Genomic DNA, 139,193 nt, shown 5'->3' with positions numbered 1-139,193 from the left:
TAAGTCTCAATGTATAGACAGCTTAAAATGAAGATGAGACATGGTTGAAATATGATCAATATCTTGGTCAGTCCTTGAATTTATGTTTTGGGAAGTGGCAGTAAGCCCTACAGGGGAAAAAATGGCAAAAGACTTTTCTCTTGAGACCACGTCCGATTAAACAAGAAAGTTGGTAGAAAGAAAAAGCAATTTCTGATTGTGCCTAATGAATCTACTAAAAAGCCTGTGAAAATATGTGCATGGAAGGTTTTGACAAAGAATCCAGCAGTTGTTTTACTAATAGTAATAATGCTTAGATATAGGTAAAGATGGAAACTAGTCCAAAGCTGAGTCTAGGCATAAATCCTATCATTTATCATCTGTGTTCTTCTAGAAACAAGAAATGACTGACATACATGCTTAATTCAAACTTAATAGCCTATAAAACAAGTTCCCCAAGGCTAATAATAATAATATCAGGAGAAATGAATATAAGGATGATTGAATACAGGATACACTGAAGAGTGAATATGGAATACAGATACATATCATGCTGGCAAGAACGGGCTGGTGTTTACGGTATGCTCAAAAGTCCAATCCATCATCTGACCAGAGAATGTAATGCAGTTAGAATCAAAAAAGATGCCTCTGTTCAAAGCAATACATGCACGTTATAAACCAGCAAATGCAAATAATCAATCAAAAGCAGCAAGCGGGCAAAAGTGGAATATCATCAAGCAATAATTCAGATCACAGCTGTGATTATGAGAAATAACCTTAAATCTGCTATTTAATTAACATTAAGCTTCTGACGCCCTCTAGGATGGGGCGCACAAACCTTCTCAGGCTAATATGATAATAGTAAGAGAAAATTTTATGTTCCTTAGATATTTCAGAAAGTGAATTAACCATTCCTCGAAGGCTCTCAGATCTGTGTGTATAAACAGTGTTCTCTTCACCCAAATGCTGGTCAGGCAATGGCTGGTTTCCTGGGATCAAGCATCCCTTGTCAGAGACACCAGTTCACACTGGGGCAATAGAGGAGGCTCAGGACCCCGATCACCTTTGGGGTCCCTCTTTTGGTACTGATCCACGGCTGCTGTGTAGCCTGGTCTTTTGTGCTCCCCAGGGAAGAAGAGAGATCACCTGCGTGACCCTCCTGAGCAAGAAAGGCTGCGGCTGCTCCTTGTCCAAGGCTGGTGACTGAAGGTTGGTTGCCTTAGCGTAGGATGAGGGTGCCCAACTCAAGGACCCACCTTCAGAAAAGGTATCTGATACCTTCAGTAGCCAAACATACATGTAGAGAAGCGGCTCAGACCTGCTCCCATAGCCTGGATGTTCATATGTGTGCAGATCTAAAGAATGGAGCTTTTTCTAGGTGAGTGCACTGGCTGTAGATAGATATGTCTTTGCAGTAAGGTTGTAAATTTGCATCCTTAATGGAGTGACTGTGATTCCCGAGTCTGGGAATCAAGCAGCTTCCATCACCTTCCCCTGTTTTGTGAGTGTGTGTGTGTGTGTGTGTGGTAAATGACCTTTGGAATGAAAATATTAACAGAAAAGGAAAACATGATTGTAATTTATGAAATGTTAGCCCGGATGCCTCTAGGGGGGAACAGACCTTTCAGTCCTGCGAGCTGATACATCGCGGGGCGCCTGCATTGACACAGGTGCGGTTAAAGAGTCAATTAAGGGGAAGCTGTGTATTTACACAGCCTGGATTAATTTCGTGTTTTGGCAACTTTCTTTTTAGGCAATATCAGTAGTCTCAACCGTTTAAAGCGGTTGCTTGCTCAGGAAGTACTGGAGAAGGTACCAGAGGAAAGAGGGGGAAGGACAGACCTCTGGTAACGAAGCATTTAGGTGGACGCTCCGTTCTGGGAGACCATCAGACTGAACAGCCACTGCACGTGCTGGAGCAACCCTTGATGGTGGGATTTGGGCTCTTGGATGAAAACGGTGTTGGCAAATGGCTGCAAATAATTGTCAAATTTCCAGGGATGTTATCTGAAGGAGAACAAAGAAAGCGGGTGCTCTCCTGGCAGTTGCTTTGTGCAATTCAATTTTCTGGGTAAAAGCCCTGAGCTTCTGTCTTCATTACTGGCCAGGAGCTTCCACATAGGGCTATAAAAACCTTAAAAGACTCTCTTTGAACTTTGAGGCAGATCAATGCAAAATGGAATGGGGGAAAATTGTTTATTGCTGCGGAAAATACAGCACTGTGAATAATAAGGAAGAAAATGGAGCTGAGGGCTCAAATTGAATCTCTATTATGCCTATGATTAAAGATAGTGTGCTAGGAAAAGGGGATTACAGAAAGGTTTCTGGGCTAGGTTGGATGGCTAAAACCACAGTGATTGTGGCTGCTGAGCCCTCATTGGCCTGGGCTTGATATCTAAATTATAGGGCTATTACACAGAAATGAGCTTGATGCTCTGCCTGAAATGCAGAGCCCCTCCGCTGCCCAGCTGGCTGGGGGAGACTGGTCCTGCTCGAGGCTTGGAAACTCTATGTCTCTTTATTTGCCTTGACAACTAAGGATTTGTAGTACTTTGCATGACCGCGGAGCTGGTAGGGCTCCTTCTTTGTCCTTTCGGTGGTGGTAAACAGGAGATGAGCTTGTCTGATGCAGGAGAGCATTTACATCCCTGCTGCTGATCAAACGCCTTCCTGAGTTACCTGTCTCTCCCTAGTCGGTGGCACTGAGCTGGTGCCTTTGCTCCGAAGCGCTCTGCGGGACTAGGACTTGAATTATCTGAATCGTTGCTTTCCTTGAAAAGCTCAGAAATACCAAATCAAAGGAAGGGGAAGAAACTTAAATCTGACATAGCTCAGACGCATGAGATCCTCCTCCAGCAGGACCAGTGGGCAGAACAAGGGGAGGAGAGCCGTGTGTTGAGTGAATGGGATGAGTCTGACAAGTTGCAAGGGTTGGACTTCATTTTGTTTTATTATAAACATCACTACAACCTTGAACACATCACTGGCCCTCTCAGCATCTCTGATACCCTGTATAGAATAGGATAATAATATTCCTTTCTTTTGCAGGAGTATGTGTGTATATAAAGGGGCATCAGATTTGGTTAAGCTTTCTGGACTGTAATAAAATACAATAATGTGTACAGCATCCTTGGAAGTAAACACAAAAAGTGATAGAGACCTCTTGACAGTCATCTGGAAACTATCAGCGTGTACTCTGCACCCCTGTACAGGGGTGTGGGTCTACAAAAAAACTGCTTAATTTTACTTTAAATCTTAACACTAAAGCGCTTTTTTTTTAAAGAGGCTAAAAAAAATCAAATACATATAGGTTCTTACAGTCACCCTACACCCCCCCATAAACCTCCAGACAGTTCAAGAATGACTACTTTGTTTCCAAACTGGGGGGTTTTTTGTTTGTTTTAATGAAGTCTGTGTCCCTTTATCGATGAGGGTAATGTATGGGGAGGCAGTGCAAGATTTATGATGTTTTCAAGAATAAACTTGCATGTTTTTAAGTACTTAGGGTTGTAAGTGATGGCTGAGGAGTAGTTATTTGGCAAACTTAATTACATTTGAAATGTATCTGGGCTTGAATTTGGGAGATACTGCTTTCTGTTTAAAACAAAATTGTTTTCTGGGATGAGAAGAAGATTTCAGTGACATGTTTTTATTTAGTAGGCTCAAGGCACTCTTCACAAACTTCAGAACCATTCAGCATCACAAGTCGTTTTCTCCAGGAAATCTTTCCTGTTCTGCATCCTCAGCCCCCACAAGCCTTGATCTGGGAATTGCTGCTATCAGCTGCCTGCAGTCTTCTGCTCCCGGCTTATCTTCTCCTGACACAGAAAGGACACTGTCAACTGCTAATCAACCTCAAGCCCACAGATCTCCCAGAAACATCAACAGTATCTGTACTGTCCCCTCTTCTTTCTTTCCTTCTCATCTTATTGGGGAGCGAGCATCCTTTACTGTCTGCAATTTCCCTAAGTTTAAAAATTGAAGCACAATTTATTATGCTTATTGAGTTGCTACATTGACATTTAGCTGAACCTTATTTTTAAGCACAGAGCTACTTAAATTTGGAGTTACGGGGCACACAGTTATCCACTTAGTTTTCAAACATTAAGGTCAGATCTCCCTCTGGCACCAGTAACATCAGCACTTGTACCATGGCGCTGGGTGGTGTAGCACTACTTGCACCCTGGCTTTGTCATCGCTTTAGGGGACGTGCTGCAAATCCTGTTCCCTTGGAGTCCCAGGCTGGTCGTTGGCTGCTTGGTGTCACCTCTGGGTCACCCTCCCCGTTAGTGCTGAGTACTTATTTGGTGACCTGATTCTGGGATGTGGGTGCCCCGCAGAGCTCAGTCAGCACCTCTGCAGGTGCCAAGGGTCTGGTATGACAAACTGTAGCTCCTCAGCAAAGGACAAGAGTAAAGATGCTGTAGTGAGAACTACATCTTCTGCAGGAGGACAGGCCAAATTGTAATTTGTTCCATCACCCACGCAGGTATTTTGAATTGGAGTATCTAACCTGTGCTAAGCGCACACTTTCAAGCCTCTGTTGACCTTGACGTTCCTTGGATTATTTAGTTAAAAAAACCCCACACAAACAAAACTCAGCTTTTCTTTCCGTATTCCTGTCGCCACTTCTATTTCTTCTGCTCCTCTGGCTGCCTTTGCCTGAGACATTAACATCATAGTTGTCGTCACTGTGCCAAAATGTGGCAGGAATAGCAAGTGTTTCTGCAGGACTGTGGGGGCAGAAGAGGACTTGGGGTCCTGGGGACTGGAGGTGTCAAGGGAGAGTTTGGCTGATGAACCTAAGCATGTGTTTGGAGTTTCTGTGATTTTACTGAAAAATCAGGTAATATGTGCAAGGTAAACCTCCACCTCTAAGTTCTGTCCAATTTTTACTGTCTTTAAAGGAGGAAAAATGATTTGAAGTCAGAAGGTGCAGCCTGTGGTGTTGAGCTGTAAAGGCTCCAGTCACTGGTGAGCAATGCAGCACTGGTCCAGTGTGGTTGGAGACCCGCAGTCGGGTGATGCTCAGCTCCATAGTGAGGACAAGGCAATGACATCTGCTTGGTTTTATGGGTCTTGTATGACTGGTTCCTACGAATTTTCCAACATGCCTTTGTGGCTGATGAAAACCAGCATGTGCCCATGGTGAGGTTTAGTCTGGCTATGCTAGACCCCAGCCTCTACCCTTCCGTGTCTTGTTACTTAATGTGAGCAAACAAGGTCAAAGGTACAATAACTCCCCCCTCCTTCTTTCACAATTCTTCTGCTGTAATTTTTTAAGAGCCAGTCATGTGTGAGATCAGGCAAAGGTTAAATTGCAAGGTTCTCTTAGCCAAGGAAAGATTTGACTCCTAGCCTGAGGCAGGGGTATCTAACCTGAGCTGTTATATTGCTTGTTAGATTCTGGGTTTTCATAGGCAAAACGTATCGACAGCATAACCTCACTATCCTTGTTTGCTGCGAGGAGTGACGGATTTTAGTCAATCCGCGTAAACCTGATCTAACACGCCCTGGTAACGTGTTATCCATAATCCATCCAACTTCGGGCTGCCAAAAAATGGATGGCATTGTACTTTTACTGACTTATACCAGGTAGAAGTGGTTTGTCTCTCTGCATCTAGTATCTGGTTAGTGGAAACTGGGAATTATCAGATGTCTTTTCAGATTTATGTTACTGCAGATGAAGAAGACTTGTGTTTCTTGTGTGTGTATACAGGGTACAGGGTTGGCTTGTGACATGGCCGTGAGTGCTGGCTGATTGCCTCTGCTTCATAAGGGAATTGAGAAAATTTAACTTCCATTACATAAGTTCACCTGCATTGAAATTTATACAAATGCAACCTGAAGGCATATTGCTGCAAGCACCTTAGGTGGCAGATCTGCTTGGGTGTGCTGACAGACTGAGGGGGAACCTGTAACTGAATAACATCGCAGACTTTGCTGGTCCTGACAAGCCTTTATATGGCTTTTCATATAAAAAGAAAATGCAGTTGCAGCACAGTAAACTGCATTAAAACTGCAATGTAGGACCATCCATATGGCCCATCTGGCAGACCCAACTGAATCGCTGAGCCTGCAGGGCTCTGTGTCCAGTGACACGCGGAGGGAAACCATGCGTAAACAAAAGCATTGCTCATTTTATCAGCAGGAACAGTGCTTAAACATGACAAAGGATTTTATAGCGACAATCACCTTCTATGAAATCTGTTGTAGTTAATTTTTCTTCATGGTGATATAGGCAGATCTCGGCTCTACAACATGCTGTATTTTTCTTGACCCTGCATAGATGCTGCTGTACTCCATTTTCTGCTCCCTCGTCTCCTGATGAAGGTAGTGGTTTTTCTACCTGATCCTTCCAGATTTCCTGAATGTAGGTTAGATGTGTAACCAAGGAGGAAAATTGCACGAAGTCCAACAATGTTGCTTAAGTGTCAAATATTCTTTGAGATATGGCTCAACGGAGCGGTGTCTCAACAGATATGGCTGTTTTCTTTCTGCCTATTCCTTCTCGGCATCCCTGTCTAACTAATATATTCATAAAAGAAATATTTTGGTAATCAGTCCCCACATACTGTTACAGAATAGCTCCAAGCTTCTTTAAGAAGCCATAAGACCCATTTTTGTGATGAGTGTTGCAGTGGAAGTGCGGGCCGTGGTACAGCTGCAGTGGCTGGGGGTGAAAGCCCATCCCTGTTTCAGCTGAGGCTGAAACATTGATAGCCACCTTCCAGGTGACTTATTGCCTTCTGGTTGCCCAATTAAAATATTTGGGAGCCCAAAGGAGCCAGAATTTAAGGCATATTAAAGCTGTTAGCATCTAAGGTGAATTTTGGAAGAAAGTATAGTTGACCTTTCTTTCCCTTACGTGGACTGCTTATTTCTCTGGTGTCTGTACAACACATGCCCCTGCAGACAGAAAACAATCTTTGCTTTCGCATTGGGATTCAGATAAACAAAGGCATCATCAGCTACCCCCAGAGAGGCTGGGCTGTAATTGAGGTTATTAGCTTTGCTATTTTTCAGAGTGCGGAGCAGGCTGGCAAGAAGCCAACCCCTCCCTACGCTAACAGCATCTCCGCTGCTCCTACAATTGCTGTGTTAAATGCCTCCCGCATCCCGACCGGCCCCCGCCTCCTCTGCTTTCTCTTCCCCAGACTGCCAATCCCCTTCTCACCAGGGAGCTTTTGAAATGGCAGTGTGTCTGGTTAAAAATAAAATGAAATTTTAATGACTGCAAAATATCCCCCTTTCCACCCAATTGCCCTCCGGAGGAAGGGGAGGGTTGGGAAGTTGGGGAAGGTCCAAGAGCTGACACAGGGGTGAGTGCCTCTCACCTGCTTTACTGGGCTGTGTGGTGGTAGAGAGGAGAAAAGAAATAGAACAGATATTTTAATTAACCAAATTTTTTTTTATTACCTTTCAGTGTCAGGGATGGAGAAAAGTGACTAGGGAATCATTTGTTTGAGTTGGTAGTGGCATACACAGGCAACCGACTCTGTTCATGTGGTTGTGGCGCAACTGGTGCCTGAACACAGAAAGTGTTTCGAGGCTCTGACCAGCACTGCCAAATGTGCCCAAGCTTGGGCACTTTGGGAGAGCCAGACTGGCAGAAACCCCTGAGCACCAAGCACTGGCCTTCAGAGCTTCACGGAGGAGTCCCGTCGGGGCACGCCAGCGGAGCTGCCGCACTGGCATCCCTGGACCTTGTGACTGTTTTTTGGAGGGAGCTCAGTCCTGCGGTAGCCAGCAGAGTCTGGTCAACCAGTCTGCTCGGTGTGCTCAGCCTAGATTGAATTCATCACTTTTCCCTGATTTTGCTCTTGGGAAAACACTGTGTTATAACATTTGGTGTTTGTGTTCACTTAACCATGGTGCTGAACCACTGCGTTGCTTCCTCCACCGCCCTGGAGACGGCTGTGCTCTAACATCTCCCAGCCTTTCTCCTGGTAGTATTTTGTGACCTATTTAATCATTGCTAAAATAAATGATTTGGAGACATTGGATTAAACTGTAAATCGATAGTAAGGCAACATGTCTTACCGAGATGGGGACTGGGAGGCAAAATAACCAGAGGTGTTACCGTCCTTGTAGGGTTAGCTGCGGGAAGAAGCGTTCCCTGTGGCAGAGCATTGTGATGACCTTCCACATGTGAAATCCTCCTGGGGATATGCGAACTCCAGCACTTTCTGCTCAGGGTTGATGAAAGGCCTTTCTCTGCCCGTATATCCTTGCTCCGAAGGCTGTACGAAGTCTCAAATCTGGAGCATCTGCCCCCAGGAAAGGATTGCCCAGGCGGAGCCGGTTCTGGCTCCTGCCCCGTTGGCTCACACGGCAGAGCTGCTGCGGTCCCACGGCCAGGAGTGGGTGGCCAGGGATGAAATGTGACAAGTTGCCCCAAGAATTGAATCCGCCACACAACATCTCATTGTGATGGCTGCTGGGGAAGCCGTAGGGAATCCCAGAGGTTACCCATCCTCCGTGGCTGCTCCTCTGCCAGGTATGTGCTGGCACGTTTCAAAGGGTGCAGGTCAGCGCAAGTCTCAGCCCTGCGGGGAACAGCAATCACATCACCCTGGTGGGATTCCCCTCCTTTCTCTACAAAAACCCCATCGTCAGCAACCATTTTTTCATCCTGTGTTTGCTCACAGTCGAAAAGGTAAAGCCATCATCGTTATTTTTGTGCTCTGTGACCTTGTAGATTTATGTGACATTTCTGACTGCTGTAATTTGATGAGGAAAACAAGGTATTGGCATCTAGAAATTAGTGATGGGTGCTTTACAAATGCCTGGATACCTAAAAATAGCTGCAGAAGACAGTGCTGCTAGTACAATTTAAGCACAAGAAGAAGCAATGAAAGCTTTCCCAGAACTGCTCGAGGGAATAGTAGACTTTTCGTTTAAGGCTGTATTAATTGGATAATCTGATTAAATATATAGGTTATGTGAGGACCTGATGCAATCCACTTTAGAAACCGCTGCATATACATGAAAATGGCATAACAGCCAATTGTATGTGAGGGAGAGTTACAATAAATGCTATTCTTGACGCAATTGCTCTGGAGAAAATGGTGGCAGATGCATTATGCCGCTATTTGGATAAAAGGGCTGTTTTCTCCCAGATGAATCAGTTTATGAACTGCAGTGAATTGTCCTTTGCCAAAATAATTAAGTCTGAGTCATTGATACTGAGTATTTTGTTTGAATTTCCTTGTTTTATTTATCCTGTACTTGATTTACATATATATATGCCAAACATCCATACTCTTGCAATGGCTCTGCTGTGTGAATAGATCTAAGCGAAAGCCGCTGAAGCTGCTATTAGATCCCCATGGTTTTGGTAGCAGTCACGCCGGTCCTGTGAGTTGGGTAAGCTGGATATATTTAACTCGGTGCTTTTTCTGTGCCTGAGCAAGGGATTTGCCATACCCTGCAGTTGGCTGTTTATTAGCATAACTTAATGGCTGGCTATAAATAGAAATAAAGGGAGGTGCAGACAGAGACCTGCCTTCCTAAGCCATCTCTTGGGTTGTTGTCTGTGATCTTCCTTTTTTTTTTTTTTTTCCCCTCTTTTCCACAGTGATAAATAGTTAAAAGGCAATTACAATGTTAATTTGTTGTGTTAATGTGCTACAGCGGGAAGCCAAAGGCAACCGCGCTGGCGAGCGTGGAGAGCCAGTCAGTTCCCATTAACCATCCAGGCTGCCGGGGGAGTCCTGCGCCATGGAAAAACGCGGAAACACAATCAGAGTCTTATCAAGTCTGACACTGAAAACGATGCAATCACGTTCAAGTGTCCCAGAAGGACCACGGCACTGAATAAAGATAAAGCCACTCAGGCTTTCCTTTCTTCACTGGGGTCATTGGGAAGGGAAGGATGCTATTAACCAAGCAATAAATCTCACTCCTGAGGCTTCTAGTTTTGGTTTTCTCCCCTGCAGCTCCTCAGTTATGCAAGGAAGGGGATGGCACCCAGCAGACCCCCTTGTCCCTGCATGGAGGGTCCTCACCAGGGAGCACCACGGCCATGAGACAAGGAGTGCAGCAGTCATACAGCGAGCACCGGTGGGAGAGGTGTGTCACATCGTCCCTCCATGGTCAGTCTCTTCCAGCTTTACCATTGCCTCTACCTACACTCAGCTATTGCTGGAGCGTTGCCCTTTGGGGACACAGAGACCAGAAAGCAAAACTTCTTGTCTCATCCCGTTCTTGCTGGCAGTGAGCCGTAGTGTGCCTGGGAAGAAATGCCAAAGCTTTGATGCTTTGCGTGGACCACGTGTGGACCACATTTGTCAAGAGCGAGTTCTAGTGGGGGATAGTCCTGGGGTTTATGAGCTCCAGCCCAGGTTATCAACCTTCCTTCAAGTCCGTCCTTTTTTTCTGCTTCTGCTGATATGTTATCAAGGGTTTCAGCTCCCCCTCACAGGTCTCTTCGTGGTTCTCTTGTGCTCCATCAGCAGCTGAAAGCTGTCCAGACCACCAAGCCATATTCCAGTGTGCACTGTTCCTTAAGGGGGGTAGCAGGTTTTTCCTCTCTTCTCCCCATTTGCTTTTGATGTTCCAGGTTCCCTCCCAAGGAAGGTGGCAAGAGGCAGAAGTGTTGTCTTTTCTGTTCTTCACACTAGGAAAATTTCTCTCGCCTTGGGGATCTTTTTCTGTAAAGGATGGGGCTGAGGTTAGGGGAGAACGATCCGCTCCAGACTGGGGGGGAGGAAACCAGTGAAATAACTTATTCTCCCCTGGCTGGAGTATGGCTGAACAGAGCTGCATAATTCCTCCAAGCAATAGTACCACCTTTTTATTTTGGGGCAGAACAGCAAGTAATTTGCAATGGCTGCAAGATCTCCACGGAAAAAGCAGCAGTTAACGGCCTCTCCTCTTGTGTGCATCAGGAATCTCTTTGCCTAGCTAAATGTTGGTGGGGATATTAATTTTTCTGGCTTCACATTTTTAAGCAATAAAGAATGGGACTGTACAATTTCTAAATGTTCAGGGAAAATTAGAAAAGGGCTACGTGCCCTGTCCCCCTGAGATTGCATTCTCCTCTGGTGGTCCCTTACCTAGTGATGTTCATTGGAATAATTTGCAGCAGAATCTTGACTGAACTGGATATTAATGCGAGATTTGCAAACGTGGACCATGGGCAGAGACATGGTAATGCTCAGGTAAAGAGCCCAAGTTGTGTATTGAAATCTGAAATTTTATTCTTGGCTTTAGTATGGGAGCAAGACCTAGCTGCTGTTCTTCTTGTAGTTCCTAAGCCACTCTGTGGGTTTATTTAGTGTTCTGAGCGTATGAAAATTGCTTGTATACCAGGGTGCTGGTAGGAATGCTCAAATTTTGGCCTTCAGCTAATATATTTATTCCATTCCACCTATCCTTCCTTTTGAATGTTTACAAAGTAAAACCTGCTCCAGCAGTAGTCCTTATAATCTCTTGAATGACAAAACACAGCCTTAATCAAATGCTTTTGGGGCAGGACATCCATAAATAAATAAACCAGTCTCTGAAACAGATGACTTGCTAGTAATAGAAAAATCCCTTTTTACTGAAGTAGCTGACCTTCCAAGGAATTAAAACTCATTAGCCTCTCCTGTTTAGAAAAAAGAAGGCTTTTAAACATCAATTTAGAATCCATTTGCAAGCTCTCTCGAGGCCCTGTATTACCACCTGGATGTAGTGAGATGTCTCCCTAATAAACAGCTGGAAAGTGCAGAAAAGCAGTAGGGGAACTGGAATTTCTGAAGTATTTTCAATTTTTTGGTACTAAAATAAATAATTGATTACTAAATTAGCAGTTAAAAAAGCCCCAATAACCCCCCCCCCCCAACAAACAAAAAACACCCAACAAACTTCTATGGCTTCTATGAAAGCTGTAGATCTGGTGAACACATTGTTGCCCCTTGGGATAACTGAGGAAGAAGCTACGGAGAGGTTTTCAGCTTCCTCACCTCGATCCTGCTGTTACACTGGAGCCAACAGGAACAGAGATTAGATGCTCTTGCAGCCCACGGTATCCTGTGCCAGCTCTGTCACCTCTACATGTCGTGTGCTGTGCTAAGGTGCTGCAGGTGGTGGGTGAGGACAACGGAGCATGGGAACAGCCCTGCTAAGGAATCCCTCGCCGTGGGAGAGTACAAGGCGTGCGGCAGCTTTCCAGGGCGGGGAGATAAAATTAAGTAAAAATCTAGATTGAATATTTAAATGTGGCAGCTAGTGTTTAAAAAGGGTTAGTAAGGACTATTTGTGTCCCACTGACCTCTGCAGCAGTAGGATTTGCTCCTCATATAGTAGCCTGAAAAGAAAGGCGATGTAAATATGTCAGTATATTCCTGATTTACAAAGATGATGTCTTGAGATAGCTCCATATGTCTGCTCTTTCCCCTTCTTACACTTCGTTTGGATACCTTAGGTCCTGTTCACTCTATTAGCATCACATTAATGAGCTTACGCTGCTCGTACTGCTTCCTTCACAGTGTCCAAAGGCACCTTGTATGTAAGAGCTAAAGACCAGGAGGTTAAAAAGACCCATCCCATTAGTGAACTTAGTGACATTAGTGATTGCTAACACAGTGTTAGTGTTTTCCTACAAACGGAGGTGTTTACAGTCCCAGTTGTAGCCAGAGTGGTGGTGATGGGAGGTAGCTGTTGCCTACGTCTCTTCTTGTATCTGGCTAAGGGTTGGCTGCATGTGTGTAACTCAGCAGAACAAACGCAGCGCTAGGTTTGCCATTTTTCTAGGGTATATAATGATAAACAGTTGGCTGACTCCAATATGGCACAACAAACACTGTTTAGGACAGAAGCGGGTGTAACACTGTACTTCTGGTTTAGTTTGGATGGGCAAAAAAAAGTAAAGGGTCAAACTATGATGTCTTTCATATAGATCTTTGCCATAAAATCCTGTTTAATGGTAGTATATCAGCATAGTAGAGGAGCAAGGTATGTCACTTGACTATTCTTTTTAAGGAGTATTTTTCTCTTTATGTAAATTTAAATGCTTTGCCGTATTTGCCAAGAGAGACAGATTGTTAAAGGCCGGAGAAACCCTCTCCCTCTCTTGGCACTCTGCAGGGCCACACAGCTGGTGTGAATTTTAATATTACCATCTTCAATTAAAAAAAAAATTAACTCAATTTTAGAAAAAAAACCCCAACCCTCAGGATTGTCCACTAAGCCTAGCTCATCCCCCTGCCCTTTAAAATATTATAAATAGAAAAACATCATCAACAAACTCCTTCACTGTGCAAGAGCCTAATTTCTTCCTCTCTGCTGGGATCTGGTGTGTTTTTCAGACTCCGTCATTAATTGTGCTGTATTGTGTGCATTTTCTGCTTCACTAGTTAGTCAGATAGGCAGCAAATGGAGTCAGCTCTAGGTCAGAGAACACAAAAAGCCAACTCCTGCTGCCTCCCAATCAGGTAGAGATATTGAATTGGGCTTCACATAATTGAAAACATTAGCAGGCTAGAAAATAAGCCAATTCTTAAACACACAAGCCTGAAATGCAGAAAAGAGACAAGGTCTGAAATTCCCGATGGGCCTGATCCGCCTCCCCCTGAGAGCAATAGAAATTCTCCCACCTCTTGCAACGGGATCAGAGCAGGGTGCGTGGAGAGAAATACTGAGGGCATAGTGATTTAAAGGTAGAGATCAAAATATTTAACAAACAAATGATCCTCCCCCAAAACCTGTGAATAAAATAAGATTTAGTGTTGCCATTTTCTTGAATAGGCATGCAGAGACAGAAAAAAATGTAGGGTGTTGTGCCATGTTTTTTTAGAGTGAATGAATATGGACTTTTTCTTATCTATGGATAAATAGGCACATCTTATTTGTCCAGAGCTTTTCCTTTCCTAATTTGACATCTAGAAGTTGCTTTTAGTCTATTTCCATCAAAGAGGAGAGTTTTGAAAGGCAGAAAATATCCCGCTGTTACATGGTGTGCATTTCCCAGCCATCAGCTCTCATTTAAATGAGACCTGGACCTCTAACTTTTCATAATATTGTCATGTTTTCACCCTGGGCTCCTCTTACAAAGGAAGCACAAAAGCTGAGGGCTATCGCCTGATGCTGCAGACGTTGACTTCAATATGTACAATGTTTGCTAACTAGGGGCTTCAGCCCAAGAAGAGCCGCACTTGTGAATCAGATGTTGGCCGTTAAATGAGCTGATGGAAACTTCTTTGCTAGTGTCTCTCTTTTCCAGCTGAGCAGATGCACATAGCAGGCTGACTCTCTTTTTTCCTGGATATTCTGTAGCTAAGTGCAAAATAGCGACTCTTACAAATACAGATCGCGACTGGTGCAAGACAGACACCTGCACTGGGTACAGTCACAATTTGCGTTAGCTGAGAGTGTCCTCCCGTGGGGGACAGCAGACCCCCTGTAGCAGGGGGTATTTTGATGGCCTTAGGCAAGTAAATATCCCTGGGTAAGTAGGTAAATATTCCCATGCACATATGTGTATAGGATAAGGTTTCCATACGTCCATAGCTACAAATATTTGACCTTCCTTTTCTTAGCTTGCTTTTTTGGTTTCGATGTCCGAGTCAGTGGTGACGGAGATCACCTTGGCCATAGGAATGTGCAGAAGAGGTTACAGTACCTTAAAATGTTCTGCTTTTTATTTGCAGTATAATGCAATTGCAGGAGGAAACCAGAGGCTCCAGCTCAGACTGGGGATGTGTTGCAGGTAGGGCAGGGAAAATGGTGCCCTTGGGGATGGGCTGCTCTGTATGGAGCAGCTCAAAATACCTGCACAAAGTCTCACCTCTCCTGGTAAAATATGGGGGAGGGAGAGACAGGGAGGGAAACATGCACCACACCTTTTTGTGCAGACAATTTTTTCTGGGGTAATTATCGTATTGCTTCCCACCTAATATCATGGCATTCAGCATAAATTTGCATGTTACACTATAACATGCAAATATCAGGCCTCCAGGTCTGGTCTCCACTGTGAATGCTGTGACACCAGCAGCCAATATATGCATTTTCATTAGAGTTAGTTGCATGTGCATCTCCTTACATCTAAGAAATGCAGAATAACGGTTGTGGCTATGCAAAGTATGTAAAGAAAGAAACTGTACAAATGTACGTGATGGAGCTTCCCTTATCAGGTGAGCAGCACTGGCAGATGCATCCTTCTGGGACCTGCCAGATCAGGGAATGGTAGAAATGATGACGTATGCTGAACGAAGGAGATAAGGCAAGGAATAATTCCCCATTGCCTCCTGCTGCTTCGGACCTCCTATCTACATCATCGCAGCCCTTTGATCTGTGTACACGGAGCATTTGGCGGTCTGTCACAACAATACCCAAGCAGCGTATCAGCAGCACAACCAAATGTTCTGGGTTCGTTGCTCTGAATCTCCTCAGCTCAATCGTTTTGAAAAGCATGAGTTGAACCTGGCTGCTCCTCCGTTATTGGCCCCCAAAGAGCAGTGTAATTCCCTGGGCAAAGGGGCAACAGGAATAAGGATGGATGGATGGATGTTGATGAGTGACTGTACCTGCAGTATCTGCCCGGTCACCTACAGAAAAGTGTCCTAGAGAGAATCTAAGGGCATCAGACAAATGGACCGAATTACACCCTACTGTAAATCTGTGGGAAAAAAAGAAAAGCTCTACTGTAGCCCCTGTATTCATATATATAGCAGTTACGTCTACATACAGGGCATATCTGCACATTTCGCCACCTCCACATTTTAAAAGACAATTAATTTTATTGTGGCTCAGGCAATAAACTTGGTTCCTTCAAAATACAGTGCTCTGCTAAAGGGGGTGTGCCCAGTCAGAAATGCCTCTTTACAACCTCAGGCACTTTTTTTGCTAATGCAAATCACGCGTTAGAGGCGTAGTACAGCAGCTCCCCAGTCTCATCGTGGGCATGGGGAAGTGCTCTGGTTGTGCAGCTGGATGCAAACCACAACTCATGGCATGCCTGTTCAAGCTTAGGAGACGTACAGGGCGTTGTAAATTCAAAGCTGATGAAATCTGTGTGAGGTGTTAAATGTTCAAACAGTAAAACACATTTTAGCTTTGAATTTTCTTCAGTATCACTCTAGAGAGCACCTCAGAGCTGTATTCCAGTTTCTGATAGCAGACTGATGGGGAAGAGAAGGGGTAAGCACAGCTATTATGCAGGTAAGTATATTAATGCTATGGATGATGCAAGCAGAAATCCCTTCAACGTGGTGATGGAAAGGGGGGTTGGGAACATCTGAAAGTAGCTTCCTGGGATGCTGCTACTGTCTGCACACTTTCACGCTGCTGTACCACTGACTATACAGCCACATGGTTTGTGAGGGTCACGGAAAAATAGCTGTTTGCAGGTAACATGGACATACAGGTCACCTTCATTAAGTTTCAGAGTAAACACCACATAGGGATGAAGAAGGAAGTTCACAATGCTCAAAGAATAGTGAAAGGGATTACTTTTCGGCTTTGCAACGATTTCAGAAAGGTGAAAATGAATCTCTACCTCGACGCGGCTGTATGCTGTAAACTGACACCTTTAACAATGTGCTTTTACTCCCGGTGTTGTTGCAGCTGAGGCCCCTCCACAGCTCCCTGTGTGAGGTGTCTGCACTCGGGTCCATGTGGGAGAGCAGTTGCCACCTCAGTGAAATGAGACGGCTCTCCTGGGCACGCTGGCAAAGGAGTGAACCTTGTGTTTTTACAGGCGTTGTAAATTTGGTGATGGCCCTGACCAGAAGCGAGAGGAGGATCTGTGCCTTGTTTCCAGTGACAGATTTCACCTCGTGGCTAGTAAACCCTCCCTCCATCCTTCCTCAGCGCGTTTCACAGCGAGCCTCTGCGCGCTCCTCATGCAGTGCTGCGGAGGTTGAGCAGAAATTAGCCCTCATCTGCAGGTGAGTCTGACTCAGGGCACCGGTGAGTGGAAGAGGCTGAGCCCGGTGTTGAGGACGAGGCACACGCAAGTAGAAAAAGCCCTTCTGTGGTTATTGATGTGAGTGTGGGGTCTGGTGCCATGTCAGGACCACCCTGCAGAGAGCTGTACGGAGTGGCTTGAAGGCACCTGCAGGTGCTTTTGAACCATGAGGTCTCCAGCAGTGATGTTTGAAGCCAACAAGTTTTGTTGCACAACAGGAAGAGGCTAGGGATATCTACACAGCTGCCTGCTGAGATTTGGGGGATGCACGGTAATGACTCTGCTGTAGTAACCCACTTACTGTAATTGTCTGTCCGTAGCGTGACTACTACTTCAGTCTGACCTGACACCCCTCACTCCTTGTTTGTAACGTTGCCGTGGTCTTGGCTTGTACTCATGCACCATGGGGCATCTACGTAAATGCTGCTGCTTAAGCAGGTTTGCTTCTATTTCGGGCAATAAAAGCTGTGTATTGGCCTCAAATCTTAGGCTGATGCTGACGTGCAGAAATATTAGGTTAAAACAATGCTTTTCTGTGCTATCACTAAGACATAGATTTAGAGCCTAGCAGAGTGTTCTGTGTGTACGTGTGCTGGCAAAATAGCATTGGTACTAACTGAAAATCAAAGGAAACAGTCCCAGAGTAACAAGGAACCAGAAAAAAAAAGAGATACATACAGATTTTGATCATAAAATAAAACTTTAATTCTTATAAAGCCCTGAATGAGACACAGAAAGGGCAAATATTTGTTCTGCTGCTGACCTTCTCAGGCAAATAGCGCGCCGGGCCCTGCGGGGCTGGAGGCATCGCACTGCGGGGAAGTGAGAAATCACCGAAAGCGAGAGAGGGCTGTAGAGAAGCGGCTGATTACTCAGGGGAGCCGTGATGAATTCCCCAAATTCCAGCATGGTGAGAAGCCCTTATCTGGACGAATGTGCCCAAATAACCCCCTTGGATTTTGAGAGTAAGGTCTGTCCAAAGAAGCCCACCCTTTCCCTGCCTGGTGCTGGCTGCGGGAGGGGAGGCACCGGCGCAGGTTCCGGGCACCGTCAGGAGCAGTTTTGGGCAGCCGTGTGATACTGGAGTGCCCCCGAGTCCCCTGCCCCGGGGGAGCTCTTCCTTATCAAATTGCTTTAAATGTGGAACACACTTACTGAGGTAGTGCTCAAACAGTGACTTGGCACAGACGGAAGAGCAGCTCAGTTGAAAATCATCAGGCAAATACATAACTCCTGAAGAATAAGAAGCTCTCTTGCACAATTGACAAAGCAATTGCTCTTACTTGGATTTACTAGAAACTTTATAAAGCTTAGAATGGAAGCATCCCCCTGGGTTAATAGTTTGTCTTCCAGTAACAAAATGGGTTTATTTTTGCAGTTACTCATTGCTGCTGAAGAGAGAGGAATTCATTTCCAGTGTGAGTCTAGAGTTGAAATTCAAACATATTTTCAGCATATGTGTAATTTTCTGCGTGTGAGTGGTCCTGCTGTCTTGGCTGCAGAATAGCTTTTAGTATTTTGAGATGAAAAATTATCTTCTAACAAATTTTGGTGGAATTCGCTGTTCCATTGCACTAAGAAGTTGATCTTGGTGATGTCTGTGCCTCCAAGGGCACGGCACTGCTGTCACACTGGGGAAAGGCACCCACCTGAGCTGGGCACGGTGCAGACTCAGCCACTTACTTTACCTACAGCTCCAAAAAGTGATTGGTTTTTTTTGCTCCTACCTGAAGCGCGTGGCTGGGGGGTGACACCAGCCACCAAAGCAGTGGTGGCTCTGATCTCTGCCCAACCTGGAGGTTAGGACAGGTTTAAGATGAAAAGGAGAGAAAGGAGAGGAGCTACAACTACTACTACCTGGCTGATGGGTTAATGGGGTGTGCGTTAAGGGCTCCTGGTCTCTTCGTCACAGCCCTTCTCATCCTGAGCGCACCCCTTAGTTGAGCCAGTGTCTTTATTGTGGGCAACTGATCATCTCCGTAATGATGCCATTTGTGACTAATCTTCCAGGATTAAAAATGAACTGTAGCTGCTGCGGCTTCCACCTTTGCCGCATAGCAACGAGAGCAGAAAGTCAATTAATTACCTTCTCGCTGGAATCCAGGGGCCCTTTCGTCCTCAGCTCAGCCGAGTGTGTAATGGAAAAGGGAACGAGGCAGGCTGCAGCTGGCCAGCTGGGAATTGCATGACAAAGTGAAAGATGAGCTCTGGGAAAAGAGGAGAGGGAGGGCGCTGGGGGGAAATCCTCATCCTACAGGTTCATTAAAAAAAAAAGTAAGATGCCGCTGATTACACAATTATTGACTTATTTCCCTGCTTTCAGCCCTAGCGATGGTTCTGCAGACACCCTTGTCTCCTTGTGGGGCACCTAGGGACAGGGGGTTACCTGCTCTGAACTCCTCTCTGCTTTGGAACTGTGCTTTCAAGAAGTTTCTTTCAGTAATGGTCACTTTTTGGCTGCCATAGCCTCTGATGTTGCCCAGAGAGATGCCACATAGCAGCTGTTTGGTTGCTCTGAGAGCTGGTTTCAAAGGTGACTGTTTTACTGCTCTTTCAGGTGGCTTTCTGTGGTGAAAGTTAATGGGAAAATCATTTTAAAGATTGCATTTCCTCAGAAAGATTTGACTGATGGGTACAAACACAACTGAGAAACCATGGGTGATGATCTGAACAGATATTAGGTTTGACTCAGAGCAAGAAGAGGTGTTACTTTTAGCAGCTTGTCTGTGATACAGGGACTTATAAGGTCACCCTCAGCCCTCCCAGACTGGGACTCAGTGAGCAGAGCCCTGTTCCGAGTGAAACCAGAAAAATGAACAAAGATAAGGAATATTTTAATGTCCATTTATCAGATCTGGCAGCTTCAGACCCCCCAGTAATCACCTGTTAATGAGAGCAGGTCAATGTTACCTTTGGCCCCCTCTAGTTTAGCAGTATCGCTCAGGTCACGTCACACGGGTTAGGAGTGGGGACATCATGAATGACACCTCCTGGGCCAGAAAAGAAGTGACAGTGGAAGGGAGGAGGATGAACTGGGATGTGCACAAGCCTCCAGCATGGCTAGTGGTTGAGCCAGGCAGAGCCATTGGGTGAGGAGGGGATCCCTGCAGAGGGCTCTGTTGGGACAGCAGCCAGCGAGGTGTTAGAGGGAATATCAGAGGGAAATTGGGCATCAGATGACCAGAAAGGCATCCTGGTTTGTAGAAAGAGTTAAACCTAGCGAGATCATGGAAAGTGAGACCCTCTAGTTCAACTTTACCTCCAGGCACTTCTGTCCTATTATCAGTTGGGGTGTGAGCTGAATTGGGCTCAAATGAGTTATCGACAGTGACAAAGCTTCAGTGATTGAAATGGGAACAAGAAAGCTTAATCTCTGCTTTCCTGCACAAGCTGGTAGAGTCTGGGATCCCAGATTGCCCCTTCCCCATCAGGGGTTTGCATCGTGTAAAGGAGTTTTTGGCAAAACAAAACCTCCAGCTTTATCAGCCAAAGAAGGCAAGAAGGATGTCAGCTCCTCCTGAAAAGATTGAGCGGGTGCTGTGCTCAGCTTGGTAAGTTCAATGACATTTGCAAGTCTTGAGGAATGAGTCCTGAGGATCGTCTACCCAGTGCAATCACCAAAACATGTTTAATTAATAAGTTAATCCTAAGATTATGTGTTTTAGTATTGAAAGAGAGTTCCTGAATCACAGTCCTGCTCTCAGACCGCACAGCCCTCTCCTTTCCCAGACTTGCAGTCGTCTTTCACTCAGTTTTCTGATGTGTTCCGTGGAGAACTAGTAACTTTAAGTCTCATTATTAATTTATCTCAGCCACAGTTTACATTTGTGCAGGGGGAAGTAATCACAGAGCTACCTTCCCTGCTGTTCTTTTCCTGAGGTTTTACACTCTCCAAATTTCTTTTTGTCATAAATCAAATTAACTAAATTGCTTAAGAAGTACTTTTCTGTTAGAAGAAGATAGTGTTATGATGCCAAAAGGTTTATTATGAGAACTGTCTGTTTAATAGTAATACTTTGAGTTTATGGGCTGCTATCTTCTCTTCAAAGTTTAAAGGCTTTGAGCATGCTTAAGACTCCCCTGTGAAATGAATATTCTGGTATGCATTTACAGAGGTCTAAACCAAGGTACAAATGGATTAAAAGTTATAAAGGTGGCTAAAACACTGGTCACTGTATTTGCTGAAGGCCCTTGAATCCTCGTGCAGAGCAGGAGTGGTACCTGGAGTCTTGGTGGACACTCATTGCCAGGACAATTAACAGTTCAGATCAAATCAAATGTAGCTTTAATTTAGGTGTGTACATGGCAGGGTTTCAGTGTTAGCCCAGCACACCACCTAACCAGACCTGGCTCTCGGGTGGGTGGACATGGTTTGACCACAGCGGCACACACTGGTAAGTCAAAGCTCTGGTTTTTTCACTTATGGCTTTGGGTCTTTAGTACGTTGGGATCTCTGCCCTTCGTTATATTTTATGATGGAGTTGTCATTTACGATGCTGGAGAGATGGAGCAGTGAGTAAATTCCTAACCCTCCTTCTCTTCGGTGTTGCCAGCAGAACTGGAGACTCGACGGGGCTGGGAAATTGTTTCCTCCTCCAGGGACCATGCCAGGGAAACCACACAAGCCACTTCGGTCACCTGAGCATTAGCAGCGTTCAAATAAATTCAGGGTGATGGACCCTGTGGTCCTCCAAAATATGCTCTGAGAGTGAGTCTGGGCCCCATTTAGCCTTCAAGCTCTGTAGTCATTGAGAGGCTAAGAGCCTGCTGCTCAGAGCCGTTATCAATGTTAAGAAGCCAGGCAGCCATAGCCGGTCCCGAATCGGTTTGCCAGCCACGTGGACATGTACAAGGTCATGGTCCTGACAGGCTGTGGAAAGCTCCTGAGCCACAAACACAGTAAGCCCGCCTGGTGCATTCATGGACTCTTCCATGGGACACAACGATGTGCTTCATGAAGCAGCATGTCCCCCTTTTTCTATTAGGAGCTGCCCCGGGAAGAAAGCAGTGTGGGGGAACAGCAAATCAGTGCAGCAAGATTCCTCAGCATTTGAGCTTCCAGTGTGGGGTAAGATGGAAAAGCAGCAGCATGAGAGGGTAAAGCCCCCTCCAAAATCTACAGTGTGTCCCGAACAGACGCACCACGCTGGGATGGGCTCCTGGTGCGCTCAGCGGAGGGGTGGCAGTGGCCTCGCTGGCACCACGAGCACCTCTGAGCCTCGGGCAGCCGTCCTGTGCTGCCACTCTCGACTTGCTAGCAAGGATGGAGAGAGCGAGCAGAAATGCTGCTTTAGTGCACAGAATATACTCCAGGGTACTGTGCGATCACTGCTTCAGTGAGCTGTTTGCTGTGATGGATTTTTAAGGCTAAAATAGGGTCAATGCAATAAAAAGAAAATGCAAAAAACCCCAAACCAAAAAATTTTTTTTTTTAAAAGAAGGTTTTTCAGGCTGGAAGAGCAGGGCATTTAAAAAGGAATCAGAGCCAATGGCTAAAGCATGAAGTGGATGCTCCTGTGATAAAGGCACAGGTTTGGGATTCAGACATTATTAGTGTGATGTCTGGTGTCGGGGAAAAAAAGTTCTGTTTGTACTAGTAATTTAGGCCAAAACTTATATATGCCATGAAGTGCTTAACTGCAGTTTTCTGCAGAGGGTAACGTGGGAGTTAGATGCGTATGTACCTGTTGTACCTGTCTCTTCATGCCTCCATTTATCGTGTCTGAAAGGCAGAAGAATAGTACTTTCCACCCACGCGGCAGCGCCGGGAGCACGATGCAGCCGTCCCTGTGAAAAGCCCGGGCACCGCTGGGGCGGTGGCTGTGAAAACACCTCTGGGCAGAGCGAGCACTGGACGGGGGCCAGAGAACTGGCATTCAGCATCCCCCCAGTGTGAGTTCTTGGTTTCTCAGCTTTCTCGATGGCAATAGGAGCGTTTTTGCTCAGTTTTGCAGGTGCAAGGAGGTAGGTGTCATGATGAGTACATATATGGATGTATATGCATATTTTTATATATATATGCATATATGATATTTTTGAATGGGGGGAGGGTGCCAAGCACTGTTATTTGTAAGTATTTTTTTTAATCCCATTTGCTTTCCCCTCTGTCCTGGTTTTGGCTGGGACAGAGTTAACTTTCTTTTTAGTAGCTGGTACAGTGCTGTGTTTTGGATTTAGTGTGAGAATGATGTTGATAACACTCCGATGTTTTAGTTGTTGCTAAGTAGTGCTTATAAGCCGAAGACTTTTCAGTTTCCCATGCTCTGCCAGCACGCAGGTGTGCAAGAAGCTGGGAGGGAGCATGGCCGGGGCAGCTGACCTGAACTAGCCAAAGGGGTATTCCATACCATGGAACGTCACACCCAGTATATAAACAGGGGGGAGTTGGCCGGGCGGCGGGATCGTGGCTCGGGAACTGACTGGGCATCGGTCAGCGGGTGGTGAGCAATTGCATTGTGCATCACTGGTGGTTTTTTGTTTGTTTGTTTGTTTGTTTTTCCCTTCCTCCCCCTCCTTTTTTGTTACATTCCTTTTCATTACTATTATTATTATTATATTTCATTATTACTATTGTTAGTATTATATTTTACTTTAGTTATTAAACTGTTCTTATCTCAACCCACGAGTTTTACTTTTTTTCCCCTCTTTCCTCCTCCTCACCCCACTGGGAGGGGGAAGGGGGAAGCGGCTGCGTGGTGCTTAGTTGCTGACTGGGGTTAAACCACGACACCCTCTTAATTCAAAGGCTTAAGCTAAATTCATGGAAGGACACAAAAGTTGTCCCTGTGACACCCATTAACTGGATACCCTTGGGCTCCTGGCAGCAGCCGAGCAGACCCCCGGGCCAGGACCACCCTGCCTGCACCAGGCTGGCTGCACCTTGCACGCTCCTGGGCCCGTTTCTGCCTCTCCCTGGTGCGGAGCAGCCCGCTGGGAAGCCTGACCAAAAACCCCACGGGAGGCTTGCTGCAGCGGTAACAGGTGAAATGTCTATTTTGCTGAAATATTTGCTGTGGGGTCAATGCGAGCTGCACAACTGAAGTGTATGTTGCTGCATCACAAAAAATACATCCTCTGCTACAGCTGTGATTTCCAGCTCATGGTCTGTTCCATTCTTATTGTCTCCTGGCAAGGGATAATTTCAGGCATGTCCCAATATCTGTTTTCTTTCTGTATGTTACACTAGATGAAAGAAGAAAAGCTGCTCTGCAATGGTCTGCTCTTCCCTCCATGAGGTCGATGCCAAGACCCCCCAGGGCTGGCTGGACTCCTTTGGTGCCCCTGGACAGGGAGCTGCTCCGGCAGCGCAGCTCACCTGCTCCTAAGGGCAATAAATATTACCCCGTCCCAGTTTTCCTAATCTGAAGTGCTGACAAGGAAAGCTTTCCAGGTCAGGGTATTTGATAGACTATATAGAAATGCTACATTTAGACTGTAATTAATATGTGCTGTCCCTGTGACTGGATCCAGAGTCAGCACGGAGGAGCTGTCTGCAGCGTGAGATGATCTGCTGCTCCGTTATGTCAGGAATTAGACACTTGGCAGAGGCAGGATGCAACAGCGAATTAAGACACTGAGATTAGCTGATCTCTTTGAGCCATGTAATAAACAAACAGGTTCTCTATTGCTTGTGTTAGACATAGGTAACCTGCATTTCCTTGCATTTACCCTCAGTTACACCGTTAGTCCCAGGAAGGCTGGTTCTGCAGCCGAGTCCCCTTTTGGCTGCAGAGAGCCCGGCACTCGCACCCTCCTTGGGCTGTAGCGTGTTTTCCCAGCGCTGTGCATTGCAGTGCTCACACTGGTACGTGTGAGGTGAAAGAGAACAACGTGTGTGGAGTCCTTCTGCAAAAAGAGGCTTTTTCTTTTTTTTTTTGTTTTTGTTTTTTGGGGGTTTTTTGTTTTTGTTGTTTTTTTTTTTTTTAAGAGCAGGACTCTACCCGCACTGCAGAGCGAAGGAAGCCAAGTCGAGTGCAGCATCCAGTCCTCGCCCGCAAGCACCGGTATCTCAGTAGCTAGTGGTGGGCATGCAGAGGACTCGCAAACACCAGCACGAGGTGAGGTTTTCTGTCTCATCCGCTCCAGCAGCAGGCGCAGCGGCACTGGAAGTGTTGCTGTGGGCTGAGCTGTCTTTGCCTTTGGATTGAGCAATGACGTACCTCGCTTTGCCCTTTGGTTTTCCTTCCGACACAGCAATAGCTTCCCGCGGCGTTTTTCTCAGCTCAGATTTTGACTGCGTCCTTTACGTGGCTTTTATTTCTGGCCTCTGGCAAAAAAACCCCAAACTAATTGATGATATCAGCACGCGGAGGCTGCGCATCCAAATCCTGCCTCTGGAAACAGCAGCCTTTGTGCATGAGGCTCCACAAAGAGACGCAGGGGCCATGTTCAGAGACCCGACTGCAATTTTGCTGGTAGCACCGGTCCCTGGCTTAGGTGTACCCTGCTTGTGTCACTCCAAAATGCTGAGCAAGGTCCTGTTAAAGGAAGATACACACGCCTGTGCGTGCTGCCTTCCCTTGTTAGCCTTGGCTGAATTGCCAGGAATATCACAAAGTGGGGGCCAGGTTTTCCCAATGTGCTGGTCTTGGCTTTTGGATGGGGCTGGGAGATGTTTGCAAGAGATGTGAGTAACTGTCTGTGCCATCAACCTGCTTTTATGGGAAACGGACACAAAATGGAGAAGGAAAATAGGCAGATGGGGGATGGAGCTGGCTGAGATTGAGCTGTCCTGACAAGAAACACCCCAAAGGCAAGCTGGCTGTCGGTGCTGTCCCTCTGCTCTGAGAGGCCCTTCCTCACAGCCTGCACAGATTAAATAAAACTAAGAAAAAATAATATTAAAACAAAAAAGAGAAAAAACATAAGAAAAAAAATACAGATGATATAAAAGCTCTCCAGTACTGGGGCATCATCTGACCACAGGCTGCTTAGGGAGAAATTTCCTGTACAGACCAGTCACCGTTCATTACAGCAGCTTTTATTCCGTGGTTTGAAGCATCATTTACCAGCCAGGACACGACCAGGTACAGGACCAGGTGGAGGCGGGTCGGATCCAGGCAGCAGCCGCTGGGTCCGGAGGCCGCTGTGCGAGGAGCAGAGCTCACCGCGGGGAGCAGGGCCGGGGTCAGCAGCGCAAGCAAGGGACATCGTAAGCATTTGTCCCTTGACCGAGCCGAGTGGCCGAACAGATGCCCTCCCGGGCAGGCTCCTCCGTCCTGCTCTGCTCGGGAATACGCCGGGCTAGGCTGAGCGAGACAGGCGTGGATGTTGCCTGTGCGGTCACTGCGGTTAGCCTATAGCTATAGGTAATGCTCAGTTCCCTGCAACTTGCGCTTTCATTGCAAGTTGACCCTAATTTTGTTAAAATTCATAAAGAAAAAGGGGAGGGAAAAAAAAGCAAACCCAAAAAATAACATTATGCTGGAGGAAAACAGCCAATCTAGGACAGGGGAGCACAATAATCTAATTTTGAAAAACAGCACTTAGACTTTACAACTGTAGCAGAAGAGCTTTTTATTTGGAAGTTGACATTAAAAAGCTTGGCATCTATGAAGTATGTGCTTTCCTTTCCTAGTCCATAATCGTTTCCTATGAAATGCAAGAGCATGTACATATATGAATATTTAATTTGACAGAGATGAAGCTTTATATATTAAGTCAATGAAAATGCTGTTAAGCTCGTGGGAACAATACTACTTGCATAGTGAGCTGGGAATTTGGCATCGCAAGTAACCAATGGCTATCACTTAATTTTTATGTCAACAATAAAGACAAACTGTAAGTTAAATCTAATTCCAACTTATTGGAAGTATCTTTGAGACCATGTCGTGGTCAAATTGCAATGAATTTTTAGTTTATAGATGATAATGGTTTATCGGGGCTCTTCCCTTCTGGGAAATGAAAATCACAGAAATTCATGTACAAACTGCCTCCCAAATTACAGATCAGAAGTTGTCTATTTTGCAAATAGTGAGGTTAAATCAAGAAGCCTTTATTTAGTTTTTACGTATTCTCCAGGCGAATTTTCTTCTTATAAGACATGTTAATGCAAAATGTTGATATTCACAGCCCTTTATATGCTCTGTCTTTGTTTTATGTCTCTATAATTTAGGCAGCCATTTTGTGTTCAGTAAAAAATTAAATAAAGAGGGGGCATCCATTGCGGACTTTCTCCTGGAGACTTTGCTTTTGGATTTTACTCTGTTATGGTTATCTTACTGCGACGTATCTGTCATTCTAGCTACAACTGTCTTTGTCTTGAACACCATACTGTGCATGAATTCAGCCTCAATATCCAGAGCACAAACCGAACAGCAGCTTGTGTGATTCTATATCCAGCATTTTCACTTTATACCCTAAATGCTGACGGCAAGCTCTAAACACGGGCAAGAAGGAGAAGGTGGAACCCAAGGCAGGGATGTTTGCTACACTACGCTGGGGCTGCTTTCTTGGGGCGTTTCCAGAGTGCTGTGCTGCAGACCGCAGCCCTTCCTCCCCTCCAAAACCCCTTCACCCTGCACCGTGTACCGACACTGATGCCTTTTCCTTCCCTACCCTCTTGAAATTCCCAGAGCTATATTAACTAGGTCACGGGAGCTGGTCCCAATCCAGCAGTTTATCTAATTGCCTTTTTATAGTATATTGTGCAACTCTTTATTATCCTGTCAGAGTTCCCCCGCGTGGTGCCGGAGGGGGGACGGGGAGGCAGAGCTGGGCTGAAGCTTGCTGCTGCTCAGCCACTCGTGGTCGAGAGCGGAGGATGAGCTTGTGCATCCCTGATGCTGCGGGGATGGTAACGGCCTGGGCAATAAACCCAGCAGGTGCTTTTAGCAACGGCTGGGGGCAAGGTGGACCGCTTCCCACTCCTGCGATCACATCCCTAGGTACACACGTCCATGTCCGGGAGGGGTGGCTGCTTCTCCAAGAGCGAGTGTCTGGGCTGACCAGCGTTAGGTCTGCTCTGGGCAGGCTGGTCCTTCGGCAGACGTGGCTGGGGAAGCTTCTCGGCTGGTTAGGCAGAAGATGCCCCCCCAGCCTTCTCGTCTCTGCAGCTGGCAGCTCTGCTGACGGTGGCCGGCAGTGGGTTTTAGGGGTGTGGGGAAATACTGTGGCATAAGCAAGGAGCCTGCGCAGGAATCAGGGGGTTACATGCCTGCATTCGGACACCTACGCTTTTCGTGAGTATTACAGAGGAGGATGAAGATGAGCATGCAGGAATTGCCTTAAGTCCCCTTTTTCACGTGGACGCATTTCGGCCGCGATTTGCAGCGCAGTGTGTTTGAGGCAGTTCACAGCCCACCGAAGCCCATGCGAATCAAATCCTTTGGGGTTTGGGAGCCTGACTATGCAGTGAACTAGGAGCGATGCTCGTCCTGCTCCCAAATAATTGCACCTTCATGCAGCTGCCACTGCGCTGTGCCGCCCAGCAGCCTGGCGACAGGCTGTCGGTGAGGGCTGCAGAAAGGCAACCCACCCGGGGTTGACCTTTCCTGCTTTCCTTAAATGATTTGGGAGCATGAATAGCTCTTTTCCATCAGTTTATTAACCAGAAGACCCAGCCGCAAGCCCACCCCCCCCCGAGCCTGCTCTGCGGAGATAAGGCAGAGTCGCTCCTCTGGCTGGATCTGCCGGTGCCTGGGGGGGGCGGGAGGGGGGTCTGAGCGAGCTGTTCCCCGCAGGAGCCGGGCTGCCCGGGGGGGGGACGAGACCCTCAGCCTGCCCCGGGGAGCGGCTGCACAGAAAGCAGTCAGTGCCAGAAACCCCCAGCGTCAGCCCCGGGCAGAGGGGAGGGCTACGGCTCGTTTGCAGGCTCGCTCTCTCCTTTTAGCTTCATCTGAAATTATTTGCAGCTCAAAGGCCCCCCCACCCCCCCCCCCTGAGAGCCGCTAACCTTTGGATAAGGTTTGGCTCCGTTATCCTGCTTGGGCTAATTAGGAGTTAGGGGGAGCCCAGGAGTGACGCGCCTGCCTGCCTGCCTGCCTGCCCTCCCTCCCTCCCTCCCTCCTCCCACCACCCGCCCCTCCAGCCTCCCCCCTGCTCGCTCCACTCCGGCTCCCCGGCGGAGCGGCGCGCTGCCGGCGGCGATGGGGAGTGAAGCAGAGGTAAATGCCCCGACTCTCCTCTCCATCTCTCCGGGCTTCGCTTTCCTCTCTTCCACTGCCTCTTTCCTCTATTCCCCCCGCCCCCTTCTGTGTGCTTTATCCCCGGTTTTAGCCACCTGTAGAAATTCAGGGGATTTTTTTTTCTTTTTTTCTCGGCCGCTGCTGCAGAAAGTCTTTTTCTTCCTCCTCTGGAAACGGGGCAGGAGCGAGCCGCCGGCCCGGGAGCAGAGGGATCCCCGGGGAGGTGTTACTAGCCAGGCAGCAAGGCAGGGTGCTGCCGGGGGTGGCTCCGAGGTGCGACCCACCCGCGGCGGGGGGACGCCGAGGGTGCGGGCTCAATTTCCCAGCGTTAGAACAGGGCGTGGGATTACCGAGGGGGCATAGAGGCACCCCCGGCACCCCCCACTCCCCAGCTCCTGTGTCCCTCGGACCCCCTGCAGCCCCTGAACTCCTCAGCATCCCCTGCATCCCCCTGGCATCCCCTGCATCCCCTGCACCCCCCAATTTCCTATTCGCCTCGGTGTCCGCCGAGGCTCGGCAGGCAGCCGGGGCTTTGCCGGGGGTGTTAGGGTGAGGGGTCCCTCGGGCAAGGAGGGGGCACTGCCGCATCCAGCAGCGGAAAGAAAAGATCCCCCGACCCCAGGGCATCCCTGCCCGGAGAAATGGTCCCAGTCCGCAGGCGGGGACAGAGGGGCCCACGGCCCACGCCGGGAGCCCCTGCCTCGGGGCACGCCTCTCCGCACCGGTGTGATAAGTCCACACCGGACTTATTTTCAAGCTCCCTGTGGTTTTTTGGGTTTTTTTTTTGTTTGGTTTGGTTTGGTTTTGTGTTGAGGTTGGGGGTTTTTTTGTTTGTTTTTTTTTTAATTTGATTTGGGGGGTTTTTTTTGTTTGTTTTATTATTTTTTTCCTAAGAGGGGTCTCCCGAGCCCGGCATATCCCTTACACGCCGGATGCTCAACGAGCAGCCGAAAGCCCGTCTCCTCCACCCTTGGCATGATGCCGGTAGCTGGAACCCCCTTACCCCTCCCGGCATCGAAGGGTGCTGGGGGCGGGGGGGTGTTGCGGCGCGGTGCCCCGGCGGGGCCGCACTGGGACTGCCCGGGGGCTGCGGCTGGGCCCCGCCGGCTCCCAGCAGGGGCAGGGCCGAGGTTTGGGGGTGCCGGGGCAGGGGAGGGGATGTGCTAGGGCTTTTTTAGGAAATATTCACGCACCAGACAGCGGTTTGGGTGAATTTTCGTTCCTTCCTCCCTGATGCCCCCTGCAGCCTCCAGAAACAAGTCCTCTTCACGTCTTCTTTCACAATGAACTTGTCTTAGGCTAAATTAAAAAAAAAAAAAAAGAAAGAAAAAAAACCCAAGACGAAATCGTTGAATTAACCCCCCGAGGTGTTCATCGTAGCAGTCGTTTTCCAGGAATATAAAGAGGCGAAACGGCGGCTGCGGCAGCCGAGGGCAGCGGTGACGGCCCGAGCCCCCCGCGTCCTCCTCTGGTTGGTTTTCATTTTCCCCGGTTAAATCCCAGCCCGCCAGGACCCCGCCGCGGCCCCGGCTGCGGGCAGGACGCTGCGAAACCCGGGGCGAAAGCGTGCCCCGCTCGGCTTTCTCGACCTATTTGTGCACTGACATGTAATAATTCCTCCGCAAAGCCAAGGATGCGCTTCGCTTAGCCGCCTTCCTCCCGTCGCAGAGGAGCGGTGGCTATAAAAAAGCCCCTTTTTTGGGGGGCCGTCTGCCGCAGAACCCCCGCCGCACTGGGAGCCGGGAGCAGCAGCTGAGAGACCCCCTCAGGGGGTAAAGCCCTCACCGGGGATATATTTTGGGTTTTTTTTCCTGACGCGTTTCAGCCGCTTTGCACCCAGTTTCCTTTTGGATTCTGACAGGGAAAAAAAAAAAAAAAAAGAAGTGTTTAAGGGTTTTTTCCTAGGAGCCGGGGGGGTTTCGTTCCCCACCTCTACTCGGTGCCGCATCCCACCTGCAACCGCAGCCCGAGCGCTCCCTCCCCGCTCCCTCAACAACGACATTAGGAAATAATTTAGCGCTGGCTTTTCCGCCCATCGGTAGTAAAAAAATGTCCTTTTTTTACCTTCCAAAGCAGCAAACGAAACACAGATTCCCACCCCCCCTCCTTTCAAGGAACACCTATATTTTATGAAACAACGATTCAAACGATCCCCCGCAGCGGAGGGGACGTGCTCTCACACACACCGCCCCAAAATGCCAACGCTCCCCCTGCCACCCTGTACTTGTCTTTGTCACAGCACAGGACAGGGATTTCTCGTTGCCGTTGTTTGCTCACCTCGGAAATACTTTAAATAAAGAAAAAATCGTAAGGTTTTTAATTACAAATAAGTATAAACGTTTGGAAGCAAAACGAAAGTATCGTTTTGGTTTTTTTTTTAAAGAAAGGAGAATCTCTACATTAGATCGTGGGCACCAAGAGGAGAAATCTGCAGCCGAGCACCCCCGCAGGGTGCCGGTATCCCGCAGCTGCAGGGCGGTGCGGGTGCGGTTCCGCGGGGCAGAGGCGCTGCCGCCCGGCTGCGAGCCCCGGGCGGGAGCGGGAACCCGTTTCCCTCCCGTTTCGGAGCACACAGACCGTACCAGTCGTTACAGGCAGCTAAGCCCTTGGTCCCTGTGCGCGGGTTTCCACACACCGCTGTGCTCCGCAGCCACGGCAGATACGCTGCCCAAGCTGCCCCCGCTGCTGCCCCCAGCCTCCAAAGGGGCCGCACGTTTTTGGGGGGAGAAAAAAGAAAAAGGAGGGGGTGCGAGGAGGAAAATTCCGTTAAGAACCGCTCGAGAGCCGTTTGTCCGCCTCTTCAATGGGGCTCTTTTGTTTCGCCGTGGGGAAGGGGCTGGCGGCCGGGGGCCCGCGGCGCGGGTGTGGGGCAGGGCGGGCAGCGCAGGGGCTGCGGAGCCGGGGAGCGGGGGGGGGGTCCGCGCTGCGGCGCTGCTGGCGGGGCCCGGCGGGCGTGGGTGGGGCGGGGGGGGGGGGGGAAGAGGGGGGGGGAAGGCTGGGCTTGGCCGGGGAGGCTGGTACCTCCCCCAGAAATGCAGCAATTCTCTCCCCTCTCCCTCTTCTCTCCGCGAGGTGGGCGCACTGCGATGGAGACGCGGCGCGCTCTGCCAGGGGCTTGCGCTGCCCGTCTGGTGACAGCCGCCGGCTGCTGACAGTCCCCCCCGTCCCCTCCCGACTCGCCCCCCGATCCCGCCGCGGGGGCCGGCGGAGCGGCGCGGAGCAGGCGGCGGGGCGTGCGGGCCCGCACCTCCCCGCAGCGGTGTCATGCCCCTGGGCACCCCGGCGCGGAGCCGCTCGCACTGCGCTGGGACGCGGAGGTAGCGGCTCAGAGCAGCCCCCCGCTCCCCCCGCCCCCCGCAGCGGCCGCCGCCCCTCGCCGGGCGCCGAGGTCCCCGTCCGCCGCCCCGCCGCTCCCCCGCCCCGTCGGGTCTCTCCGTCCCCGAGGGTCCCCGAGCAGCGGAGCCGGCCAGCCAGCCGCCATGGCCACCCTCCTCCGCAGCAAGCTTTCCAACGTGGCCACCTCGGTGTCCAACAAGTCCCAGGCGAAGATGAGCGGCATGTTCGCGAGGATGGGCTTCCAGGCGGCCACCGACGAGGAGGCGGTGGGCTTCGCCCACTGCGACGACCTGGACATGGAGCATCGGCAGGGGCTGCAGATGGACATCCTCAAGTCCGACGGCGGCGAGGAGGGCGCCGAGCCGCCCCTGGAAGGGGACATCCACTACCAGCGGGACGGCACCGGCCCCCTGCCGCCCTCCGCCTCCAAGGAGGCGGGAGTCTGCTCGGAGCTCTCCGGGCAGGGCAAGCCCAAGATCACGGCCTGGGAGGCGGGCTGGAACGTCACCAACGCCATCCAGGTACGACCGCCGCCGCGCCGCCACCGCCGGGCACCGGGGAGCGCTCCCCGGCCCCGGCCCCGCTCCCCGCTCCCCGCTCCGCTCCCGGCCCCGCACCCGGCTCGCCGGTAGCCCCCGGGGTGATCGCAAACCCACTTCGGGGAAAAGGAGGAAAAAAACGGAAAAAAAGGGGAAAAAAAACGGAAAAAAAAAAAAAAGAGAAAGAAAAAATAGGAGACAGATAGAGAAAAAATAAGGGGAGAAAAAAGGAAAGAAAAACGAAAAAAGAAAAAAAAAGGAAAGGAAAAAACGCCAAGCCCGGATCTCTGCCTTGCCCCCCGCCCCCGGAATACGGCGCAGAGCCAGGGAGGGGCGCCGGGCCCCAAGCCCCCTCCCCGCGGGGCCGGGCTGGCCGGTGTCCCCGTGGGGCTGCCCCGGCACACGGGCCGGGGGGCGAGGGGGACCCCGGGGGGTGCCGGGGCCGCTGGTGGGGCTGCGCCGGGGTGGGCCCGGGCCGGCCCCTCCAGGGGTCCCGGCTCTGGGGGTCTTGGTGCACTGAGAGGGGCTGGGGACAGAGAAGGTAGAGACTGGGGAAAAGCCTGGGTGCCGAAACTGTGCTCGCTTGTTCTGGGTGCTCCGGGGTGAGATTATGCGGGTGTGCGTGAGTGTGCGGGTGTGATTGCGCGGGTGTGATTGTGGGGGGTGGTACGTGAGAGAGGAAGGGGGGGTGTAATCGTGTGTGGCTGTGATTGTGTGGCGTGACTGTGTGACCGATTGCGTGGGTGTGATGGTGTGCAAGCGAGACAGCGAGAGTGCATGTGACTGCGACTGTGCGACTGCGTGTGCCCGGGTATGGGCGCCTGCCTGGTCCCCTCCGTGAGACGAGCAACACGGTTTCCATTTTGTCTCTTTCTAGGGGATGTTTGTTCTGGGCCTGCCCTATGCCATCCTTCATGGTGGATACCTAGGACTCTTTTTAATAATTTTCGCTGCAGTGGTTTGCTGCTACACTGGGAAAATCCTTATTGCCTGTCTTTATGAAGAGAATGAGGACGGGGAGATAGTCAGGGTGAGAGACTCCTACGTGGACATAGCGAACGCGTGCTGCGCGCCTCGCTTCCCCACCCTTGGAGGCAGAATTGTGAACGTGGCTCAGATCATTGAACTGGTCATGACCTGCATCCTCTATGTGGTGGTCAGTGGGAACCTGATGTACAACAGCTTCCCCAACCTGCCCGTCTCCCAGAAGTCGTGGTCCATCATTGCCACGGCAGTGCTCCTGCCTTGTGCGTTCTTGAAGAACCTCAAGGCAGTCTCCAAATTCAGCTTGCTCTGCACGTTAGCCCACTTTGTGATCAACATCTTGGTGATCGCCTACTGCCTCTCCAGGGCACGCGACTGGGCCTGGGACAAAGTCAAGTTTTACATTGATGTAAAGAAGTTTCCCATCTCCATCGGCATCATTGTCTTCAGCTACACCTCTCAGATCTTTCTGCCTTCCTTGGAGGGGAACATGCAGAACCCCAAGGAGTTTCACTGCATGATGAACTGGACTCACATAGCAGCTTGCATCCTTAAGGGACTCTTTGCCTTGGTCGCCTATCTGACCTGGGCTGATGAGACCAAGGAAGTCATTACAGACAACTTGCCATCCACCATTAGGGCAGTAGTCAACATTTTCTTGGTGGCCAAAGCCTTGCTCTCGTACCCCTTGCCGTTCTTTGCGGCTGTGGAAGTCCTGGAGCGGTCCCTTTTCCAAGATGGAAACAGGGCGTTCTTCCCCAACTGCTACGGGGGTGATGGGCGGCTCAAATCCTGGGGACTCACCCTCAGATGTGCCCTGGTAGTCTTCACCCTGCTCATGGCTATCTATGTCCCGCATTTTGCCCTCTTGATGGGTCTTACTGGGAGCCTCACAGGCGCAGGGCTCTGTTTCCTGCTCCCCAGTCTTTTCCACCTCAAACTCTTGTGGAGGAAGCTCTTGTGGCACCATGTCTTCTTTGACGTCGCCATTTTCGTTATAGGTGGTATCTGCAGCGTCTCTGGGTTCATCCACTCTTTAGAAGGCCTCATAGAGGCCTTCAGAACCAACGCTGAAGACTAAGGAGGGGCCAGAGCCGGTTGCAGTAAGAGAATCGCATCGAACATCCGCATAGCCAAATAATTCTGCATCCCTTTAATGGAAAGAGTCATTATTTTCGTTACGTGCATCCAACAAATTCTATGTCATAGAATCTGCAAATTAAACGAAATAAGAAGAGATGAAAGTGTTTGCCCTGCTGTCTTTTTAAATAAGCTAAGAGTTCAATATATTTTTTTTTATTCAGAATTTTTGGAAGGAAATTATCCAGTGCCCCACCCCTATCTCCTCACTCGTTGCCTGAAGCTTGGCCCCCCGTGAATGACCTGTTGGGAAACAGTTGCAGTTTTCAATACTCCTTACAGATATGCAATTCAGTGTCTCAGGAGCTGAAACACAGGTGCCGATCCGATGGGATTGGGTTACTGCGCTCACAGACGGAAGCAAACCAGCCATGGGTGCTGGGAGCAGGGACCTTCGTTTTACACTGTGCGAGATGGATGTAGATGAGACCCAGATTGTACGACCAGCCCAACAAGTCCAAGCAGCAGCTGATGACCAGCGATGCCAGTTACCCGCAATGTTTACATTGTAGTCACATAGATGTCAGGACTGCTTAATTCTTCCATCCGAATTCACATCAAGAAATGGCTCTTCCCATCGATTACAATGTTTTGCCTCTGGTTGAAATTGCAGACCTGGAGTCCACTTCTTGGTGACTTTTGTTTTGTTTTAACGATTGTTATTTCTAAATTATGAAAAGTTAAAAAAAAAAGAAGAAAACATTGTTGGATTTGACGTCATTCAGGATACAGGACTACGACACAATTCATTCTGTGCAATCTACCAGATCCGTGGAGCTGTTTCCAATGTACGTGTGGTGTCATTGTGGTAAATAAGATGAAAAATGTATATCAGAAAAAAAAAAAATCTATCTTTAACATATAATGTGGTACATAAATATATCAAACAATAAAGAGAAAACATAGTCGATGAGGCTGGCCTCGTTCGTGGGGGGCTCGGAGGAGCTGGGCAGGGGCAGCGGGAAGTTCATCCTCCCCGCGCCCGCTTGCATTCGGGGGGTACCACACATCCTCGGTGGTAACGGAGGGGCAGGGCTGGGTTGTCACCGACAGTGGGATGAAGCTGTTTGCAAGAGGTAGGACACTTATATTTCGGGAAGGGGTCTTCCTACAGTTGTGTGGGGGGTTGTGTGTGTGTGTGTGCTGCTTTCACACCCCCCCCCCAGCTTTGCTTTACCCCGTAGTGCTCAGACTCCAGGGATGGATGGAGTTTGCAGATGTACCCCGGGATTTTTGTTCTTGTGAAGGAGGGGATAAAAACCTCTCGCAAACAAACAAATGCAGTGGAGGAGGGGGGGAAATAAACGAAATAAGGAGCTGGGGGTACCCCTTGGCTTGAACCAAACTCACTCCGCACCCGTGACTGAAAACACCTCGATTTACACTGATTTAAAAGCCGCAACGACTAATTCGTTGTTGTCCGCCCGCTGCCGCTGCACAGCGGGGATGAAGATGGGGGGGAACCCACCGGCAGTGCTCCCGCAGCCCGGGCACAGCAGAGGTCCCCGTGGGGCTCTTCTTATTGTCCCCAAATCATGTCGAGCCCTGGTAGGGGCTGGGGGTCCCCCCTTCTGCCCGGCCCGAGCTGGCGGAGTTGCCCCCGACGGCAGCGGGCAGCTCCGCAATGCGGTACCGGGGTGGAGGAGCGGGGAGGGGGGGGGGAAGGGGCTGCGGGCAGGAGGGGGGGGGGTGATGTCCCTTCCCGGAGAAAACAGCATTTCGAGCGTTTTCCCGAAAGGAAAGCGCAGGGGAGCTCTGGGGTTTATTCCGCGTGGGGACAGGGACGTGTGGCGCCGTGGGTGGGTGTGGGGGGCATCGTGGTGGGGCGCCTGCCCCCCGATTAGCCGCGTTTCCCCCCTTGCCGGCCCCCTTTCCTGGGGGTATCCAGCTGTGCCTCATCCCCATTCTCAACCTCATCCCCATCCTCATCACCTTCATCCTCATCCCCATCCCCACCCCTGTCTTCATCCCATCCTCATCATCTTCATCCTCATCCCCATCCCCACCCTTATCTTCACCCCCATCCTCACCCTCACCCCCATCCCCATCCCGGTGCAGGTGACCCGTGATTACCCGCCCCACCGGCAGGCACCGGCAGCCCAATCTGCCCTCACCCCCTGCCCGCCCCTCCCCGGCGCTGCCTGCGGGGCTGCCCCCCCTGCCCGCAGCCCGGGGCCTCGGCGGCGGCGCAGCGCCCTCGCCCGACGGCGCGGCACGGCCCGGGAGCCATCCCAGCCACCCGCCCGGGCTGCGGGGAGACAGCCCGGCCGGTGGAGCTCCTCCTTCGTGGGTGCCCGCTGCTTTTTCGTCTGCCGTGAGCTCTCTCTTCCAGCTCTTGTTTTCGCCCCAGGGTGCTGAGAAGGGACCAGCATGGGAGGAGATCCAGCCCATCTTCTCCCTGCCCTGTGTGGGGCTGAGATAACCCCTCGGATCCTGGGAGTAAGCGGAGAGCTGAGGAGCCCTGGCAGGTTAACACGCTCCTCTGCACATCTGTGGTTTGCATCTGCTTTGCACATGGTTGTTTTAGGGTCCTTTTCTCTCTGTGTTCCCCGTTTGGACTGCGGGAAGCAAACGGATGCAGCCAGGATAGCTGCCATGCCGCAGTGGTAGCGCAGCTTGCTCGCCTCTCCTTGCGGGCAGCTGCCTGTGTGTGGATGGGGGATGCTCACAGACTAACCTATCCCGTGTTTTTGTGTTTTTCAGGGGCCAAAGGTTCTCTGGTTCAGGGCACAGGATGACGGAAACCGTTTTATGAAGCTTTAACTTTGCAGAGGTTTTAAACCTGATTCAGCGCTTTTTTTCCCCCCTTGTGAACAGAAATGGCTCCTGCTTTGAGTGTGTTTGGGGATGTAAGATGATTTGTGCCTTTTTTGCGACAGTGTGGGGAAAGCCAGGGCAGCCGAGGGCTCCTTGCTCCTATCCCTCAGGGTGCAGAGCAGGGGAGCACGAGCAGAGAGTGCCCTCAGCCCCTGCAAGGGCACCTCAAATCCCCGAGTCCTGCCTGGGCACAGCCTGCCCAAGCCCCTGCTTCCCAGGGAGCGGAGATACCGCCTGGCTCCAGGGACTCTGCGAGGCATTTCTGCCTCCCCTCTGATGCCTGGCAGCAGGCTGCGTGGGTCCCAGGGATGACAGGGCATCTCAGCATCTGGCTCGCTGTAGTTTTCAGCTGTGGTAAAGCCAGCGATTATCCAGAGAGCCCCAGCGGGCTTTGTCTCGCCGGCAGTTCTGCTCAAGCGCTTTCCTCCGTGCTTCTGCCGGGTGCCGATGCACACTCGCGGCTGACGTGCGACGAGCTTGCGAAACGAGCCCGCTCAGCAAGCTGGAGCAATAAGCCGAGGCTTTGTCCTCTAAACTTGTCCGTGGCTGGAATGAGTGTGGCTGTTGGTGCAACCCTTGTGACTTGGGCTTTAAATACAGGCAGCCCCCTCCAGCCTGCCCCAGCAGACATTTTGATGCTGTGCTGATGCTAGTGAAAGCGTACGTGAACCCAGTGTTGTGGGAGATGTGCAGCCTTTAAAGCAGGGGATGCAGCTGAGTGAGCAAAATAAACCCCAAAATAGCAGCCGGTTTAACTTGGACAAAGCAGAAATCTTCTGAAAAGCCAGCACGATGGCAAAGTCTGATCTCTGTTCCAAACGGCTTTTGTCTGCAGCTTCGTAGCTTCTGGTCATGTGCTGCAGCAATCCTCTAAACCTTCTCATTCTGAAAACGAGACAAACAAAGGCCCTCTCTGCACTAGCAGGGAACGGATTTATTTCTCTCTCTGTGTCTTTACGGTTCCTCAAGTACAATAGGGACCTCTATTTGGGTTCGTTCCCCGAGACATGAGGGTAATATCAAATCTCTGTTATCCTCACGCACCCACATGGCTGTGCCACCCAACAAGACCGTCGGTGGGAGCTGAAGCGAGGCGAGGGCTGAGCCCGCTCCTCTCCGCGCGCTGCCGCTGGTGCTGGAGCTCACAGAGGGGCAGGTATGGCTCTGCCTTCTCCCCACGCACACGGAGCTGGAGACCTTGGCTGCGGTGGCAGCTGGCTGTCTTGGCCTCATGAACCTTGGATGCTCCAAATCACATATTCCAGATTGTTTCAGAAAATGCTCATTTTGATGGTGGCACCAATGTTCTCCATCATCTGATTTTATACATCTGTGTACCTGTGTGTGTATTCAAATCCCGCCTCAGCTCACCCTTTTGCTTTTGTAATGGCCTGCCCGTCCAGTGACCCTTTTTCTTTCTCCTCTCTGCTTTGGGATTTACAGGCCCAGCTGAGACGGGCATGTGCGGATGGTGAGAGGTCAGTAGCTTGACAAACGCTGGCGGAACTGTGCTGCCATTCATGTTTGTTCAGAGCTGTGGGACCTATCGACCAGCTACATCGTGGTCCACTCCCACAAGAGGGGCAGGCGCAAAAGGGCTTTTGAGGGTGAAAGAAACCTTCCTGCGTAACCAGAAAATGCCTCCTGCATATGAAGTTTGTATTTTGGGTGAGGAGCTGGAGTCTCCACTAGTGACCAGCAGTGACTCCTCCAGCACGCTCAACCATCAAACCGTTATCTGGGCACCCACCCACGCAGGGATGTAGTGACCACTGGTGCTGGGCACCTGCAGAGGGGAAGGGAGAGGAACAGGGAGAAAATGGGGGAGGGCATGAATGGAGGGCAGCAGATTTTGGCTCCAAGAGGGCTCCTCTGGGCTCAGTTCTGATGTGCCCGTGGGGCTCGGTCCTCATCGGCTGCTCAGGGGCTTGTTCCTGCATACGTGTGGCCCAGGACAGGGAGCGTGGAGCCAGAGGAGGGCCACGCAGGAGGCAGAAGTGGGGTTGTAGGACTGTCGCACCTGCAAAGTTCAAGCATGTAAAAGTCCCTGGATCTCCCACCCCGGCCACAGTGTTGCCAGGGGACAAGGCTCCACCTCGCCCAGCTCCTTCCTTGCTGGCAAGCTCCGTGGATTGCTGGTGGATCGGCAATGGGTCGTGTCCACATGCAGGAGGTCTTGCTGGTGTTTGGGAGGTGACCCATGCCTCATTACCTCTGCTAGGATCCGGCATGTGACCCGGCGCAGCCGCCGGCGAACAGAGCACTTTGTTCTGACCCTTTGCACTTCCCTGCCGGCAAGCTGCCCTCTAATCCGCCCCAAGGAGGGATTTTTCTCTCCCACCCCAGCTCCCCGTGCCTCGGTCCCCTTGGAGAGTGGTGGCAGGGTAATCATTTACTTCCTGCCACAAGCCACTCCTTCGGACTTTTCCTTCGACCTTCAGACTGAATTGCCAAAATAAAAACAACAGGAGGGAGAGCAGTACACGCTGCTTCCCGCAGCTGGAGTGTGGCAGTGCCCACCGGCCCTGCTGCCAGAGCCCAGGAGCCCGGCTCCCTGCGCCTCGCTCTCTGCAGGTAATGTCAATGTACTTTCTCTGGGATGATTCCCATTTTCCCTTCTCTTAATGAGTTCCTGAACTGCTTTGGGAGAAGCAGAGGTTTTTGTGAAGGTCTCGTCCCTTGCTGCCAGGGACCCGGCTGGCCCGTGGGAGAGCTGCTCCCCGGGGTCTGGCTGAGGGTCAGCAGCTGGAAGTGGAGGGGGTTTGAGTTCCAGCAGTGGGTTTGTTTGCCAGCTGTGGAGGAATCCAGAGAGGAGACGAGCAGCCTCCTTGCTCCCCCTGGAAATATTGTACTAGGTGGAAAGGTTTCTTGCATTAACTGTGCCTCCCCCAGGAAACTTCCATCACAAGGAACTTCCATCACCCTGCTTGTGTCCGCAGCCCCACATCAGCTCACTTCCCCGGATGAGCTCCCGTGGGGAGCAGCCACAAGTGCTTCTGGCCCTGGGTGATTTCAGGAGCTGGCAGATCAGCAGAGGTAGCTGGTGACTGACTGTGAGTGTCCCCATGTCCCTGAGCCACCTGCACAGGGAAAGGAGGATTGGGCTGCACTGGGCTTTTGCAGCCAGCACCAGAAGGGTGAGGTTTGCGCCAGAAATTTCAGGTCATTTTGGCTGTGGTCTCCCAGGCTGCGTCTCTGCAGCCAGGCTGTGGTGAAGCCCAGGGGTGCTGTGTCCGGCATCCCTCTAATGGGGCATCCCCGACCCCCTTGCTGGCGGGAGAGGGAGGGCTGTTCCTGCTCGGTGCCAGAGCAGGGGAACAGAGGTGGGCTCAGCAGATTTCAGCGCAGATCTGCTGCTCTTGCATAGGGGCTCACAGGTCCTGACAATGCCTTGAGCAGCACTTGGCCCAGTTTGGACTGGGCTGCCCACTGGATCCAGTATATATAGCTCTGCTGGAGACAATCTCTGGCTGTGCCAGCACCAGTTGCCTCCCAGGTTTTGCATGTGGATAAAAAGGGGTGAAAACATGCATCCCATGCAGTGGAGCTGGAGTCGGCAGCTCAGGGGAACGGGGATGGGATGGGGATGGAGCAAGGCAGAGGGGAGGCATTCCCAGGGACGCTTTGCCCACAAGCTTTCCTAACGAACCCAGTGCTGTGCCAGTGAGGGGCCTGGTTTCGGGCTCTTTGAGCCGTCTCCAAGCTGCTAAGCCCTGCTTAATCCGGCTGGGACACTGCCTCTCTGCCCTTGTCCCCGCCAGGCTGGTCACACTCGGGGCTTGAGCTGTGGGTGGTGGCCCTGAGTGCGCACCCTGTGTCAGACTGACTGCGCTCCAGGAGAAAAGAGGCACTCATCCCTAAAAACACTTGTTCGTTTTTTTAAGAAAGGTTCTAAAACATAGGCTGTAATGTGTCCTGAAGCCCTCCTGGGGAGGAGAGGAGAGGACAGCAAGGAGGAGAATTGCACCTTCCCCAAGGACAAGGCTGGCGAGCCAGGAAAGGAAGGGTCACTTACAGTCGGGCTGCTTCCAACTTTGTGTTATTTATTCACTGAGACTGTGCCTATACTTAAAAAACACTTGGGAGCAAGAAAGTCCCAGTCAATTTAACGGCGATAATAAGATCAGGCATTTATTCCTCTGAAGAGGTAAAGGCTTTACAAGAGATCAGTAATATTCTGCCATGTTCATATTTGTAGAAATGGAGGCACAGAAAGCTGCAAGAGTTGCTCAAACCCACTTTAGCTGTCCTTTGGAATAAAAACCTGATCTTGAGTGGCCTCCTCTTGGCTCCTTTCACCAAAACATGGGAAACTTCCCAGCACCCATGTGGGACTCCTTGGCAAAATCAAGGGCAATGCCTGAGTCAGAGCCCTGGCTTTTTGAAACTAAAAGAAAAATGTAGAGGGGAAAAAAAAAAAAGAAAAATATTTTAAAGAACCCCAGTGGTCACCAATAGTCTATTTAGTCTTTCATGAATCCTCTTAAGATGAAGAAATAGGCTCTGACCTTTTAAAGAATATCCTATCCCTATCCTATCCTATCCTATCCTATTCCTTACGGAGCAGAGATAACTGAGTAGCCAAACATTTTAGGTCACCTTTCACTGCAGGTCGATGGAAACTTGCTTTGTGCTCTCTAGAGAAATGTTTGTTTTAATCTTATCTAGACCCTTCCCTGCAATTCTGATTGCTCAGGACTGTGTGGTTCCACTTCAGTGATACTTTTATGATTATGGTTATCGGTATTGCTAGATAGGGAGATTAAGATAGTACACCTTTCCCTATAAAATAGCATATATGCATAGCGTATAAAATATTATAATAGAGAGAGATGGGGGTACTTCTCTGTGTGTAGAGACAACGGGCTGGACCTGTTGTCCACTGGATGTGTCCTGCCCCAGAGAAGCTGCAAATGTGGCTTCCCTGGGGTGAGCAGGCACCGGCCAGGGCCAGCCCCGCCGGGAGGGACCAGGCTCAGCCGTGGAGAACCACGCAGCCCTTGACCCCTTATAGGGCTTGGGGAAGTGAAGGCAGCTTTCCTTCCTCGAGGGGGAAAGGAAAATGTTTCCAAGCCCAGGCAATGTCCGGAGGCTCTGAGCTGTGCCAGCGCAGCTGAAAAAATCACCTTTCTGTGCCCAGGGCTTGCTCCCACCATGGTCTGACCAGGTCCAGCCCAGGTAAGAGACGTGCACAGAAGGGGTTAAATTGCCCGAGAGCTGCTCATCACCTCCGAACCTAGGGCCAGCCAGAGGTTTTCCTGGCATAGATGTGCTCTCTGGAGGGCAGGGAAACACGACCCTCGCACAGAAGACCAGCAATGCTGGCAAAACCCAACACTGACACCAGCACGTCTCCGGCTTTACTAGAATTGTTTAATTTTGTTTAAGAACGCGCGGTGCTGGGCAGGGGAACGGGCCAAGGCCAGCCCTGGTGTAAGGGGTGCACGGCCATGCCTGCAGCACCTGTAGGGACGTGTGCCTGTGTGCCTATACAATGTATGCGCCCTGCAAGTGCTCTCACAACCAGCAGCCCCTTCAGCGTGGCACTGTGTCCTGTGGTGGGCAAGGGGCAGCGCTGGGCAAGGGGCGAGAGCTGCTGCAGGCTGCTGCTGGCCGTGGCCATGGGCGCACAGGGGCAGGGCAAGGGGGAAAGTCTCACCTCTTGCACATGGGGAGGGCTGCCCGGGTGGGCAGCATGCTGGAGGCTAACCCTGCTCACATCTACCTGTCCCACTCATGTCCTCCACCACGGGGACAACCGCTTGCCCAGAACACCTCTCCAGGGCGAGTCATGGAGCTCTCCAGGGCAAAGCCCTCTGCAGCTGCCCCAGGCATCTGGTGGCACCTGATGTTGAATCCCCAGGTGAAGACCTGCTCTATGCTGGGGATTTACTGGCAGTCCATGTGTCCCTATGCTTCCAGGGAATGTCGTCTTCTGTGCCAGGGAGCTACCGGTGCCAGGGCAGTCACCCTGGGTACAGGGTGGACGAATTGGTTTTCAGATCCTCAAAAGCATCAAACGACAAAATTCTTTCCTGAGAGCAGAAATCTGTGAATTCAACAGTTGTAGGGTAAATTTCTTCTGTTGTACAGAAGTCAAACAGCCAACCAGCACCACCCAGCTCTCTTCCAGTGCCCTCCATCCGCCAGTCCCAAAGCACTTTCCAGAGGAGTGCAAAGAGAGGGACACTGGAGCGGTGGCAGAGCACTCTGATGACCTCCACCAGACTGAGTGCCGGGTGGGTGCTGGCCAGATGAGGGTCAGGGAGCCGGCCCTGCGTCCCAGAGCCGTGCCCGGCTGGCGGGCAGCCAGCGCTGCACCCGAGGGCTTGTTTCTACTCTTACTCCTGTGCCCTTCACCTTTGCAGCCAGAGAAACATCTGCGTGCTCTGCTTCCGAGGACGCCCGGTGCCGGTCGCTGAGCTCCTGCCCCAGCCATAAGGAGAGGGGACTATTTCGGCTGGCTTTATGTACGTGGCCTGGATGGAGCCCTCCTCCACTGCCCTGGGGAAGACGAAGGGTAATGCTCCTGGCTGGTACGGTGTCACTAACCCCCTGGGGATGATGAGGGCATGGAGGAGGCTCCCCCACGGAGGTCTCCTGCCGGCGCTGGGTTGTGGAGCAGCTGGCAGAGGGCAGAGCCCCATTGCACGCCTTCCAGGTGGGCTCCAGCCTGGCTCGTGCCACAGCCCAGCCTCGCAGGCACGGATGGACAGAGCTCAGCCTTCCCAGCAAGGGCTGCATGGAGCCCAGCTCCCACGGGACCCACGGGGGGCCCAGGAGGTGGTTGTGTGCAAGGGGGGCGGCAGCTTCGCATCGCACGCCTGGCCCTGAGTTACACCCAGTGCGTGCACAGCCCTTGAGCGTCAGCAACCCTTACAGATGGAGGGGCAGGATGGACAAAACCAGCCCAACCATTGCTTTGTCCATCAGTATCTATTATCATTACTGGCTGCACTCCAGATTAGATATCTTATGCATTCTAGCTGGTAAAAACTTTTCCTTCCAGGATCCTTCTGCTTTCTCTTCTTTGGATAGAAAATGGGTTTTTAATTAAAGATGCCTTTCTGTGGAAAATAAAATCAAGTAGATTTTGTTGATAATACCAAGGTTTTTATTGAAAGAAACAAAAGCAGAAGATACTGATTTGAAAATGTAAGTTAGCTGCTGAAAGTATTCTGAAACTTGACCGTTTCAATGCAAGTAGAGACAAAATCAGAGAAAATAAAAACATAATAGGAGATACTTTTAAAAGCTGACGATGCTAATAGTTTGAGGATGTTGGCTGAGCAAAAAATTCAGGCTTTGACCTGAGAGAGAATGATATTTCAAGCAACATGCTGCTTCCCCTCTCTTGCTACATGTGGCGATGAGCAGATCAGATGTTTCAGATTATTTCCTCCTGGTAGCTGTAGTCTGGGGTTAGTGACTCGTCCCACGGCAACCAGCCCCTCTGCTCTCCCCAGGGAAGGCTGCCCAGACTTCTGCCTTTACCGCCTTGCACCCACCACTTAACTCGCTCTATAAGCTGGCTTTTCTCCTGCTGCAGCTGCAGACAGGGAGATTTTATAGGAACCTACAATGGAAGCAAAAAGCAACTGCTTTATTTTTAATGAAGAGAGAGAGAAGACACCAGCCCTTCTGCAATGTCTCCTTTTGCTCAGAGCTTAGTCTCTGTTCTCTCAAATCACCATGTGCCTCCAACACCAGGTTTTCCCCTCCACTCATGCTTAGGTTTGCATTTAATACTGCTGCAAAGCGCCAGTCTGGCTACCCTGGGCTACAGTCTTCCCAGGTTGGTGGAGGACACGGGAAGGAGCAGCTTCTTCTGGGTTTGACCTGAACTAAATGACAGTTTTGACCTTCCTCCAAACCACAGGACAGTGGACAAACTGCCAGCTTACTAACATGTAAAAAACTGTTCTGATCACCTGAGATGCCTGCCAGGATGTAATTTGCTCCTATCCACCACCTATACCCCTCCCTTCTCATCCAAAACTACCACCCCCACCTAAATTCTCACTCCTTGGGTATATCTAGCAGGTGTCTCTTCATTTTTTGCAGCTGATCAGCTTTTCCTGCTCTTTTTAAAGGGCTGCAGCAAGCCAGCAGTAGTGGCATGATCACCCTGAGGGGGTGGGGGTGTTTTTGTTCATGGGCTAAATGAACTGCTGTAGGAAACAAAGCTATTCTCCTCTGAGTTTTAAGAAAGAGCCTTGGGCTTCTGGTCTGCCAGGGCAGTCAGTGGCAGGGTGGGCTGGTGCAAGGATGGGAAGTGTGGGGAATGAGGGGTCTCTGTGCTCGCCTGCTGTGGGCTGCTTCCCATGCTTCAGGACACAGCCTCTGCTGGTAGATGTGCTCCCAGGTGTGTCTGATGCTTTGTTTTCTATTTTCATGGGATTATTTTTTGTAAAATGCTGCAAGCTTTAGCCACCTGCTGTTTTCTTCTGGCTTTGCATGTAGTTTTTCTCTAAAGTCTGGAGGGTTGTTTGTCTGTGGGCTCCAGCTTGCTCAGAGCCAGGGCTACTGGGCTGGGGTTCCTGCTCTGGTTTGCAGTGTTCCTGGGGTGTAGGGGAAAGGATCTGCAAGAGAGAATTGGACAAGCCAGGAGCTCTGCAGAGGGCAGCTATGAAAGCTTCCCTAAGAGAAGATGACCTTTTAAAGCCTTTTCTAACCTCTTCCTGGATGTGCTGTGTGCTGTAGTGCCTCAATGGGAATGAAAGTGGAGCTCAGTGCTGGCCTGGAGCTCTCTCTTAGATCTGTAGCAGGGGAAAGCTTGAGCTTTTTTTTTTTTTTTTTTTGCTGGTAAAAGCATGTGTTTGCAGGAGTCCTCCTTCCCACCTCCCTCTGTGCCTCTCCTCTGAGCTGAAACTGGGGCATCTCCCCCTTATGCTGCATGCAGCCCCTGTGCTGGATGAAAGCTGTGGGCTGCCTTAGGTGCCCCTCTCTCAACCCAGCCCCTCCTAACCCTGTGCTTCTTCCAAAACACTGCTTGCTGTCCCAGTAACAGCTTGCCAGGCCTCCTTGCCTCTCCAGGCTGGCAACTAGCCCTTCCCAGAGCAGGAAAGGATGAGGCACTTGCTCGGAGGGGTTTGTAATCTAGGTTAGGTAGGAAACGATGCTGAGAGCGGTGACATCAGGGAAAAGGGTGGGAGGCAGCTTGCAGATGACGAGTGTATGAGGTTGCCGCTCCGTGCAAGGTACGTGTTGCATTAGTAATGTGCTTGTAGCAAATAACGCTGGGCTAGCATGGGAATGTGGGTCACCGCTGGCAGAACTGTTGAAGGAAGAGGGAGCTGCTTGTGCTGGGAAGAAAACGTATGTTACTGAGGGATGTTTGGTGGGGGGAGGTTTAGCTGCAGTAACTGTTCCAACTTGTAAGTAGCAGCTTTTTGTGTGAGCGGGTGCCTGCTGCCTGGGGGATGCCTCTGGCCCAGGTGTTGGGGCAAAATGGTCTTTGAGGGGGGTGTGGGGTGCAGTGGTTTGTGTTCCTGGTGTGTAATAGTCACATGTGTCACATTGTGTCGGGAAACTCCTAGACTTGCTTGCTGATGCTCTCTGTGGCCCTGGCCATGCCTGGAGCATCCCTGCTGCCCCAGCAGGCACAAGGAGGGATGCAGCTGGGCATGTATAACCAAGGATGCCAGCGTATTTTTGTGACCTATTTCTGATTCTGTTGTTCAGCATGTGTGCACTCAGGAAATCTTTGTGCTTTAGGGGGAGTAGGGTTTGTTAGTGATAAGGAAAAGCCTGTTTGACTGCTCGGGAGATTTAAACCAGAAACTAACCTGGCTTTGAAGGTGGACTCAGGCTGGGGAAGGTGGCTCTGAGCCTGAATAGAAAGTCATACGGGATGGGGATATACATATCCTAAAATATGCGTGGTACTTAAGTGCAGAAAGAGAGATTCTTGCCTCAGAGCAAGTACATTTAATGAAATAGCTTTGTTGGAAAACGCTGCCCTTGGTCAGCAGGGTCTTGTTGAGTAGCTTCACTTCCAGCAAAGAAGCAGTGGAGCAGAATGGGGCTGGTGGAAGGAACCATGAATGGGCTGCCAGGCTGTGGCCCTGGAAGAGCTGCACAGCCTTTGCTCAGCAGCAATGCTCCTGCCTAGTTGCAGGCTGTGGAGACCTTGCTAAAGCAGCCTTGTCCAAGCCCCTCGGAGCAAGTCAGGAACTTGTCCTGTGTCCTGTGCTGCCAGCAAATACCTCCAAGCCAGACAGATATGTTTCCGTGGCTAGCCCGTGTGCTCCCCAAGATGCCCAAGCTGTGACATGTCCACCTGTGCCTGAGTCATTATTTTCCCCCTGAGTCTGGGATCAGAACAGTGTCAGTGGCAGCAAGCTGACCATGGGGCCAAAACCAAGCTTGTGGGGGTTCAGATTTGGCGGGAACAGGCTGCATCACCTGATGGAGCCGCATGTATGGAGCAGGAGCAAGGTGTTAAACTGTGTGGGCTTGGTTGGGTTGCTCTGGCGAGAGGCTCGTGGGCAGGGGGTGGGAGCCCTCACTCCTCTATCTACCGCTGCCACTTGCAGCTTGCTTGTTCCACACACACCCTATGTGCCCCGCCACCCCCTGTGCCAACCTCCTCCCTGGCACTGAGCCTTGAGTGAGCGTTGCCTGCTCTGAGGCAGCAGGGCTGATGTCCCTCTGCTGCGACCACGGTATCTGGCCAGCCTGTCCAGCAGCCTGTGGGCTAGCTGCAGCCCTGAGGCAGGTGTTGGATGACCTTCAGTAGACCTCGGTGAGCCAGACTGTCAGGGAAATAAGGACTATGCCCAGTGGGAGGAGATGGGGATTGATCTGTCTGGGTGCTGCCTGCATGCTGTCCCTACTGGTGGGTGCCTGCTGGGACAAGCTCTTGTACCTGCTGCAGGGCAAAGTATCGGACAAGGTCAGGGTCCCGGACCAGTCTGATGTTGTAAGCTCACTCACTGAATGGCTTGTGGGTTTTTCTTTAAATTCTTGCTTTCCCTTTCTTATCCATTCAGAAACTCAAAACCGCTGTTTTTTTGGCTCCTCATCTGTATCTGCACCCAGATCCCAGAACTGCTGGTGGTGCCCAGTTCAGCGGCTCTCTGGAGCACGCAGGTCCCTCCATCTGGCAGCTCCTCAGACCCATGCAGGAAGGGCTCTGTAAATGGGCTTGTGTTTACCTCAAAACTTGTTGTCCTACAAACTCCTTGCCTGGGGAGATGGGCTCTGGCAGTTGGTGCTGCCAGTTCCTTGGTCTGTAGAAGAGCTGTTCCAGGATGACAACTTGCTTGTGTCTACAAAGGAACTTTTTTCTTTTTTTTTTTTTTTTGGGGGGGGGGGGGGGAAGTGTATGTTTCTGTGAATGTTTTGATTCTTTCTTGCCCTCCAGTAGCAAAACTAGGGCAGAGCCAGGGAGTAAAACTGAGTCTTGAAATATTTTTGTTATCTACTCCTAAGCAAAACAAGGAAGTCCTCCATACAGGTTGCACTTCTCAGGCTTTTCTCTCGCTCAGCCTGTGCAGTAGGGAGCAGGCTCAAGACCTTGCCTCCCTGTGAAGGGAGAGGTGGTGATGATGATGATGCGTGGTGGCAACCACCTGCATGGCTGAGGCGCAGGGATGCTCCATGGTGGGAATCCCAGCTTCTGGCACTGGCTGCGTGTCCTTGGGCAAGTCACTTGCTGCGATGTGTGTGTGCTGGCTTACCTCCTGCAGGGTCCTGAAAGGTTTCATTCATGTCCCTAATTACTCGCAGAGTGCTGAATGAAAGGGGCAGTGGATGTGCCAAGTGTGTGACGTATCCCAGTACAACATCGTCCTTGTGAGCACTCTCCTTGTCCCTCCTGGGGACCCAGGGGTGGCTCAGGGAGGCTCGATGGTGGTGCTTTAGCCTGAGTCCCCTCTGCCATGGGAGAGGGTGTCTGTTTTGTGGTGCTTATCCCTGTCCTGAGAGCTATTGAGGGCTCCTGGTAGGGCTGGGAGGGGAGCTGTCCTGGTTCCTATAATTTCCTGGTTATTTTGGTATGTGGGTGGAAGGGGGAGGAGGGCAGCTGTGGAGAGAAGAGCAAGGTCAGTGAAGAACAAACGTGCCTCTGTGCACTTGTGATCACGCTGCCAGCTAATCTGCTTCGGTGCTCCAACTTTCCTCGCAGAACTCATCAAGCACGGCCGCGAGAGGATAGGACAAACCATCAAGGCCTCTGGCTCCAGGCTCTGCTCGTAGTGAGTATGAAAGCCTTCCAGTGGGATGAGAGCCCTTTAAAAGCTCAGCCTGATAACCCCCGCACTGGCTCGGTGGTGAATGGAGCTGGCTGGCACCAGCCAGATGTGGGCAGTCCCTGGGGACAGCCGCCAGCACCCGCTGCTGCTCGGCATCTCCTGCCATGGTCAGCCCGGCCGCAGAGGAGGGGGGCTCTGGGATGGCCGCGGATCTGTGCCTGGCGGTGCATGGGGGCAGAGAGGGGAAGCACCCACAGGTGAGATGTGGGGGAGGCCGGTGGGATCTTTGGGCCCCCTTTTTGGAAGGGGCAGGGTTGAGGGTGGCTGGGGGGGATGAGAGCCTTCAGAGCCTCCCTGCAATGTATAAGAGCTTGGTGGGGCTGAGGGGGAATGGACAAAGCTCTCTGGGGCAGGGCAGAAAGGAACAGAGCTGCTTTTCTTTTTTTTTTTTTATTTTTTTTTTTTTCCCTCCTTCTGTCCTCTCTTTAATCCTGGCTTTTGCAAGGAGTGTGTGGGAACCCTCAAAACCAAAGGGAGGAATCCCTAGGGTGACAGGACCTATCTCTCCCCAGTGATGCTTGAGCAGGGCAGATCTGAACCAACAAGTGTTGTTCAAGTCCAACTTGAACTCCGGGGCTGGGGCCTCAGAGCCCCAGCAGCAGCTGCACTGGGTAGACGAGAGCCCTGTGCTTTAATGCCTCCACTCACCGAGCCCGCCCTGGGCTGCCATGGCCAGCCCTTCTTCCCTGCAATGTCAACAACCCCAAACTGCCCTGATCTGCCCTGGCATGGGGGAATGGCCTCTAGCTGCTGCCAGTATGGATGGCATGTGGTGGTCAGACCCAGCTGGACCCTCCTGGCTGCCCTGTGGGGACACTCATTGGGTTGCAGGGCTGGGGGCTGCAGCATCCCTATGCAGTGGGGTGGGGGCTGCATCTGCCTTGAGAGGGGTCTGGCCATGGCCAGGAGGGCTGCAACCTTGTCTGGCCCTGATGCTGTGTTGCTGCTGGGGCTGTGCTGGTCTTCACGTGTTGGTGCTCTGACCAGTTTCTGCTATTGCAAATCAAGAGCTAACTGTGGCATTTAATATGCTTGTGCTTGTTCAAATCACTTGTGCTCCCAGGAACCTTCTTTCCACCCCCATCTCCTGTCAGCATGCACCCACTGTCCCCTGCCTCCCCCAGAGTATGTGCACCCCCACCCCTTGGGAGCAGCAGTACTACCGAGGGGGTAGCTGGGGAACTTAGCTGAGGTCTCCTATGATGGAGGGGAGCATGCACTGGGGTCTGTGCTGGTCCCTGGCAAGTTAATGGTGTGAAGCTGTTTCTTTCTTGGATTTTGTTTTCAATACTGGCTTGCTCTTCTTTTCCCAAGTGCTGAACGAGTTGTTTTTTTAATGGATCGTTCCCAGAGCCCGGACAAAAGCACCCAGGTGAGATCATGGCTCTGAGCCAGCAAGTCCTCACCTTTGGGATGAAGAGGAGGGGCTGGTGCCTGTAGGAGAAAAGCAAGGAGGAGAGCCTGCTTTAGCCTGCCAGGAGTCTTACTGCTGCCTTGTCCCTGTGGGTGATGCTGGGTGGAGAAAAAGGAGAGCAGAGAGGCCCTATATAGCCTTTTGGACAAGGCATAATGCTCCCAGAGTCTGGGGAGAGGAGGATTCCTGGGGAGCCAGAAGAGGAGGAAGACCGTGTGTGTATATGTACCTCCTTGTCACTGGGAAGAGGGAGGCTGCACCTCTGTGGTGCTGGGTGTGCATAAGGCCACTTCCAAGGATCCAGACCTGGCAGTTTTGGGGCTTAATGGGAGTGGGCAGAGGGCTGCAGGGTTTGGGGGGGATGCTGATGTCCTGCTGCAGGAGTACTCCTCTCTCTGAGCTGTGCGCAGGGCTTCTTGCCTAGCACAGGCAGTGGGGAGCACCTTGTTGTCTCGGTGCTGCAGTGAGCAACTGAGCCACGCAGTGCCTTTCCTCTGTGGCGGCACAGGAGGTCTTGAAAGCCTCAAGTCAGGAGCCAAGAAGTTGCTTAGTACTTTTTCTTTGTGCAAGTATGGGATGAGGGCTTCAGCACAGACTCTAGCTTAGTACAGCCTCCAGCTTGGGGATGATATTGCTTTAGTGCGTAGCTCTGTTCTCCCTTTCCTCATCACTTAAAAGTTTGCCAAAGCATCCACTGTGTCTCTTGCTGATGGGTGTTTGTCAATGGCTCTGTGCAAGTGATGCTGTATTGAGGAAAGGAAAGCACAACCTGCAGCATGGTCCTTGTGACTAATGTTATTGTTATCCTCTCTAGCCTCCAACATCAACTGACAACATCAACCTTGGACCTTCTGCTAACCCAAAGTAAGCTCCCTGCAAAAGCCAGGTAGGGTGTGGAGCGTGCAGTGAAGAGATCTGGCAGGGGAACGCAGTTGGTCCCTGTGTCTTGCATGGGTGGTGTCTGCAAAAGTACATTACTTGGCCTTTAATACCGTGTGTATCACCAATGCACCAGCTTCAAGACATTCACCTATAGCTGGTCCGTGTTATCATAATCATCCTCTCCTGTCTGTGTCTGCAGCCCCTTGTCCCACCTCTCTAGAGAGGCAGTAAGGGAAGATCTTCCTCGTCACTGCTGGCTCCCTGACCATCTTTCTCTAGAAATGGGGATAAACCGTGTCCCCTGTAAAGGTGCCACTTGGTCCCGACAGGTGCTTTCACCTGCTGCTCTGTTCAGCAGGTGGGTTGCTGAGGGATTGCTCATCCTCTGCTGGGTGCACCAACATACACAGTGCGAATCCCGAGCTGGCTGGGAGCGAGGGTCACCGGTCCAGTGCCCTTTAATCCCTTTCACAAACACCTGTGTTTCCAAGAAGGAACTCTGCTTTGATGGTAGCGTTGCTGTTGCATGTTTCTCTCCCAGAAACATTAACTTGTTTCATTCTTGCCCAACAGTGCCAAGCCAACAGACTTTGACTTCCTGAAGGTTATTGGCAAAGGAAGCTTTGGAAAAGTAAGTGGGTTTGTACAGGTGGGCTGTAGCTCTTTGGAGGCAGCTTGGAAAGAGACTTTCTTGCTGAAGGAGTTCCTAGCTGTGTCCTTGCTTGCTCCTCTCCTGAGGAGTTTGGCCTGAGTGGGACTGAGACCAGATGAGACCTGAGATAGGGTTTTCATAGTCCATTCTTACTGTGAGCTGTCCTGCAACCTCTCTAAGGACAGAAGTGTGAGGTGTTTTATGCTCAGGGTGGTGATGGTGAGGAGCAGTACTTGATTCAAAATAAGCTTCAGACTTGTTCAGCTAGCAAAAGATCTCCAGACAAATCTGTACCTTGTGAGATAGCAAGGATCCACTGTAAATGGGACTGTCCCCAAATGCTCCAAAACTATTTTCTACTGGGTGTGTAAGAGATGTATGTGGAGATGTCCTGTGCTTTTTCCTGGCAATGAGAAAGTGCTGGGAAGTCAGAGGGCTGGAGCTTGGTCTTTAAAACTTTGTACCTGACCCTCTGAAGCTGTACTCTGTGTATAATCACTCACAAGAGTGAGCTAATGAGGAAACACTAACCAAACGGCAGGAGGTGAGACTGAAACCTGTGACCAGGACCTTCTGTTGCAGGTTCTCCTGGCCAAACGCAAGTGTGATGGGACTTTTTATGCAGTGAAAGTCTTGCATAAGAAAACCATCCTAAAGAAAAAGGAGGTATGTGTGCTCTCCTTGGCTGCTTCTGCAAATAGTGGTCAGTGTGTGAGCTATCCTGGTAATGCAAATGAGGTATCTTGTGGCTGGCATGCACGTAGACAACTCACAGGTTAAACATGGATTTCTCTGTGCCAAGGGAACATGGAGAAGAACTGAGATGAAGCAGGTCAGATAGGAGAGCGGTTCCCTTCCTGGGGCTGGAGATGACCCTCTTGGGCTCCCAGCTTCCACCTGTTTTGAAAACAGCAGTGAGCCCCTACAGCAGACTGGACTGGACCCTTGCCTGAAACTCTAATGCCTTACCTGCTTTTTGATAGCAAAACCACATCATGGCAGAACGCAACGTGCTCCTGAAGAATGTCAAGCACCCCTTCCTTGTGGGACTCCATTACTCCTTCCAGACCTCGGAGAAGCTTTACTTTGTGCTTGACTATGTAAATGGAGGAGAGGTGAGTGCACTTACAGGCTTTATTTTAATCCTCTATTTGGTTGTTCCCAAACATGCTGCTTTATTGCCTAAAACTTTCTTGTCAGAAGATAACATGTTGAAGTGTAATGTTGCTTTGACTGCTGGCAAGGACCAGCCAGGAGTAGCTGGCATGCTAGCTCACCTGTAAATTGAGTGAAGATCTTGTTGACTATGACCTGAGTCAGATGATTACCAAGGCAAGGATGCTGAGAAAAGTATGTGTTAGGGGCGTTTTAAAATCCTATGGAGAATACGGGAAATACTGATGTTGGTGAGCTTTAGGCAAAACCCACTTGTGGGCTGGCTCTGGATCCTAGTCTAGTGCTTGGGTGATGCCATTGCAGTATGCTAGATTTCTTTTTCTGTCCTTTAGAAGCTTACCTTTTTTTCCAGCTGTCTCTTTCTGTGCTATCTGAAACTAGCTGGGGGATATTGTTAATATGGATGTCTTGCCCAAATAGAATTCATATTGGGGATCTTAGTGAGTTCAGCTCTGTGCAGGTACCACTTTTCATGGCCATACTACCACTATAATTGGCCTGTGGGTTGTAGCAAGCTAGGAAGCTTAACTAGATCAGTAGATGACCATTTTTTGGGGAATGAATTCTTAAGTGAGATGGTGACATAAGAAGAGGACAAATGAAGCAGTTTCTAGAAAGGTGTTTAGATTGCTTAAAGTCACTTGGTTTGGGCTTATTTGGTGCTGTTCATGTGCTACTTGTTGCAAATCAGTTTTCACTTGAGTAGCTGGCTTTCAGGCCTGCTCCAGATATCCTTCAGTTTTTTAGAGAAGTGATCAACCCTCTCATCTGCCTGTAGCTCTTCTTCCACTTGCAAAGGGAGCGCTGTTTCCGTGAACCCCGGGCCCGATTCTATGCTGCAGAAGTCGCTAGTGCAATTGGGTACCTGCATTCCTTAAACATCATTTACAGGTAAGGCATGTGTCCTGCCGGCGAGAGCAGGGGCACCAAGTCTGCCCAGCCAGGCCGTGTGCGGTGCTAGGGAGGAAAAGGGCTTCATTGGGGCCCTGCAAAATGCAGGACTGGAGTAGCTGAAGAATCTCCTAGCCCAGACAAAACTGTGTGCTGCTGGCACTCTGTCCTGCAGGAGGGGTGCTGTATGCATGGGACCTGATCGACAATAAATACTCCCAGCCTGGCAGTGGGAAGGAGAGAGAATGCTTAAGTGTAAAGATCTAAAATAAACCTGGCTCAATAAGTAAGAAATTCTCTCTCAGTAACAATTTATGCATAGATATGCAGAGAAATGCAGGCTAACACCTGATCCTGTACGACAGCAGTCTTTCTATGTTTGCATGTGTGTATGTTGATACCCAACAGTAATGGGAATCCTCACTTTGGGAAGGTCTTGGTGAACTGGACTGGAAAGTTTTGTTAGCTCCTGTTCTTGGCTGATGCTGTTTCAGATCCAGCTTTTCTAAATATCTGGCCAAATCTGCTCAAACAGCACTTTTTGTCTTGCAGGGACTTAAAACCTGAGAACATTCTCCTGGATTGCCAGGTATATTCACAGCTCGTGCTGCCTTCCTTCTGGCTTTAAAAGCATCAAGACCATAAACAGAGGGCTATGGTTCTGCAAGCTGGACTATAGCTCGCTTCACTGCATGGATTTTGTATGTATGCACCACTGCGTTTCTGTGCAGATCCTGCAAGAGGGAGTGAGCCTGCCCTCTGCAGAACTGCACACTTGGGGCCCTCTCAGCTTGTTCCCAAGAGCTGGGACCTGACTTCTGGGCAGGGACCAGAGGTGCTAAGAGCAAGCCACTGCTGCTGCTCTGGTGGTGACCACTATATAAACTGGCTCTGGGATAAAGCAGTGGCAAAGCACAGCAGTGCTGGATCTCTTCATAGCTGTGCTGTTATAGACAAATTAAAAAAAAAAAAATCTAGACTCTACTTTCTATATAGGCTCCTGTACTTGTACTATAGGATGTCCAGAAGGTGAGGGAGGGGAAGCAGATGAGCAGTGGGGAACTAAAACATACATGAGATGCAATGTGAAGGCCAATGCTTCGAAATCCTGTTCCCTCCTTAGGAGAGTGGGCCAAGCTGAAATTCTCTCTCTTCTTTAGGGACACATAGTATTGACAGACTTTGGGCTCTGCAAAGAAGGAATGGAGCAAGAGGAGACAACTTCTACCTTTTGTGGCACTCCTGAGGTACAGCATGTGCTGGGGTTTCACTGTGACCTGGGGGCTGAAAGCCTTCAGAGACTTGCCGCTCTCGGTCTCAGACTTGCGTGGGTGCTCAGCATGTCAAAATATGGGCTCTGTGAATTAGACCACCTTGGGCTCTTTGAGGTTGTCAGCCTGAAGTTGGCATTCAGATAAAGCCTTCCCTACTCAGCACAGACAGTTTTACCTGTAGCAGCCGATTAGTACTCTCAACTTGCTGTGCAATCAGGGGCAGGGATCCCTGCTCTTGGAAATGGCCAGTCTCGTCAAACTGGGGCTGTTCCAGGTGGCTGTGGAGACAGCCTTGACCCTGGGAGCCCATGAGCAAGCCTGTGAGCAGGCTGTTTACCTGCTGTGATACCCTGGAGCTGCAGAACTGGGAGCCTGCTGGTACTGACATACACAGGACCTTGCTGTGCTCTTCGGTGTGTCCTTGGTATGCAGGAGCTGCGAAACACCCTGTGCAGAGGAGAGGACCGGGCTCTCCTCTGGAATGTGAACACTGCTCAGAGGGGAAGAACTGCCTTTTCTCCAACGCACCTCAACTAGGTTTTGCTAAAACCTATTTCCAGTTTGGCTTCTTGGAGGCTTTTTTCCTGCTTTTTACTGAACTGGGGATTTTGGTAGCACTTTGGCCTAGGTAATACACCTGTCCTGCTGCCCAGCCTCAGACAGCTTGAAGAAGGGTCTGTAAACAAGATAACTTTCAGTATTCAAGCTCAGTAGAAGTGGGCAGGAATTTCCTGGTGGTAGCCCTATGCTTTCAGTGGGGACCCACTTATGCAATAGTACAGCACAAACCAAGCAGGAATGTTTGAGCTTAGGTTTGTGGTTTTTGATGTGTGTTGGGTTTTTTTTTTTCCCCTGCCCTAGGTAGGGAGCCTGATAGTACACAGACATAATCCTGTGCAAGACCAGACTCGATGTGCTGCTTGTTCTGCAGGCTACTTGAATTCCCACCCTGTTGCTTCTTGGTGGTGGCTATCAGTAGTTTTGCTGCTTTGGACAGACTTACTGGGACTGAAAACTGCAGCATTCTCAAAACCACAGGAGCCTCTTACAGGTGTAATGTGTCAGTGCAGGACAGATTTGCTGGTTGAGTTGTGGTGGGTGGCAAATCCTTATACAAGTCCTCTATAGGAAAAGAACTTTCTGTAGCCCAGAAAAACACATTGGGAGTTTTAGTAGGTGTCTTTCAAATCCATTGCTCTGAAGCAAGTGGAGAGTCTAACAAAGCATAGTAGCAAATGCATCTGTGTGCTTCCTAATGCATTTGCTCACTTTGAACTGCAGCCAGGTTTGTGTACTTATGAGGACAAAGCCCTTCCTTTTATAATTTGACTCAAATATTTATTTCTGACTCTTCCTAGTACTTGGCTCCTGAGGTGCTAAAGAAGCAGCCGTATGACAGGACAGTAGACTGGTGGTGCCTAGGAGCCGTCCTCTATGAGATGCTGTTTGGACTGGTAAGTTTGGAAGCTGTCTGTTTTATGCTACATGGTGGAGAACTTATTTTTGAAAGTTGTGATGTGAGGTTGGTCTGGTGTTCACGTGGTACCTGACACAGACAACTGACTCCTGAATTAGGTAACCTGTTTCAGTCATACCATTGCTCTTTGATCAGAGATATATCTGTTTGATATCTGAGATATGGCAGGTTTCCCTCATCTACTTCCTGCAGGACTCATTTTGACCTGTGATGTGTGGTTCCTTATGGTAGCTCATGTTTTACCTGGCTGCTTCTCCTCTCTTTCAAATTAGCCTCCTTTTTACAGCCGGGATGTGTCTCAGATGTATGACAACATTCTGCACAAGCCACTCCAGATCCAAGGAAGCAAGACTGTGGCAGCTTGTGACATCCTCCAGGGACTTCTCCACAAGGACCAGAAGAGGAGGCTGGGTGCCAAGACAGACTTTGTAGGTTGCCTCCACTAGGATCAGGAGGGAGGATGGATAGGAAACCTTTCTGTTCTGAGCCTTTCTTTCATGATAACAGCACTACCTTGGAAAAAGCTTTCCATGTGCACTGATGTCTCTCCAGCCCCCTAAAAGGGGCATATGGGGTTGACTTGGATTTCCAAAGGGAAATACTATGATTCAAGGTGTGGTGGCAAGCTAGGACACCAATGTGTGCTGGTGTCATCCCCCTTCAAGGGATTACTGGACTATGACCCTTCTGTAGTAAGGGATTTAGCAAATCCTTACATGGATATGTGGTAGCTCCAAGTCTTGCTTCAACCACTTAATGCTATGAAACCAGCTGGCAGGTGCTGGAAAAGGAGGGTTGGCAGAAGACTGACTTTTTCTCCCCCTGCTTTCTGTGCAGCTTGAGATAAAGAACCACGTATTCTTCAGCCCAATAAACTGGGATGACTTGTACCACAAGAGGATTACTCCTCCGTTCAACCCCAATGTGGTAAGTGGGTATTTCTGTTGGTATCTGTTATAGTGGTACAAAAGGAATCCTCTCCAGATGTCTTATACTGACATTGAGGGATGCTGAAGTGCAAGTTAGGAACTGCAAATGCAGTGGTGACGATGTTTTTGGAAGAGGACCTGTGCTAGACTGTCTGAAAACAAGTGGTTGGTTGGGGTCTGCTCGCTCAAAATGACGATGTGTGTCTCTACTCCTTGGCTTAGGCTGGTCCAGCTGATCTGCAACACTTTGATCCAGAGTTCACCCAAGAAGCGATCTCCACCTCCATCACCCACACGCCTGACCTAGCAGCCAGCAGCTCCAGTGCCTCAGATGCATTTTTAGGATTTTCTTATGCACCAACTGAAGAGGGCATCTAGGTTTTATAAAGGCTTTGAGAAGCCAGATTTTAACTGAATGGGTTTTATGTTTGGTTGGTTTTTTTTTTTTTGAAAGGATTGGTACTGTCCTTTGCTCATGGTTTAAGGAAATTGTGACTAATACACTAACTGGCTGGGATGGAACAGAGCTCTTAACTTTTGCTATTTGGTGGATTTCCCTCTAAATGACTGTTCCCCTGGCAGGGAAAGTGGGACACTGATTATTATGATTTCCCCCCCCCCCCCCCCCCGAGTGTCTTGTGCTACTTGGCAGAATTGTATTCACTCTGTGGTTGTATTTATGGTTGAGGTATGTACCACCATTCACATCAACAGCCATTCCCCTGTAACTGGCCACCCTTTTTTTTTTTTTTTTTTCTTTGTGGAGCTAACTCTGCCCAGCTATGTCCAACTGCTTTGCCCCCACCACGAGAGGAGAACTCTTCACACTACCAAGAATAGTGGCTTCCTTCCTTTAAGAGGACTGTGCCACTCAAGCCACTCATCCTGGACTGAGCTGGGCTGAGAAACGGTTCATCAGATACTGCTCCAAAGGTGGCTGCAAGTCTGTAAATCGTGAACTGTGCCATGGCCTTTCATGCCAGCCAGTCCCTCCCCAAGGTGAGTGGATCATCTCTCTGGTCCAGGATTGGGATGCTGCTGAAGCAACAAGGAGGCTGTTATGGAGGAGTCAACGTGTGGGAGGAAAATCCCAGATAAAATGGGTGGGAAAGAGGCTGAGTTGCTTGGAAAAATAAAAATAACCTTATGGCCAAACTCTGCTTGGAGTGGGGGGGGATCCTTCCACAGCATGTGCTTGACTTGCCTGAGGCACACCAACACTACTGCGATGAGCATGATCCGGAGCACCGTGGAGCACAGGACAGCACGGAGCGAGGGGAGCCTGAGCCCAGCTCAGCACCTGCTCTGGGGGGGTCCAGCAGCACTGAGCCCCTGCATGCAGGAGAGGGAGAGCAGCAGCACAGCCCTCTGGGCTCCAATGCCGGTCTGAAAATGCCTGTCACTGATGTAGAACAGTTATTTATTCTGCCTTAATTTAAATGCTGATGTACTCATTGAATGTCACTTTCCACTTTTTTTTAAAGTTGTTTTGTTCTGTTGCTGTGGGGAGGAGAAAGGGGGCTAAGAGCTTCTAACTGCAACACGGGGATAAACAACGGGCTTTCTAGAAGTTGTGTGATGCTCATGCTGTTGGGAAGCTTGTGCTGGAACACTTTTTTTTTAATCAGACTTTAGCTTGTACATGCTGAAGTCATCAGAAATATGACATGGTTTGTATTAAAGTGCATACACTGATGTGCTTCCCTCTGTCCTGTCTGTGAGGGAGTGGTGAGGGTAAGGGGAGCAGGGAGGCGGGTGGTGGCTTTAGGCTGTGCCTGAGAGCAGCTGTGCCCTAACACTGCTGTGTGAGAAAGTCACTGAAACTTGTCTTTTTAATTAAAATAGGAAGTCCCTACTTTAGCCTAACAGACGTATTGCGATTTGTGCTTTTACCTGGGCCTAAGGCCAGAAACCTGTTCGGGGGACAGGGGGCACTGCTCTCGCCCACTAAAAGGCGAGGGCTGGACCGGGACAGGCCTCGGCGGTCACCGGCCGAGAGCCGGCCTTGCCCGGAGCCAGGCTTACGCGGACCGCAGCTGCAGGCCGAGCCGGCGGTGCCTGCCGAGGCGGCGCCCGGGGACAGCGAAGGGCCGACCGGCCCGGCTGGGGCATCCGGGCCGGCGGGGCGGGGCGCGGAGCCCCGTTCCCCCCCCCCCAGGCCGCCGCAGTGGTACTGTCCCGCCCCCCCCCCCCCCGGGGAATGGAGCGAGCCTCCGCAGCGACCTCTGCACTCGGGGCGTCGGCCTCCGCGCATGCGCCTGCGCGGCCGGCGCGTTGCTAAGCGGAGCGCGCCGTGGTAACGGCCGCCGTCCCGCTCTCCCCCGCCGCCGCGGCGGGGACACCCCCCCCCCCCCCCCGGCCCGCTGCGGGGGTCCCGCCGGGGAGCAAGGAGCGTTGGAGGTTCGCTTCACGTCCCGAGAGCTGGCGTCCTTCGGCGTCCCCTGCGGTAGCCCCGGGTAACCCTATGGAGAGGGGCCTGCGGAATGCCATAGTCTTCAATGCGTCTAAAGGGGAGGCTTTCACGCTCGCCAGCAGCTACAAATCCTTGCGCAAAAGGCTTCGCGGTAACTGGAAGATACAGAGGTGAGGAGCAGCTTTCTGAGTAACTCTTGGCAGCTTCTTTTGGAGCGCTGGCGTGGGGGAGAAGCCGCGTTTCGGTGGTGTGAGGGTCCTTTGCAGGCAGGGCCGAAGGCCCGCTTAGGTTTCTTGCAGCTGGTGGAGAAGAGTCTTCTCTCAGCCTGCCCAGGCTGTGTGGATCCAGCTCATCTCCGAGGGAGAGACTGGCCGCTCCTGACTGAAGAGGCGAGGCTGCCTCACCCTCACCGCTGTGCAGCCCCAGGGGGTAGGCGTTGGGGCACCTGCAGACCACAGAGAGATCCTGAAATCTGTCTGTGGTCTACACTGAATACCCGAATAGTCTTTGGGAATGTATGTCATAAGCTAGGATCTGTCTTTTGCATTGATTGCACTCTGTGGCGTTAGCTGTGATTTGGCTGTTGGATGCTGTGCATAGTTGTCTTTGGAGCTTCCAGCTATCTTATCTGTGGAAGAGATAGAGCATAAGTTATAAGGATGAAACTCCTGATATGAGTTTTTGAGTCTATCTTGATTTAGAGTTTGGATAAAAAGAAATCAGCCCTTGTGCATGTGATATTGCCTGTCTGTCCGCTACAAAATGTGTCCAGAGGAAACCAAAAAAAGAATAAGAGGAAGCTCATCAGGTGCAAAGTTTAACAGCAGCTATAATGGTTTATGCTAGTTCTGGATCTGCCACAGTACCTTGTTAGAGGGGCTTTATTATTTAGTGGGGTTGAAATTTGTAAGGATTATTTTCGCTTGAGTTGTCAACTTTAAACCCAGTTAAAAGGATGTGAAGTGACTGAAGTGACTTGCTTTGCGTTTATTTGCCAGTTCTTTAAAAAAAAAAAAGAAAAAAGTTGTGGTTCAGGACTATATCCAAGAGTAACATGTGTCTTTATTAATCTATTCATAGCTTAAAAGATGAGATCACATCTGAGAAACTGTTTGGGGTAAAATTGTGGATTACAGCAGGGCCAAGAGAAAAGTTCAGTGCTGCTGAGGTAAGAAGTCAATAACTGTTTGCAAATTAGTTATGTTTTAAGATTTGCTTAATGTGAAATAGAAAAGAACAACACAGAAGACTTTGCAATAGTACTGCTTTAAATGAATTTACACAAATTGAAATTTGAATACTTTTCTCATAGGATCATGTTAATTGCAAGTAGTCAGAATCATTTACCTTCCCCCATCTCAGTATAACTTCCTGCAATCTTGTGTGTAGCTTCTTTCATGTGTATTTTTTCTGGATCTTTGTTGTCTTCTAGTTTTCGGTTCTGAAGAAATTCCTGGAGGATGGTGGAGCCATCCTGGTGATGCTGAGAGAAGGCGGAGAGTCCCGATATGGCACAAATATTAACTTTTTGTTAGAAGAATACGGGATCGTTTTCAATAATGGTAATGGGGCTCACTGATACCTTTCATTTGTCCGTTTTCAGCAAAATCTAAAGAGCAGGTTCAGCCTTTGTAGCTATAAGCCAAGCAGATCCCTCTCACAAAGTACCTTTTGGTCTAAGAGATGTTTTTTCTTGAAATGTACATGCACATGGCAGTGTAATACTGGAGCACACCAAGGGCTTTCCATGGGCAGAGTACCTTGATAACAACTGTGTCTCAGTGTACATAAAATATTTTTAGGGTCTTTGGTGGCGTTTCTAGACTATGCCTTTTTCTGCATCAACAGTATTCAATTCATCATACTTCTTGAAGATGTATAAAAAAAAATTGAACTTGTAAAACTTGATACATATTCTTTTAACTGGATCATCCTTTTGCCTCTTCTGCTTTGCAGAAGACATGGAGATGTGCTTATTTTTCATATTTTTATTTGAACTTGTGAATATATTCCTGTTCTAAGTCTGTATGTCCAAAAGGAAACGGTAGTGAAGGCCGATTTGTATTCTTTTGGGAGCCACATGCCAGCTTTGTGGTGTTAGAAGCAAACACCCAGGGAATCCAAGAGCTAAACTCATTTTTCATTGCTATATCTAGCATGCTGATCAGCTAAGATGTAAATTTCTTTATTTTTTTTCTTTCTTCAAGATGCTGTAGTACGAAATGTATATTACAAGTACCACCACCCAAAAGAAGCACTAATCTCTGATGGAGTTTTGAATAGGTAAATATTTGGGGTATATTAATCTGTACAGTAAACTCTTACAATCCATATTGTTTCAGTAAGTTTTGCTTTTCAACATCTTGTAGGGGAATCAGTGAAGCTGCAAGAAAAACAGTGCTTGAGACAACAGATGAAGATGGAAGTGGACATGACTCACAGTAAGTGTTTTCCTTTGAGGAAGCTGATGTGAAAATATTCAGAATAACTCGGAATTAGTAGGTTTGTAATCTAGCAGGAGTACGTTGTGCTTGTGTTGAGGTTTTCTAGTGTATTTCTTATGTCAGCTTCTTGCTCCTCAAAGTTATATCTGGAAAGGAGAATCTGTTTAGTAGTGCTTGATAACCAACGAAGGAGCAGGAGCGATAGGTTTTGAAGGGCATTACTACTCTCCTGACCAGATCTTTTTTGCTCCTAGTCTGTGGATTTGAATTTGATTAAACAATGTAAGTATGAATAACATCTAGATAGCGGGTGGTCTGGCTGCAGGCATGAGCCACCCTACGTCTTTCTAAAGAGTCTTAATCCAGGGTAAGATAGACATTGATTGCAATTTTTAGCTTTCCATTCCTCTGTGCTGCAGAGGAGTGAAAAGGTATTGAAAAGAATATAGCTTTTCCGTAAATAACTATAGATGTTTGTATTCTTCCTTGCAGCTAGTTTTTAGACTAATAAATGACCATGTGGTTGATTACAATGAAAAATGTAAGTGCAAAAACATTTTATGTAGTTTTGTTCCAGAATATATATTCATCTGTGAGTTAAATACCCCTACTCTTCTCTCAGATACAGGAGTGTGCAAACAGAAATCAAGAGTGTTCTTCGTTCCTTATTTAGACAAATTGTCAACCTGGAAAAACCTGTAGAAAGAGACTGAAATGTTGTTATAACGATCTGAATGTTTGAAAGCATGCCTCTTGGCATTCCACCACCAGTGCACAATTACAGTTTGCAGTTTAGGCGGACAGACTGAGGTTTATAAATATGTCCAGCCTACCTGATACCTGCAGGTACTTACAGAGGTTCTGTATTTCCTGCAGAGCTCTCACTTTCGTGTATCCATTTGGTGCCACACTGAATGTGATGAAACCAGCAGTGGCTATTCTGTCAACAGGATCTGTCTGCTTCCCACTCAACAGGCCTGTTCTTGCTTTCTATCAGCATGAGGTATGACTCTGCATGTAACAAACCATGCATTCTCCCCCTTCCCCACACAAAAATTGTGAGTGTGTTTTCTGGGAGTACTTACAAACCCACTTCTATTTTTGGTGCATCTGCAAACTCCAGATGAGCCTAAGTGACTCCTGCCTCCATGGGGTTCAGAGGAGAATTAATGTGATGGTCAGCAAAGATTATATATTTATTTGGTTGACAGATGGGTATTTTTAGTTCTTCTTTAAAGTTTGGGTTTTTTTTCCCACTGTTTTAGTGATCATTTAGTAAGTAAGATTATCGTTAGCTTCATAAATACGCCATATTGAGTTAAGGAAGGACTGTCACCTTGGAACCAGTAGATTTTTATATGTTATCTTACCCATCCAGCCCTGTTAATTTATAAAAAAAAAAAAATCAGAAATCTAGTAGTAGTTGATGGGTACAAACAAAGGATTAATATTGTTAGTGAATGTAAATACGTTAACACATTTTTTACTATGTAGATGAGTTTCTAACATACTAGGTTTTTTTTATATCTTTGTTAGGAAGGTGATTTTCTTTCTGAGGATGCCCAACTTCATCCTCCCATGATATGGCTGAAATAAACTCCGTAAATCAAAGACAATACAGCAGCATCAAGTGAACTTACAAGTACACTTACTGCTCGCATTTTATCTGCAGCTGTCAGAGTAAGATATAATAAAATCCATCCACCCACACAATATTTGCACATGGATCCAATGGGCCCATAGACTCATGCCTAATTTTGCACCCATGATAATACTGAAATCATTTGCACTAATGATAGAGTTGTCTTTTTGCGACATAAGTCATCTAAGTAATATAAAGCCTTAACTCTGCTGGATTTATAGCCTTGCTGGTTGGTGTTCTTGTTTCAAGACTGTGCCTGTTTATGTGGGGTCTAATGTGCTTCACATAATTGGTATGGAGAGGAGTGTTTTCTTCTACGAATAATAACTAAATTATGCTGTAAGTGAAATCCATATAACTTGCTTGTGCCTCCATGAAGTGTTTTGCATGGGTTGATCACTGAAGTGTAACAGGTTTGTGCAGTGAAAACCATGACACATCATACTGATAGTTCTTCCTTTGATATAATACCGTGACATGAATGTCAAATAGATGGCATCATTTTTCCTATCTAGCTCAGGGAAGCTATAGACACAAGGGTAGAAGATGAAGCCAGAGACAGAGGTTGTCTCTCAAGCAGAGCAGAGAAACTTGGTAGAAGGAAAACAAGATCTCTTGGAGTGAAAAAGAGATACGGTAAAGAATAGCAACAGAAAGTGAAGGAATGGAAAGTAGGAGCAGAGGATGCTACCCAGTTGGGCTATTGTGGGTAAAGCATGTAGAATTCAGGTTAAAACCTTGCAAAACATGGAGTATGAAACATCAGAAATTTGTTAAACAAACTGGAGCTTTGTTTGATGTATCTTCAAATTCGTTACAGCAATATTCATGGTTATATTATGCGATGAGTTTCACAGTTGGTGCAGGGAGCATTACAGGGTTTCTTGTTCTGTTGAAAACTTACTATTTCTTATGTATGTCCTTGTGGAAGGATTAAGGGGTAATCTTAGAGAAGAATTCCAAAGATGTTTCATGAATGCATTTTTATGCATGTTTAATTTAGCTAAATTAAAATATAATGACCTGTGCATTTTGCATTTTATCTTACAAATAATAAAATTATCAAACTCTTCTCTCATTAGCTGACATGAATATGTGCTATATTGACATGCATGCATATCACTGGCCTCTAGGTTTACATTCTGAACACTGAAGAGTGGGTTGCAGAAAGTTAATAATGCATTCATTTAACTTAATTCTTTTTTACTTGATTGAAAAAAGAGTGTTCTTTTCCTGCAAAAATAACCTAAATGCAGCTATTGTTGATGATATTCTCTGGGTTTTTTTTGATTGCCAGCCAATTGTCTGTCTACTCTTATGAAATGCAGATCGGTATTTTTAATGAATTTATGAGCCTTAAGAGCGTATACACTTATAATGCTGTGCTCTTGTGAGCCTGCCAAGTTTGAAACTGCTTTTGCCACTACTTATTCTAAAACTTCATATTTCTTTAAATTGCTTTGTAATTAAAAGCATTAACAATTGCCTCTAAAGCTGTGATTTGGAAGGATTTTTTGCTATATTGTATTCTTTGTTGATAGAGTCAAGGTGGAAAGATGGCAGCACTGGGATCTTCCCACATGTTCAGTGATCAATATTTAGATAAAGAAGAAAATGGTAAGATCATGGTAAGTTGTTTGTTTGTTTAAAAAAAAACCAGCTTAGTGGATCTTCACAGCACTAACAAAGCAATCCAAGCTCACTAGCTTCATCTTAGAGCAAGACAGCTGTGAAATGGATTCAGTATGGAGATTCTAACCCAATACTAACATTCTGAGGAGTTTTTTAGAGCACAACTAACAGGAAGGAGTTTTTAAAGATACAGTTTATTATTTATGTTATAGGACTCTGAAAAGCTTTTCGTACTTCTGCTCACCACTTTATTGTTATTAATATTTAAATATTAAGTAGGAGGTTTTTTTGTTTACTACTTTTTCTTAGCTACTTTAGCACTTGGTTATGGCTACTGATTAATAATAAACCTTTGCATATATAGCTCCTGATACCTGGAGATTGTAATGCACTTTCCAAAGTGGCGTATGTAACGTTGTTATGTGTAAGAAGGGGAGTTTCCTGCTGAGGTGTTCCTGAAAGTATGCACCTCATATAAAGTATGCTCATTGCCATGACTCATTGCTTCCATATGTAAATACAAGTAAAGTTTGTATTTTCTCCACAGATATTCTTTGATTTATTACCCATTTTTTTCTTCTTTTTCATGGTATGTTATTTAATAGATTTAATATGAATGTTTAGGCATAATATAAGATCACTTGGACTCTCCTGAAATTAATTAAGTTTTGCCCTTCTCTAGGATGTGCTTTTCCAGTGGCTCACAACATCAGATATCCATTTAAACCAGATGGATATGGAGGACCCTGAGGTAAGAGAGATCCATCACAAAGACATAAATAATAGTGTGATCTAGCAGCACCAGTTTTGGCAAACCATGTGTTTAGCACCAAATGGTTAACAGCTAGATGGATGCTGCTGTTGTCGCAGACCCTTTATTCTGGGTCTAAGATTGAGTAGACAGATGGATTAGATACAAAAAATAATGGTATTGTATCTCTCAGACTTAGATTGCTATTCATTAGCAGATTTCATTTGTGAAAGTCTCTTTCCAATTTGGGTATGTTTATGACATCATTTGCTGCTCCAGTGTAATAAGTTTGCACTTTGCCCTGAGCCCTCAGACAAGAGGCACGTGCATGAAGTGAAGGCAGATTTTCTGTATATGAGCAGGAATCAACGTGTATCATTTTAGTTTTTTTAACTGATGTATGCAAATGCTACTTTTATTTGGAAATATAATGTGTGATAAAATTGTATACTCTGTGTGCATAAAAAGAGCAACAGTCTTGCACAGTTGACTAGTAAGCTGTCTCTTTTAATTTTAAAGAATTAACAGAAACCCAGATACAATGTCCATGTGGCGAGTAGCTTTACAGCTAAGAGAACAGAGCTTGCACAGTTTACTAATCTAGTAAGCTGCACTGCAAAGGGTCATACCTGGTAAAGAGTGAAATAATTATTTCTAGATGAGATTTTAGGTGAGATATAAACTAGAAAGAGACTATGTAAATGGGTTGGTCTTTTTAAATCATAGGTGTGTGTATCTGTGTGTGTGTGTGTTCAGATTTCAGACTATACCATGCTCCCAGATACCGCTGCACTGTCTGAGCAGCTGCGAGTCTGTCTGCAAGAAGGAGATGAGAACCCAAGAGACTTCACAAAGCTGTTTGATACATCCCTTTATCAGCTGGATACAACTGCCCTCCCTTCAGTTATCAAGTCAGCAGCTGTGATTATTTATTTATTTATTCCATTCTGTATCTGCATTTTCTGTTTGTGCTTACCTTTGTCTGCTTAAGAACAGAAGGGACTGAGCTGTAGGCAGCATGCTGAATATGGATATACCAGAAGATTGATTTGTACAGCGTGACAGTGATGTTTTCTCTTGCTTCTTGTCTTAGCTGTAGTTTCTGACATTGTTTTTTCCTTTTTTCTGACTACTGCTGATTCAGTGAACTGATATTTTTAGTAGAACTGTCTGCAGTGATGCTGAGTACTTTCTGGAGTGATAATTGAGAGCTGGTTGTTTTTCCACTTTTGAATTATTTGGCATTTACTGAAGCTGCTTTTCATTCATCTTTGCATTTCCCAATAATTGTGTCTTGAGATTTATCCGCTGCTCAGTTTTACCAGTTCTGTATCGCTAGCAGCTTTGTCCCTTGTAACTCATTTGTTACCCAGATCACGTATGAACATGTTGAGTAGTAGTCGGCTTAACACAGATTCCATGAAATTCCACTCTGTTGTGGACACTCTTTCTTCTTACTCTGTATTTCTTGTATTTTCACTAGCTGTGAATTCATAGTGGGATCTCCCTTCTGATCCCATAACAAATAATTTTTTTAAATAGCTTTTGGTTGTGGACTTCCTGAAAAACCTTTTTGAAATCCCAAGTCTGCTCTTTTTGAACTGGATCACTTTTTCCTCATGCACGTTCATCCCTTTAAAAGTTTGCTTGAAGAATTGAGGTGTGACTTCCTTCTTTTTTGTCATCTTATATATCCACCTATCATTATCTTCTTCTCTGTCATAATTTTAACTAATTTGCTCGCTGTAGAAGTCAGTTATTACTGATACGTAGTTCTCTGGGGTCCTTCTAAAATTAGACATCCCTTTTTTTTTTGTGCTATGACTGTGCATAATGTTGACCCTGGTGTCTTCATAAAAATTCATCTTTATAGCCTGCAAGTGGAAGTGAATGTTGTATCATTTCTTCTCTCATACTTTGTCTTTTTCTGTGCTGCAGAGCTTATGAACAGCTGAATGTGAAACATGAACCCCTCCAACTCATTCAGCCTCAATTTGAGACTCCACTACCTGTCCTCCAGCCAGCTGTGAGTAACCTCCTTGCTAATACAGCGCATGGAGAACCCTTCTGTTCCGTGTAAAACCTCTGCGTGTCATTTCCATAGTTCTTTCAAACAAAAAAAAAAAAGAGAAAAGTGAGAAATGCTGTAGTAATAATTAATCACTTGGGAGTTGAATACATTGCAGGGACTATCTTTTAGGAAAGAGCGCTTATTTACACTTCTAATTTTTATCAACAGAGCTTGAAAATGTAGCACGTGGTACCATAGCAGAATGCCTTGTGTATATAAGCCTGCAGCCGAGTAGCTGCTCCCAGTCCTGTGAGGTGCTGGTTCAGCCTTTGCTGTGAAAACAGAATGTGGTATTTCAGAAAGCAGTGGTGGTGTCAGTAATATACTGACTGCTGTCAGGGGAGGAGCCAGTCTGTCCCACTCTTCTTCCATCTCCCATATCCTTTCGGGAAGTAAAAAGCGGAGCATTGGTCTTTTACAGCAAGGGCTAGCCAAACTTTTACCAGCAGAGATTTGGGCTGGCAGCAACAACTTGAGCTACAGCAGTGTCAAACTTATTTCAAAAAGCAGGTATCTTTGAGTTTTGCCATCATGGCTCCATCCTTCTTCACGTCGGCTGCTGAGGAAACATTACTGGGATCCTTATAGCTGCAGGGGTGCAACTGAAAGTATGCGCTGCTCTTTAAAAACACAAGTCCAACTTGTGGCATAAGCAGTGACTGCATGAAAAAGAAAATACTCTTACCAGAATGAGTGTGAATATGTTTCCAAGGTGAGCTGTTACGGCGAGCCTAGTACCTCAGCTATCTCAGCCATCGCCTGGATCTCATGGAGCAAAACTAAAAACAAACTGCAAATGCAGTATGTCTAGTTGTGATGCTAGGTGATAATTGTGGCATACTTGTGACTAAACTCTTTTGGAATATTCAGTTATTTTTACAAAATATAAATGGAATCTTTAAAAAGGTGTACTTTTGTACTGTGGGCTTTGGAGTTGCTTTTGACTTTATAAAAGGTTTCTTCAAGTCCAATCTAAGTCCAAAACTGTTGTCTTAGAGATCTGTAAAGTGTAAGAAAAATATGTGGCAATAAACCATACTAATTCTTCTCTTCCAGGTTTTTCCACCTGCTTTCAGAGAATTGCCTCCTCCCCCTCTGGAGCTGTTTGACTTGGATGAAACTTTTTCCTCTGAGAAAGCTCGTCTTGCAGAGATTACAAACAAATGTAAGCGGAGCAGACTGATTGTTTACACATTTATATATACAGTCCAAGTTTTTGGAGGAAAGTTGTTGTTATATTTAATCTTAAAACGTGGGCCTCATTTAAGAAAATCCACTGCTTTCACCCTGCGCCAAGACATTGGAAGGCCTTGGAAACTGATAACATGACTTTACGTACCATGACATTTTGTTTTGTTTGTTACATGACATTTTATTATGTTTCTCCCTGCTGTTTCTTATATCATGCATGAATTGCTTTGTGCACTCTTGCTGATTTATTTCACATCTTTTTATGCTTTGACGTCAAAATGTTAGGATTATTCTAAACACACCTTAAGTCTAAACAAGATGAGAAAGTACTAGCTGCAGGAATACCTCATGGCTAGTCCACTGAACTTAGTTATAAGACTTAACCTCCCAGAACGCCAACAACAAATGGAGATTCACAGTAAGTTTTTGCCCAGCTGATACGGATATGTGTGATATTCAACTGCCTTCTTCCATGGTATGCTTGTTTAGGTACTGATGACGACCTGGAGTTTTATGTACGAAAATGTGGCGATATCCTAGGAGTAACAAGTAAACTCCCAAAGGAGAAGCAAGATGCCAAACATATCCTGGAGCACATCTTCTTCCAAGTGGTTGAGTTTAAGAAACTGAATCAGGTATTTTTAATAACAGAATTACAAGTGAATAGTTGGGAGTATCAGCACTGAGGCTGACGTATCTTCGTAGCAGCTACACTTGTCACAGGCAAGAGGTACAGTGATGTGTTAAGACATTTGTATGAGAAATTAGACCAGTGAAGTGTGATCCAGAATACTTACGACTGTTAATCTGTATAGAATGTGTAGTGCTCAATATTAAGTCTCTCATTTATTTTAATTGGGGGATTAATACATGCAAGTGTAGTTTCAGTAATTTCAGCTAAATACAGTTAATTAATGGTGCATTGAGTAAAAACAGTGTGCCCTCATGAATGTTCACAGCACTTGCTAATGCTACAATATAGATGTGAAACCAGCAATGTTACTCACAAGCAGTACTGTGTTGAAGTAATTCTTCATAGTAAATTTGATGCTTCAAAGTCCGTTTGGAGCATATTGGCAGATCAGCTGTTTCTACTGATGAGTATTCCCTGTTTCTCAAACAGCCTAGTTAAGACAAAAATCTGACATTTCTACCCTATTGTTAAAATTATTTTTTTTTCCTTCTTTTTTTTTTTTCCCCTCCTCTTCCCTTACCTAAGGAACATGATACTGACACAAGTGAAGCTGGATTCCAGAATGGTAACTGAGAGCTGGCTTTCCCCAGTTTGAGATAGACCTTTTCCAATTTTTTTCCAACCTCTGTGTTCAGTATATTGATTGGGACCTTCTCAGTAGTTCACTGAATGTTTGGATCATTTATGTGTAGTAGTTTGAATAATTAATGCCTTTTGAGGAAGTGCTTGTATTTTGCGAGCACTTTCCAAATAATTTCCTATTTTTCTACTTCTTTATTGAAACTGTAATTTTGTAATATATGAATAAAAAATCTTGTACTAAGAAAATGGGGTTTAGGTCCTTCTTTCTGGCTCTAGTATTTATTTTCTTGTAGTAAGGCTTACTGTGGGTTCTCCTGGTGTACATGTAGTCCTTAATTGCACTGTGGGAAAGATTGTTATTTTGGTTTGTGAACTGTGGAAAAGAAAATACAGCCATAAATACAGGAGCTGCTGAAAATCTGCTAGTCTGTCACCCCGAGGCAGTCTCCTTTTGTCTCTCTGCCAAAGTGAACCTGAACCAAGGAGAGGTGGGTTTGTTACTGTAGAAGGAAAACATTTCTTCCAAGGAAGAGGAAGAATTGAAATTAAGCAATGATGACATTGTTGCAGATCATTGCCTCATATAAGACTGGAAATACATCATTTTGAAAAGAAGGGACAGCATTTGGATGAAAAAGACTTTAAGATTTAATGGATCATTATTAAGAAAATGTGATACTGTGCAGAAACTCAGGAATATTTTTACTCACAGTTATTTGATCTCTAGCCCATTCCCAGAGATCGTGAGCTAGGTAATGCACGAGAATGGAAATTCAAGTGAAATTCATTGACGGTGAAATGTTGAAGCTCAATGCACAGCAAAAATACAGCCAAGGATATGAGTGGTAAGAAGAAAAGATTTGTCAACATCATTAACACCGCGTGTCTTTGTTGCAAGGACTTTTTTTCACATCAACACTGAGATTGCACTTTGACATCCAAAAAATGTTGTATTTAATCGGACACCCAAACTGTGAAACTGAAATTCTTCCCCCACTCAAGCCTTCTGTGCAGCCTTTGTGACACCTGTGCTTTATCTTGCTCTGCCATGTTTTTTAACATCACAGCTGCTTTTTCCAGAAGATCTGTTCATCTTTTATCCCACAAAAAGTCATTTCATTTTACATTGCTTCGTGCTTTGGATGCCAACTTGGCGCAGGTTTTTCTAAAGGAGGTGCCCCAAAGCACCTGCTAAGTTACTGACCGGTTGAGATGTGCTAATACAATATTAGCAGAAGTGGTTGTATCTCTGCTTCCTCTGCAGCCATCCCTTTTTCACAGCAGCATGTTTGAAAGTTTTCATTTCTTCCTCTTTTATTTATTTTTGTTTAATGGCATGGTTGTGTTTGTCACACAGAGTGCTTTGTACGTTCCAGCTACAGATTTACACAATAAGCTTAATCTGTCCTCTGCACTATCAATACCAACCAGTCAAGTGGCACAGACTGCAGTTGAACCAAACAACTGTGTGATCCTCTTGCTAATTATAGAGCTGGTTTGTACTGTTCTGTGGTGTTTATACTTCAAACCGTAAATACATTCTCTTTCTGGGCCCTTTTTCTGAGCTGTTTTGTCACCTGTTCCTGATGTTGTAACATGGGTTAGAAAAAAGTCATCTGAGCAGCCAGAGAATACAAGCAGCTCCCTGTTCGCTGTTGGTCTGTAGTGCTCTCTGACAGCTGAGGTAAAAAAGAACAGATTTCTCACTGAATGGATGTTTTTTTGGCCAGAAGCTCTAGTGTGAAATGTATGTGGAGGCAATAGCTTTCTTCTCTCTGTCAAAGGTGTCCCTTTGGCCCTCTGGAAGTATTTAAACTGTTATTTTGTAAACAGAAGTGGCTTACTTTGGTCATGGGAATATGATACACATAAAGTTTATGGCTGATTGACAGAATTTTGAAGGAGTGCAAGCGGGTGAGGGTTTTCAAGAAGTGAGGCTAGGCCAGTGGAAGGTTAGGCATGCAGCTAGCCACGAAGTTTATGTATTAATGAAATTATTGCTGTAATTCACAAAAGTTGGTTCCAATCAACTGTTGCTGCTTTCCCTTTTTTCTCTCTGTCCTCTCATGCAACATGGCTTCTCATCCCTTAATCTATCCCTAAAAGAAGAGGGGGGAGTGTGTATTGGTTCTTCAGCAAACTGTAAATGCCCTGGAAAGCTGGTTTTAAGAAGTAATTCTCTATGTCTTCATGTCTGCTGTAAGCAGCAATTGGAGAGGGAAAAAAAAGGAAGGAGAGCAAGTGGCTGTGTAAGGCGGGAAGCTCTGACAGGAGAGCAAGAAAAGCTGTCACGGGTGGGGGGCGATGGGGGTGGGCTCCTGGCTTTCCCTCAGAGCGGGGGGTGGAAGTTACGGAGTGAACCGTCCTTGCGGCTCTCTGTCGGCAAACGCTCGCCGTGCTGAATTCCTCCAGCTGGGACGAGGACTACAAGCCCGCGTACAGCGAATCGCGGGGGGGCGACACCGCCGCAAGGCCAGGGTGGCTCGGGCGGGCGCTCCCGGGGAGCCGCTGTCTTCCCCGCTGCCCCCTGACAGGCGGCGCGGTGCTGCCCTGCCGCTGCCGCTGCCCGGGCCGGGCCGGGCCGGTCCCGCCGCTCTCAGGCTGTTTTTCTCCCAGTGTGCCAGAAGAGGGATCCCCAGCCCCGGCGGCGCCTCCCGCCCGGCCGCCGCCTCCCTGCCCGCGCTCCCCGTGGGCAGCGGCAGGCCCCGGCAGCCGGCCGGCCCCGGCAGCCCGGGCGGCGCCGCCGCCGCCATGGCCCGGCGGCGGGGGCCAGAGCCGCGCTCCGGCGCCCCTCCGTCACCGAGACCTCCCCGGGCCCCTCTGCCAGGTAACGAGGGCGGGTGGGGCGGCCCCGGGCCGCGCACCTGGGAGCGGAGCACCCCGCCCGGGGTTCGGCCATCTTGTCGCGGCGTCTCGCCCCTCCTCAGCCGGCCGCGGCGGAAGGCGGGTGGAGGCGGCCGCGGACGGGCCCCCTCCCACGGGCCGCGGAGCTCCGTGGCGGCCCCGCTCCAGGCTTGGGGCGCAGACGGCCCGTGGGGCTCCCATCGCGGGTGGGGAAGGTGCTGGAGGTGGCTGCTCTCGGTAGGGTTTTACCGGCAGCCGGGCCTCGGTCCGGCCGGCGCCGGGCTTGTCCGCGGGCCCCAGCCGGCCCGCACCCGTGTTCAGCAGAGCTCAGCCGCAGGCCGGGCGGGCAGTCAGCATCAGAGACCACGCGCACAGTGAAATTTGTATCTTTATTACATTAATACAAAAGACAGCGATCAGGGAGGAGGGGGGAGCCAGTAGGGCTGCTGCTTAACTGGTGCTAGCTGTCGGGGGCTGCCATCAACAGGCTAAGCTTCCTCCACCCAGCAGTGCCCCAAGCAGTTTGCCGTTTGAGTCACCCCAGGCTGGAAGATTTAACCTTTTGCCAGGTGGTGCCGTCAGCAAGCAAGCCCCTGGCACAGGGCAGGGCAGGAGGGCTTCATCTTCTGCTGCAGCGTGGGTGGCAGCTCTGCACACCACGCTCCTCTGCGGCACAGAAGGTCCCCAGGCCGGCACCCCGCAGCCCACCGCGCTTCGGTGTGACTCCGGCGTGGAGCCAGGGCAGCAGCGTCACAGAGCCTGATGCAGAAACACAGGGACGGGGTCAAGATCGTTCAGCTGGGTCTCGGGGGTGGCAGACCTGCGGATAAGCGTAGGGTGCCTCTTGAAGGCTCCAGGCCAAGCCAGAGGAATTACTACAGAGGTCTCCAGGGATGGTGTGTCTGGTTTGGAGCATCCCAGTAACCTCAGCTCCTCAGTGCTCACATCAAGGGACAGGCTGGTATCCAGGGGGTCTTTTATTGCCGAGATCTCCCATCTGGGTGCTGGTGTCTTCCCAAGGGTTGAGAGGTCGCTGACGAGCTCAGTGCTCTTGGAGAGCAGGCTCTCCAGCGGTTTGGGGTGCTTTTCTTTCTTGCAAGGCGTTGAGGTGTTCTGCGACACCACGTCCATCAGGCAGCCAGCTCTGCTGGGGTGCTCACAAGGCAAACCGGACAGGTCTAAGGTGGCCTGACTGTGGTGGGTCTTGCAGAAGCAGACAAGACTGAGGTCAGAGATGCCCTGGGTCAGGCTGTGCAGGTCGGTCTTCACACAGCTGCTCAGAGACTCCGACTGCTTGACAACACACAGAGAACTGCCTTTTGTTGCATTGTCCAAGTCCAGGAGAAGCTCCCAGGTGTCTGGTTTGGAGGTGCTGCTAGAGTCCATGTAATAAGTACGGACAGGAGAAGAATGGGCATGGCTGGAGGCCCCGGCCACAAACCCATTTTCTAAGATTTCCTTTATGGTCAGGATGCTGGTACCATGCCTCTTGGTGGACAGCATGGTGCAGAATCCCACCACTGTCAGGCTTATGGAGACCAGGATGTCCCTGTCAGAATAAACATGTTACTGTTCACTAGCAAGTTGCAGACTTAAAGTAGCACGACCGCTTTCTGCAAAATCCTGTCTCAGTCTTGCTTAGGAGAGCGAGGAGCTGAGTGGGATCCAGGACAGGTGGGTGGGCATCCAGCCTGTCATTGTCTTCTAAAGCAACACAATGCACCACAGCCTGTTTATTGCTCGGAGGTCATCATGGAGCCTCCCCAGAGTTGTATTTATGTGGCCTCAGCCTGTATACCAATACTCTTAGCTTTGTACAGGGTGTAGAGAGTCTCAGTAGACCTCTCTGTCTGTTAGTAGTACTAAGATGGAGCTGTTTTTCCCCAGAGATAAGACACTTCATTCTCGTTCCTCAAGTCAGAGGGCCATTAACCCCAGTTAGACTTGAGTCCCTTTGAGAGGGAGGCACTAAACCCAGGCTCTGGTTAGGATGGGAGAAGCTAATGAGGAGCAGCTCTCACCTTACCTTTAGTCCCACATGTGGTAACCCCACCTGCAGACCTGTGGGGTCCCACAGCCCACACAGGGCACCAAGGGAGGTCCTCAGGGACAGGCCCTCCTGGCAGGTCTCATGCCATACACCCCTGCCTTCTGCTCCGCGGGCAGGAGCTTCCTTCATGCTTCCCCCTCTGCCTAGGAGGGAAGTTCTCACCACCAGCTCAGTCAGCAGCTGCCTTCCAGCCACCCCCAGAGGGAACGGGTCAGGGAAGGGGAAGGCAGGTACTATGGTCTGAAACCATTTTTACATTGAACACATTAAAAACAGAGATAAAAAGCTCCTGAATTTACTGGAAAGGGGGGACTGTATGGTCAGTCTAGAAGGAAAGTCTTCTTTAAGAGACTAAAATACTTTTTTCTTACAGATAATTTAAAAAAATTAGTATGTGAGAAATACAAGGGAAATAAAAAGTACTACTTACCTTCAGCTTCTATAGAGCCCCCCTTTGAGATCTTGATCCTTTTTTGCCAGTGTTGCTTACAGTGGTTTTATAGTTCTGGTAATTCATTAACAGGCTAATTTCCTAATTAATCTAGTTTGGGAGAGGGAGGGGTTTTTGTTTGCTGCTTTTTAAGCACAGGGGCAGTGATTGTGGGCTGCAGCTAATTGCTGAAGGTAAACTGAGTCCTGCAAGGGCTCAGTTGTGTTTGCGGCCTGTCAGCGGGCAGCCCTGGCGAGCAGAGGGGTGTTTGCAGGAGCCGTGGTCCTCTGCTGCAGGAGAAGGAGGAGACACAGAGCCTTCCTGCCCGGACACAACACTCAGGGAGGGTCCCCAACAAGCTGACATCTCCCTTTAGTTTTGTGTTGTTTGCTCTGAAACGCTGGCCAGGAGCATCCACGTGTACAGGCTGAATATGGACGTTATAGATAATGTATGGGCACTAGCAGGTGTGCTGCCTGTGTGTGCACAGGCAGCGTGCAGTGTGAAAACAGCAGGAATCCAAAACGCCGGTGTACAAAGCGCTGGCGTGTTCGGGACCGGCCTCACCGGGGTAGCTGCTCCTGCTGCTTTTTCCCTCCCGCTTTTCGTGCGCGGTGTGACAGTGCCGCTGCCCGGCCGCGGGCCGCAGGGAAGAGCTGCGTGGGCTTTTCCGTGCTGACCGCCTCTTTTCTCTTCTAGCAAGCGCCAGACCTGTGCTCTCCTCCGGGGTCCCCGTCGCGCACCCCTGGAGCGAGAGGCGCTGCAAAAGCGATGTGGGGAAGGTGGTTGATTTTAATTTGCTTTTTTTTTGCCCGTTTTGATGGGAGGCGGCTGCCGGGGGTCCTGTGTCCCATGGCTGGCTGGCTGGCTGCGGTGTGAGGTGACCACCGCTGTGCCGTGGCAGAAGCCAGCCCCTTCCTAGAGCTAAGCAAAGCCGTGTCCCGAGGGGTTCTCGGTACACCCCAAACCCGCTCAGAGCCGTGTTCCCGGGGGGGCTGCAGCGGGTTTTGCAGGAGTAGAGGTGACGCGGGGGGGGGGGACGACACGACCCCCTGCTCCGTGCCCAGGGCTGCCCGCTGTCGGTTGCTGTGGGGGCTCGGTGCGGGCTCGGTGCGGGGGGTCTCCCGGGGGCGGGGCGGGCGGACGCCCTCCCGCGCGCGCCTCTTTGTGCGGGCGGGAGGCGGCAGCGCGCATGCGCGGCCCGGCCCCGCGCGGGAGGGGGCGCCGTTGGCGCGAGATAGGAAAGTGCCGCCGCCGCCTCCCGGCCCCGCTGCGCCCCGGCCCCGCCATGGCTCGCCGCAGCCGCGGGTGAGTGCGGCCCCCGCCGCGACGGGGGCTTCGTGTGCCGGCCCCGCGCCTTCCTGCCGGGGCGGGGCAGTGCGGGGGGAACTGGGGGTGCGGCGTGGTCCTGGGGACCCCCTGGAGCCTCCTCTCCGCCGCGCGGCCGCCGCCCCGGACGGCCCGTTCCCGCTCTCCGGCCGGGCGGCGGGCTGCAGACAGGGCCGCGGCCCGTAGCCCGGGCTCCGTGTTCCGCGGGCCCTGCTCTAAAGGTTCCTCTTGGCTTCACCCGGGAGCTGGGCGTGGGCCTGGCTTTGCCTGCTCGGAAGCAGGGGGTGACAGGGCAGGGGTGGGGGGTCCGGGTGGGTGATGTGCAGAGCCCTTTGGGGCTGCCCTCCCAGCACTAGCTGGCTGGCTTCTGGCTGCTTCTCATATCCCTTTTCTTTACTCTAGCAATCCGGGAGACTGATGAGCTGTAAGGAGGGGAAATGGTGCTAGTCCCTAGATGCAAAGTCCTCCCAGAGGGACAGCAGGGAGCAGAAATCAAGAGAAACGCTCCTTCCCCTGCTCTCAGCAGCATAAAAATTGCTAGCACACACCAGGAGTCGAAAGCTGAAGGACCCCTTTAAACCTGGGGTGTCTGAGTGAATGTCTGTGAGGGGTTGGGGCTCAGTGCTGGAAGAGAGTAGATCTGGAGCTCTGCTCTGCACACTGCAGGTTGCTCTCTGGAGCTCCGCTCTGAATGGTGGAGGCTGCTCCCTCTGCTGTGTTTTTATCAGAGGTGGAAGTTATAATCTTCGTTTATTCATCTCTAGTGAGGACCAGGATGAGCTGCATTACCAGGATACCGACTCAGATGTGCCGGAGCAGCGGGACGGCAGGTGCAAAGTCAAGTGGACGCAAGAAGAGGTGAGTGAGAGCCCGGCACTTGCTGAGAGCAGGTGCTTTGGAGTAGGCCTCTGGCTTGGCACCCGGGGCTTGGGTGCCTCCACCCCAGTCCTCACCTGCTGGCCATGACACCACCTCCTGCTGTGCTGCTACTGGAGAAGACCTTGGGTCTGTTTTACTGATGTGAGCTGAGGTCTTAACGAGGCTAGGAGGTTCAGGGGAGTTTGAAGTGTAGTGGGGAGAGCAAGAGCTCCAACCACTTTAGCTTAAGCATGTGAGCCCTGAGCAAGGCATCTGCTGCCTGCAGTGCTCTTGTGAGCAAAGAGTGGTTCCAGAGGATGGCTGAGGCTTCCAGCAAGCTGAATTGCACAGTGGAAATGTCCTCCCTTTTCTCTAGCAGAAGCAGGGAGCGTTGAGACTGTTGGGATCATGGCTTAGTCATCCTGGCTGAGAGCCTGAAATTAGTTGGGATATTCTCTTCCCTCCTCCCAGTTCCTCCATCATCTTTTTTCTGTGTGAAAACTACAAGATGTCCTGTCTCCTCTGGGGTCTGAACACCAAGTCTTTGTGCAGGGATCAAAGCCTCGGGCTCATGTTGGGCAGGGAATTATTTCATGCCTCTGTTTGCCCAGCCAGAGCACACAGGCAAGGACACCTATAGCAGGCTTTTTGTGAGCTGTAAGAGCAGGCACACCTGGGCTATAGCAGGGTTCATGAAAGAAATGCTGTAGAGTGCCGTAGCACTGCAAGACGGTGGACCACCAGGCTAGTGGTGATACGCTTAAACTGGTCAGCTTTCTTGGCCAGGCAAAAGCAGTGGCTGAGCTGGGAGATGGACTGTCTGGTCAGGGGTGTACTGGGGCTGGATAAGCAGGTAACCTTGGCCACAGGGTTTGAACCAGACTGTACTGGAACAGAGCTGAACTCTTGTTTTATACTCACTGTATGAGTTTGCCCTAGTACAGAGCCCAGAACCAAATGGTCTGTTCCAGTTGGACTCCACGTACTGGAGCGCTGCTAAAGGATGGTGTGAGCTACCTTCCTCCCCTGAATGCAGAATGCCAAAAAAATCTTGACAGTTCAAAATATCTAGCTTGTTCTCTTGATGCCGTCAGCCCAGGGGTGCCTGTGGCGTGTGTTGCCTCAGTGTATGTGAAAGTGGATGTCTTTTGTTCTTTGCAGGATGAGCAGCTGAAGATGTTAGTAAGACATTACGGGCAGAATGACTGGAAGTTCCTGGCCAGTCACTTTCCTGTAAGTGACCTCTTGCCCAGTTGGGAATCGTAGTGTTTGCATGTTGCTTCTTGTGCTCATTGCACTGGTTCTCTGTGTCTGTGCAGCACCTTGCACAGTGGGACTCTGTTCTGTGACTGCAGCTCCAGGCTGTGAAATGGTGCTCTGTCAGGGCAGGGAGACATCCTTGTATAGAGGACTTTCAAGGGCGAGTCTGTTGGAGCTGGGGTGAGAAACTGAGGTTCCTGTCCCTGTCTCTGTGCTCAATGCCCTAGTCATAGCACGTATTCTCCATGGGCTTCTGCACGTCTTCCGTGGGACAGCCTGTGTGTGTGGGGACTGCTGTTGCTATAGGGGCTTTTGGAGCCTCTGGTCTAATGCATGGCTATTCTCACTCCTTTTCCTAGAACCGCAGCGATCAGCAGTGTCAGTACCGGTGGCTGAGAGTGTTGAATCCAGACTTGGTTAAGGGCCCTTGGACCAAAGAGGAGGACCAAAAGGTAAGTCAGGGCCGAGAGGATCTCAGTGTTGGACTGTGACTGTCTGCGGAGAGGATGGAGGTGTCAGACCCTTGGGTCTTTTGTAAACTGTGGATAATTCTTTCCAACGGTGGATACCCGTGAGAGCATCACTGACCTGTTTTGAGCAGCCTAATGCAGCCATGGTTGTGATGTGCAGGAGCAGGTCTAGGCCTCTTCAGCTAAACACCTTCTCCCTTTTGCACAGTACTGCTACAGTAGGCTGCCAAGGGAGAGAGAGCAGAAAAGGGAATTCATTCATCTGCCTGCTGGCAGATCTCCACCTGACCTGGCCATGCTGGACCTAAGAGAAAATAAAACTGGCATTTCCTGTGCCACAGTAGACAGACTGAAGTGGATGTCTGAGGTCGGCTAGGTGAATCATGACTTCTGCAAGCCTGTTTCTCTGCTGATTCCAGAGTGAGCTGAGAGGGGCCAGCTCAGACAGACTCATCTTGATGTGCTTAAGAAAAGTTGGAATTCATTCCAACTTTTACCAAGGTTTTCTGCTGCAAAATGTTCTAGTTTCTCAGATTCTCTGTAACACTTCTGCTCCCCTGTTTCTTTCCCTTTTGGTCCGACTACAGGCTGTTATGGTCCCTTTTGCCTCCCATCTGTGTGTTATGTCAAGCACGTTCTAAGGAAGCTTCTCATGATGTCCTTCCACCTTCCTACAACAGAGCAGTTGCTGCGTGCTTTCCCCTTTCCTTTGCGCGTCCTGACTGCCAGCCTACCCATCTTGGCCAGGCTGGGCTCCAGCTTTCTCCTCCTGACACTGCACATTGCCTTGCCCTGCAAGCACTCCAGCTCCTTGGCCTGTGCCTCAGTTTGGTGTCTTTGGTCAATTTGTCTGTGCTTGATAGTCAAGAGTCTGCAGTAGGGACATTCATTATGGGTCAAGAGCACTGTGAGCATCACCTGTCTACCCGCACCTTTCAGCTGAGCACAGCTGGCCAGAGTAGAAATGCTCTTTGAGAATCCGTCAGCCTCCTCTCTAAGATTTGGGTGGGCTGAACATTGCAGGCAGTAGGTTGTTTTGTCCTGACTGTGCAGTGGACATATCGCAGGGGCTCAGAACAGATTCCATGCTCAGAAGCATTTGTATCGAGCCTCAGGCAGAAGTGACAAAGCCCTGGGTGAAGGGGAAGTGGCAAAATGGATGGCTCTTAAGTGAATATGGCTTGTTTATGCTTTGGAGCTCTCACTGCACATCCTGGTGCTAGCGGGGCATGGAGCTGCAGCCCTGGCATGTCCAAGGTGTAGCACATTGTTAAAGGGAGGCTGCTCCCAGCGGGCAGACCAGTGCAGAGCTGATGGGGACTGTTGTCATGCGGCCAGGTCCTCGGTAGGAGGGAGGGCAGAGGAGCCTTGGAGCGCATGGGACTTGGCCCTCGCTCAGAAATGGGTATGTGTTTCTAAATCTGGGCCCCTCTGCCCCGGTGTACCTGCCAGTCTCCACTCCATCTTCTGTGAGCGGTCGTCTGCATTCACAGATGCCATGTGGCAAAATGTCTGCATGGAAACAGCCTCTTTCAGAAATTCGGCTGAATTGCTGCTCTCACAAGTGTTGGTACACCTGATTGTCAATGCTGGATCCTTCCAGCTTTTTCTCCTCAGGGGCATTTCTGTCTGCCCTTACCTGGTCCCAAGAGAGGTGAAGAGCAAAGCCTGAAGATGACTGTGTTGACCTTCCCCTCCTTTATTCCATTTCCTTATTTCCCTCCCGCTCTCTTCAAAGGTAATTGAACTGGTTAAAAAATATGGCACCAAACAATGGACCCTGATAGCCAAGCACCTGAAAGGGCGGTTAGGGAAGCAGTGCCGGGAGCGCTGGCATAACCACCTGAACCCTGAGGTGAAGAAGTCCTCGTGGACAGAGGAGGAGGATCGCATCATTTTTGAGGCCCACAAGGTCCTGGGGAATCGTTGGGCGGAGATTGCCAAGCTGCTGCCTGGGAGGTAGGACCTCTTTGCTCACTGGTCCCTTCACAGCTGGGTGGCCCGTGGAATCCATGTGTTGGGCTCGCAGGATGGGGCTGGAGAGCGTGTAGGAGCCGTTAGCTGTGCTTTAAAGCTGCTGCAAATGGTGATTTCTATTTCCTTCTGCTTTCTCTGCAGGACCGACAATGCTGTGAAGAATCACTGGAACTCCACCATCAAGCGGAAGGTGGACACAGGAGGCTTCCTCAATGAAACTAAGGAGTCCAAGTCACTGTACTTGCTCGTGGAGGTGGATGACAAGGAGAGCCAAAGTCGAACGAGAGCTGGGAGCCAGGTACTGCACCAGCACATTTGCAGCAGGCAGCTGGGTCAGTCCTCTGCTCTGCTAATGCCTATCAGAGCTGTTCATCCACCCTTCTGCTGCCTCTCACGCTGCTTTTGCCTCAGCCTGGTGTCTACACAGATGGTGTGTGCCTTCCCCCAGCCTTCTTCAAGAGACTGACTCTTGGGAGATCTCTCCCTCTATGAGCTAGAGGTGTAATGGGAGCCTGAGTGTGTTATCCAGGCAGAGGACAGCAGTCTGCTAGTGCTGCTACCTTGCCAATCCCAGCATCAGGTCTGTCTTGGAGACCGAAGATTTTTTTTTTTGGCTCCATTATGCTGTTGCTGGTGGGAGGAGGAGGCTGCTCCAGACAGTGTGGGGGGCATGGTGAAGAGGTATTGTGTTCCTTTCCTCTAAAAAAGGAAGCAGGGGCAGTACACCCAAGTATTTTTTCATGAAGAAAGCATGTATTTTTCAAAGGCAGGCTCTTGGAAAGTAGGAAATGCAGGATTAGTGCTACCTGCTCAGCCTTCGTGCAACTTTCTCCTGGGGTACAATTAAGTGAAATCTTCAGTTAAACAGTCCTGTGCTCGTTGTGTTGCATGGACTCCTGCTCAGATGGTGTATGGGACAGAGCAGTGAGGGAGAATGGGTATGTGAAACAAACTGAACGGCAGGTAGGAGAGCAGGCGGAGCTCAATGTGTCCAGGGACCCTTGCTTTTGTCCCCAGGACTTGACATTGTTCCCTTGGTTTCTACTAATGGCTGGACTTTCTTTGTTGTGCATGCAAAGACCGTCCTGCCGAACTGGCCAGTTGATATCTCTGAAATAAAGGAAGAGGATGTCAGCGATGAGGAAGTGACGGGTGTACAGGAGTTACCCTCGGAGCTGCCAGCTGCCGAACTGGCAGAGCATAACGCTGAGGGGACCCAAGAGGATGCGGTGCCTGAGGATGCCTCTTCGTTTGTCACATCACCGTACAAATGGGTTGTCGAAGCTGCCAACTATTTGTACCCAACATCTGTGCCAGCCTTCAATGAAGCTCTGGACATGATTGAATCTGTAAGTAACAGACCCTTGCTCCCCGGCTAATGTAGGGAGACTGATCCCCACCCTTTTCCTTTGAGTGAACTTACTGGGTCCCCTTGCTCATCACCATGGACATCCTGAGGAGGGCTGGGTCTGTCATTGGCTTGTGGCTTTGCACCGTCTCTTTTCCAGGGTTGGATTAGGCCTTTCCAGCTCTGCCAGCTCTGCTCGGCTTGCAAATTCCCCTAGGTGGGTGTCCTTGTGCATGGGCTCTGCTGGTGTGGGAGGCTGTAGATGCTGGCAAACCAGATCTCAAGCCCTCCTTTATCAGCCAGAGTGTCCCCAGCTCTCCCTTTCATAATGGTTCAGGCCCATGCTCATGGGCTTTTCTTTCCCTCCTGTTACAGGATGGGATAGGACAGGACAGACTGGAAATAGGCCAGGCCCACTTGTAGTATGCAGGACAGACCCCTTCACACGGGGATGAGGCCACCATTTGCTTTCAGTGGAGGAAGCTTCACTGAAACTAGTAATTTTGGGCCAGTCAAACAGAGCTGAGGTCCCCAGGGTGACAGAGGCACACCAGGGCAGGAGGCTGGCTAGAATCAACCAAGCACTTTGCTGCCATCAGAGGGAAATGTCGCTGCAGCCCCCAGCCTGCCTGAGGAGCTTATGGGCTGATTATCCGTGAAGGATCCACTTTGCATGTGTATAGGAGGACAGAGAGTCTGTGCCCAAGGCTTAACGGCCCATCTGTGGGTCTTTAGGGGCCTGCTTGTGTGGTACTTGGGTATTGGTGGGGTTGAGCTGTGAAGCAGCTGATCTCCGAACTGGTCTGGTTATTTTTAATCTGCTTTCAGCAGTGCAGGTTACAGCAGAGCCCTGTGTCCAGCTGTACTGATGTGCCCAAGACTGTGGTTTGGTGTTGGGTGACAGTTGCTTCATTCAGCCCCTATCCCCAGCCCTATCCGCAGCTGCTTTTTTTGTCCCCTCTGCATGGGGGTGCAGGTGTTTGTGCAGCTGTGCTGTGAACTGAACTGGGAAACCAACCTTGTGTAAATAGAAAAATCTGCCCTATGCACGAGCAGCAGCTTTCAGCTGGGTCAGTTCCCTGGTCTGGTTCTCAGCTGTGCTGGCAGCAGAGGGGAGGAGGGCTTGAGCTCTCCTCTAGCCAGGCTCCTTGCAAAATCTGGTGTGATCTCACACACCCACTTATTTCACCTCCCAGTTCATATCTGCATCTGCAGCAGTCGACTGCTCAGCTTTCCTTCCTGGACTGCTTCTGATGGTTTCCCTTGTGTGCAGGACCCAGATGGGTGGTGTGATCTGACCCAGTTTGACCTGCCTGAGGAACCCTCGGCTGGCAGCAGCAGTAGCAGCAACAGCCCGGTGAGGCAGACCCCCAGCAAGCCAACACCGTCCCTGCCCAATGTGACAGAATACCGCCTGGACGGCCACACCATCTCTGACCTGAGCAAGAGCAGCAAGGGGGAGCTCATCCCCATCTCTCCGCACGCAGAGGTGAGCTTTGGCACGCCACCCTCTGTGCTGAAGAGGCAGAAGAAGAGGAAGATCTCCCTCTCCCCTGTCACGGAGAACGCCACCAGCACCAGCCTCTCCTTCCTTGACTCCTGCAACAGCATGACGCCTAAGAGCACCCCTGTCAAGACACTGCCCTTCTCTCCATCTCAGGTATGGAGCAATGGCAGAGCCCAGTCTGTGCTCCTTTGCTTGGCCTTGGTTGTGAGCTAATAATCATGTTAGTGCTCTGTCTGCTTGCCTTAATGCCATGTATTCCCATCAGCTCTGCCAGCTTTGTGTTCCTCCTCCCTTGAATGAGGCAGTGCCAGTGCACAGGGTGTGTCTCTTTGCTAAAACAAGGCGCAGAGCTGGGTTCTGGCACTGCTTGTCTTCAGTGCTGCCCTTCCTGTGGGAGCAGCAGCCTGTGTCTGCCTCTGGGAGCTCTTGCAGCATTGGGGAAGCCCAGCTACCCTGTGTGATGGGCAGGGCACATGCCCACTATGAGGAAGGAGCACCACTGTGCAGATCTACATGGCTGCCTGCTGCAGGATCGCTGGAGAGCACGATGCTTCTGTCCCCAGGGCATTGCTGCCCCAGCTGTGGATAGCAGAGTGGCAACAGTGAAAAGTGGCTTTCCCTGTTCGTTTCCAGTTAAGTCACGCAGGCAGGCTTGGCAGCACACCTCTTGTGCAGGTCTCTGAGTTGCTGTGCTTAGGAGAATGCTCCTGGGCTTGTCTTCGTTGCAAAAGGGACTCAGGATCTTTCAGTCTTCATCATGACCATGCACACATGGTCTCCAACATACGTCATCTTGGAGCACTGTGGTGTTCAAACCCACTAGCGTCTCGTATATTTATGCAGTGGAGTTCTGTCTATAAAACAGAATAAAGGCTGCTGTGTTCTCCAGCACAGTTCCCATAGCTGCTCTGTTGTTCAGACCCCGTCTGCCTGTGCCTTCCAGGCCTTTATTTCTGCTGTTTCTGCAGCCCTGGGTGGCACATGGGAGAGCACCATGGGACAGTCTGACACCCAGGTTCAGGTGGACCTTGAATGCAAGGCCAGCAAGAACTGGGAAGTCAGAGTGGGACCTGCAATGTGCAGCTCTGCAGAGTGTAAAAGGCTGGAAGGTCTGGAGTGAATCTGAGAAGGCAAATGACATGTCCTGCCTCTCGAGCTGAGCTTCAACCATCAGTGAATGTAGCACACACAGCTCTTCTGTCCCGATAGGTTCTTGGGTACAAACCTCATTCCTTATGGGAGTAAAGTTGTCACTTATTAGGTGCTGTGAAGTAAAATCCTAGCGGAGATGAGACAGTTTGTCATTTTCTCACAGTTCAGGCTGAACACAGCTCAATACAAAATCTGTTAACTTGTGTGCTGTTGTAGTACATGGACTTCCCTTGCGTTTGCCAGCCTGAGGTCGGAATAGACCTTTGGTGGGCTGGCATTACCTCTCCTTCACCGTTTTTCTTGGCCTTATCTGGACCAGCGCAAGGAGAGACTTCTCTCCCACCCTGTAGCTGCTTGTAGTCGTATCAGCTTGTCCCTTATGGGAAGTGAATAATCTTTATAGGTGTGAGGCACTTGGCGACTTTCATGTGTCCATGTGCGTGTCTGTGTACGGGGACTGTACGAGTCTGTAAGAGTCATCCTGGTTTATACTGGGACATCCCTCTTGTGCCACTTGGTGTGGGAGGATTGTCCCTGCTTCAGGTTTTCCCCCATATTTAGGAAAAAGTAATGACTTGTGAAACTATGCTGGGATGCTTGAGACTGAGTGTCTTCTCTTTCTTTCTTTCCTGTGCTGTGCAGTTCTTAAACTTTTGGACCAAACAGGATACACTAGAACTGGAGAACCCATCTCTGACCTCCACGCCTGTGTGCAGTCAGAAGGTGATTGTCACCACCCCTCTGCACAGGGACAAGACCCCTCTGCTCCAGAAGAACTCAGCGTAAGTCTTCTCCTCCTCCTCCTCCTCCACCATCCCCACCTGAGCAGCATCCTTTTCCGCACAGGAGTCTGGTCCAATTCAAACATACCTCTTCCAGTACGTGTACTGGCACTACTGAGAGAGGGGCAGGGCAGGCTGGGGGGTTTCCTTAAAGCAGTGTTTCCCTCCAAAGACAGCTCCTAGCTGAGCTGCAGGGAACAAGTGTCCCATCTGATTCAGGTGGCAGCCAAGTGACTGCTGTTGTGCTCAGCTGCTGGGTGGGCTGTTGCCTTCTGTGCACGTCTTTTTCTGGTGAACATTGCTGTGCTGTGTGCCCTGTGCCAGCAGGGAAGGGATTTGATTTCCTCAACAAGAGCTGTTCAGATCCATCCCTCTAGCTCTGCACCCTCTGCTTTGCCTGACCTGAGGTGCAGTCCAGGGTGATGATGACCCAAGGCACTGTACCAGGCAGGTGAGAAGGGGTGGGCTGCACAGGGAGTGTTTTGCTGGTGGACTGAAGCAGCACTGTGTTTGGGGGTGCTGGCTGTGCTAGCAAAACCGCTCTGTTGTTGGCATGGTCCAGAGCAGCTTCCCTGTCCAGGCGGTGTGAGCTGGCTTGGCTGCTCTAAGTGCATTTGCACCCAGGACTTGTGCTGGTCCAGCTGTGACTGTCACAAGCTCAGGCTGAGCCTGAGCAGATCCGCCAGCAGAAGCATTGCAGGGTAGGGCTGGCCTGCAGAGCTGCGTGTTGCCTGTGTTTGAGTACTGTACTGCTTTCTGACAAGGGTGCTTGGTAGCTGGCAGAGCGGAGCAGCATAGCTGGCATGTCTGAAGGATGCTTTCCCTGCTAAAGGCTCCTCCATGCCTCTTTGCCCTGCTCGCACCCCGGAACAGTCCAGCCAGGCAGGTGGCTTCTGCTGCTGCCACGTGAGGCTCTGCAGGTGGCTCGTGTAATGAGAGGGCTTGGAAGGATGGGGGTTACTTTGCGTGGGTTACAGCATGTCTGACTCTTCGTCTTTCCCACCCTCTGCTGCCAGGTTTGTCACACCAGATCAGAAGTATGTGGTGGACAACACTCCTCACACCCCGACGCCTTTCAAAAATGCCCTGGAGAAATATGGACCAATTAGGCCTCTGGTAAGTATTGGGCAGGTCTGCTGCTTGCTGGTGGCAGAGGCATAATGAATGCAGACGGGACACGGGGTAGGTTGCAGCAGAGCTGTGAGCCAACTGTTATCTGTACCATAACAAAGTACGGTTTGGTAGTGCCAGGCTTTAGATGGGAGGGATGAAGGGAACCTTGTCATGGCGAACATGGCACCGTAAGTAGCCACAGGACTTTTAGCTCCTCTATAAACCAGCTAAAGATGCCAAAAACTGCCCTTGAATCAGGCTGCAGCGCTTGGCTGCTGATGACCTTGAGGAAAAGCAAGGGAACGAACTACCTCAGCATCCCTGAGGAACTGGGTCTCTTAATGCAGGTGGTGTGAGGATGGCAGTTTCCAATATCCTAGGCCTTCTGTGCATACTGTTCTCTTGATGGCACATTTGGGGTTCAGCTGATAAGAGTCTCTCATGCCTGGAGATCCTGTAAATCTGTCAGGCTAGCAGAAGTCTTGTCATATCTTCCAGCTGGGAAGTAAATAAGTCGTCTTTGTGTTTGTCCTCCCACTGTGGGCTCCCCTGACCCCATTATACCTTGAGGGAAATACTTGTGAGTCTGCCCAGCATACAAATTTTGACTATCTTGTGCTCTCTCCTCCTTTTCACACCAGCCCCAGACTCCTCACCTGGAAGAAGACTTGAAAGAGGTGCTCCGAAGTGAAGCTGGCATCGAACTTATCATAGAGGATGATGTGAAGCCTGAGAAACAGAAGAGGAAACAAGGGGTGAGCTGATTTTGCATCTAGAACCTGCTGCTGAGCTGCCCTGTGCTGTTGAGGAGTGTTTTGCCCTGTTTTGTTTACCCTGCTGTTGACGCAAAAAGGTTTTTGGCCTGTGGCTGCTGCCTTTTAATCGGCAAGAGGTGCCTGAGGTTAAGGCCGGCTTAAAATACGGCCAGCTGTGTTCTGGTTTATGCTGAGCTCGGGGCACGCTAGGAGATGCCGTGTCTATAACCTACAAGAGACACCCATGGCACACTTGGAGCGTCTGTGGCAAGTTGGGCTTCCAGAAGGCTGTGGGTTGGTATGCAAAGTCTCTTGGCTCAGTTGTCCTGGTGGCTTTCCTTTCCTGCTGAAAGGGGCTTCCTTTTCTAAATCGGTGGCTCTTAGTGCCAGGAGGAGAGCACTGGAAGCTGCTGTGCCCTGTGGTTGGGAAGGTTGCGGCATGCCTTCTTCCTGAGGTGCTGGTGCAGTGCAGAGCTGGGGTGATGTGGGCTTGTTGTGCACCATGGGCCCTTAAGGTGGGAGTTCACCAGGTTGATTCATGCCGACACTTGTTTTTCTGTGTCCCTCAGTTGCGCAGGAGTCCCATCAAGAAGGTCCGAAAGTCTCTGGCCCTTGATATTGTGGATGAAGATATGACGCAAAATATGCCTGCCCTCCCCAAGACTGTCTGTTTCAAAAGAGCCCAGGTGAGGGGTGCTGTGCTCAGAGCAGGGGCAGAGCTGGCTTCTGCTCCAAAGAAGCCCTGTGCAAAGCAGCGTTGGGAGCTTTGCCACCCGCAGCTGCCTTTGAACAGTACATGTGAATGTGGATGAAGGGCTGGATTTGTTAGCTGGCCTTTTGGCCAGGCCATGTATCAGCACTGTTAGGGCAAATTGACTTGTTTCCTTATACTTTTTTCCCCTTTGCAGCCTGTAAATTTCCTGTCGAGGTCCCTGAACCTTTCCTCCTCGAGCAGGAAGAACGACAGCGGTTTGCTCAACAGAGCCTTCGTGCAAGTGCAGCCAGAGAAAATGTCCTACAGGAAAATGCCGAGCCATTTCAGACCACCAGCACCGGTAAGCCCTGCAGCCACTGCTCTCCTAGTCAAGAGGTTAGCTGGTAGTGCGGCCCTTGTCCCTCCTTGGGAGGAGGAACGAGGGGATGAAGCTCTGCGCACTCCTGCATAGGCATCCATATGCTGTCAGGGCTATCTTTGCACCAAGGTTTGAACATGCTAAGCCAGCGGTATCACACTGCAGCTTCCTCTTGTCTCTTTGCAAACCTGCCCTTCTGCTGGGGCTCAAAGCCCCGTGGTTGATCAGAGCTGTGGCCTGCTTAGCATGTTTGGCCCTGGATTTCCTCATGGGAATCTGCGTCCTGTCCCAGTCCATCAGGAAATTTGGATGATTGATCCAGCAGTGGAGTAAACCTTCCAGTTTCCAGTGAGCACTCCTTGGGTGGACAACAGTAGGCTCATCTTTTTTGTTTCTCTGGGCATAGCAAGTCTGTGAAGTGCTGTATAAATGCTAAACAAAAAGGTATTTCCCACCCTTGTGATTTTTTTTTTAGGGTGTTTCTAGGTTGTGGTGAAGGCTGTGTGCCATAGGCAGCATAGGCTGCCTTTATCTTGCTGTTTACCTGAACCCGTGGCAGTACAGAGCTCTAGTTGACAGTGTGCCACCTTGTAGCTTGTGCTGAGGTCGGTGCTGTTACAGCTACTCTGTTCCTCAGCTCCACACAGTTGTATCTGGGTTGTGCTGGAGTCACAGCAGCCTACAAATGCCCTCTGAGGCATAAACAGTTTCTTGTGCTCTCTGAAATCTTCACCACTTGGTATCTTTGCAGGCAGAGTGCATTAGTAGAGGGATATCCTTGCTTTGTTAGGCAGCGTGGCTTAGAGAAGGGGAATTGGACGATGATTTTGCAGGTGTTTGCTTGGGACAAGTCATTGGAGCTCTCTGGTAGCTTGAATGAGGATGGAAATACATGTTCTCCTTGGTGGGGGGTGAAACTGCAACTGGGGGCTAGTGTGGGGGTGTTTTCACATCCCAGGAAGAGCCCAGGTGCGGTGTCGTCTTCACTGAGCAGCCCTGGCTCAGTCTTCATGAAACACTGCAGCGAGGGGGGTTGCATCTGTCCCTGAATTAGAGCTGTCTGTTGTGAAAGCTCGCTCTTGTGACAAATAAGTACTCCTCAGCCAGAGTAATTCCTTCCCCTTCTCAAAATAAACCCTACTTAAACACTTCCATTTCTCCTCCTGTCCTAGGCAGGGTCGTATTGCTCTGAGAGCCAATAGATCCATATAAATAAAGCTTTGGGAGTGACTTGAAGGTGACAGTAAAGGCAGCTTGCATGGTGACAGCACAGGTGTGCAGTGAAATCCCATTGCCCAAAGACAGCAGAGCTGTCTGCGGTGTTGCTGGGCTCTCGGGATTTATTGTGCTGGGCTGGTGTTGCTAGCAGTGGCAGTTATTTATTACGGAAGCTCACCTAGGTGTGAGCTGAACCTAAATCAGCCCCAAAGCCATGCTGTGGCTGCAGGGGATGTTGTTACTGTAAGCAAACGCTGAAGCTCGAGCTCTGGTTCTTTGCAGTGCATGTAAACGGGTATTTCCAGTTCAGGGCCCTGTGTATCTCTTGGCTGCATTTATCAGAGGATTCGCAGGGGTTTTCCTGGAGTGCAAAAACACCTCATGGGTGCCCTTTCTGCATGCAGTGACTGAAGCACACCTGATTTTCAGCTCTTCCTGCGTGCTGTGGGGCCCTGCTGAAACTGAAGGCACCAAATTGCTGTTAAGCATGGTCTTTGACCAATCTAGACCTTGGGCTGAGCAGCTCCGGTAGGAATTGAACTGGTTGGGAATAAACCCCAAAGCTGTTCTTGAATTCCTTCCATCCCTCTGGAATCCCTTCAGCACAAGGGTTTGTGCCTTGGGGTTTTTGTCTAAAGCCAAGTAGGGGAAAGCCCTGAAAGGGCATGTAGGCCATCCTGAAATGGGGCACTTGCCTGGGAAACTGCTGAACGTAACCCCCCTCTGCTAGAAACGACTGTCTTGGCTGTGATGAGTAACAGGCAGTGTGTAAGTTCCTCCTGGTTGCAAGATGGGTGCTCCTAAGTCCAAAGTTTTATTTCCCTTGAGTAGCAGATAGTTGTTAGTTTTATTTATGTTTGCAGTCTTTTAAAACAGGATGTTGACGTTGTGTTTGTCCTCTCCCTTACCTGTGTTGCACACATGCTTTCTTTTCCCTCTGTAGATGACCAGGGCTTGGAAAGCGGTAGCCTGTGGTGGAACCCGAGACCAACTCTTCATGCAGGAGAAAGCTCGACAGTTTTTGGGCATGTTGAAACAGAGTCATACATCAAGGACCTTAATCTTATCATGAAGGATTGTTCTGCTTTTTTTATTTTATTTTTTAATTTTTTTTTTATAAGGGGAGGGGGAACTACAGGAAAAAATAACCTCTGCCAGGCATTAGTGTGCGGGGGTGGATTTTTTTTCCTTCTGTTCCCAGGTAGATCTATATTGTAATAAATTGGGCTAACTGCTGGCTAATGTACGGAAGGCAAGTTTTGGGATCATTACAGAAAGGCAAACAAGGGAGGGTTGGAGAGCTAACAGCAAGACCTCTCTCTGCAAGACCTGGGTTCTGCAAAAGTAGAAGGACGCAGCCGTGTTCCACCTTGGAGCAGTGGGTGGTGGAGACCGGCCTCGCAGCCTGCCTGGATTTTGAGCCTGGCTGCTCTGGTACCTCGGGAACAGCTTTTGCGAAGGTTCCCGCATGTCTTGTGTCTCCCCTTCTGGCTTTCCCTGGGGGATGGAGTGGTCCCCCTTCGCTCTAGGAGGAGGGAGGGCATTGCGCACTCGTGGGAGACGTGCTTTGGGGTGACCTGTGTTCGGAGCCAGCCCCTTGCTCCCTGTGGGGCTGTGTTGTGCTGCCGTGCTACAGAAGGGGAGCGGCGGGCGCCTCTCCCCAGGGCTGTGCTCCCTCTTCAAATAAACAATGGTGCTAACATCACCCTGTCACTCGGACTCTGACTCTGCCCGGGGCCTCACAACGCTCGGAGGGAGGCAGCGCTGTGCCGGGGTGGCGAGATGCAGCAAAGCACTGGTTTTCATGTGGGATCTTTTCTTTCCTGGCAAGTTGATGAATTCCTGTTGGCCTCTCAGCATGGGGGAGAAGGGACGGTTCCCCCCCCCCCCCCCCTTAGTAGTTTCATCAGCTGTTTAGAAATTATTTTGGCTACTTCATGGGAAGGTGCCACAGTGTGTTTGCACTTAGCGTGGCTGGGATCTCTGCAAAGCTGCAGGAGTGGATGGAGGCTGCAGAGAGCAGTGGGCTGGAGAAGAGCACGAGGATTGTGTGATGTAGCAGAGCCTCTTCTGCCCTCCTTCCTTCGGAGGCCAAAGCTGCATCTGTGTAGCTGTTCCAGTGCGATAACAGTAGTGTGGAGTCCTGTTTTGACATAGCCAGTGATGAAATGTGGCGATTGTAGCAATATATTAACTCTTTACAATTGGAAAGGTGCTGGAAAAACTGAAGAGCAACTGCAACTCGCTGATTAGACCAGCAGATGAACAGCTTTTCGGGTGAGCTGTGTTCGGGGCTGTGCTGTGATGTGCTGTCCTTCGCAAGCCACCGAAGCCATCGTGGCAGATCTGCTTCTGGCTGGGGGTGGCCGCACAGCAAAGATGCAGGGAGGGGGTCCGTTCACCCCTGTGCCTCTTCACGGGGTCACTGTCCCCAGTCACTCTGCAGGGTGGAAAAACAGCAGGGCTGTATAAATCTCATTTCAGGTAGTGGCTTACATTGGAAACAGAGAAAAAAAATCCTTACTGACAAACTAGTTAATAAAACCTCAGATCCTGGGAAACGAGAGTTTTAGAAACCCAGCTCATTTTTCATTTCTACAAGCTCAGGGCCAAAGCAAATCCATGAAGTAATTTTTATTTCTGTTTCTCAGTGCTGCAATGTTTGCTTTGGAAAGACGGCTGGGACCACTTGTCTGAAAGCCTGGCTTTAGCTGCTTCCATTCTCTTGTTGTTTTAAGAGAAATCGTCATAAAACCATCCCTCTCCGCTCAGGCTTTAGTGGGCTTGGCCGTTCCTGCACTGGGTGACTTTACAAAACCAAGCCCAGAATTGCATTTCCTTCCCGGAGCCGACGTGAGCTGGGAGTCCTGAGCAGGCAGGGTCTGCCGGAGAATAAATCTGTGCGTGAGCCTGGCACATATGTTTGGGAGCTGCCCCTAAATTAAAGGATTATGAGGCTGAGAAGTATTAACTGCTGCTCTGATGCTGTAAATCCAGATAGCGCCGGGTGTCCTGCATTGCGGAGTGCTTATTAAGAAAGATTGAGGGGCAGAAAATTACCAAGGAAAATGAGCAAGGCCTAGCATAGTTAATGAGTAAAAAGACAATTAGCTTTTAATTGGAAAATGGAGCTCCTTCTGGTGTGGATGTTACCAGCCTGGCTTGGCTGTCCTGGGGCTCAGGAATAGGCACTGCTCCGCAGGTGGGGAAAAAGGCCCCACTCGCTTCATTTTTCTGTTAATTTGGATGCTCTGCTCTATTTCCAGTAAAAATCTCGTAGAGGTTGAACTTCACACTGGCTGTGGAGTCCCTGGACTGGAGCTGGAGACCCCAGGAGCGAGGTTTTGCTGGAGACTCCTCTCAGTCCAGGGCTCCATGTCCCTAGCTGTGCCCTGGCTGTTGTCTCTCTGAAGCCTCTGCAGTAACACACGCCTCTCAGGCCGCACAACCCTTGTTCACAAAAAGAAATCTGGAAGTTTAATTCAGCTTTAAACAAAAGACCAGGATGAAAGGGTCCCAGGAGCCTCTGCCATGTGGGAGAGGAATCCCCTCCCATGGCCCGGCTTGCTGGAAAGCTGCAGAAGCCCCGGGTTGTTGCTTTATTTTAAAGTTTGTATTTGCTTTTGGTATTTTGCATTCCTCAACAGGGCAGATGACCCCTTGTTTGAATCCAGACATGGAAAAAGGATTGATTTTTATCAGGGATGAGAGGGGAATAGCAGAGCTGGAGCTCCTGGGTCATGGCAGTGCCCTGACTGCAAGCAGGATGTTGCTTCCAGCTGGGACAAGCCCTGGAAAAGCTGGGGAGAACAAAAATATTGGGGTAAGGAGGGAAAAAAAAAAAAAGAGGACACCCAGGGCTTTTTTTATTGGCAGGCTTTCTTCAGGATGGGGCTGGGTGGTGCCTGGTGGGGCAGAGCGGTGCTGAGCTCGCACGGCTCCATGGCAGGCAGTGTGGGAGCCGCTATGTGTCCCTCAAAGGGCTCTCGGCTGCTGGGCTTGTTCCTGCTGGTTGGAGGGATTTCACAGCGTTTTTATCTTGTTTTCACAGCTAATTCTGCTAAAGCGCTGTGCAAACAGCAGGTTGCTCATAGGGGGCTTTTTGGCACGGCACCCGTGGGGAGAGCTGTCCCTGCATGCAGCCGCGGAGGGATGCAAACGGTGAATAAAGTATTTTTTCCTATTTTGAGTATTTCCTGTAACTAAAGGAAATAAAAGAAGGCGGCAACTGAAGTGATGTACCCCGTTCTCTGGCTCGCCCACAAAACCAGCCCTGGTAAAGCAAGTGCTTTGCCTGCTCCTGTGCAGAGGCTTTCTGCCGGCGCAGCTGCGCTGGCCGGGGTGGCACCGCCGAGCACCCCAGCTGCGGCAGGAGAAGCTGCTAACCTGGGTGCAATTACTGGCGCAACCCAAACTTGCCCCGTTGACCTTGCTAACACATGGTACTTTGCTCTATGCCATCGTGTTAGTTACTAAGTAAATTGCAGAGCATGAAACGATGAATAATTGCTTAGCAGTGATATGGAGGTTTGAGTTTTAGCATAACCTGTCGCTGCCTGATGTTTCCACGAAAGCACAGCGAGGCTGCAGCGTGCATGGAGGGCGACCAACAGGTTTGTCCTCCCGGAGCAGCAGTGTGATCCCACGTTACAGCAGGGCTGTTGGCTGCACCGGGAGCATCTCTGCTCCTTTCAGGAGCTGTCCGTGTTCCTCGGTGTGCAGGCATGCTGCTCCATCCCTGCTCTCCTCCTGCCTTCCCGCACGGAGCAGCAGGGTTTACCTGGGCTGTGTGTCCTCTGGGGCTGCAGGCATGCTGCGTTGGGGTGAAACAAAGATGAATTTCCCATTGGTGGCTAAATTTGAGTTGGTTACCCCTTGATGATGTTTCACGAGCTTTATTGCAGCTCGGTGCAGGAAGGGAGGCTGCCTTAGACCCTGCATTGGACCCTGTGATGGGTGCAAGGGGATGCTGAGGTCGGGGTGGGTGTCTGGGGCTTCTGCTTTGCCAAAAAATGCTTTGACCCTGGGGATTTCTCAAAGCAGCAAAGTGCCTTCGCTCCTGCCTTTGCTTATGGTATTTACTGAGCAGTTGCTAAGCAATAACCTTGTAAAATTTCCCATGTGCTTTTTTTTTTTTTTTTTTTGATACTCTAACCTGTGGGTTTAGAGGTTTAGGAAATTAAAAGGACAATTTTAGCCTGGTAGATACGTGCTGAGGATTAGTTGAGCAACTCCTGGCTTTTGCAAGAAATGGAGACCACTCGTGTTAAGAGCTGGCTGCAGCTGGACAGGAAGCTAAGTGTGCTTTGGAAACTTAAAATCCCCGCCCTGCTTCTGGAGCGAGGAAACTGCAATTCTTCATCTCTGCCAGTACAGAATAATAAAAGATTAAAATATGGTATGAGGTCGGGAAAATATTTTGCTGTGGAAACCAAAGGGTTTGGAGTGAGGAAATTAATGTTTCCATTTGGAAAGTGTTAGAAAAGAGAAATTTCAGGGAGTTAAAACCCCCCTTGTGAAAAGACTCAGCAGAACTCCCTGGGGGACAGACGCAGGCTCATCTCCCCTTACCATGGGCAGTGTCTGGCTTGTATGTGCATGTCTGGCAGCGGTCAAAGCCATCACCTGGATGATACGTGACCTAGTGACCCTAATAGCTCATGAAAGGCAAATTTAATACTTTATAGGAGTTTTTATTTGTAAATGCATTAGGAGTTTTGTGGGTTTTGGTTTTGTTTGTTTGGTTTTTTTTTAAATACTAAACAAATGTTGTAGGAAAATAAACATAAATTGCATTCCTGATTTCTCTAGGGTTTTTTGGTGGGTTTTTTTTTTTGGTTGTTGTTGTTTGGTTTTGGAAATCTCACCCAAAGCTTTGGTTTCGAGTGAGGTAGCCAGCCCAGGGGAAGGGATGCCTTGCATCACTGTTGTACAGTGATGCCTTTTGAGATGCAATTTTCTTTTCTTTTTTTTCTTTTTTTTTTTTTTTTTTTTTTTTTTGGTGCGAATGTGCTGTGCCCTGTCCTGAGTTCGGCTCAGTTTGGCACTGAGCTGCCAAAAGTGCCCGAGTCTGTCCACTGGGGAAGGGAGAGCCTGGCGCCTGGCTGTGCTTCGGGCAAAGACCCAGGGCAGCGTCTCGCTTTGGATGGGAAGATGCTCCAGCGCCTTGCGCTGATGTTCACCAGCACCCTGTGGGCGAGCAAAGCCGCCTCCCTGCCTGCTGCTCCGCTCCTCGCTGCAGCAGCTGGAGCTCCAGTGCAAAGTCTGGTGCATAAAATTATGTTTTTACCGTCCTGTGTTTGCAAAGCTGTCACAGCAGCGGTGCTGGTGTGAGCGGCTGGGGACGGTGCTGCCAAACGCTTCCGTCCGGGCAGACTGCTGGTCTAAAAACTCCACTATCAGATTAGAATCTGCAGCCCTGTAAAAATAAAGCCTGTTATCTGTAATTGTGCAGCAGGTAACGGGTGCCAAAATTCATGTCAGATCTGCCCAAAAGGACTAGATAAGGGGCGGGGAGGGAAAAATTTAGATTCAATTCCGCTGATGTACCGGTCTATTCCCAGGGTTAGTGTAAATCGAGGTTTGAATTAAGCCAAAACAGCCCCAGTTAATGTCTAAATCTGCTATTTCTCAGGCCCTGTGGAAGCAGACAAACACAAAATCGATATTTGCTTGAACTGTTGCAAAGTTTTCTTTACAGATTAATTTCTGCCTAATAATCCCCGCAGCCGCGGCTCTCCGGACCCCCCCCGCCCCCGCCATGGGGCCGTGTCCTGCCCCGCGGCTCCCTCCCGCTTGCTGCTCCTGGGCTGCCGTGGCAGAGGGAAGGTGTGAAAAGCCTGCCTTACCCCCAGGACCGGGGCTGCTGCCCTGCAGCTTGAATCCCTCCTGCAAAACCAACCCTGCTCTGCCTTCTGGGCAGCGCACGGCATCCTTCCCTTGCAAGGAAGCAAATCTTTTTTCCCCTCTCTTGATGTCAGGCATTGTTTTTTTTTTTTTTTAGAAGGCTGTGATTAGGTACCACGCTGTGGAAATGCGGCCGGATTAATACCCAGATTTACACGCCGGACCCATGTTGAGCCAGGAGATCGTTTTGTCCCTCATTAGTTAGTTCTGCTCCGAAGGCTTCTTCTCGGCTCCTGCCGCTAAGGGGGAGTGTTGCCACGCCGCAGAGCCGGCCGTGGGCCGGGCCGGGGCCGAAGCAGCCGGGTCCCCTTCCTTCCTCGCAGCCTCTTCTTCCTCCGGGAGCAGTGGGAAAGGCAGAAGTGAAGGACTCGCCACAGCATCACCCAAGGGAGGGCAAATACCCTCCTGTTTGATATCAAAGTGGGGAGTGACCCAAATTTCAGACCTGTCTCGGACAATAAGGGCAAGTCTCATCCTTCCCTTGCAACCAGACGGGTTTGACAACGTGGACCAAGAGAGACTGGTTGGTTCACGAAGCGCTTTGAGGTCCAAGGAGGACAGATGCTGATGAAGAGCTGGGAGAACATGATGAGGATGCAGGTGGGTGGATGAACTCTTGGCAGTCTGGTGAAACGGGCTTTCCTGCTGCAGGAACAAGTGGATCAAGAAAAGAAGAAATGCTCCAAAGCCTGCTGTGGAAGTGGTCCCTCCCCGCCTGGAGAAGAGAGTTAAAAATGGGGCTGAGTGACTTGTTAGGGTAGAGCAGTTCAGGATCTCTGCTTTTCGGCACTTTCATATGGTCTGATGCTCATGTCATAACTTCCGAGCTCAAGTTGACCTCAAGGTTATCCCCCTGCCCTGTGAGATACACTAGATACGTATATGCCATTCAACCCTTTCCCTTGTTAGGACCCCAGTCCCTTTGCCTATGAAATGCAGATAACCCCATTCATCTAATTTTTTAACTCTCCTTGCAAAGGGCTTTGGGATCTACAGATGCCAAACATGCTTGTTTATGGCTTGCTGGGGTTAGAATTGTGAGTTTTCTTTAAAAATATGTTCTGTTTTCAGTTTCTTATTTCATTTTGAATGTCATCCTTTTTCTCTTCTTCTTCTAGGGCCACCCAGGGATTTTATTCACAGAATTGGAATGAGCTGCAAAAGGGATAAAGATCATTCATGGGAACCTTGAAAGAATTGTCTGAGCTCTATGAAATGAAGATTAAAAATAAAACAGGTAGGTGAAGCACAGGCTCCAGCATGAACATCTTATAAATACTTGTCCGTGAAACTGAGAGCTCTTCCCACCGTGCCGGGCGGTCTGCACAGGAAGGAGCTGCTGTATCCGTCTCTCCAGTCGGTAAATGGGAGCACAGCCCGAGGGCAGGAAAATACAGCAGGTTAGAAAATCTGCCGGCTCTTTGTGAAACACATTTCTACTGCTTCCTCCCCATGTAAACTGGACAGGCGAGCTCTGCCAGGGGTTATTTCAAAGCTGGCATGTGTGAGCGGTGGCACCGGCAGAAACGTCCAGCTCCTGGGGAAGGTGAGGTGAGGAGGGAGAAAGAGCTGTAATCCCATTCTGCCTTCAAGCACAACCTTCCGGTGCTTTTGATGCTGGTGTAAAACGAAGGGCTATGATGATCGCTACTGCCCTGCATGAATGGGAGACCTCAGCAGTGGCTGGGTTTCTGCGTTGGGTTTTGCCCTGGGGCTGCTGGTGTTTATGGGTTGGCCGGTTGCGCCTGGCTTGCTTTTGGGTCTGAGCACCCAGAGGCTTTTTAACAGTTGTGAGCTGGTGAGCAGACCTGGCAGGGCTCCGGCTTGCCTCCCCCTTCACGCCACCTGGGAACCCACTGGCCAAAGACCTGGGTCTGATCACTTCCAGCCCTCGTCCTGTGTCTGGGCTGGCGTTTATGGCTCTCGTTTCGTCCCATCACATCAACCATATTCTTATAATGCACATTCCTCCAGACTGGTATTACCAGTATTTTCCAGGTCAAACCCAGCCAGCTCCCGCCTGTCCCACGCTTCTGCATCCAAACCCCCTCTGGCATGGTGAGCAGCAGTGACTGCTCAGGAGGAGTCCTCAGCCTTGGTCCTGTCCCCGTAGTTCTATTTAGGAAACTGCTCCTGCTCCAGCTCCAGCTCTGTTTGCCTTGAGCTTAAGCCAGAGAAAGGGTTTTGTGGAAGGCGTGAGGTTACTCGGTGAGGGCCCGCACCCGTTTATACACAAGGATTTTGTCTTGCAACTCGATGAAAGAGAGTCCAGTAACCCAGCGCCTCTCCTTCCGCAGCAGGGAGCTCCTCCAGCCCCAGAGGTCTTGCTTGTTGGGGCTCAGTGGCAGGCCCAGCTGGTCTGCCGAGGGCCCGGGGCTCTCCCTGCCCACTCTGTCTCTCCCAGACTGTAAAACAGTGGCTGAATCATGTTAGTTCTGTTTCGGAAACGAAATCTCCCCTGCCATGCACACACACCTGTGCATCCCTGCAAAAAATGGCAGGACCTGCAATTCAACACAGACATGATGCAGCAGCTCCTATGTGTTTGCCCTAGATAGGCAGGAGAGGCAGCCAGAGATCAGAGCATTGCCTAAGCACAGGTTTGGGAGCTGGGATAACCCCAGTGCAGATGTTCAGGGTGCAGTTCCTGGCTGTAGGTGGGAGAGATGGCCGGTCCCTGTGGCTCCAGTCACGAAGCAGTATCATGCAGATGATAAGGGACTGATGTGACCCAAAAAGGCTTTGGCTGGCTTCAGCAGACCTCCAGCCAGTGTGCTGGGGCGTGGGGCTCAGGGCAGCCCCTGTGATGGAGCTGCATCCTGTGGTGGGCAGCAGGTTGGGCTGGCACGAACCAGGGTGGTGACTCCCTCGCTGCAGGAGGTGGAAGACCAGGTATGGTGCTGTGGCTGATGGTGCTACGCTGTGCTGGGACCTGCTGGGCTTTGCAGGGCCCCACTTTGGCTGGTGGCAGCAGGGTGACCTCCCTGGAGAGGCTTCATACCCGTGAATGACTCTCGAGCCCCTCTGTGTCTTGGCTACCCAGCTTGGTCATGTCTGGTTCTTGGCCATGCAGTGATTTGGGAACGTTGCTGGCATGTCAGGAAAGGAGTCGCTAAGGCAATCTCTCTAAGGACGACCTCTGTCTTTCCCAAACTCTTGTGAGTGCATCACCCAGAGCCTTTCTGGTGGGCCAGTGAACCCAAGAGCAGCTTTGTGTCAGTGCTTCCCTGTGCATTACCCAGACAGTGTGAGCTATGTTACATGTCGATACCCTACGTCCTCTACTAAAAGCTCTTTTATGATGACAGACCTTGTTTAAATGTCAGGCAATTGTGCACAAGCACAGCAGTCCCGACACCAACGTGCCAGATCAGCTGAGCTTCTCCGTGAACTGGCTCTGTGCCTGCGTGGCAGATACCTCCATCCAGCCTACATTCCCCTTTTCCCAGCTCCCGTCCATCAACCCCAGACCTGCTGAGCATCTCCAGCTTTGCGTGTCTGGCATGTACCTCTTGTTGGTCCATTCTTCGGGGCTTTCTGAGACCAGGGCCATGCTCTAGCAGTGGTGTGCTGTGGGAAAGCTTCCTTTGCCCAGGTAGATTTATCTGTTACGTGTGGCTGGTGGGTCTGAAAGGCGATCGGTTGTGCTACATATTATTTACTGCCTCTCAGACGAAGTAGGTCACCAATCCATCTTGGATTTATTTTGTATGATGCACAGGAGAAGGCAGCGAGATCCTATTTCTTCCCTGTCCTCCTCCTTCCCGCCCACAGGCGATGGGAGGGAGGGCTGTGAAATCCTGAGGAGAAAGGCCTGATCTGGTGCTGCGCTGGCTCCTGGTCTGCCCGAGCAGAGGCTGTGACCCCAGGGAGGATGGCTCGTAGCCAGGGCAGCCGGCTAACCAACTGCCCGGGTGCTGATTTTGGTTTGCCTTGAGATGTTGGGCTGCAAATGTCAGTGGCCTGTGAGATGCTCTCCGGGTGCTCTCTGCCGGTCGCCCCCAAGCAATTCGCCCTGGTTTTGTGTCAGGCAGGAGATTCACGTGTGGTATTTATGTTAGAAAAGACACACTTAAGCATAAATGTTTGTGTTATTCCTTCTGTTGCTGTTTCTGGGTAAGTGACCTCGAGAGGTGTCTTAAGATAAAGTGAAGGGAGATGAACTCTTTTTCTGCTTGATAAAAAGCCGTGCTGTGGGTGTTTTGGAGTATTCTGTGGCTGACTGGAGACCTGCTAAGTTTCCTCTGTTACCAGGAACAAGCCACAATGAAATACAAAACTTGCCCCATCTCTCTCCCGTATCTTGTTTAAGATTCTAGTTGGGGGTTTACCGGTGCCCATCGGGCTCTGGGCTGGCTGCTTTCCCCTCCTGCCCCTGGGGCCACATCCCTGGGACAAGGGCGATGCCAGGACATCAGAATGACTTTGGGAGATGGAGATGACCAGGAGCCAGGCTGGGGTGGGAAGCTGGTGAGAAAACAGCAGAATAACTCAGTAAGGACAAAGAGCTCCAACTCTGCATTAGCCAGCAAAGGCGAGGAAGGCAAAGCTGCTGTTTCTAAGGATAAGTCCTCCTCCTGAAAAAAAAAATAAAAGCCATTTTGGGCGTTACTGATAAGGAATCAACTAAATTCCTCCTTCCTGTGTCCCCATCTCTGCAAGAGATCATTCAGCAATTCAGCTAAGGCTTAGCACACGGGGTTTTTGAAAGCATCTTGGTGCAAGTGCTTGGAAAATGCTATCATTTAAATCCATAATGGCTCTGTTAGGAAACATGCCCCGGGCATTCCACAGCAGCTCTTGGTGTCGCAGAGTATATGTCTGGTAACGCTTCATATCACCCAAGCCATAAATAATGTAAATCAAACGCAACATCAGCCTGCCTGGGCTCATAGGCAGCCTCAGACCACGGGCCAAAAAGTGGTCGAGCGTGCCCAGGTGGGCTCCCAGCGAAGGCTGGGGCTGTGTGACGGAGCCTGGTGTCCTCGCAGGCAGGAGACCCACCCAGACGAGCTTTACCAGGACATCTGCCTGCTACCACTGGGTCTGCTTGTCCTGCTCTCCGTTAGCCCTTCTCCGTTGGGTGGTGAGAGAGGCAAAGCAAAGTGGAAAGGGATCAGTGCATCTTTTTCTCAGAAAGAAGTAACACAGTTTCCGGAAGCAAACCTGGGAGTAAACAGCTGAGTGCCGTAAGTGTCAAAGTGTCATAACTTTGTGACACTCAGGCAGCCATCCATAGCAGGAGGTGTGAGCAAACCCTGCTTAGCCTGAGCTTTTGGTGGCAGTATCGAGGTTAAAGAGGGAGGATTGTTAGATCCTCTGCTGATGTCTCCCCCTGTTCTTCTGATAAAATATGGAACTGGGAGATTTTGAAAGCCCTGCTGCAGTTACTGAAGTGCTTTTACATCACTTAGTGCTTGCTCCTGCCCACACACACTTCTGAATAATCATAAGTTTCTTCTATAATTATGTTTATTACACACTTGTAATGGTGACACACTATCCTGCGCTGTGGATGAGACTGCAGCCAAGCTGGAATTCTGCTCCGGGCGAGCAGCTGATTCCCAGGGTGCTGGCAGGGTGTGGGAGGGCAATCCTTTGGTAGTCTTTCTGTCAGGCTCCCCCTGCCCAAGACGGCTTCACAGCAGGTTGCACAGAAATTAATAACGTGATCATCTTTCTTGTGTATTTTGGTAACAGCAAGCTAATTAATAATGATGGGTCAACAGTTTTTAGGCTTTTAGGATTAGCACCAGGTTTAGAGGAGGATCGCATGCATGTCTGAGCTGCAGTGCACAGATGTAGGCAGATAGGTTGCAGTAAATGATATATGACCCACATATTAAAGTTGTTGGGGTTTTTGTTTGTTTTTTCTTTTTTTTAAAAAAAGGTTACAGACTTAATCCTCCTCTTCTCCCACCTGCTGCAGCTTATTCAATCCCTCTTATTTAGGACAAAACAGAGACTTTAGCTTTATCAGGTAAATGATGGCTTTTGGGTAAGATGGCCCAGCCCCTGAATTTCACATTATTTTATGAATTGCCTCCTCGATGTGTTGCAGGGGTGAATTGGCAGCCGAGGTATTGGTGATATCTCATGTCCCAACAGAGGGTTACTGAGACTCAGAGATCAGTGGAACTCCACATGCGAGCTGTAGGTCAGGAAACCCGTGATGTCCAGGTTTGCAAGGGCAGCTGTGATACTCTTGTGGGTGCTGGCCCATCTTGAGCTCTGGCTGCTGTCGTGGCTGTACCTAAAGGCTATTTTGCAGTGACCTCCCTTGGGGGTTGAAGGAAGGGAAGGTCCTCAAAGTCTTTCATTCCCTACGCACTTAGGGTAAGACCATACAGCTCCAAATAATGGTGGCACCCCTCAGTTTGCTTTTCAACACGGGGTCCCAGCCCTGTAGCAACCATCGAAGAGATGACTGGAATACCTGCCATGTCAAAGGCTGAGAGAAGGGCCAGCTCTGCTTGCAGAGTCGTGCCTGGAGAGCCCCTTGGTCTCAGGTGGCCTCCTTGCAGGAAAGTGATGGAGCAGGCTTGGCTTTAAATGTGTTGTCCTTTCTGAAAGTGGTTTGATGTGGGGACGAATCGTCTGGATGAGTTGGCCAGGACTCTGCATCTAATTGCTGAACCAGGGTGTACGTCTTCCTCCTGTCTTGTAGCACACTGCTTGCTGTGAGTGCTGGCTCTGCAGATGGTGTTTGTGTAAGGGTACAGCACCTTCCTGACACGTTTGATGCTTAGAGCAGCCTGGCCTGGTCTGACGCCAGTGCTAACGCTGTGTCGAGCAGGAGGTTGGATGAGACACCTCCAGCCTGACTTATCCGATCATTTCCCAACACTGCAAAGTTTTGCCAGCCTACATTGGACATGGATAATTGCTCTCATCCTGCCACCTGGGCTGACATGGCTAACACAAGCCACTGCTCCCTTGGTGGACTGTGGGTGGAGGTCAAGGAGTCCCCTCGTGTTGCTGCACTTCAAGCCACTTGACGTAACAGAGAGATGATGAGATCCTGCCTCCCTCTGCATAGCTGTGTCATGAAGCCTTTGCTGTGGTGACTAAACCTTTCCTACCCCCTTCATCTCCCGATCACCGTCATCACCTCTTCCTTTCCCCTACCCTTTCCAGCTGCTTCTTTCTTTTTCTCTGAATACTGTTAACCTCAGCAGCATAAGGATAATCCTTCAGACAGGAGCTCGGCCAGCTCAGCCCCTCTGAGAAAGCTCCTTCCTGCATCCCCAGCGGAGACTGTCTGCCTGTCTTACACCGCAGCTTTCCTTCACCCTCAAGGAAGAAGACCCCAGAGCAATGGGCGATGCATGGTGAGGGGTGCAGTTAGCACCCTGCAACGATTGCCAGGCAGTGAGCACGGGCAGCCTGCCTGCCTGCCTGCTGGCTGCCTACCTGCCTGCTGGGAGCGAGCCAGCCACGTTGCATAGTGTGCTGGATACCAATAGGGTAATCAGCGCATAAGCTGCTAATTAAAATATAAGTATACTGCAGTGAGAAGGTGCTTGTGCAATGGACCTTGAAATGCACTGTTTGCATAGTTGATGAGAGACAGTTAATGCTCTACAGTAACTCTGCGCTGCACGTATGGAAACCTGTGGGCCTGCCCCGCTGCCGCTGGCTCCCCAACCTGGTGGTCCTTGTGCAGCCGTGAGGGAAGTCCTGCTTCTACCTGGGTTCATCGCAGCGGCTGCAGCCCTTGCAGCAGAGCTAGGGGTGAGGGCTTGGTTCAGTTTATACTGAAATTGTGTCTAAAGGTGCTGGTTGTGTTTAGGGAGGGCGGAGCGGGATGACGCAGCCGCTTCGGGGAGCAGTGACAGGGGTGTGAGCTAGTGGTGGCAAGGAGGTGGCCGGGGAGCTGCAGCCTCTTGTGCTCCTCGGTGACTCCTCTCCTGCAGTACCTGCTGTAAGCTGGCTGTTTGCTCGCCCCCACCTGCATGCCGGAGGTGTGGGGGGCTTCGGTTTAATCACTGTTTGCCAAAGTGCTTTGAGATCATTGGAGGAAAAATGTAGCCTTAGATGATTTGTGTAATGAGCCAGACCCCAATTCACTCTTCTCTCGTTCTTGCCCGTCCATGAGGTCTGAACAGATTCAACATTTACTCAGGTGGCAAAGTCAAACATGGTCAGTACACCTGTTAGACAGACTGGCACACAAATTAAGGGTGAACTACAATAGACAATTCCTCTTATAATGAGCATGGAAAATTAGAGAGGATGGGAATTAGGTGGCTTTCTATTTTACAGAGACTATTCCCAAGGAAGTTTCTTACCACCGTTGCTGGGCAGGGGCTGCCCTGCACACCACGGCTGTTGCTTTGCCTCCAGATGTATAAATGTCCAAGTATTTTCTGCTGACTTTTTCCCCCTCCAAGCAGTTGTACCTGTTCAAAGTGCCTCCTTCCCCCAAACTTTGATCCTGCAGCAAAGTCTGAATCGTAGAAGATGTTGGTGCTGGGATGAGCGTGGCAGCAGGAGCCCAAGGTGCTGCTGAAGCTTGGTGTGAGTTTTGGGTCAGGGCTTGCCTGGAGCTGAGTGAAGTCCCCAGTGCTGGTGCAGGGTTTTTTTGTGAGCTGCTTAATGGAGTTTTTCTCATAACAACCCTACAAGGCAGAGAAATACTATGATATGAGGGGAGACGAGGTGTGGGGGGGTCTGCGCTGGGGACCCTGGACCCCCGCTCTTCAGCTCTAACCACGGAGCAACACATCTGCCACTCTCTAATGGGACAGAAAATCGAGTGTAGGGAAAACCTTGGGGAGGCAAACTTGAATTTCTGGAAAACATCATCTCCACATCCAGGCACTGACATGGGGTCCCTCCTGGGGCAGGCAGGGATGTCTGCTGCAGGGGAAGCAACATCGCCGATGGGCTAGGCAGGGAGCAAGGGATGCATGGGGGTCCTGGGCTCGGAGGAGGTCCCTTTAGAACAATTGCCTTTCCTAGCCTGGCTTTCTGAGAAAAGCAGCACCAGCATGTAGGAAGAGGCGCTTCGGCTTTGTTTTTATTTGCTGAAGAAGGGATCTTCCAGCCGCTGCATACTTAATAGCTTCCTAGGGCCATTCATTAACCTGACAAGTTGACCAGCGAACCCAGAGCAATGATTCTAGCTGCTTGCCAGGACGTCTCTTTTTACCCCAATAAACTTTCCCACTCCTCGCTCAGCTAATGAATCTGCCCTGAGATGCAGAGAAGGGTATCTCCAAAACAATGAATCCACGTCAAAAGATTTGTGAGCAGCCAGCCAAACAATTCCAGCCACAGAAAGACACAAGGAAGAACATCATTCCTGAAAGCGCTGCATTATTGATTAAGCATTTGTGATCCATAAAACATAGTAACAACGCGGGGCTGGCTGCAGAATGTATTCTACCAAGAAGGCCTTCTTTTACTGTCTCTGATCCTCAAGGACGAGGGTAAAGTAAGTTTAGTACCGAGCAGGAATTCATTTGTATAATAATGGTTTTTGATGACTCGCAAAGGTTATTTTATGATTAGCCATCTAATTATAAAATGGCCAACAATTTCATCTTATCTTAATCTGCATCAGCTAAATTATGAAATGCCCTTGTTTTATGCAAATTCTGGAAATATTGCTTCTCTAACCTCCCAACCCCGCTGTCTGTCAATAAGGCTTGCGTGGAGCATAAATCTTAGGGCAGTGCCAGAGCTCGATTCAACTGCAAATAAAACATGGCGAATTAATTCTGCAGGAGTACCCAGCGGGCAGTGAACAACGGCGGAGATGTGAGCATGGGGCAGACGGGGGTGCCTAACCCCATGGGGTGGCTCGAGCTGGGCTGCCCTGTCCAGGGAGCTGCTGGGGCCGGCACTGGGAGGTAGGAGAGATGCCTATTTCTAGGGAAGGGTTCATTGATCGTCCGGGGGACTGGAGATGTGAGAGATCCTCGCGCTCAGGCTGTGCAGATGCTGGAGGAGAGCTGCCCGATGTTGGCTCTGCTGCACGGTCCATCCTTCCTTGCCCTTAGAACCGCTCCCTTGTTTCTCTCTGCTTCAATTTCTCTTGGTCAGCTGGGGTCAAGAATATTTTTCTCTTTGTTTCCTCCACGTTGCAGGTTGATGGCTCTGAGGAGCACTGCAGAAAGGTCCTACAGCAATGGGCCATGAAGTACAAATACCTCCTGTGGCTTGTCCCCTCCCAGCGCTGCAGGGAGGGTGGGCAGAGGAAACTGAGGCACAGGTCTCTGCCCTGGGGTCCCATCTCCCACAGGGCTTTGTGCACGGCTGCATCCCTGCCGGGCTGTGCTACACCGCAGCCTCTGCTCGCAGGCGGTACTGAGTGCGGACAATTTGTGGTCCCTGGGCAAAAGTGTGAGTTCCAGGGACCAGCAGATAAGGTGACCGAGGCTTGTTTAATTCTGCAGTCGCTATCGAGTTGCCAGATAAGAGCTGAGGTGCAGGGTGGGCTGCCGTGACCCCCGGGCAGCCTTGGGGTGAGCTTGAGAGCACATCTCTGCCTGCGCGGTGGGACCTGAAGCGGCATTTCAGGAATAAGCAAGCCTTTATAGAGAGCAGTTGTGTTAGTGGCAGAGATCAGGCTGGGCAGGGAATGAAACCCATCAAACTTTGTTCCTTGTGCTCTGTGATCCACAAAGGGCTGAGAGCTCTGGGGACAGTAAACTTTATGGCTTGGTTACAGTGTCCTTCCTTAGATGTGAGATGTGCTAAAAAAATACTTGACCTGTGGACAGTAGAATTTTAAAGCACAGTCAATGCAGGTATTAAAATTGACTGTCGAAGCTTTTGTAACCTCAGAGGTATTTTGGAAGTGGATGCCAGCAGCAGAAAGGCGATGTGAGGGTAGGGCACAGCAGCTGCTGGCGCAGTGCCTGTGACCCTTCCTTCAGTTTGTACCGACCAAGAGCGCAGCCCGGCGTACCTGTCAGTGTGAAGAAATTGCAGTATGGCCCCATGATTTGTGTTATTTTGAAGGCTTGGACTCTAAGCACATAGAAAAGAAGTGTCTTGAAATATTTGTGTATCACAGAAACTACATGGATGGGTATGGGGCGACTCGCGTGCCTGGAAGTCCCGGCAGGTGCCGTGTTTCTGGCAGCGTGAGCTGAGGGGCTTTGCTGTACTTAGAGGTGGGCGCATCTAAGACTCGGATGTAGATGGGCATGGAACTATTCAGAGCTGCTCTAGAAACACTGTGTTTGTGTATTTATGGCTTCTTTGCTTGGAAGAGAAGCTGATTCCTCATGCCTGAATTTAGTGAAATAGAGATGATTTTAAAAAAAATTAAAATAACATTTTCCCATTTGACAAATGAGGAGGCAAAAGAAATTGTTGCTTCAGCCTTTTAGTTACAACTCTCTGAAACTGAACATCTTGGCTACTCCTGGGAGAGGACTTTCCTTCCAAAATACGCAAGTTCTCTCATAGCACCGGGGAAAGCAATACAGAAATAAAATAGTCTGAGGCTGGTGATTCTTGCAGAGCAGGATGGAAAAACCCCACATGTTTTCCATTCACCAAATGAGGTGTTTGGTTTTTTTCCTACCATTCATGTTCCTGTTAAAACAAGCCTTTAGTGATGGGCTTGTGCATGTATCCCCGGGACCAGCCGGGTTTGGGTGAGCTCCTAAGGAGGAGATGGTGAGAGCAGAGGAAGTGCAGTGGGAATTAGGAACTGGTCTGGGAAACCCTGGAGGGTTTTCAAATGCTTCGGGATGGTCCCTGTGAGAGCAGCTCGTGGCCCTGGTGGGACTCCTGGCAGAGGCAGGGATCTGCCATGGCAGGGATGGGGGTCTCGGTGCTGGAGGGAGGGAGAGCAGCAAAGGAGGAGAAGAAATGCCAGAAAAGGGGGAGGAAAGGAGGATTATAAAGATTAGGTCCAATCAGATATGTGCACTTTAAACATCAGATCCTATTAAACAGTCCTGGTTTAAAACCAGGCCCTATTATATGGTTGCAGCTTCCAGACAAAGTCCTGTTAAGTGGAGCTGCTTTGAAATCCAGGGCCTCAGATACAGCCGTTATAAAGATCAGGCCCTATTAAATATATTCAGTTTGAAGATTAGGCCCTGTTAAACACATGCAGTTCAAAGCTGGCCTCTAATTAAGCAGAGGTGGTTGGAGAACCGGAGTTTGAGGGGAGAGGGGGACCTGTGGAGCAGCTCTGTGCATCTGCAGTTCCTCCCCGGTGGGATGAGCCTCTGGCCAGCTGTGGGCAGGATGCTCGTGGTCCTGCCTGCACACAGTGAATTACCCCAAATCGATTCTTCAGCATGAAGGAAGCTAGGGTGGTCTCCAGGCTGGTGGAGACCAGAAGCTTGAGGCTTCAGGAGAGGTTTGGAGGTGATGCTCACAGGAACAACTGAGGACTGGGGCAATATTGCTGACTGGATCGGGGGCTTGAGAAATTGGGGGAATAAAAGGGTACCCTGTGTCCCCCTCAGTTTTCTTTGACTTTCAGAGATGTGTCAGTGGGCTGTAACATCTGAACTCTTTGGACCTGGATAGGACCAAGGGCTGTGCCATAGGTGAGGTTGTTGTGTACATGGGGAGGTAAGTCCTGGATAGCCCCAGGGTGTTCGGGTGTCCAACAAGCTGCGGATTACAAGGAAATGTGGGCACTCACCCGTCTTCTAAAACCCAAAGAGCCGTGCATGGCTTGGCTTGGGGTCTGTGGTTTGGGTGTTTGAGACCTCCACTCTCGGCACCAGCCTCCCTTTTCTGCTGGCCATGCTGGTGCATAGGGCAGACCAGCCGCCTTGGGGCCCGGTCGTGGTTTCACTGTAGGACTGCACAGTTCTTCTTGATTTCTTGTGTGGGCTCCATGGCTGCTCGCCTTATTAATGGGCACCGTTAAGAAATACATCTCAGTGATGGCCTGGGGGAGACAATGGGGACAGTGGTGGTGTCTGGGCCAAACCCACTGCCCCAAGGCAACACTCCCTTCTCTGGGGCCCTGACCCTCTGCAATGGATAGCCCAGAGCTGCTAAGCCTTGGCTGAAGGTGACTTGCTTCCACAGCTAACGTTTTTCCTGCAAAATACCATCAACCATCCCTCCTCGTCCCACTTCTCCACATGTTCGTCACAGTGCCGCTCCTGCTCTGCTTTCATGGTGTGTGATGCACAAAGGTGTGAAGAGCAAGAAGGGTCATTTTCTACCTGGTTCCCACATCAGTACAGGTCAGTGAGGAGCCCTTGAGATGCTCTTGCGCACGTTACTGGCATCATTGCGATTTGTTTCCAGGGGATTTATTTGGTGCTGCTTTTGGTCCTGAGCCTCAGTAGCATTAGATAACTTTTAATTAGTACTGGGTGCTTTTATCTTTGATGGAGCAAAAGGATTTTGCCATTTGGATTTCAGCATATGAAATATTAACTTATATATATATTTAATTTTTACATTAAATATTATATAGCAGCACAGTACTAGTATTAAAACTTTAATACAATGTAAATGTCAATGAGTTGTAGTGATAAAACCTAAATGAAATGTATTTACCTCTCTGTTTCACTTACAATAGCAAAAGATTTCCAAGTCAAAACAGATTTTTTTCATTTTTCAACAGAAGTGCCATTTCTTTGTTCTACAAGAAACCATTCCATTAGAGGTTGGTTTTTTTGGTGGTTTTTTTTTTTTTTTTACCACTTCTAATTTGCATGAGTCAAAGACCCAGGGCTTTAATGAGCACTGAGGCTAAGACCTGCAGTGATAGATGAGAGTGCTGTCAACTCTCATATCTTCTCATCCTGATCTTTCATCTCCTATTTGTTCCTCTCCCTCCCCTGTTCTGTTCCTAGGAAGGAGACACGCATACCTGGCCATGGCTGATGCTCTCTTTGCAGCAGGTGGGTACCCACGAGGGTTAGCGGGAGGAGCGGCAGCTCTCTGATGCTGGGTAATGCTCGGACAGGCCAGCGAAAACAAGCAGCCCCTTTTCCTGCAACCTTGGCTGGGCTCAGGTAGCACATACAGAGCCCGGGGCGTTGCTCGAAAGCCGCAGCAAGGATGAATTTGCTGCGTGCACGCTTGAAATCCTGCCTGGTGCACGTGGTGTGCACGGTGGTGAGGCGGGGAAGCTGCCCCTGGGCACGCAGGGAGGCACAAGAGGATGCTTTCGAGCCCTCACAGCCACGAGCAGCGTGAGACGAGACTTTGGGGCAGGGATGGTGCCCTGCTCTGGCCTGACCCGTCTCCTCATCCTGTTTGACCCTGCTCGCTTGGCTCCTTAGCAGGAGGGGGATGAAAGAGCCTCCTTTCAACTCCCAGCTGCCCTTTCCTGCCAGTAAGGCTGACCCTTTAGTTAGACCTCGAGGAATGAAGTGGGGAAAAACTGCAAATGAGTCCCTTAGAGGGTGCAGGGGAAGGTTGAGGGGATGAGGGACTGGGGAGGCCCTGCCCTGCCCTGCTGGCTATGCTGGCACGGTCCGGGTGAACTGAGATGCTGAAGGGCTGTGGAAATGTCCGAGCTGGCTCAGGGTGGGACCGCGGTGCCCAAAAGCCCCTGCGTAGCTCTGCTGTATTAACGAGGCAAGCTGCAGCAGAGAGATGCTTGGGGACCTGTCCCAGCAGGACAAGTTGGCTGGCCTTGTCCCCATCCTGGCTGTCCTTTTGATGTTGCAGGTGGCTGTGATGGAGGAGCCCTGTCCCACAGGCGAAGGCCACCAGGACAGGCAGGGTGCTGCCTCCCCCTGCTCGGAGCAGCAAGGTGAACCTGTGATGCCTGAGCACGTAGGCCGTGCTGATGGAGCCAGCGCAGAGCAAGCAAGTCTTTTGGAGCAACATTTACGTACACGAGGTTTCCTTTTTCTTTCATCTTTTTATCTACATCCTTTTTTGAAGAAGCAGCAGATGAAAGCCCACCACTCACATCAAACCCCTATCAAGTGCGTTAAAGGAAATGTTTCTAGCTTTATGGTTTGCTTTGAAGGAACCAGTGGCAAAATGAGCTAGGAAGGCACGAAAGATACCCCAGCTAGTTCAGCTGCATTTCCAGTGTCAGAAATCTGTTCTCTGAAGTAACTAAGATGCAGGTGTTTGAAAAGGATGCATGAGACCACATCATTAAGGTGCACTTTAGCTCAGCTTCTTGACTTCTGCTGCGCCCCAGGGATAGTTGCGAACTGCCCCAAATTACCTCTTCCACTCAAAACAAGTCACAGGCTTTTGGGATGGTGGGGCCAAAGGTAGAGATGCAGAAACATTTCAAAACTTGCCTCTGGATAGACCTTCTGTTTTAAATTCCTTCTCCTTATTGAATGCAATAAATCAGATGCGATGCCTTCCTGTATCAGGAATAAGATCGTGTCCCAGACTGGTGAGATAGCAAAGCAGGGTGATGTGCGGAGGTGCTGCGAACAGGCCCAGGGTGGTGAGTTGGATGCAAGAGTGGAGGGTTAAGCTGGGCTCTCCCACCTTCTAGGAAATTGCTTCCCCTGTATCGGTGGATTTGAGACCAGCGTTTAATAATGGGGCAGATTGCACATCGTGATTGCAAATATCTTAAACAGGGACATGTGGTGATTTCATATTTTCCTGTGTGAGAGCTATAAATCGTAGCCCTTGTGTCTAGACATGTGAAGGTTAATAAAACCAAATAAAAAATGAATTCCATTCAGCAGAGATAGTTGCTGACAGCGTGCCAGTGAGCAACTCAGGGCGGGACTGTGCTGCTCAGTGCTCTGCCTGTGCTCTGTCCCTGATCTCGTGGCCCTGAGGTGCATTCGCGGATGTAGCAAATATCAGCATCCCTTCCCCTCCTGTCCGCCTGCCAGGAAGGAGCCAGCGCTCGGTGGAGCTCCCCAGTTGTTCGTGTTGGTCCCTTCCAGTGGGCCCATGTGCAATCCCTCAACTGAGTGAGCGAGTGAGCAGTTTTAGGACAAATCAATTGAAGGACCTTTTGCTGCAGGGTGTCATTAACCCCAGTTTTCCTATCCTGCTGAGGGAAATCAAAGCTGTGTATAGCTTCTTTGAACAAGTGTGGAGTAATTTTACGGCCAATAAATAACCTTTCTAGATGTTATGGGCTCAACTGTTTTGGTGGTCATAGCTTATCTCTAGGGTGGAAACTTGTCCACCGAGGAGGGACTCTGCGGTCTGGTGGCAATGCATAGCCTCCGGAGCACAGTGGGGTCTGCAGCCCTTTGAAGCATCCGTTGTTGGTTATTTCCAATTTTCCAAATAGTTTTTCCCTACTATTTGACATCAAATCCCATACGTCTTTTTGGGAGGCTCTTCACTCCAGTCCAAATGTAGGTAGTGGAAAGGAGACTGCAGGTATATCCTGTGGGACGTGGGCGAAGACCAGGGGGACGGGATCTTGGGCACAGAGGCAGGGCCCTGGAGCACACAGCACTTTGTTTCTGTAGCATCTCTTTGCTGTAAAAATATAGTGGTAATAAGTGTAAGGCTGAAATGCATTGCTGTGTCTGAGGAGCTTTTGTTCACGGCCGTGGCTCCCTGCGCAGTGGAAGCAAACGCTCCTCATGGGCAGAGGGATGCCGTTGCGGCCAGCGTGGCACCCACAGCCATGGGGATCAGCATGCAGTGGCTGTATGTCATCATTTCTGACATGCGGAGGAATATAAAAATCTAAGCGGTAGCTGGAGTTTGATTTTTACAAGTGGAAGGGGAGCATTGTGCTTTTTACCACTAGCCACAGAGGGGCTGAAACGAAATGGAACCCCGAAGCTTAATCTGGTTTTAACAAGCTGGGAAGAGCTGGCAAGGAGGAGCGGTTAGCGGGAGGGGAGGGACGGGATGCCGGCTGCCCCAGGAGGCGAGCACCAGCCTCCAGTTTCAGCCTGGCCTCCGGGAGCAGGGGCTGGCCCTGACTCCCCTTGGCACACACGCAAGGGGCCAGTGTGCCAGACCCAGAGTCGATCGCCCCTCCTTGGGACGCGCTACGCTGCTCGGTGCGATGCTGCGTGGTACCTTATCCAGCTTCAGTTTGGGGATTGGATGCTGTGCAGCCCAACAGGTCTGGGCTAACACATCCTGCTGAGCAGCAGCCTGGCTGAAACAATTAGGTAGCAAACCTGCTATTTCTTCTGTGGGTACTCTTTTTTTTTTCTTCCCTAGGGCTAATGCAGGTAGTCTCTAGATGGCCCTGTGCAATGTGGGCAGAAGGGAGGGCCAGGCACCAAAATACAGATTGGCAGGAACATTAGGGTTGCCTCCAGCTTTGTACTTGGGTAGCTTTGGGGACTGCTGAGACTTCATCTCTGTGGCTACAGCTGCTATTTCTCTCCCAGCCCAAGCAGGCACGGGCCATTCAGTACAAGCCTGTGCTTTGAGGAGTGGTGGTTTGCTGAGCTGATGAGAAATCTGCCTTTAAACTGGAGGCATTTGTAAGTGTGGCTTGCTGGATTTGTAGGGAAACGCTATTGAGCTGCTGTGTTATTCGTTTAGACATTTACCTGGGGTTTACAGTCTTGGTCCTCTTCCTTTCCCTTTGCTTTGGGGCTCTGCTGGCGCGTATTGACAGGAGCTATTCCCTCGTTGCCCTGGGAAGGGGAGCCGGGTAGTGCTGGCACGGCTGCAGCGTGATCCCCTTGGGCTGGGCTCAGACCTTCAGGGCGAAGCTTGTTCATGGAGCCTGGCGCAGCAAAGAAATTTATTTTTCTCCTTCCAGCCTCAATTTTCTGCTGTGGTGATCCATAGGAGACGGAGTACACCTGCTGAAACCTCTCTAAAGTATCACCTTGCAGTCATATACAGAGAAAGCAAGGATTTGAAGGGGAGGGCAATTTTTAAAAGAAACTTCTAAGCTCCCCCTCTTTGCTGGGTGATGGCATCTCTCAGGACATCACTAAGAGGAGGTGTCATGAATGCTGATGACCTAAAAGAGACAACCAAGAAGAAATTCCTTCCTCCAGACGCTGCTTCAGCATCTCTTGCCGGGTGATAATCCCACTGGTCCTCACCCCTTCCCCTGCAGAAGGGGCTGGCAAAGCCACTGAGCAGCTCAAGGCACTAAGCCGAATGGATAGACTTAATTCTGCTGGCTGGAAAACCCACAGCAGCTGGGGCAGAGTGCGACCGCTGCCTGCAGTGAGCCCCGGTCCCCAGCGCAGTCCTCCCAGGCAGGACTGGCTTGTCACCGCCCTGGCCCTGGGCCTCGGGGGACGGGGTGCTTCACCCAGCGTTGCAGCTCCTGGGGTCACCCCAGCCTCACAAACCCATCTAGGGCTGCCCCTACGCCTCCATCGACATGGCCAGACTCCGTCAGGCAGCAGTTTAACACATGGACGGTGTCTACAAAACTCCCTCTTGTTCTTCTGGCTGCGTTTCCCAGCCCGTTGGGAGTGGGGCAGGCGGGTGTGATGCAGCAGGACTTGGGTCTCCAATCTCTTCCCATCTCAGCTTTGAAGTTCCTGGGTCCATCCTGGCACCTTAAGAGCTGCGAGGCTTTTTCGGGCAGAAAAGGAGCATTTGGGGCACAGGGTGGAGAAACTGATTTTTCCCTTTTGTGAGGAAAAAAATAAATCCTCAGTGCTGGTGTGAAATGGCACAGAAAAGGAGTTGTCTGAATTACAGGGAGAGAAATACCAATTATATTAAAATGGGGGTAAAATCAGGAAGGCTTTATCAGGGCCATTCACTGACAAAACTTGCAGCTACAAGCTGTATATGAAAAGGCTCAGATTTGAATCCACAGAAACTTTTCAGTTAAAATAATCTTGCAGTATTCAGGCAAAACTCCTGTGGGGTCCAGTGGGACCCTTGCCTGGCACGTGGAGGATGTACCTTATTGGTCTTTTGAAAACGTTAAAGAGTTTAAAACCACCGGCTGACTTACCTGGAGGAAAATGATGTGTGGCGGCGATGCCAACGCCTGCGTGTCCTTTCCCATTCACTGCACAGCAAGAGGAAGGGGATGAAAGCAAGAACCTATAAAGTTCCTCTCGCCACACTCTGTCAGATCTTTTTTTTTCTCCTTTATTTCCTTTGCGCTTGGCTGGGCTGTGAAGTCCTCTCTGTTCCTGGCTGCCCTCTGCCCTCGGTGCTCAGCGAGGATGCCAAATGGCCAGCACAGGGTCACTGGAGGAGCCTTCCTGGGACGTGCCGTGCTTTGTTAGTGGTGGCCCTGCCACGTGTCCCTCCCCGAAGGCTGCGGTGCTCGCTGTAAGCCACACGGGCACTGGTGTCACCTCGAAGCGAAGCTTTTCTACAGCACTGGGTAGCAAAATGTCCCCACGTGACTGTATTCTGCTAAGGAGACAACGTGCCAGTACCGGCACCTTGAGGATCTGGTCTCCAGCGCATTGCAATGGGATTCAGGCATCTGGGGGCTTTTAAATACCAGTTAGTGCTGCAAGACATGGTCACTGGGGACAGTTGTCACTGCCCTCGTCCCAGGTCGATGTGAGATGGCAGACTTTGCTTCTGCGCTGCTCCGTGCTGGGGCTGTTAGTCCCGGGGGTTGCCATAGCACAGAGCTGCCCCGTGCTCCCGGCCACAGTGTGGGATGTACCCCGGGCACCATGCTGGCAGCAAGATGGAGACTTTAAAAAAATATTCATTAACCTATTTCTGTTTTCTGGCTGCTACAGTTATTTTTGGGCCCCATCTCTTTCCCGCATGACCTGAGTTTTACCACTTGAGGCAATTAGATTGATGAAAACCCTTCTTCAAGGTTGTTGAAACCCAAAATTAAGTGGAATGAGGAGAACTGTTGAAAAGCAGCAACCTCTGATTTTCAGGATCTCCACTTTCTAATATGTGATGGGGAGAAGAGCTGGCCCCGGCATGCCGTGACCCTGCGGGTGCGTGGGCTGTGCTGGCGTAGGTGCAGCTCCTCACCTAAGCATGTCCCTGCTTTTAGAAAACGGCACCTTCTGGAAAGCTGGAGATAAAAGGGCATCCTGATGTAGAAGGAGGAGCTCAGGTGAGGAGCCTCTGGGGACTCATTGGAAAATCGGAGATGAGAAGTACACACAAGGCAGCTCAAAGCACTGGGGCAGGACCAGCTGCCGCAGAGGATGTTCTTGCTGCCACACGTGCCGGCAGCTTCAAGGGAAGGATGGGAAAAAATGGTGACTGTTGATGAAAGGGAAATTCTTCATGTGCTCAGACAACGCTCAGACTATGTCCTGAAGGATAAACTTCTGTAACCCATACGGCATTTTTTTCTCTTGCGCTTCAGGTGGCTGTGGCTCTTCTCACCATCGATCTGAATGTCCGATCAGCTCGAGCCCTGCACCACCGAAACCTCAGAGAGAATTGGTGGCAGCATCTTCCAGAGGTTAATGATATGTTATGGGAAAGTGGTCAGTTTTAAATTCACTACTGTCTGATTTCACCCTATATCCTCTTGTAGTTGTGCTGCTGCAAAAAACCAGCCACCAGCTGCTTGTTGCAACAGCGTTGGGCTTTCACTTGATTATTAACTTTTTTTTTCTATTTTGGGGTTCTTTTCACTTCCTGGTAATTGGTGCTGGGTTGCTGAGGGGAAACCATCTGCGTGACTGGAGAGATTTAGAGAGTCAGTAACAGAAGGGATGTTATCAGAGTCTGGTACTTTAGAAGACTATGGTAATCCAAAGCTGATTACAGCTGGGCTGGTGCAGCAGGAAATTTGGGACATATTGGACACCGACACTTTCCAGCAGCATCAAGCAGCGTGGGGCCGTCTGTGCGTGTCGGGGGCTGGAGGGGCTCTCCTCCGTGTTTGCACAGTCCTGGGACAAATAGTGACCCTTTGCCTTTGAGATCATGGCTGCTGGTCTCTTTTGCCAAAGGAGGTGGAGGAAAAAAAAAAAGGATAGATTAAAAAAAAAAGGAGGTGGAAAGCACCACACCGCTCGCTGGGCTGGCAGTGGGTGGGTGGCTGTAAGGGTGAACATGTCCACAGCCCACAGCCAGCACTCACGTTCCCCTGCCGTGACAAAGTCCCTGCCCGGGGCTGCTCCGCGCGGGCACAGGTCAGTCCCGCACAGCCTTCCTGAGCGTGCAGATTTATGTCCTTGGGCTTGGCCACACTTTTGTGTTGCCCCCGATGAGTAATGCAGCCTGTGCAAATCAGGCACATAATTCCAGGCGTCAGAGGGAGCGATGATGTATCCCCACCGGGGCAGAGAGACGTCTCTCACTTCTGCTGTGCTTTATTAACAAATATTGGGGATTTGATCACCTTCAGTCCCATAAATAAATGCCAAGGGGAGTTGCATTGGTGCTGTCCTCGGCAGAGGGTTTTGGGTCAGCCCTGAGGCCACTGGGCAGGAGTGGGCTGCGACTGTGGGCTGCTTTTTGCTCGTGAGGCAGCCATTCACACAGGGAAGCAAAGCCCTGTGCCCGACCCCATGTCACTGTCCAGCCACACAAGGATGCTGCAGTCCAGTTTGACCATGGCAAACAGGACGAGCTCAGTGTGGAGAAGGGAAACTTTTCCTCGAGTGCCCATGGGGTGCTTTTCTCCACGGCGGGAGGCTTTCTGAGTGCTCCGTGCTGGCTGCTGCATCTGCACAGGGGAGAAAGTGCAACACATGAGCCTTTGCAGGAGATTACAAGTTCTGCAAATTGCAGTGTGGCTCCTTCCCTTTATGCTGGGAGGGAACGGCCCTGTGCCAAGGGGGGCTGCAGCAGAGGACAGCTAATCCATGCTGCTGGTGCTTTTGTGAGCCGAAAAAGGGCTTGCAGTGTGCACGTGCTGCCCCGTGTTGCTGCCACGATGCGGGGGCTATATCGCGGGAAAGGCAGCGATAGGGCCAGTGTATAAGTGGGATGTAAAAGAGAGCAAAGACCCCTGAGACACTCCTATCCCAGTCTGCGCTCATCTAGCTGGTTTTTGGGGTGTTTATTTTTTTAATCTCCACTTGGCTCCCACTCAAGCACCCGTGTGATGGGGTGTCCCCCTCCTCAGCGCTGGCTGCGGCACCCGGCTTTGGCAGTGCTGTGGGATCGCGCGTGAGGCCATGCTCAGGCTGCCCTGGATCGAACTGTGCTATCGATTGCTGCTTTGATTCCCACTGCTTTATTTACTTGCTCAGTAATAATTTGCTTAATAAAATCCTGCTATGGTGATTACTGAGACCGCAAACCTTTTCATTTCCGATTGCATTCCCAGCCCCAAAGTTTCTGTGTTTCCCTCGAGGACAGTCTAGGGTTTATATTGCATAATTTCGGGGTGTAGGGGCTGACCCATTGCTGCTTCATCGATAGGTACCAGTAGATAGGTACTATCTTGGGATGTTTGGGTGGTTTGAAGAGCCCATTGGCATCGGTGCATGCGGGGAGACCCCATCCTGGGAAACCTTCACATGCAAACCCCAAGGGGAGAAAAGCAGCAGCAATTCCCAGTGACGCTAATACCCCAACTGGGAGCATGGGCATAAAAATGCAGCAAAAAACATGATGCCCTCAAGCGCCTGTGTGGGCATGGGTCTTAATAGCCCGCTGCTCGTGCCAACACCACTTGATTTATGCAGCAATGCTCCATGGTGAGGAAGGCATCATTCTTCTCGTTAGTGCAGCACCCAGCATGGTGGGGCCCTGTCTGTGGGCACGCCGGCAATGGAAATATGAAATAATATTAATAAAAGGAAGCAAAAGTGGGGCTTGCCAGATGCAGCCATGCTGGGGGTTGTCAGGAAATGACAACAGTGCGTGCAGGCTCTGTGCAAGATTAGAAAGTGTTTGGAAATGGTCCCCCTGAGTCTTTAACCAGGAACGGACAGTATGCAAATGCAGTTAGTTAATCATTGCAAAATAGGACAGGGTTTCCAGGGATAGAAAGCAATTTTATTCTTTCATTATGTAGGCTCCTCGCTCTTAAATATGTTGAAGAGGAATTCGTATTTTTTGAAAAAAGAAGCGAACAAAAGTGAATGGAAAGGTTTGTACCACGGAGATGCTTTCAGAGACCCTCGCTGCTCCTGGGGGGATGGAGGCAGGGACTGCGGGGCCGTGCTGGAGGCTCCTTTGGGCTTGGGCACAGGGTTTGGTCCCAGCTTTGGAGCTGGTGTCACCATCCCTGGCTGCAGCTGGGTTTGGTGCGAGCTTTGTCCCGGCCTTATCTACAGACCGGCTATAAACCCCAGGGGTGGCTGCAGCCATCTCGGGGGGGATTGCCAGGCTGGGGGAACCAGTTTGGTCCCATGAGTAGATTTGTCACACTGAAATAAGGGCATCAGCCATAAAGGTGTGGGAGCATGAGGCAGGAGCCGACAGTGCCCATGGGGCAGGGTGGCATGGGCAGATACACCCCCAGCCTGGACCCCACCGATGGGAAAAATGTGATATTTGCTCATCTCTCATTTTCTCATTTGATATTTTTCCTGAACTTTCCATCAGTGAAAAAAAAAAGTTCCTGTTTAGCTGTTTCAGTCTAATTTGGGATGAAAACGAAACGCTGAAATATTCCTCTGGCCCGAGGCAGTGTTTAGCCAGCTCTATTAATACAGCTGCATGCATATTAATAGCCGAGCTGCCTGTGAGCGGGGAGCACGTTTGGCTACGCCTTGATCCCGCTCTTAGCGGTGCAGGGCCGTGGCTGCCCCCGCTGCCCCACCGTGCCGGGCAGGGATGCGGGATGCGGGATGCTGTGCTGCCTGCTCTCCAGGGCTGCCGGGCTGCGGCGTGGCTGCCCGCCTCTGTGTCCCATGGGGCAGCGGCCAGCGGGGCTGGTGGCTCTGCATCGCCGGGGCGAGATGCAGCATCCCTTCTCGGGTCTCCCTACCCGACGTGCTGGGGCCACACGGCCTCTGGGCACTGGGCTGTAGGTGCTTTGGGTGCTTTCGGCTGGTTTGCTGCCTCTAGATGGCACTGACCCAACGCGCACGGTTTGGGAGCAGGACAGCTTCTGAATTATATCTTTTTCCCTCCCTTGGGTTATTTTTGTTTTAGAATCCTGTAATAATGGATGTTCAGTTTTGGCAACGAGGTGCTGATTACAGAAATAATCAATGCCATTGAGAGAAAAGAGCCTGTGCGTGCCAGGTTCTTCCCTGCTCTCCTCTTGCGGGAGCCGGGGCTTGGGTCCCTGTTCCCCAGGAGTGAGCTGAGCGGGGATATCAGGGCAGAAGGGATGCTCAGCCTCTTGGGCTGGGGGAAACGCTCTCCTGGATGCCCTCTTCCTTCCCTGCATCCTTGTCACACCGGTGTGAAATGCTCTGTATGGGAAGGAGGCAGCACAATGTGCACCCGGGCAGGATCCTCGGCTTCGAGAGGCATCCCCCGTTCTGCTCTCCGTTATCCCTAGTAACAGCTTTGCTCTCTAAATCCCATTTTATGCTTATTTCCACATCCCTTGAGTCAGGCAGCAAGAATCTGCCTTAAACCCTGGAGCAACGTGACATCTGTAGAGCTTGGGGATGCACCACAGACTGAAGGCATGAGGAGAGGAGGGGGAAAGTTCCCAATCCTGCTTGGCCTGCTGTGGAGGATAAAGTGCTCCAGCTTAGGTGGGAATGGGGTGCAAACGGTGCCTGGTCCCTGAGCAGCCCCATCCTATCTCCTCCCTGTGGCATCCATGCCCCCAGCACCCTCGTCCTCCCCTGCAGGTGCTTTTCGCACCGTGGGGCTGAACGCTGGGGAAGACTTTGTAAAGAGACCCAGACATATGGGGTGCTGCAGGGACTTTAACAGCCCACGGCTATCAGAAAGGAGGGTCACGGCTGCAAAGACCGGAGCCCAGTGGGGTTGGTTGGGGCCTCTCCACATTGCGGGAGGGTCTTGGTCCCTCGCTGCCTCCCTCCCCTGCGGGGCTGAACGAGGGCTCCTGCCAGGGGGGGATTACTTATCTGACGGAAGATAAAGCCCCCGAGGTCACCCAGGCTGAAAGGCTGCTTATGCTCCCTCCTAGGAAATAATCAGAACATTTTCAATAGCGTTTTGCCTGACCTTGTGGATAATAATGTGCGGAGAGGGAGAGCGGGGATGGGGCTGCTCAGGGCCAGCACGTTGCAGTGGAGCATCTCTCCAGAGTGTCTGTCTGGGATCTTGCAGGGGTAAAGAAGGGTTAATGGCCTGTGCCACAATATTCACTTGTAGGTATTTGAAGACTGGTGTGATTGCCCACTGTACTTGCTGGGCAGCTTGAAGGAGGGTATTGTATATATATTTGTATGTATATGAGTATATGTTTGTTCGTATTTCTTAATATTCTGCCATAAGCTGCCTAAAGGACGGTGTGGCATTATTTAAGCTTTATTTGAAGGACAAGTCAGGGGAGATTTCTGGGAAATCGGGGCTATTCCCCATGCAGCAAGAGAGGGGAATACTTAATTCCCTCCTTTCCAGCACAAATTAGCAAATGCCTGTTGCCTGAGCAGGAGGGAATACAATTTGGCTGGGAAACTTGTATAATGCAGGAGGCAGCTCTTCTCCCAGGGACTGCCGTCCTTGCCATCCTGATTTCTCAGAGATGGATGTGTCACTGTGTCTGGGTCCCTTGCTGGGATGTGCCCCTGAAGCAACTTCCCCAACACGCCCGGGAAAAAGCAAATTTAAACCTGTGGCCACGCTCGCAGTCGGTGTTGTGTCAGGAGGACTCCCCAGTGTGAGAAGCAGCGATGGGTGCTTAAAAATCAGTAGAGGAGGGTTAAAAACTACATGTGGCTTGCAAGATGCATTTGCCCTTTCGTGTAAGAGGGAAGGATGAGGACTGGCACGTTCCCATCTCCCCAGCGGGTACCCGCAGCCGGCACTGCCCTTGCACCGGCCCCGCTGCCTCCTGCCAGCACTGCAGTAAGGATGGGGCAGGGCTGCGGGCGAGAGGGGCCCCGGCCGCTCCTGTTGGAGGGGAACCCCGGGTTGGGGTGGCAGGGGGAGAGCATTGATTTAAGTTAAATCCTCGCTCGGGAACGGGGTGCTACCAAACCCATGGTGTCCTGAAGAGGAAGACTTGTGAAAGTTATGTGAAAGCCTCCTGCTTTTGAACCCCATCCCATGCACTTTGGGAAGGTCTGATTAATAGGTTCTTGGCTCCTGGAATTGGCATTATTGCTTCCAGCAAGAAAGAATCACTGAAATGCACATTTTCGAGGAGATTTTGGGAAGGGTCATAATGTCATTGAAAGAAAGATGGATGTTTGGTTTGGATGAGGGCTTATAAATTGTCTAGGGGACGGGTGCATCTACTGGGAAATATGAATGTAGGTAAAACATTCGCACTATCTTCTATTTGCAGAGTTATCAAAGCTTCCAGAAATGTTGCTTTTAGGTCTTGCAGTATGTATTTAACTCTTCCTTCAGCAAATGTTTCCGGCTTTTATTCTTATTTGCTAAATAGTTGGTGGGCTTGCTGCATGTCCTGTTACAGGAATATGGAGCTCAGGTCCTCGTTCTGGTCCTGGTAGGACCCTGTTTACTCTCCTGACTTCCAGCTCTGAACTTTTTTGCAAGGCTTTTCTCCTCCCTGGAGAAAAACACGTGGACATGAGGTTCCGGGAGCAAAAAAAGAGATTTTTTTTCTTGTCATCGCAAATGGTGAGCGTCCTCTGGGTGGTCCCACCACTCCACTAACAAGGTGGCAGCTGCTTAGTTACTTGCAGGGCAAGGTGTGAGAAGTGCCCTTAAATATTGGTTGGAAGCAACCAGTGATCTCTGGTTTGCTCATAATTCTGCACAGCCAAGGGATCAATAAAACAGCAGAAGCAGTGGGTTCACCAGCCTGCCCAATTATCGGGCAGTTTTTGGGGCAGGACAGCAATGGCAGAGCTTTGCATTCCTACACGTCCCCTGGGGAAGAGGGAGCAAGGTCTAGTGCCCTGGACTCACACAGAGAAAACAAATCCCCCAGCCACAGAGAGATAAAGATGAGGAAAATCAATCCAGAGCATTTATAATGAATAGTAAATAAGCTAACATGGGCTAGCTGTCTACCCAGGTATACGGCTTCATCAAGAGACGCTGGTGACATCCTGATAATGGCTTGCATTTAATAACAGGATTTAACGTCCCCGTAAAGGGAGCAGGCAGTCATCTGTTTTCAGAACTGCGAGATAGGGTTTTCTTGTATTACACTTTCACAAATTGCTTGTGAAATAAGGTCAGGCAGCAGCGGAGTGAGATGCTGTCCCTTCCCGCTTCCCGGCCGGAGCAGGACCTGCCACCGCGGATGTGCGGAGAGCAAGCGGTGTCTTTGCCTGGCTGCAGTGGGTGGCTGGGGGCCCAAGTCCCTGTCTGGCCCTGTTGTGGAGAGTTGCCCTGACCCAAAAGCAGCGTGTTGGCTGGCGTGGCTGGGGCTGTGGCTCCGTGGTGGGGTCCGGCTTTGAAGCAGAGGCTTGCCAAGGCTGGGCTGTACATCCTCGAGGTCATGGTGCTGCTCTCATGGAGATGCTCTTGGACCTCTTCCCAGGCTGCACAACCAAAGACCCCCAGCACAGCCGAAGCTGGCGCTGGCTCGGCATTTAGCCTGGCAGTGCAGACCATCCGCTGTAATTCCAGACTTTCCCACCCCATTACAGCCCTGCCGCGCCCCGGGATGCTATTGCAGGCGGCTCCACTTCCCTGGAAACTCTGCGTGTTCTGGATGTGCAGACATCCCCTGGGAGCCCGGCGGCAGATGGGCTCTGTGGGGGGGGGGCATCAGCTCTCACCCCGTCCCTGAATCCCCGCTCAGCAGCCGGCGGGCTCTCGGGGCGGAGGGGAGGAGAGCTGCACGCCAGGCGAGCGCGTGCTGCAAGGCCGTTCGCAGGCTGTATCAAAGGGGTCTGTTGATATCATGGTAACCACAGGGGTGAAACTTGATTAGCTGGGGTTGTGATCAATAATTAATGATGGTTATTTATTATTTGTTAAGTGCCGACACTGTGTTCGCTTCCAAATCCCCCAATGGATATATAGCCTTGTTCGGCGTCCCTGAGTTGCATTTTTATACTGCTTGTAGGTCACAAAAGATTTCACAGAAAGAATATTTTAAAAAAGTGTAATCCTTTGTACAGAGAGAACAGAAACATCCCACTGCTGTAAAATTTGCTGTAACTGGGAAGAAAAATTCTCTTTTTCCTAGCGGTTTGATTTCAGGACAGCTCTCAGCCAGCTCAGGATGGCATAATCTGCGGGTCAGAAATCGGTACAGGAGTAGTGCGAGTTCATTTCTGCAGCTTCTCTGCTTCACAGGAAGCCGGACCTGAGCTGAGTGCATCAGAGCAAAGAGAAGTGAGATGTAATGCAGCTGGATTTTAAAAGATTTGAATAATTTAGTTGGCTGGGTCACGGGCAGAACGTGCTGCTTGCGGTACCTCTGAAGTTGTGTTAATGCCTGAGGGCTGCGATTCATCCCAGGGCAGAAAGTGAGGGAAGGTCCTTGGCTTTCCTTTAGCTGCGCAGAGGGATGCTGGCACGCACCGTCCTTATTGCCAGCTTGCAGTGAGCGTGGGCAGGGGGAGAGGTGCTGCCAAGGGGGTTTTAGCTCTCAGGAGCTAAACTCAGGGTCTGTGCCTTGAGTTCGACTCTGTACAATGGCAAGGGATTAAACAAGAAGAGAGGGCAACGTGATGGGACGGAGAGACCAGGTGGTGGTGGCAGCTGGACAAAATACTTAAAGGTTCAGGAATTGAAGGGGATGCAATAATTTGGACCCCCATCTGAAAACCAGCTTCCTCTGGACATCTTGCACTGGTGGGAACCGCTTAGGGTGGGCAGGGAGGGAGCTGCGGTCTGTCTGCCCAACTCTGCCCTTGCCAAGCAAGGTGCTGCTCCCTGTGCCCCTCACGGGGATGACCTCCACCATGCTAAGCACCATCACCTCCCTCCTCAAGCATCGGGTGAAAACACCACTGTTTTTTTTTTTAAAGGGGAAAAAGAAAAACAGCTGGGATTTGAGAAAACACCACGTGTGGTTATTTAGGACTTTATAGACTTTATAGAGCCCTTCCTAGAGGTCCCTTTAGGGATCTAGGGGGTCTAGGACTATAGACCCCCTTTAATAGACCCTTCCCAGAGATCCCTCGGCTGTGCTGGGGGACGACAACTCGCTGTTAGCAGGAGAGACAGGGAAGCACCTGTGGGGACTGGGGACCTGGGGCCAGGGGACCTCACCAGTGGAGCTTCCATCTCTCTTACCTGAACATACTGGCTCATGTTTTATTTTAATGAACTTAGCAGCCTTTTAAAGCTAATTATATTTCTCGCTCTATTGCTCCAAGAGATTAGAGAACCTCTTCTAATTTCTGACCTAGACGTGACTCCAGCCGAATCCCCTTAGCAAGGCAAGGCTGGTGCCCCCCTGACTCCCGTGGGAGGTCCCTGCGTGATCTGCAGGGCAGGGGGTCCCCTCGCAGAGCCCGTCAGCACTCACTGCAGTGTATATATATGGGTTATCCGGGTTAAAACCTGCCGCCGAGGCTCTGCTCCCCGAAGCACGGTCCAGGCTTGCCGCCGCCATCCCCTTGCAGCAGCCCATCTGCTCTGTGGCTGCCTCGTAAATCCCTCCTGTTCCTAATGCCCCCATTAATTCTGCCGTGCTTTAGCTCGCATCCTTTCACTCCGGGCTTCATGGTGTTGGCTTAAACCAGCAAGCGCACGAGTACGGCTGCTGCGTGATGGATGTAACTGTGCGGCTTCAGAACAAATGTGCATTGCGTGTCAGCATTATTTGTTGCTGTCTGACGGCAACAAATCAAATTTTTAAGCAAACTCTGGATACTATATGGCCCTGTTGTTATCTTGCTGGTCCCGGTGACTTGGACAAATCACTTAAGCTTTGTGCTTGTGGTTTATATTTTTTTTTTGCCAGAAACCTTTGTTGCTGTCCTATCCCAGCCTTGTGTCACACGGAGCGGCGGGGTTAATCTCCTCTCACTACAGAGAGAGAATTTGGGATGTACAGAGCATTGTTTCATATGGAAACACTCTCTAGTTAATCCCTGCTTTGATGCAACAGGAAAGGGAATGAAGGGTTAATGAACCCTCCCCGGAGAGATTAGTCTGGAATTTTTAAGGCTTCTTTAGTCCCACAACATTTATTAAAGGCTCTTTTTTTGTTTTATTGTTGTAATGCTCCATTCAAAGAAATCCCTCCTGGAGAATTCTTTCAATTTGGTCTCCAGCACAGAAATAAACTGGCTTATCTGAGATCTTTTAATATCATATTCAGGGCTTTTAATAAATGTGAGTTTCATCAGTGCCTTTTTTTCTTTTTTTTTTTTTTTTTTAACTGGCGAGATAATTTAATATTAACACATCACACCTTATCACCCAATAACACTTAGTCCCTGTAATCTTATGACAGGCTAATTTCTGTAGCAACATCCCCTGTGTCAAATCTGCTCCATTCCATTACTACCTCGGCTGCTCGTGGAGCCCGAGTTGGTAATGAATATTCTGGCTTCTAAGCTTTTATCTAAGGATTATGAAAAGAATTTGGAGTTTAGCTTGAGGGAGTTAGAGCTTCACTTTGCCTAGTGGAGTTCGTTCATATCGTTGGAATAAATCGTAGGGGTTTTTTATGCTAAAAATGTAAGATGGAGAACCAAAAATATATGTGTGCAAAATCCCCCGGATGGGATGGGGTATTAAGTGCAGGGTTTGAGAAAAAGGGTTAATTGAAAAGAGAGATGGGGAGATGGGGAGAAGCTGCTGCCTGGCTCCTGGGGAAGGGGGAGAGCGGCAGTGCAGTGCCTCTCGCAGCTTGCACTGTCTCTCCCATGGGCAGTGTTGGTAGATATTAGGTGGCAGTTTGAGTTGGGGGAAGGAAAGGGTTGGTCCTCACTCCTTTAGGTGGGTCCTCACTCTTTTAGGTGGGTCATCTGCCAAGGCAGCGGTGGCGGGGACCCCGTGAGCCCCATCTCGTCCCCGCTGCACGGCAGGTTGGTGCCTCTCCCCTCCTGCCTTTCTCGACTGCGACGCTAACAGCTTTCACTTAATTTAATATGTGCAGCTCAGAAGGCTGAAGATGAGGTGAGCTCATTTGGCATAATTATCGGATGTGTCAGGAATGTGAAATCCAAGGCAGTGTAACTGTCCTGGAGCCATCACACCTCCGACAGCCTGTCGGCTGTTGATGCTGCAAGGATGGGAAATGCACCTGCTTCCTCAAGCAGAAAATAGACTGTTAAAAAAAATTGGTGAAGGCTAAACCACTATCGTGTTTTTTATGTTTAGCATATGCTCCCCATCCCTGCTCCACTGCCCCCTCCGTGCGTTTCCTCGCTCGGCTCTTGTGAGCCCCTTGGAGTGGTGCCGGGGTGGGTGATGCCACCCAGGGCAGGACAAGGTGATGGCAGGCTGCGAAACGGGGGCAAGCTGTAAAGGGAACTCTCTCCCACATGTCCGCTTGGATGCAGCTCTGATCACACGCCCGTTGCGGAGGTGTGGGTGCTCTTGCTGATATGCAAAACTCTTCCTGGAGTGGGAGAGAGGGTAAAGCGATGTGCTGCACATGGGCTGCATGCCCTGGTCAGGGACTGGGGCATCCTTGGCTGTCTGCATCCCCTCCTGCCTGTCACGAGCAGCTGAGAGCCAGTTGTTCAGGGGAAACTGCAGCCACTGTTCCATGGTTATTGTACAAAGCAGCACGGGGCAAAAATGTGGCTGTTGTGAGCAGAGGTGGGTGCCTGTTCTATTTCTGTCTGATTTCTGCCTGGATCGCTCCATTGCTCCTCACTTTATCTTTTGAAAATCCCATCCTCTCAGTAAATCTCCCATCCCTGCTTCCCTGGCACGTGCTCTGGAGCAGTTAGACAAGTCCCTAGCCCAAGCCCTGGGGGTGACAGCTTTGGTGGGTGGACTGGTGCTGTTTCAGAGCTTTGGAGCAGACTTTTCCAAGCTCTCTGCCAGAGATGCCACCAGTAAGGAAATAAATAGATGGCACTGGGATGCCCGTATCAGACAGGAGTGGGTTTCAGCAGGAGGCAATGGTGTTGTGCCCGCTCCAGTTTACCCTTGGGAAGCGGGAGGGAGTTACCTGGCTCAGTCCTGCCCGTCCACACTGCAGAGTGCCAAAATTCACCTGCTGCCCGCCTCTCCCTTCCTCAATGAACACCGAATAATAAATTTGACAAAAAATAATTACCTTGCCATAAATTGGGTATTAGCATATGAATTAGAGTTTAACATATGAAAGGGCTTTTGATGCCGCATAAAATTAATATAGAAAATGACCGTAACAGAATAACAAATTACACTTTACAAGTCAGCTCCAACGAGCCCGGCTGACATCACGATGGCAGCACAAGGATGCCTGAGCTGGGTGGGGGGAAGAGGCTGGGAGCGGGGGGGCATTGCCTCTGACCCCCCGGAGCAGGCTGGCCCCAATATTTGGTGCTGCACCGTGCCGGCCCCGAGGCTCGGGGCCGCCTCTGCCCTGTTATGCTGGGGCTGAGGCAATTTGTGCAGGTAATCCCCCCCAATTGTATTCTGGCACTTGCTTCTCATTTATTTGGGCAAGTGGTGGACCATTTTTTGGTCCATGGCTTTTGTCCAGGGTGATCTTTTTTTTACTGATGATTAACCTGGGGCTTTTTTCCACTTGAGTTTTAAATATCCTGGCCAGGCTGGCTTTCAGCTCCATCGTTAATATATCCAGGACAGAGACAATTTAAGACAGCTGTTGAGGCGTGCTGTGATATTGTTAAAAACAATCTGTGGAAATAAATTATGATTCACAGGCAAAAAGTTTTCTAGGACAGACTTAAGCTGGTAAAGACAGGCCATTTATTCTCTGAGAGGGGGGAAAAGAAAACGAAGCTCTTATTAGAATATGAGAGGTATGAACACGATTAAACATGGTTTGGGTAACAGCAGCTCAATGAGCTGCCACTCATGGTGCTGAGCTGCCATTCTGAGCTGCCACGTGGGCTCTGTGCGTGCTCTTAGACCAACCCAACTGCGAAAAACAAGGCGTTGGCTTAAGTTGTCTTCCCTGAAGTTTAAAGTCAACATATTTTACCTTGTGTTTGGAGCAAGAGAACTCAACTGATGAATAGCAACCCACTGAAATGCCATAACGTGTTTGCATGTCGTCACGCATCCACCCAATGCAGAAGGTCTTGGAAAATATGAGTTGGAAAGCTTGAAGATTTTTTTCCAGTCAAATAACTGGAAAAAACCCACAGCACACCTCTGCAGTGAGGAGCGCGGGGTGGTGGTACGTAGCAGCATCTGTGAGCTGCCGTCATGTTCCCTACGGGCAGTTTTGCTTTGCCGCAAGAACAGTGTCTACATGGTGGGGGGACCGTGGCTTGTGTGGTTCGTGTTGGAGAGCGGGAGGATCTCTAGCCAGCAGCCACAATATAGAGGTAGAAATTGGAGATACCGGTATTTTCCTGCACCTCTGGCAGGGGAACAGGGCTGGTTTTGTGCCCTGTGCACGGAGGGGGTGGCCACGAGGCTGGACGTTGTGCTGGTGCTTTCGTCCCGACTTTTGAACTGCCTGTGCAGCTCCTGTAATTGCAGGCAAGCAGCATCAGTCTGGGCTTTGTGTCTGGGCTTAAATATTGCAGGTAGCCTGCGGGTAGTGTGGGCAGAAAGACTTATGACTAAGCATGCAGGAGAGACAAAGCTGAGGAGGGCTGCAGGGGTCTTGGAGAACAGGACTAGAGTTCAGAATGATGGTGGGGGAGTTAGCTGCATCTGGGGATGCATGGCTAGAGGATTTTCTCCCTTGACCACCACTCTGACCGCAGAGTCACCCAAACCCAACCCTTTGCCTGCAAAACTCTGCTTCCTTGCTGTAATCCTGCAACATATGATCGAGCTCTCCATGACTTTTGTTTCTGTTCCACGTTCCCTGAGAGGCCCCTCAGACGTTTACTATTCCCAGGGAAATCCCTGCGTTTCTTAATCCCTGCAAGGTTATATCTGCCACATTTTCACCTCCCTTGCAGAGTTTTGTGGATGGTACTGCCCTGTTAGCGGTACTGCCCTTGGAGTCTTGGCAGACGTCAATCTCTTTCCAGCACTGGGTGTGCTGTCTTTGCAATGTGCAAAGCCCTCCATGCTGGCCTGGGTCCAGTCCAGATCAGAAGAATTCCATGGCTTCATAGCTGTCCCTTTTCTTTCTCTTTGTTTTTTTTTCTTTTTTGTCTGTGGGCAGAAAACCCTTAGGTTGTACGTATGCCTAAGATAGTAACATAATTACATCTTCCCGGCTGCTGTCTGTAAATGCTCTTGCCATGAGTGCCAATTAAAATAAATGCAGATTATTAGGAACTTAAAGGACAAACAAATCGCTTTTTGTCTGAATATCAGCCTGGGTGCTGGGGCCATTAAGGTGTTTTGCATTAGTGCCTGCATTTATGACCTGTATCGGTTCTTTTAGCAGGGAAAGGACCTCAGCCTCATTACTAGAGCAGGCAGGCAATTGTGGCCCAGGGTTTTTGCTGGGCTGGCTTCTGCAGCCAAGGGGGATTGAAGGAGTGTTTTACTGCCCTGACCAGTGAGCTTTCTTTGGATGGAAGAGCAGAGAGGGCTGCCTGCTCTGATGGCTCAGCAAGCGAACAAAAATCTAAAGAGCTTGCTCTAAATTCACAGCCGGGCAGAGCAAGCCAAATAGAGACAACTGCGCTCTGCCCTGAGGGTTAACTACCTGCTGCTGAAATACTAATTGCAGTGAATTGTGTCCATCAATTACAGCAAAGAAGGTTTGCTTCCTGCAAGGATGCAGGGGCAGGGCGAGGGAGGGAGAAGCCCTGATCCTCTCAAACGAGCTTTCTGCTAATCAGCTGAGAGATGGGAGGATTCAGGAGACCCGTAATGAGTGGGATGTGAGCATCCCTCACCAGCCTGTAAGTAGCATGTCCTCGGTCATCCAAAGCACCCCTTTACTTTGGGTGTTCGTGCTCTGGTTCATACTCGTGGGTGCCTAGTTGGCCCCTGGCTGCCTGCTGTCGGGAAGGGCGGAGGTGTCCATGGCCATCACAGGCTGCTTCTCCTGGGGTTTTCTGTAACCCCCTTGGCCAGGCTGCCCGCGGTCACCATGGAAATCACCATCCCTTGGGTCCCTCGGGTCCCTCGGTGCCTTTTTGAGGGTCTGGATTTCCAGTGAGACCTCGTGTCCTGCCGGAGCTGTGGTGGGATCATCCAACAGGCTGGGTTAAAACTTCTCTTTCCTTCCTTCAGGCAACTATTTTAATTGCAATACTATGATACTACTAATAAAAAGAGGGATTTCACTCTCGCCAGTTTTGGGAATCTATTGCTCAGGCTGTTTACCTCCCTTTTTGTTCTGAGGAATGATTAATTGTCTCCTTGGACAAGGTTGTCCTCTAAATTATACTAAATTGGTGGTAATTTATGTAATATTTCTCACTTCATACAGTAGTGATTTGGTGTTTACAGATCCTCCTGCTGGAGACTGCTTTTGGGGATGCTCAGCTCTGTGGCTGAGCTGTTCTGGAGGGACCAAAGCGACCCCAGAGCCGTGGCTCTGCACCCCGAGGTGGCCGGGCTCCCACGACCTGACCACCACTGTCCCCTTGCTGCTCTCCAGTGCGTTCGGCTCCCTGGCAGGTCTGGGGGAGCTTCTACTTCTGGCATCTCCAGTTTATTTACAAGGAAGAAGGAGCAGATGTCTCTTACAAGTTATCTTCTTTTTGCTGCATGCCTGCCCTATTTTCCTAAACTCGTAAGTTACCCATAGTGGAGTTACCAAAGCATTGCATAAGCACTGCAGGAAGCGCCACGTCTCTGAGATACTTCTTGGTACAACTTGGTTTAAATACTGCAGCAATGAATTTTTTCAGACTTTTTAACCAACCTCCTGGTTGACTTATTTCATGGACGTGTTGGGTGAAAGATAAAAAAAAGATAAAGAAAAAAGATAACAAAAAAGATAACTAAAATTTTGTCCAAAGAAGAGCAAGGAAGCTGGTGAAGGGTCTGGAGAACAAGTCTTATGAGGAGCAGCTGAGGGAACTGGGGTTGTTTAGCCTGGAGAAAAGGATGCTCAGGGGAGACCTTATCGTTCTCTACGACTGCCCAAAAGGAGGTTGTAGCGACATGGGGATCAGTCTCTTTTCCCAAGTAGCAAGTGTTAGGATGAGAGGAAATGGCCTCAAGTTGCGCCAGGGGAGGTTTAGATTGGGTATTAGGAAATATTTCTTCACTGAAAGGGTTGTCAAGCACTGGAACAGGCTGCCGAGGGAAGTGGTGGAGTCACCATCCCTGGAGGTACTTAAAAGACCTGCAGATGTGGTGCTTAGGGACATGGTTTAGTGGTGGACTTGGCAGTGTTAGATTTGTGGTTGGGCTCAATGATCTTAAAGGTCTTTTCCAACCTAAATGATTCTGTGATTCTATTCTATGATTCTATAAAGCGTCACCTAGAAGTCTCTAGCCCAGTCCCCTGCTCGAAGAAGGACTGTCATCACCACTAGATCTGGTCAGATGTGGCTCTGTGTGGCCACGTCCTGGAAACCTCCAAGGATGAAGACTTCACCACCTCTGGTGACCTGTCCCATAGCTACACCAGTCTCCCAGGGGACATTTTTCCCTAGTATCTAGCCCAACATTATATTTTATGTATCGATATTTACAGTCTGCCACTACGGTGAAGAATCATCTTTGAAACTGCCCTTTGGATAGCTGTAGGCAGCTATCAGGAGCAAGAAGTCCTGTGCATGGCACATCCGTGCGGGAAGGAGAGCCCAGGAATTGGGCAAACCGCCTGCAGCACCCTCAGGCGAGAGTGCACCCAGTGCTGTGCCAGGGGACAGGGACGAGGTCTCAGCCTCTTACCACCCTGGCAGGTTTCTCTTGCTTGGAAATGAGAGGCAGAGCCTTGAAGTAGTGTGTGCCTTCAGCACCGACACGTGCCTTTTCCCTGCTTGCCTTTTTTCTCTTTTCAGCTCTCAGTAGAAGTTTCAGGTTGCTATTGTAAATTTATCCCAGTTGTATGTTTTCCCTCCGAAAACAAAAGAAACCATTCTTTTCTTTTTCTCCTCTTCAGGCTTTTTTTTTTTGGCATAAGTTTTAGTTCTGTCTTCTTGTTAAAAGATAACTAAAATTTTAAAAGTCCTTGTTGAGTCTGTTCAGTTTGGGGGTGACTGTCTTTTTGATATTATAATGCCAGCATTTTTTTTAGTTTGAGTTTTTCTTTTTCTTGCCAATAAGTACTGAAGCTGGATATTCTGGTATGGAAGAATTCAGAATATAGTTTTTCTTGATTAACCACAGGGGTATATCTCTAAGCAAAAATCTTTCCATTTGGGAAGAAGGGAATGGTGCAGGTGATCTGGAGAAAATGCTAGGGCGACAACCAAATTTTTCCATAGATAAATATGCCCCAGTACTGCTCACTCTTGTAGTTCTGATCTTAAACCTGGGATTCACAGAGCATCACGCTCATCTGTTATAAACCTTCACAGTGTGAGGAGGGAGTGTTGGCTGTGTTGCAGACAGCCTCCCTAGCAGAGGCCAGTAGCATTTTGGCATGTGTTTTTACAGAAACACCTACATAAAGCCCCCAAGGGCTTAAGTTAGGCTTAGAGCTGAGGGAAAAGGATATTTGCTGCCTTTTTTCAGTTTTGTTGTTTGGCCAGACGTTCCCTGTGGAGGATATAGGATGTTCTCTCTCCTTTGCTGCTCTGCCATTAAGGGTTTTGTCTTCAGTTCAGATTTATTCGTCTAAATGAACAGGATTCATGTTTTTGACCAAATGTAGGCATTAGATTAAACCAATGTTGCAATAAAAAAAAAATCCTTATTCTCTGCAAAAAATCTCAATACTCTGCAGTTATGTATCTTGTGAATGCATTGCAGCACCTTGTGTTCAAGGGACACAAATAAGCATATGAACTGTCTGACTTTGTCCGTGCAGGAGTTTCCCAGAAACCTCTTCATCTGATGGCAGAGGGGTTGGTTTTCTCTTCTTTGACAGAGGGTTTGTTTGTGTTTCATGGTCCTCCCTGGGCTGGGCAAGGACTCACGGATGAGTGGAGGAGTCATGCTGACCGTGTCAGGCATGCAGGTGTGGTTGGGTGGCAGAGAGGCAGAAATGGCTGGAGTTTTAGGGTAATTCTAAAACTTTGGGTTTTCCTATCGCTAGCTCTTGCCTCCTTTTTAAGTTACAGGTCATCTGCAAGACCTAAGGTGAGACAAGCACCAATGCCCCAGGGTCCTGGAGCCACTGGGTAACAACACAGGCTTTTCCTAATATACCCTTGCCCTGTCCCGTGCCATCAAACCTAAACACCTTCCCTCCTCTCCAGTCTGCCAGCTAATTATTGCCCCTTTTTAAGCACATGGAAACGGTGCAGAGAAGGAGCTTTGCTATGAGCCTTTGGACGATGAGGGGGCAGGTGTCAGGGCTCCATGTGCTATAGGCACCAGCTCATCTTCAATGAGGAGAAGCTGGTGAAGCAGGGGGGCCCCGCTCCTGCAGATGCAGCCACCCCCCCGAAGGCGATCTCCAGCTTAGACTCCAGGATGAAGCTGCTCTGCTATTTTTTTTTTTTTCCCTTTTATTTCTTTTTTCCTTGTCGTTGGAGGCACTTCTGCATTTGGGGAGTGTCACGGGCCTTCCGGCTCTGTCACTTCAAAGCCTGTCGCCCTTAATGGCATTTCTCTCCAGCCCGTTCCCACCCACCTCTCCCATTGCGGTGCGGCCCCCCCTCCCTCCTGCGCCCGCCGCCTTAATTCTTTATGGACAAAAGCTGACTTTAGCACAAGTCTCCTTTGATCAAAGGGAGCCTTATCCGGTCCCAGAGACAAGCGCATCCCGGGGAGATGGCAGAAATTAGGTCAGCTCTGCGGCACTCGGCATCGGGCAGACGGGGCTGCCCCCCCCCCTCCCCTGCTGGGGGGGGGCTGCCGGCCGCCCTCCTCCTGCCTTCAGGGAACCCCCAGGGCAAGGCTCTGCTTGGAGATGCCTGGGGTCCCCCCAGCCCTCCCTCTCGGGTGAGCAGCCTGTCCTCGACCTGTCAGCCTCCCCTCGCTGCCTCCTGCATCCTCCAGCGCTGGAGCCCGGATGGCAGCTCTTTCCCTTTTATCTCAGGGTGCCCTGAGATGTCTTGGGGCAAGCGTCTTCGTTCAGGGTGATGCTGGCCTCTGCGATACTGTCAGGATGGGGTTTGTCAGGCTGGCAGCAATGAGCACGCAGGGCTGGAGGAGGCTTGTTAGAAACGGAATTAATCCCCTTGCCACTCATGCCGGCGGAGCCCAAGCCCCTTTACCAGCTGTGCCACTATAACACACAGTCATCTACACAATGGGACCAAATGTCACGAGGAATGGGATGCAAAATGCACCGCTACTGGGACAGGACTCATCTTGCATCTTTGAGGTGACTATTTGCTTTTTTGGGTGCCTGGTAGCCTGAGTGCCTGGCAAGCCAGCCGGGAGCGCGGGAGGGAAAGAAGGGACCGGCAGCTCAGCTCAGCTGGATGGACAGGATCACACCACAGCCCTGCAGCAGCATTCAGCTCAGCCCCGTGACCTTTTGTACAGCTCATTAACAACAAATGCTGAAGAGAGGAGGGCAGAGCCATTATGGAGCAATTTATATGTAAATGCCTAAAGTACCAAATAAAAGCAAGCCCACTGGCGTTCATTAGAAAAAAAACATTATTGAATTTTCTTGTATATGCCTGTGTTTGGTTTTTTTTTCATCTTGGCAAGATGAAGCACGCTGTCAAACTACCTGTTTGGCGTCTTGATTCTCCAGTTGCATCCTTGCTGCATCCAGGCACAGGTTAGGACCAGGTTTTCCCCTGCCCGGGTGAGGTGGGGAGCGAGACAGGGAGGCTCTGGCCTCTGGGCTTCCCAGTTACCCCTGGAGAGGAACATCCCACCTCCGCTGCCCAGCGGGGACACTAAGGCAAGTCTCCAGTGAGAGGCTTTGCTGTCCCCACACCAATGCGGGAGCCCAAGGTGTTCCCCATAGCCTATACCACGGCACGGACCTCGCTTCCCCTTGGAAAGACAATCCAAAAACATAATCCTGGAGGGATTCCCAGCCAAAGTAAGTTTACCTTTAGCTAAAACCTGAATTTTCTCTACTGTGAGGTTTTAGCTCTCAGCTGAGGGCTGCTTCTGCCAGCAGCAATAGAAACAAG

General features: G+C 50.0%; 5 protein-coding genes across 8 annotated transcripts; 4 read left to right on the top strand and 1 right to left on the bottom strand.

Annotated features, from left to right (window-relative positions):
* The first annotated feature begins 32,477 nt into the window (after positions 1-32,477).
* SLC32A1 (solute carrier family 32 member 1) lies at positions 32,478-34,938 on the top strand. The gene is made up of 2 exons (XM_050907563.1): positions 32,478-32,855; positions 33,751-34,938. Exons 1-2 carry the CDS (start codon positions 32,478-32,480, stop codon positions 34,936-34,938), a joined length of 1,566 nt encoding a protein of 521 aa, XP_050763520.1.
* Positions 34,939-44,268: 9,330 nt separating this feature from the next.
* On the top strand, positions 44,269-59,283 carry SGK2 (serum/glucocorticoid regulated kinase 2). Of its 3 annotated transcripts, none has more exons than XM_050907130.1 (14): positions 44,269-44,334; positions 49,945-50,014; positions 51,386-51,443; positions 52,300-52,349; positions 52,941-52,998; positions 53,602-53,685; positions 54,003-54,134; positions 54,974-55,086; positions 55,639-55,675; positions 56,247-56,333; positions 57,719-57,814; positions 58,110-58,265; positions 58,675-58,764; positions 58,989-59,283. In XM_050907130.1, the coding sequence occupies exons 1-14, from the start codon at positions 44,283-44,285 to the stop codon at positions 59,142-59,144; spliced, it is 1,239 nt and encodes a 412-aa protein (XP_050763087.1). In that variant the 5' UTR covers positions 44,269-44,282; the 3' UTR covers positions 59,145-59,283. The 3 variants fall into 3 exon arrangements, with proteins under 3 accessions (XP_050763087.1, XP_050763086.1, XP_050763088.1); XM_050907129.1 differs by lacking the exon at positions 44,269-44,334 and adding an exon at positions 45,978-46,179; XM_050907131.1 differs by lacking the exons at positions 44,269-44,334; positions 49,945-50,014 and adding an exon at positions 50,187-50,268.
* Positions 59,284-61,122: 1,839 nt separating this feature from the next.
* On the top strand, positions 61,123-72,421 carry IFT52 (intraflagellar transport 52). Its single transcript, XM_050907288.1, has 13 exons — positions 61,123-61,349; positions 62,260-62,347; positions 62,612-62,741; positions 63,387-63,462; positions 63,549-63,620; positions 64,500-64,626; positions 66,807-66,893; positions 67,580-67,648; positions 68,405-68,559; positions 69,587-69,674; positions 70,776-70,884; positions 71,400-71,545; positions 72,130-72,421. The coding sequence occupies exons 1-13, from the start codon at positions 61,231-61,233 to the stop codon at positions 72,175-72,177; spliced, it is 1,314 nt and encodes a 437-aa protein (XP_050763245.1). The 5' UTR covers positions 61,123-61,230; the 3' UTR covers positions 72,178-72,421.
* Positions 72,422-75,361: 2,940 nt separating this feature from the next.
* On the bottom strand, positions 75,362-77,550 carry LOC127023242 (uncharacterized). 2 transcript variants are annotated; one of them, XM_050907289.1, is made up of 2 exons: positions 77,511-77,550; positions 75,362-76,579 (listed from the first exon to the last, which is right to left on the bottom strand). In XM_050907289.1, exon 2 carries the CDS (start codon positions 76,531-76,533, stop codon positions 75,781-75,783), a length of 753 nt encoding a protein of 250 aa, XP_050763246.1. In that variant the 5' UTR covers positions 76,534-76,579; positions 77,511-77,550; the 3' UTR covers positions 75,362-75,780. The 2 variants fall into 2 exon arrangements, with proteins under 2 accessions (XP_050763246.1, XP_050763247.1); XM_050907290.1 differs by lacking the exon at positions 77,511-77,550 and adding an exon at positions 77,057-77,105.
* Positions 77,551-78,785: 1,235 nt separating this feature from the next.
* On the top strand, positions 78,786-94,047 carry MYBL2 (MYB proto-oncogene like 2). Its single transcript, XM_050907287.1, has 14 exons — positions 78,786-78,818; positions 79,604-79,697; positions 80,859-80,930; positions 81,317-81,409; positions 83,166-83,386; positions 83,546-83,702; positions 84,484-84,753; positions 86,026-86,412; positions 88,054-88,193; positions 89,210-89,309; positions 89,948-90,061; positions 90,631-90,747; positions 90,970-91,116; positions 93,296-94,047. Exons 1-14 carry the CDS (start codon positions 78,799-78,801, stop codon positions 93,422-93,424), a joined length of 2,061 nt encoding a protein of 686 aa, XP_050763244.1. The 5' UTR covers positions 78,786-78,798; the 3' UTR covers positions 93,425-94,047.
* The last annotated feature ends 45,146 nt before the right edge of the window (positions 94,048-139,193 follow it).

Source organism: Gymnogyps californianus, chromosome 17 (assembly GCF_018139145.2).
Source record: "Gymnogyps californianus isolate 813 chromosome 17, ASM1813914v2, whole genome shotgun sequence".
NCBI lineage: Eukaryota > Metazoa > Chordata > Aves > Accipitriformes > Cathartidae > Gymnogyps > Gymnogyps californianus.
Note: the sequence above shows the minus strand (reverse complement) of the source record. Positions and strands in the feature narration are given on the sequence as shown.

Bases quoted from the DNA above. Each gene is read 5' to 3' on its own strand.
- SLC32A1 (XM_050907563.1), top strand. From the start codon at position 32,478: ATGGCCACCCTCCTCCGCAGCAAGCTTTCCAACGTGGCCACCTCGGTG. The intron at 32,856-33,750 runs GTACGACCGCCG...GTCTCTTTCTAG, and splicing joins ACGTCACCAACGCCATCCAG to GGGATGTTTGTTCTGGGCCT.
- LOC127023242 (XM_050907289.1), bottom strand. From the start codon at position 76,533: ATGCTGTCCACCAAGAGGCATGGTACCAGCATCCTGACCATAAAGGAA.
- IFT52 (XM_050907288.1), top strand. From the start codon at position 61,231: ATGGAGAGGGGCCTGCGGAATGCCATAGTCTTCAATGCGTCTAAAGGG. The intron at 62,742-63,386 runs GTAATGGGGCTC...TCTTTCTTCAAG, and splicing joins CGGGATCGTTTTCAATAATG to ATGCTGTAGTACGAAATGTA. The intron at 69,675-70,775 runs GTGAGTAACCTC...CTTCTCTTCCAG, and splicing joins TACCTGTCCTCCAGCCAGCT to GTTTTTCCACCTGCTTTCAG.
- MYBL2 (XM_050907287.1), top strand. From the start codon at position 78,799: ATGGCTCGCCGCAGCCGCGG. The intron at 79,698-80,858 runs GTGAGTGAGAGC...TGTTCTTTGCAG, and splicing joins TCAAGTGGACGCAAGAAGAG to GATGAGCAGCTGAAGATGTT. The intron at 80,931-81,316 runs GTAAGTGACCTC...TCCTTTTCCTAG, and splicing joins TCCTGGCCAGTCACTTTCCT to AACCGCAGCGATCAGCAGTG.
- SGK2 (XM_050907129.1), top strand. From the start codon at position 45,978: ATGAACTGCTGTAGGAAACAAAGCTATTCTCCTCTGAGTTTTAAGAAA. The intron at 54,135-54,973 runs GTGAGTGCACTT...ATCTGCCTGTAG, and splicing joins ACTATGTAAATGGAGGAGAG to CTCTTCTTCCACTTGCAAAG. The intron at 58,765-58,988 runs GTAAGTGGGTAT...TCCTTGGCTTAG, and splicing joins CTCCGTTCAACCCCAATGTG to GCTGGTCCAGCTGATCTGCA.